General features: G+C 41.8%; 4 protein-coding genes across 11 annotated transcripts; 1 reads left to right on the forward strand and 3 right to left on the reverse strand.

Moving 5' to 3' along the window:
* Positions 1–13582: 13582 nt before the first annotated feature.
* SANBR (SANT and BTB domain regulator of CSR) lies at positions 13583–38197 on the reverse strand. Of its 3 annotated transcripts, none has more exons than XM_076335151.1 (21): positions 38153–38197; positions 34650–34815; positions 32546–32732; positions 28927–29020; positions 27592–27830; positions 26664–26722; positions 25698–25858; positions 24724–24810; positions 24484–24594; positions 22339–22462; positions 21992–22111; positions 21603–21748; positions 21127–21226; positions 19960–19992; positions 17614–17713; positions 16527–16621; positions 16384–16412; positions 16213–16286; positions 15058–15146; positions 14604–14695; positions 13583–13697 (listed from the first exon to the last, which is right to left on the reverse strand). In XM_076335151.1, exons 2-21 carry the CDS (start codon positions 34797–34799, stop codon positions 13661–13663), a joined length of 2127 nt encoding a protein of 708 aa, XP_076191266.1. In that variant the 5' UTR covers positions 34800–34815; positions 38153–38197; the 3' UTR covers positions 13583–13660. The 3 variants fall into 3 exon arrangements, with proteins under 3 accessions (XP_076191266.1, XP_076191265.1, XP_076191263.1); XM_076335150.1 differs by having other exon boundaries at positions 16527–16618; positions 21992–22144; XM_076335148.1 differs by having other exon boundaries at positions 21992–22144.
* A 2971-nt stretch (positions 38198–41168) lies between these two features.
* On the reverse strand, positions 41169–48550 carry PEX13 (peroxisomal biogenesis factor 13). Of its 3 annotated transcripts, none has more exons than XR_012995060.1 (5): positions 48449–48550; positions 45638–46335; positions 45064–45189; positions 44203–44550; positions 41169–41658 (listed from the first exon to the last, which is right to left on the reverse strand). XR_012995060.1 is itself a non-coding variant. In XM_076335159.1 (5 exons), exons 1-5 carry the CDS (start codon positions 48520–48522, stop codon positions 41627–41629), a joined length of 1032 nt encoding a protein of 343 aa, XP_076191274.1. In that variant the 5' UTR covers positions 48523–48550; the 3' UTR covers positions 41169–41626. The 3 variants fall into 3 exon arrangements, 2 of the variants coding, with proteins under 2 accessions (XP_076191274.1, XP_076191272.1); XM_076335159.1 differs by having other exon boundaries at positions 44449–44550; XM_076335157.1 differs by lacking the exon at positions 41169–41658 and having other exon boundaries at positions 41763–44550.
* A 188-nt stretch (positions 48551–48738) lies between these two features.
* On the forward strand, positions 48739–82550 carry PUS10 (pseudouridine synthase 10). Of its 3 annotated transcripts, none has more exons than XM_076335154.1 (18): positions 48739–48779; positions 50861–50997; positions 52585–52851; positions 54495–54581; positions 61083–61117; positions 63573–63684; positions 65406–65467; positions 68068–68113; positions 70932–70996; positions 72054–72139; positions 75046–75171; positions 76922–76978; positions 77894–77970; positions 78063–78118; positions 78253–78370; positions 79554–79696; positions 80350–80449; positions 82148–82550. In XM_076335154.1, the coding sequence occupies exons 2-18, from the start codon at positions 50872–50874 to the stop codon at positions 82184–82186; spliced, it is 1602 nt and encodes a 533-aa protein (XP_076191269.1). In that variant the 5' UTR covers positions 48739–48779; positions 50861–50871; the 3' UTR covers positions 82187–82550. The 3 variants fall into 3 exon arrangements, with proteins under 3 accessions (XP_076191269.1, XP_076191270.1, XP_076191271.1); XM_076335155.1 differs by lacking the exon at positions 48739–48779 and adding an exon at positions 48914–48987; XM_076335156.1 differs by lacking the exon at positions 48739–48779 and adding an exon at positions 49316–49360.
* A 2642-nt stretch (positions 82551–85192) lies between these two features.
* On the reverse strand, positions 85193–118918 carry REL (REL proto-oncogene, NF-kB subunit). Of its 2 annotated transcripts, none has more exons than XM_076335152.1 (10): positions 118792–118918; positions 113183–113325; positions 109751–109899; positions 104841–104932; positions 93842–93982; positions 89747–89851; positions 89210–89422; positions 88831–88899; positions 88646–88720; positions 85193–87995 (listed from the first exon to the last, which is right to left on the reverse strand). In XM_076335152.1, exons 1-10 carry the CDS (start codon positions 118796–118798, stop codon positions 87205–87207), a joined length of 1785 nt encoding a protein of 594 aa, XP_076191267.1. In that variant the 5' UTR covers positions 118799–118918; the 3' UTR covers positions 85193–87204. The 2 variants fall into 2 exon arrangements, with proteins under 2 accessions (XP_076191267.1, XP_076191268.1); XM_076335153.1 differs by lacking the exon at positions 118792–118918 and adding an exon at positions 115415–115476.
* Positions 118919–144179: the final 25261 nt, after the last annotated feature.

Below are 144179 nucleotides of genomic sequence, written 5' to 3' on the forward strand. Positions count from 1 at the left end.
AGCTGTAAATTTGTAGAAACTGGGATGTTATAACAAAGGAAGTATCATTGTAGAACTACTGTGGTTCTCGTTCTTCTTTTAATTTATATCATACCTTTGCTTGGACTGTTAAATTGAAAAGGCTGATCTTGTTGTAATCCAATGTTTTATTCACCATGATGTTTCCATCTCCTTCCCTTATATAAAAGTAATCGGAGTTTGGACCCTATTAAATGAATAAAACAAATATTTTACATGATTAACAATGAAATACGTTTTTCTTTTCTCTTACCACCTTTATTATTGGACTATTCTTCATAAAGGACCAGGAATCTCTCAAACACCACCACTGGAAAGGAAAATGCTGATCCTCTTCAACACATTCTGTTGCCTCTCCCATCAGTGCCATTAGACTTTCTATCTGATTTATCTCATCCTATGGTCAATAACTAAAGCAGATCAGATGAATGGGATCAGCTTCCCTTCACCAGCTATAAAAGGAGCAGAGACAGCAAGCTCAGATATGAAGATCTGCACTGCAGATATCTAAAATTAGTTGAAATAATCTTACTTCAGGTGGCTTACATATACACCTCAGCAGGACTGGAGATGAACAGCAAATCAAATACAAACTTTAAAAAGAGGGGAAACTGTTTCGCTCCTGCTTCTAAAAAGGACCACCGAGTTCCCTAGCTGTAGCTGAAGAGCACCACAAAACATTTCACAAATGTTAAGAAACAAGATTCAGGGCTCACTGCCTGCTAGGCTGATCCTGTGGTATAAATTCTAATTTTAAATGGTCTTTCTGATGCTAGCATTTTGCAGATTTGTAATAGTAACCGCACAGTGCAAGACAGCATACTTGGATCAGGTCCCAGGCTGTATTTCATATGAAATGTAGACTGGCGTTCACAGTCTCTGACAAACAAAAGGCACTCACCCAAAGACTGTAAGTAATGAGGCTGAAGAAAGGTGAAAAATCTTTATCCACAGCTTCCACTTTTATAACTGTGAAATTTATGGCAGATACCTAGAGGAAATAAAGATCATCAAATGCTCAGTCACAAGCCCTTTCTGGTATCCCTCCTAACTTCTGGCAGGAAAGCTGTGCCACCTCCTTAGCATATGCAAATTACTTCCAATGTCCGTTTTAGGTCGGAGAGCTGAATGTTTCTTCTTCACCCCATGCCTCCAGCTGTACACAGCCCAGCCATTTCCATGCCCACGTGAAGGTGTAGAAAAGTCCCATAAGAGTGCATGTAATGATATGAGTGTGGTCACATTAGAGCCTCGTACGTTTTGGCCCCAGAAAGTAATTTAAAAATATCACAAGAAAAAAATATTAACATTCGCCATAACCCACCTCTGATACTGAAGTGCTATAGTGAGTTTGTAGAAATTGTGGAGAATTGTCATTTACGTCTTCTAAGGCTAAGTCCCGTGCATTCTCTATCTCATTAATCTTCGTAATGGAAGCAAAAGACACATTAGAAATGACAGCAGTGAGGTAGCAGCATACTGCTAACATTTAATTTCATCATATAAAATGAGATCTTCAAAGAGATACCCCTTCAGTTCTAAAAACTGTAATGAGAGAGTTAGACTACCATTTCTAATAATGGAGTAGAAAGTTTGTGAAAATATTTTAAAATTAACTTTTTTAAATTTACCTTAGGTTTTCTGTCAACAAAAACACTCATTCCAACTGGCACATTTAAACAAATGTATCTTCTACAAGGTACTCTTAACCCCCTGCATCACATCTTTAAATGAAATAGTATTTCAGAAGATAATAATTTGCATTAAACTGAGACAAAAAATACGGTTGATAAAACATGTCTTTTACTTACCATTCCAATCCTTTGGCAAACAACAGCATAAAAGAGATGGCCGCTCTAAAAATTAACAAACAAGCAAGTAAATAATATTATCTATGAACTCCTAATATGATTGTCAAATAATATTTATGTCAAAATTATACAAAAAAACTTCTGGTACTTGAATCCTCAGGCGTGCCATTCCGAGTTGACAGTGAATTGTTCATCTGAGTCAGTTACAGGAGCATACTTCAGCTATTTTTGTCATTTCAGTATGTTGTACCAAAACACACTGCTCATAATATATAGCAAAGTCATTACAGATTATTAATCGTAAAGTTTATTTGGCTGCCATTCATCTACTGCTGGTATCTACCCACCCAGATCCCACCATCCATGTACCCGACTGTTCTCCCCGGTAGAAAATTGACAGAGAATGGGAGAATATGTGTAAGAAGCATAAAAAGTGTTTTAAGCCATTTGGAAAACATCCAAATGAGAAATGTGAATGTAAAAGTTGGAAATACATTTTCATCAATTAGATGTCTTGACTGTAACAGTGGTTTTTAAAATACGTATGGTTCAATTCTGTCAAGTACAGTGCAACTCTGAAACAGTACTTGTACAAAAAATAGCCTCCACTTACTCTTGTAGAACTACACCATTTTCATATTCGGAGGCAACTTCAGCCAGGAAAAACATTAATATTGCTTTATAGATTCCTGGTAGTCCTCCAGAGCGAGAACGGCCTAGGAAGAAGGACCTATCCTTTTGTGCCTCAGCCAACAGAGGCCAATGGATCTATTCACGTGTGAAGTTAAGCACTTGTATAAATATTCATATGATTAAGTATTGCCTTCTACCAAATTATATCTGATCAATCTCACTCGATGAAATAATTCATGTTACTGAGAGATGAGTTTTAAGAAAAAAGTGACACCTATCATAACTGCATATTTACAACTTTCATGACAAGTGACAATCCACAATTAGGAAAGAAACTGTCTGACTACTGTCAGATCCCAGATAAGTTTACAGTTACAGGAAACTGAAGACATTTAACAGATCTTGCTGAGAGGTAGATACTGAAGTCTATGCTGCTCTTTCTGATGAGTCACTTTTTTGGAATACCAACCTGTATTGTGAGGGAATGAACAATTAAAATTTATGTCTTAGCGCTACTTCTTTTCACCCGTCAATAAAACCTTTATATCTAGGTTTTGCATGCAGTGAAAAGAATACCTCAATAGACTCAACATCCAGCGGCTTACGAGTCCTCACTGTTGCATTATTAGAGCCAGAATGATATACTAACTCCACATATACTAAGTGTTCGGGGAACAGATATTCTTTTAATTTCAACTTCACATTGGGTGGGATATTTGTAATCCTTTCTATATCACCTGTAAGAGAAAGCATAATAAATTAGATTGCTTTATGGAAAAGAAATCCATAGGTTCATTTTACATGTATTGACAACTAGATTACTGGTTACCTTTTGATTACATTTTATGTTATTTTGGCATTTTGAGCTAAACAGTGAGATCTCTTAAAGTCCCCTTAAGTACTGTGCACAAGTGTATTGATATGTTTTTAAAACCACACAAACCCACTTTTTCCAATATATTCACACTCTGTAACAATATATCCAGCATTAAAAAGCTTACAGCTTACACCTGAAGTTCCACCATTTTCTGGAAATAGCTTTATGCTGCAAAACATTTTTCACATTTAGTGTGAAAATATAATCAAAGTGTAATCAAAGTCAGGGAATGTAATCAAAATCAGCGAGAGGCTGAATTTGGGCTGCACGGGAGGAGATTCAGTATTTTCCAAACACAAGGGCATTTCATATTGCTTAGTTGAATCTATCAAGCAGGTAGAATCCAGTGTGAATCTGGATTCAGGCTTGTGGTTGTTTAAATTTTGATTTTGGCACAGAATGGTAAGCGTATGGCCCCTCCTTTAATCTGTTCCTATATGGACAGAATACTGAAACACAAAAGAATGCAACCTTTGAATCGATTTGAACGTGATTTTCTGCAACCACGCATTTAGGAACTATTGTCTTGAAAATCTTAAAACTTGTTATTTGTAATTATCATGATTCGTATTGGAGTCATTATCATTTCAGTAGTGAGTGTATTACTTGCTGGGTTAAACACCAAGTCTGTGTTTGAAAGTGTGTTCGAAAGGTATCCTTTTAAACCATCCAGTGTGGTGCTATCGGCAATGTTATTAAATAGATTAAAGTTACCTTACTCATATTATCAAGATATTTGCGTTTATGAAATAATACTTATCTTCTCATGGAATACATTATCTGGATCACAAACCCATAATCCCCTCTCCCCTCCAAAATCTTTCCTGAACTTCCTAAATATTTTCCACGATCTTCAGGAAACTTGCTAGCTGTGTTTCTTTCTTACTCCATTGGTTTTGTACTCCATCATTATTAATTTAGGCTAGTAAATCCTTTCTGTAACAGCCCCATCTCTAATCTCCACATGCAGACTCCCGGTTTGGTCTCTAAGGGTCTAAAGGAAGGGAACCTTATCTTCTTCCAACAGCAGGGAGTGTCTGGAATGCTGTCAGCTACCAACCCAAAGATACCCGACTATAATTGCGTGTAAGGAGAAAGTCCAGTCAGATGGCAGTAAGCACAGAACAACTGGGCTGTGTCCCAGGGGCACAGTGTTGCGTGGTATCACACTGTTTAGGGTGCAGTGTTGAAACTGTTGGAAGAAAACGTTCTAGGAAAACAAAATCTATCTTTGCCTGCTGATACACCATCTAATCCTCTATCCAGAGTTGGATATAATCAGATAAGAAATATCCAGCAGAAATAGTAATCCATCCAGCAGAGAGAGCCTAACAAAAAGGAAGTGCTTGGAAAAATTGAAGCTGGTTGCCCCTCTTGCTTATTCATTACAGATAAGTCAGCAGGTACACTCATACATATTACGCACACAAAGGGCCAGGCTTCATGCTAGTCGCTTAAAAATTAAATGACGAGGAATGAGGGTGAAGGGCAATTCTTTTCCTTTCTATCTCCATGCAAGAGTCAGACACAGCAGCTATGCCCTTATGGCTTTGAAAGAAACGTTTCAACAGTGGCTGGAAAAAAGCACTGCTCTGTATCATACCTGTTTTCTGTATCTTGCTGAAAGCCAGAAGCAGTGAAGATTGCCAGTGGACAGTCAGCATGGGCCTGGTGCATGCTTCCATGAGATCCTAAGGGTTATGACATATCCTGATGGGAACGCTTTGGCCATAACCTAACGCTTCGCCTTGTGAGATCACTGCATGTTAGGCAAGTCAAATCCTGACTGCGGGGCTGCCTCTAACAGACAGCGTAGTCACAGACAACAGCCCTACCCTTTAGCTAACAACAGTAACCTCTCTGTTTAGTGGTGGGAAGAAAGGAGGATGGAGTTATCCTCTGTACTGCATTTGCAATGTACATACAAAAAAAAAGGCGTACTGTCTACTCCTCTTCTGCAATGTGCAGTCACTGTACTTTCCCCAGTGTGGGATTTTGTCTCCAAGGTACAGCCACACTTAGCCAGCTAGGCTAAGGAAGCATAGAAAATGTGGGGATAAATTAACGTTAACCCTGTCAGGTTGCACAAATTAAATAATCATCAGAATAATACAGAGTGTGTTACACTAACAAAGAAAACTAGAATGGAAAATGCAAATACATCGAGTGGCCAGCATTGATCCTGTAATTCCCTGTACTGCAAGCCTGCTTGTTCCTCTGCACCCCATCTGCTCTCCCTATTGCCCTAACAAAATAAAAAATGGGCTTTCAGAGAGGCTCTAGTCTGAAGCAGAGCAGAGCTCCGGAAGCAGAGCAGGGCTGCGGTGGCAGTGGTTCCTTCTGATGTAGGAGGGAAGGAAGAGATCAGCTCTTGTGGGCTGACGGGACAAGGTGAACTGTAAACATCAATTTTTCTGTACTTGTTTCCTTTCCCTTTGCCTGCTCTGTCTATTCAGACAGTGAGATCCTTGGACCAGGGAATTTTGGTTTTTATATTTATTTATTCTACTAAGCAGTATGCCATGTAGGCAGCTGCTGCATCCGGCCATGAAGACTATTGTAAATCAATTAATAATACAGACTCATTATAAAATACGCCGACTATGTGAAGCATTAAAGTACTATGCGCATTAGGGAGCAAATCAGACACTTCTAGGATAGAATAATGATTTTACCTGTATATTCATCCAAAAAGCCTGACAGCGTGAGTAGGTTGGGTGCTGCATCACAATTTATACTTGTGGTTTCTAAAAAGAAAAGGAAGAGTCATGTACAAACGACACAGAGGCACTATTTCCAGAAATAGTGCAAGGTAAAAAAAGCTTACGCTATATAAAACCAGATGCACACACTAGTTCAAATTAAGCTGAAAGACATTTATCATGGTGGCACCTTGACATAATTTTCAGGGTTTAAAACAATACAACATTACATGGAGTAGGTAAACATTGGTGTCTTGGACTCAATCTATCCTTGCCCCAAAAAATTCTACAATGAAGGACTTTCACAACTTAAAAAGCAGCTATCAAAAAAGGACGTGAAAATGTCTAGCTACAGAATTGTCCTTCCTCTGTACCCTGACCGGGCTGAAACTTCGGCTTTATTGCCTGACAATAACAAATCACTGTTTTTTAATTTCCTGCTGAAACATTTGTGGAAATCGTAACCGAAACGACTTTTGTACCCTGGCCTTGCAAATGTTTTCTACTCCCAAGAAAACTGTAACCACAAAGCTATTCACCACTGAAATGTTAGCAAGAATCCGAGAGCTTAGGGTAAAGGCACATTGACAGATTTACCTGAAATTTAGTCTCCTTAAACTTTTATAGAAGTTGGCACTTTTGAAGTACAGTTTTTTCCTGAGAAGTGGCTTTCATAAGTGGTTTATTGTACCTCAGTGACCTCTCCCTACATTCTCTCAGTGTGATAAAAAGTGACGTTTTTTTTTTTTCCCTAGATCTGCAAACTATACACACAGAAATCCAGAAATCCACCAGATTTTTTTCCTCCTTCCCTGACCAGAATTACTCAGCAAAGCTGCCATAGCGCAATCTATGCTCTTACGGGTACCTGGGCAACTTTTGTGGTCATATGTGGGTTTGCACCAAAGCTAAGAGTGTCCCCACTCTTCCCCTTGCCATTCTTACCGTATATTCAAAGTGATAGCTGGCAAAAGAAGTAGTGGGCTATTTTTGCCTGGCTAGGCAGATGCCTTCATATTTGCACCACTCTATAGGATCTCATTTATAAGCGAGCAGTGGACAGATTTCTACACAAGTAACTGAACAAAACCCTAGAGAATACTTCTACAGTCAGCAGCTGCTGGTTATGGGTCTAAGTCGCTGCCTCCATCTCTGAGTATTCAAAAGCCTACTTTGGAAAGCAGGGCTCTGGACTACTGAAAAAAGATCAAGTAACTAGAAGCTTGAAAGTGGTTGGAATGCTACGTCACAGTTGAATAAAGGAAATTCAATAATTAAATAAAAACTCATTGCTTTTTTCCCCAAAGAAAAAAAATCTCCCTCAGCCATTCCTGGTGATCCTCTGGAGCTATCAGAAGCAAAGGAAAGACACTTGAGCATTTTCACCATTGTGAAGATTCTCTAGGAAGGCTGAAGGACCAAAATTGTGTTAAGACCTCAAGTTTAGGCATGAAGACACTGTTTCTATTCCCAAATTCAGCTAACGGATGACACAGTTTTCACTTTCTGGAAGCCCTCTCCCCAATACACCGAAGAGAACTTTTAATGGAGTCCTTACCACTACGACGAATACCAGATGTAAAAATGGTAACTACTCCAATCTAATTTAGCAGAGTAACAGCAGCAAGGAATTCAACTGATCCCAACCTCAGAACTATACATCCTCAGACTCAGCTTCAGCCTAGGTATTTTATTTAATGTCTGCTGCAGATATAAAATAACCAAACCCAAAAAAGTTCAAAGAAAAGTTATAAAAACCTACTGTACATACAAAAGCAGTGGTTTTCAACTTGTGATCACCGAGCCCCTGAAAGTCCACAGGCCACTTCCAAGGGCACCAAGATTGCTTGTTTAGATGTTGTTATTTTATCAGTCAACAGATCAATGTATTTTAAAACTTCTAGGATTGTGATTTATGTGAATTTAATAAATTTAATTTTGTTCGATTTCAATAAAAGCAGGAAAAGACTCACAAGCGTTTATAAAAATAACACTACTTACTTTGTGCATCGAGACAGATGAACGTAACCCAACCGATCAAAGCAAAAACCAGAGATCTGGAAAGCTCCATGGGCACTGCAGAAAAAATATCCTACTGAAGGCAAACACAGATGGTTGTTTCTCATATACAGTATTTGTAAAGAATCATTTCATTTGCCATATCATAAGTTAGTTGTTATCTTGACAAATGCTTCAGTGAGAACAAGGCGAAAGACTGGAATAAACCTTTGAGAGCAATCCACAAACTATATAACGTGCTAATCATTTTCAGCTTGTGAGATCAAAGTCCCTTTTGGGCAATAAAATAAACCAATAAGGAAATACCACTTTTTATGTTACAGCACAAATAACAAAGCCCATTTTTATTTTAATATTCAACACAGAGATGAGAATAAATAAATGAGCAAGATGTCCTGACCCATATGAGAGAAACATATTCTCTGGGAAAGAAAACTAAATGGGGTGTCAAAAGGCAAAGGGATCAGCATCGCCCCTTTTGATCTCATAACGATGGCAGAGTGTCTTCTCATAACTCTGTTCCACAAGGAATAAGTACAGAATTTCTGTCGTGAAAACAGTAGTTACTATTTGATGCGGTGAAAGCAGACACCTCTGAAGTGTGCCTAGTATTTTACAGATTGTATACATTGAAAATAGATTTAGCAGGCAGTTAAAACATTTTACTTCATTGAAGTTTCCTGGAAAAAGAAAAAAAACCCAGGACACTAAAATCTTGCAGAGAACTTTCAAAGACTACAAACGATACAGCTGATCATGCAGTTTGTTTCAATCATTTGGAGGTAAATATGCCTTCAACTCAAAGGAGCAACTGATTACACAGTAAGGAAACTGCTGCGAGACCAAGGTCTTTTCATGTTTGTGCTAGCATGTTTTGTCACCATGGATACTAAAGTAATTACTATAGATTGAATGAAAATATAACACATAATAAAATTGCATAGAGTAACTAAAAATAAAATTATCATTGTGCTTTCCTAGCCTTAAATAATTGAAATTAAAACATGGGAGCAATTCAAGCAGAAGCGATTAAAAAATATTAAAAGAAGTTCAATCATGGCACCATCTCTTTTGAACAAAGGCCCCATCCAGCCATGATTATGCATTCAGCGGCATTATTACTAGAGCCAATCTCAGGCAGTTATTTTTCCTCCCCTGCCTGATTGTTCCCTGTATCCATGATGACCAGGCCTTAGCAAGGTTATGTGGCAAAATACAGAAGACGGATCCATGCACAAAATAACCACCTGGGAAGAAGAAAAAGGAAGAGAAGTTTCCAGATCTTCTTCACTGAACAGCATCACATACCTTTGTGCTATCATAGCCAGGCCAGAGGCTACATAAGCCGGTATTTGTACCAAAATGTTCTTCTAGCAACCAATCCTCTTGACCACTGGAAGTATTTATGTGCTGGAATCTTAATCCACTAATGAAGATCTACTTTTGGATATTCCAGATCACAGTGAAGGCAAAGAGGCTTCAACATTTTCTGGGACCTCTGTTAGCAAGAGGCATCCCAGAGAGCTAGAAGCTCAGTGATGAGAAGCGGCATGAGACCTTAGAGGATAAAACTCCAGAAAGTTCTCCCTCATTATCTACGGGGAGGCAGCCTCGAAGCTGAAGGAAGGTGGCCATTAGTGTACATGTTTGCTTTCGCACTGGGTTTGTATGTTAAAAGTTACCTACAGGCAGGCGTAGAATGAAAACTGCTGCTCGGATGCAGCGCAATGCTGTTAGCCACTCTTTATAAGCTGCAACAGCTGTTTAGCTGGGAGGTCCTAGTCCAAGGCTGCCATGCAGGATTTTTCCTTCCTACTCGGTTGTCGTTCTCGGGGATCAGCACTCCAAGTCCAGACAAACACCATGACAGTCTCAGACATTGCCACCTATGGCCCATAACGGAATTAGGCCCGGAACAGTGTTCGGATGAAGTTCATTTGTTTTCTACGCTTAGCACACAGGGAAAGAGGAGGATGGAGACATGCATTTAAGGTAAGAGGATTTGTAACACCAAACAAGCTATAGAACAGGCAGGAATACAACCCGGCAAGGGTGGGGTGGTGGAAACTAATTTTTTCAACTGACATTGAACACCATTAACGAGAATATATCAGCCCAGCATCCAGCTATGTCACCGAGGACAGCGTTGCTTGCTGAGCACACAGGGCACAACAATGGAAAACAGCAGGACACACACCTCTCCCACGCCAGACTGATGAACGACAGGCATCTACTAAGGGCTGTGTGGGAGTCCTCCCCAAACTGAGGATGCTGCCCACTTTCAACAGCAGCAGCATCTATCAAATTAGTACCCAAAGCCCTCGCGATTCCCAAAATAGAAGAGCTTATGCAGTCCTGTGCAACTTTGTGTCAGTTGCTGTAGCCTTCAGACTGGCTGATGGTTCCATCAACCTCACCATCATGATGCTCAAAGACGGGACGAGACAGTAACCTCAGGGACACAGCTATTCCGTGCTGTCACTTGGCTCAAGCCTGGAAAAGCCTTTGGGGGTTTTATTTATAGATATAGCCAAGAGGGGATTCAACAGTAAATCTTTTCCTGCAGTAAGATAAATTTGAGTGCAGCCTTCTTTACTTCCTAATTATTAGGAAATAAAGAACAAACTCAGAACACAGTGGTACAGTTCATACAGATTAGACTTCACCAAGAACAGCTGCAGGAGGAACGTCTTCGGTATTTGTCTATGTATGCTGCTCTCTTGGACATCAATAACAACTTAAGGTTTTACATTTGCCTAGAGTGGAGAAGGAGGTGCCTAAACGGAAGCGGGGACCTTCACGTAATGCCTCAAGCAGGCATCTGATGCACAGGAGCAGTTTCCCCAACACAATACAGTATGTCCGTACGCTCAACGGGAACAGGAGACAATATTTTTAAACAAATCGATTCCTTTCTGGCAAAGAGAAAGTGTCCTCTCAGTCACATCAAATATGCCCATGCTATTCATAGTTCTATGTTTACAGACTGGGGCAACCCTACGTCCATGTTTCTCCTAACACGTCGTCTTTTTCTCTTGGAGCCATTACTGTGGCTGAATTTAAAATTCTGGCCCTTTCTCCAAGATTTCTGGACATCAAGCAAACAGGCACAGCTCCACAGTGCAGTGAGTTAGTTTAAACACACATGTGGCAGTGGGATGTACACTGTAGTCTTCCCAGTATACCAACTGCACATATACAGGACATCCATATAGCAGTTTCTAGAAACAGAATCACGGCAACTAATCCTATTCATAGATCTAACAGACTGTTTAAATGGTATGATCAGCACTGTGGCAGTGGAAGGCAAAGTTAAACATGTTTTTAACATAGCTTAGTTTGACATTTCGCATACTTGGGTCATTTGTAGGGCAGCTCACTCATGAACTTTTAATCCAGCTTCAAAACTCAATGCAGATAAAAATTCTTTTAAGTTCTCGTAGATTTGGAGTAGCTCCGCATTCAACCATATCCTGTTCTTGACAGATAAAAAGCCTGTACCATGATGCTGCAATGTAATCACAAATACACATGCATGATCGAGACCATCAAAGACATTTACGCACTTACTTAGTTCTTATAACTCTCTATAAAAAACTCACACACTTCTTAAATCAATAACATTTATTTCCATTAAACCAAGACAAATTTTCAAAATTAATACAAGATAAAAATTCAAGGTGGTTGGCAAGGGGAAAAAAGATAGACTGCATATCATATATGTTATTTTTAAATGCTCAAAAATATTTTTGAGTAAAACAATACTGGCACGTAGAACTGGCACTTTCCCACAGAACAAAACCAGCGGAATTTTCCCTTCTCTCCTAGTCAGTAGTTCTATGAAAACTAAACACACATACATGCAGCCTGCAACTTTCATAGCAAAGTTTACCATGGGAATTTGGAACAATCCTCTATCAGAAGTCACAAAATTGTAGCAAAACACTTATTCTACTGCATTTTTGTACCCGGTGGATTTTATAATACTCCCTCTTTCAACCGACAACAATCAGCCCTCCAATGTTTACAGTAAGTGCTTAAAACTGCATTACTACTTGCAAACATGCCTGAGGCATTAATAAAGCCTTATTTATTTGATACAGATTAAAGCACTCTTGCAAAATTACCGCTCCTGCCCGAAATCCAAGCCACTGAAATCCACAGTTTTGCCTGTTGGTTTCATTGGGCTCCGAATTTGCTATAGCATTGGACAAAACACACAACAAACAACATTCATTTATAATTGTTTCAATAAAAATCTTCCACCTTGAAAGCAGTATTTTCAAGTATTGCTATCCTAGTCTTCTAACGCCTATTGAAAATCCTCAAGAAACAAGACAAACAGAAAGAGCCTGATGGGAGAGAAGAGTGCATTTAAACTCCCTCTCCTTACCCCACCCCACCCTCCCACCCAGGATCTTGCTGACTTAATTCCAAACTCGCTATTTATTGTACAGCCGTGGCCTGGAATAAGCTTTCCCTGAGCGCTCTTTCTACCTGTTTCAAAAAGTCAGAATGTGTTTACTTGAATTCAGCCATTATTATTGCATTATTGCCATTTTCTTTGCTAATATGTGACATATTTTCTAGGCAAGTTATTTCATTTTGGTAGCCCTGGATTTTACACGTAGACAAACTTGTATTCTATTGCTCCAAATACAGAACTTGAAAGTGCATCTGACTTCTAAACAGTATTATTCAGGCAGGTTTCAGAAAGTAACTAGACCCAAAAGATCTACATGCACAAATCTTCATAATGATTCATCTCCATTGAAAGACGCAGAATTTATAGCATATCTGCTCGGAAATCTAGTGGCATAGCATCGTTAAGAGAGAGAACTGCTTTGCGTCCTAAAGTCTGGATATTAGAAGGGAACTAAACACCGTATTGTGCAAGAGGAGTCAGATATGGAATGGGAGTGAGTATTAATTTCACATACAAGTAAAGCAAGCGTTTCACGTGCAAGATGCAATACTGCATCATCGTGGCATTTATATAATCTTTGGAGGTCTAGTCTCTGCCTGCTACCCACCTTCACACGAATGGGAGTTGTGTGACACACAGAAGGAAGCCTCAGAACTGCATTAAAATTTTGCTTAAACTAGTCTAAGTCACAGATATTGTCACGCACTTTAAATGCAAATCCCCAGAGGACTGACCTAAAATGTACCATGAAATACTACACAATATAAATACTCTAGGCGACTTGTGTTAAATGCTGCTGACTGTACTCAGAATTCAGTAGTCTTGCTTTTTCCTTTTCAGTATTTCTAGCATACTAAAAGGCATATTTATGTCTTCCCCCATAAATACAGTTAATCTAATAATTTAACTTTGTAGATTTATAAAATATTTTCTATGCAACTTAACACAATAGCCTAAAAAAGCAATTAAATTTAAGAAATAGTATATTTACAATTAAAATAAGTACAGACCTTATTGGATTTGCATTCATTTATCGCACAAAATAATTTACAAGGCTTAAAGTAATAAATAAGTCACTGGAAAGCTTTCAGAGGTGTGCGTTCTCCGTACGTCAGAGCGGAGTACAGTTTCAGGAAGCAGTAACGTATTCTGGCTAAAGTTTTTTCATGAGTCCTTATGTTGGACGGCCTTGACCAAAACGGGATTTTGACCTGGATTAAGAACACATAAGAAACAGATGAATGTTATTACTGCTAGAATTTTAAATTATTGTCCAGCCAGCTCTCTAGTACAGTATTTGTTTGAAATTACTTTCATGTTAAAGTGTCTTCTGAGAGAAGAGGAGGGGGGGGAAAAAAAATCTGACTCAAAATCTATTATTGAGAAAGTTGCGTTTCTGCCAGGATACCTGTACCCACAAACTACATATTCATACAAAGGTAGGCAGCTGAAAGAACTGTGATGTCAAATATCTTCTTTTGAAATCACTAATTCTACAGAGAGAAAGTCACATGCATTTTTTTTGACAGAAATTAGACCTGTGAGAAATTCCTCTGACAACATATCTGAAGCTTCCAGCCCAGCCCGTCCCTTAAAAGTTGGTCAGCAGCTCCACTATAAGCTTCAGCTCAAGAGGCTCACCTGCTGGCCAGATTATGACCCGTTCTAGGCTCTACAACTGCACATGGTGTCCCAGCTTCTCAGTTCATTTTTGTTTTATCCATTTAAGGCATAGAAGACCAATATGCAGTAATGTAGGTTTTTGGTGTGGGGGGCTTTTTGGTTTTGTTTTTGGAAGGAGGCCAAAGAATAGGCTAAAGAATCTTGGCTAACAATTTTCCAGTTATCCGTAATTTCGCAAAAAATTATACTGGAGCAGCAGTCAACCTTCCAACATAGAAGCTATATAGCAGTTCTTCCAGCATGGCTAAAAGAGTTTCATTCTCTCAGCTCTAGTTTAGTTTGACAAAGGAAGCTTTCACACCATATATGGTTAACCTGCTGGAAGGGATGCTGATTCAAAAAAAAGTATGTGACACGAGGCATGCTTTTCTTTAAACACCCACCCCCCACCTAAAATCCATGTTCTGCTTTTTCCTTTTATTTTGAAATCTTACCTGGCAATCTTCTCGGCATTGTTTTGTCGTGCACTGACCTGCGCTGAGGCCTTTATCTGAGCTTCAAGTCTAGAATAAATGCCTCCTGCATACTGGAATCCAGAAAAAAAAAAAAATCATGTTTTGACATTATTCCAATTTAATCAGTGTCTCTTCATAAAAATCACTAATATTCAGCAGAACCTATGGCACACTTTGTTTCATTATCACAACCCAGTACTGAAACCTTTTAAACCCATCCTATTTTCCATGCCCAGTTTTTAAAGGCAGTGAACTTTATTATTTTAAACTATTTTCCCCAAAAAATCATGCTTGGAACAAAATGAAGATTGATAAAATTCAGTTCTTTAGCTTAAGTACTGAATAGATGGTATTTTCATTTGTGTTACATATTTTTGTTGCCAAGGCTCGCTTCAATTCTGTAAACGCTACGTTGAGACAGGACAAATCTTACTTCTTTGCTGTCTTTTGACTTGACTCGATCAAGGTCTCCCAGTCTCATTTTTATTAAGTGCCCTGTAATCTCAGACATTCTTCTCTGATCTGTCAAAAATAAGAAAAAAATACTTAGAACAGAGGTTTTCCTTGCTACTCAATACAAAGAGAGAAGAATTAGAATATCACTAAAGCGTGCGTCTATTTTTAAAATTAGCTTTCTTTTCAGCTCATATAAAAATCTTGAACAACCAAGATCCTAGATCCTGATGCTTAATGTAGCTTCAGCGGTGTTCTTGGCAGACACCAGAATCAGCCTGAGGCATTAGAGAGATATCAAAATCTATGGGAATGGTTTTGAGGCAGAGCTTTTCAAAACAGCAAAAAATGCACAAGAATCTCAGGAGAGGACAAACATGGAACAAATGAATATAATTCTGAATATTTTTAGTCAGAAAGACTGGGAGAGAGATAGAAGTGAATGTTTATCTCTATCTGCACAGACAACAAATGGCACAGGGATGCAGGAAAAATTATTCACATACTTATACAGTCATCAGATGACACAACTATAATCTCTGTAGGTAATGTGCTGACATTCCAAATAAAGAACATAAACCACGCTAACATACGCTTATAATGCATTTTTTCTTTCTCCTGCAAACTTTGAACTCCTTTCCAATATTTTCCAAGACAGTAGGCCCAATGCTGCCCCTTTATTTTTCAGTCTGTGTGCAAGACTACAACCTATAGTTTTATATGGTGAATTTTCTTTCCATTTTCCTACCACAAACATTTTTTTCCTCCTGTAGAATAGATGAGATTGCTAATAAATGCCAGTCAAATCCTAAAGTAACATTTTCAGAAGGAGTTCCTAGCTGTATGAATATTTTTGTACAGTTTGGAAGAGTCTGAGCTTGCTGCGTGGTTTGGATACAGCTGATTACTAACGATTAGCCTAGTTGAAATCTGTTCTCTTCCAAATGAGGAGCAACTATTAAAAAAAAAAAAAACACACAACAACACAAAAACCCCACTGCTACATCTGAGATTAAATTCAACCTAAAGGTTTCTAAGTAGCTATATTTTAGGAGATTAGCCATTTCTTATATGAAAGTATAATTTTCTTTGCATAATATTAACTTTATGAAAGCTAACTCATGCAAGAACGGACCATCTTCTCTTTGAGCATCTTGGTTGAATCTTAGTGACCTGGAGGCATCCCATTTGTTCTGCTGCATACTCACACTGGTTAGAAAAGAAAGATGCACACAATGTTATCAGTAACAGATTACAAAAAGGGATATACTACAGCATGTTCTCAAGAACTTTGAAAATTACTTACATGAACGGAGATGCATCTCGGGAACTTGACTATCAAAGAAAGAAAACCACATTAAGTATGTTTTAAGATCAAGTCCAAAACTTAAGAGAATTCCACATTATTCAACCCAACCAGAGAGGCTGGTTTCACAGCTCTGATTTTACCTTGTCAGATGGCTTCTCCTTTTTCTGAACGCTAGGTGAAGAAATCACTTTCTTTGGGTGCTTGTAGGATTTCTTTAATTTCTCCTTTCTTCCTGCTAATTAAAGAAATACCTACTAACACCATCACAGATATTTGGAATTTCTACACAGCTATGAAAGAGTTTTTTCCCTTTATTCCTTTACAAACAGAATAAACGAACAGGCTATTTTCCCTTTGTTAGTGTTGAAGGCATGCTAATACACACAGATTACTCAAATGCTTTTCTATTACACGTGTACAGGAACTCAAGTACGTATTTAAAATGCAGAGTGGTTACAAGTAACTGCCCAAGTTTTCTATTGTAAAATTAAAAGCAAGTGCACATACAAGCTACATCTTTGACCACATTAATTCAATCAACAAGCTCTGAGTGATATCAGACCAAACAAGTTTAAAATCAAACTACAAAAATTTTCATGCCTTTTTATTTTTTTCTTAAGCGTACTGGTGCACTCCAATCCCTTTGAGTCAAGACAAAAAGAACAAAGAACTGCCTCTGTTCAAATGGCTCATTACTAGGGCGGAAAGGAGAAGTTGCTTTTTGGCTTTTCATGTTCCTAAACCCCTTATCATATTTAAAAAGCCAAAAACAAAAATCCTTTTAGATCACAGAGCTTATCTTCTATGCAGATACAATTCTAGCCATGTTCACTAGTCATTTCCCTATGTAACCAGAAAAAAATTTTGGGGGGGAAGCATGCAAAAGTATAGTCGTGTAGCTATCGCCTTTTCTTGCAACGTTTATCTACAAGAAACTTCATAAAAAAAAATTTGATAGTCTTTCCTGCAAAATACACCCTTGGTCAACTTTGAGGACATCTCAGACACGAATAGTTGCAGCTTTCCTCATTTGCCAGTGATTTTTGATGACACCAAACAATGGGTCAATTTGTACCTAAACACAGAAAAACTAGAAATAAAATTCAAGTAACATTATTTTTTATTTTAAAAATGCCTAATGTTTAAAATTTGCTTACATACGAATTCGGCTGCCTTGAATCCCTATCTCTAAATTCCAGGGAGGATGACTGTAGAGACTTGTTGTACCTGGTTTCCTGCATACTTCTTCTTCATCCCCCACTTCATCCTCAGTGACCTCTGAGCCAGTAGTATACTCCTCTTCTTCAGATAACAATGACTGCTGTTTCTAATCAACAGGAGGAGAGTGCCACAGATTATAAGTGAGGCTTGATTCCTATCAAATGATACATTAAATCTGTCTTGAAGGAGTTGTCTTCAAATCTAGCTCCATATCTTAGTGACATAACCGTGTGCACAGTTAGGTCTGAGAACATGATTCTCAAATATTGAGAAAGTAATTTCAAATCTTTGCTCAGAATGTTTTGATAAATATTTTTATTTATGTTTCTTCCAAGCGGTCAAACATTGTAAGAGATGCCCAGAGAGACTGTAGAATCTGTATCTTCAGAGATTTGACTGGATATGAGCCTCAGCAAAGTGATACAGCTTTGAATCTAACTTTGAAGGTGGCCCTGCTTTGAGACTGGGAGGAAATATGTAAGATGACTACCAGAGATCCCTTTCAACCTATATTATCGTATGCTTCAGTGTTTAGTATCCAATGTATTGCTGGCTATATTATTTTTCTAATTAATAAGAAAAGTTATGTTATCGTAGCAAATATCTGAGCTAGCCACGTAATCGCAGAATGCAGGAAACTACAAGTTTACTTACGGTTCTATTGAGGCTTGCTGCATCTTGCAAACTGCCTGAAATTGCTGAGATAGTAATTACATACCACAAAGCATGCATACTGCAGTGCACTACAAGTACACACAGACTCTGTACACCAGGGTTAACTGCATTAATAATTTATTGCAAGTTGGTCTGGAATATCTGGTTGGCTTTTCTGTGAACTCACCCTAATACCTAAAACATTTTTTTTCCTTCCATCTCCTGTACATCATCATAAACCACTGGCTCCAATATTGCAATAGATAGGGTCACGATGACTAGGGGTCACAGTGACTAGTTCCTAACTGACCAGCACAGCATAATGAAAATATTAAGGAACGTGATGTTTAGATTGTTTTAATATATACAAATAACTTTTAAAATAAGTTATAGAGTGCCTAGTAATCCATGAGAAATGATGAAGCCCAAAACGGACTGCAAGTTCAAAAAGTTTGCAACAGGAACAGTCTTAATATAGGACACTAGAAACATCACACTCCAACACAAATCATCAAGAGTGACAGAAGTAAATTGCCGCTCTCTAGCATTTACATTTAAAAAATAGTAAATCGTGACATTCTATGCTGCTGAAGAACAACTCCCCATCCTCTGTGTTTGACTAGGTCCCCAACCCTGATAAAAGCTTTTTGCCATGAAGCAGCAGCATAAAGAAGACATGAAGCATCTCAGACAAGCCATCAAAGAGAGACACACTCAAAAACGATGATTTTGATGATTTACATTTCTGTCAGCCTAATCATAGAATCATAGAATCATTGAGGTTGGAAAAGACCTCTAAGATCATCGAGTCCAACCGTCAACCCAACACCACCAGGCCCACTAAACCATGTCCCTAAGCGCCTCATCTACACGTCTTTTAAATACCTCCAGGGATGGGGACTCCACCACTTCCCTGGGCAGCCTGTTCCAATGTTTCACCACTCTTTCAGTAAAGAAATTTTTCCTTACATCCAATCTAAACCTCCCCTGCCGCAACTTGAGGCCATTTCCTCTCGTCCTATCGCTTGTTACTTCGGAGAAAAGACCAACACCCACCTCGCTACAACCTCCTTTCAGGTAGTTGTAGAGAGCGATGAGGTCTCCCCTCAGCCTCCTTTTCTCCAGGCTGAACAGTCCCAGTTCCCTCAGCCGCTCCTCATAAGACTTGTGCTCCAGACCCCTCACCAGCCTCGTTGCCCTTCTCTGGACACGCTCCAGCACCTCAACGTCCTTCTTGTAGTGAGGGGCCCAAAACTGAACACAGTATTCGAGGTGCGGCCTCACCAGGGCCGAGTACAGGGGCATGATCACTTCCCTACTCCTACTGGCCACACTATTTCTGATACAGGCCAGGATGCCATTGGCCTTCTTGGCCGCCTGGGCACACTGCCGGCTCAGGCGGCCAAGAAGGCCAATGAACTATTAAGAACTGATGTGTGCATTGCTGGTCTATTGTTTGTTGTCGTTTATAAAAACATTTAGAAGGAATTTTTAACATTTCTTCAAGCCAAAGTAGTACTTCACACATGCTTCATGCTTTCTTGTAAAAATTGTTGCTATACTGCAACCTCCAAACTAAAGCAAAAGAAAATACATTTTCCTCAACATTAACTAGAAAATGAGACAAAAATCAAAGCTAGATATCTGCCAGTGCAGAAGAGCAAGCATTTAAAATTATGAACAAAATATTTTACTAACCAGCTGTAAAGTCCAGTTCTTCAGAGAAAGAAACTGTAGTCACAAAAAGAGAAAGGCATATAAGTTAAAGAACTAATAATAATCAGAAATAAAAAAAAAGAGTGGAATTCTAAAAATAGGAGTGGTATGTTATAGTACAGCAATCTACGCTGATAACTCCTACAAGGCCTACTCTCATCTTTAACTAGAAATTTTGGTGGAATGACTAAGTGTGCAAACAGGTTGTGAACTATTAATTGATGAAATGCCGTGAATTCATAATCATGTTTTAATTTGACTAACCTTAGCGCTACAAATATTTACAGCTGATTTTAATCAAAAAAGCAGTCCAGGACCAGGGGGGGTGGGGGGAGCGGGCAGTTATGTACCAGATTGTTATGGATTTTAAATTTAATAGCCTCCCACATTTGTTGCGGGAGAGCTTCTGACACTCTGTTTGAAATTCTCAAGGAATCAGCAGCATCACGCTACCGTCAGGATCCTTGAGTTACCAGAAGTTCCACAATGGGTGCAGAACTTCAAAAAACATATCTTTGCATGAATGCTCTCTAAACCAGAGGTAATGTTATAAACAGTCTCCTTAAACTTGGCTTAGAAAGTATCTCTGTTGACCTGACATATGCATAGTGACATACATGCACCATAGCTCAGGAAAGTAAAATCTTCCACATCCTGAGGGGGGGAATTAAAAAACCAAACAAAAGCAAACACACACACACAAAAAAAAACCCAAAACCACAACCCAAGTTACTCTTCTGCATTTATGGGCTTGTAAAAGTCATGGGGACATACCCAGCTACATCAGCAGACAAAATGAAGGCAGCAATTATTTAAATATTTGCCACATGACGTATTTTAAACTATGACTGGATCCTTAAATATCATCAGTTTAAGAATGGCGCGGAAAGCACAGACATACGGGGAATTGCCTCTGATATACAGAAATATTTCCGGCAGACATGGTAAAAGTTTTGCCTTTTCACCAACCAGGTATTTTGTACCTATGCTAGCCTATGCGATCCTGCAATGCTCAGCAGTGCACTTCTGCCTCCAACACCACATGGGTTTTGTTTTTATTAAAAGTTGTCTAATGAATTCTTCAAAGTACCCTTGTAAAAATCTTCATTATCAGAACAAAGAGGGGAAAAAACCTTAGCAGTCACTCACAGCATTGATTTCTCCGGTTTTGGGACCCCATGGCGTATTTGGTTCTACAAGCACATCACATTCAATGCCTTTTTCATCACAGAGCCCAATACCAGAGTCACTTAAAGAGAAAGATGTGAAACAAAAATAAATTTTTCTATTTTGTAACTTTAGAATCAGTCTCTCTTTACTCATCATGTACCAAAAGAAGACAGACCTCCAAGTCAGCTACATAATATTTTGATAACAATCCATTAAAATATAAAGATAGGCGTGAATGCTGATGGGGGTCAAATGACTAAACGTCTGCTTGAAATATAAAAGGAAAAAGTACTTGTTCTTCTCTTCCCAATTTCCAACTAAACAATAAAAAATAAGTTACCTTTAAAAAGGCCTATGTCACCCATTTTAAAATGGGAGAGAAGTCAAACATAACGTGCACACGTGTTAAGTGTTGAAGGCTAAGTTATTTCAGTAACACAATACAATGTCCTTACCTATTCTCATCCTTAGTGAAAGGAACAACAATAACACCTCTATGATGAAGCAGATCATTCAATATTTTAGTAGTCTGAGATGGCAAAGCATCCCCATCTTCATTTCGTGAAGGTAAGTCAACCATGTGATCCCTCACTTCACAGCCCTGCGATACATATACACAAAAGATCAAATACTTGAGTTAGTGGGAAGAACTGATTTCAGTAAGTACAATAACAAAAGTTCAGCTTTTGAACTTTTGTGTCCCAAGGTCCTAGCCTGCCTTGGGACACTGCAACAATTTACAATCCTTATTTTGGAAAGGATCTAGTTTCGTAACACACTGTCACACCCCCCCCCCCCCCCCCACGTGTTATGCTCTTCTAAAAGTGAGCTAGTATTGAAGTACCTTTGGGAGGGTTGTAGGATCAAATCGAAGTACTTTTTGGTTACAACAGGGATATACTCCTGTCCCAGTCGAGCCCAGAGCACTTGCTACACCTGGATAAAGAACTGGCTGCGAATGGTACTGGCAATGGGAGAATTCAGTACACAGGAAAGACTACATTAGAATAAAAAGAGAGATAATATGAGGTGAGATTCCTTACGGATGTCAAAATTTTGCACTATGAAGAATGTATAACAAGCTTTATTTCCATCTATTTTCCAAACTGCTTTAATCCCTGCCTCACCCCCCAAAACTCACCCACAACAAGCCATCTACCGACAAACAAGCGAAAGTCACAATATACTAACTTGGTTACATCTTGAGCAGGTCAACCAATTGACAGTCCCCCAAAGGCGCCAATAAACATCCCGCCAAGATTTCAGTTCCTCATGAAGGCCAATTAAGTACTCATGGACTTCCCAGGTTTTGTCTCTGAAAAAGCAAACGGTCAGGCTGCATACAGAGTCAGAACTCTGGTTTGAGCCTGCCACCAGAAAGGTGAGGTGGAGAAGGAGCAGAACAACATATGCTCCACTGGTGAAAAGTCTACAGAAGAGTTTAGAACAGGAAGGATACAACATCGGACAATCGTTACTAAATTCAGAACATGACAGAAGAGCCTGTGTTCTTTCACAACATCCTAAACTTACTAATAACAAAGAATTACAGCTTGATTCATTCTCAAGCTCCATATACTGCAAATTTATAAGCTAAGATAAATATCAAGCCTTTTAGAAATCAGGAGAACCGTAAGACAGAGGAAAACCCAATACCCAGACTAGAAGAAATCAAAATATGCACAGGCAAACAAGTTCAGTCATATTGCAGTTTTCTGTCTTTAAAGTAATATGTTGTGCAACAGAAGCAAAGTACTGCCATTCTATTTTATTTTAAAAGCCAATATAACTTGTTTCTATGCATCTGCAAGGCAACAGCAATTACTCAGTTAAGAATTAACGTTTGAAAATATAAGACCATTGATGGTCTTATAAAAGACCAAGGCTTTTTGATGAATCTGAGACTTCTGGTCTTAAAAACACAGACTTTGCTCCTTCCTAGTGATAAAATGACACACGCCTCTTCAGAATTTAAAAGAGAATACGCAACCCGCACTGGTGCATGCTATCTTCAGAAAGAGCAGATTACTGTTTTCCCACAATTTTAAGCCCTGGCCTGAACCATTTTTTATTACATATACACATCTAACCTAGACTAAGCGAGCAGTACTTCCAATAGGAAGTTAGTCCTAGGCACCACTAGGGGACCAATAAATATAAACCTATTTTTAAGTCATGAAAGACAGGCTTGTAATAGCTCATAAGCCTGAATTCATTAGTGGCCAGCGTCACTTCACCTAAAGAACGGTAAATGGATTCTGTGTAGAAAAGCAGTCGCAAGCACCACAAGGCAAATAATTAGAACCTAAGTAATCCTCTGAGTAACTGTTAAACCCTGTACATCTATATTCTAGGAGTTGCATAGCGGCGACATACAGTCAGCTTAAGTGAAGTAATACCATTAATGAATTTTACGTGGCTAATCACCAATGATCCTAATAGGTCAGGACAGGGTCGCAAGATTCGGTTCTAGTTAGACTGTTAGGACTGTTGATCCACACCTTCGAATTACTGATGGGAGGTAACACTAAATATGTGTTACTTTGGGAGCTGACACTGAACTGTGTTTTGGTTGTTCTGAATGAAATAGATCTGACGAGAAAGGTCTCCTGTTACTAATTTTCCACTATCTTCCTTAAAGGGTGCATGCGGGGAGGGAGGGAACTGCAGCTGATCGCGCACTGATCTTCATTAAGAAGAGAATCCAGGTATTCACAAACATGGATCAAACAGACAGAGCTGAATTAAACATTTGTGCCAAATGAATAAGGCATACATACCGAATAGTCCTGGAAGCTCCTCTGACAAATACTTTAGAACAGAAAAACAACTGGCAAAGTTTATTTATAGTAGTCTTTAAGGAGGCTGAGTATGTGATTTGACAGTATGAAGTCAGTCTAGAAAATAATCTTTAGCATTTCTTTGCTGGCAGACGTGGATTTATCATTTCATAGCAAACCTTGTAGAAACGCAGCCTTTAATTTAATTTGTCATTGACTACACATATCTTAAAACCCTTTGATGAAAGAATTAGCTCAGCATTTTTTATTTAAGGCAGTCCAACCCAAAATAGCCCTCCCAGTAATCGTGGCTGTAGCTTTTCCATTTCCACTCAGCAGCGGCACTGCTGAATGAATGTCAGAAGTATTGTAATCATCATAATTGCCCCCCCCTTTTTTGTTTTTTTGCTAGGTAATATAAGAAGTTGAGATGTTTCATACTGCTCTTTACATATCTATGACTTCATTTTGATAATTCCTAAACATGTAGTATTTTTTAAAATCACCCCAAATCATATAGTTGAAGAAATTTTTTTTTAATATATATATTCACTACCTTATATGAACATAGACAATATTCCCATGTTGATCTATGTTGATTTTTCCCGGTACACAAGGAATTCTTCTTTCAGTTTCTTTAGTTAGCAGCTTTTTACATAAACAACACCTAGATTTAAAAAAAAAAAAAAAAAGGGAAGAAGAAAAAAGTACTGGGGTAAGAGCAGGATTTCAAAACACAGGGACTGTCCTTGCAACTGAAGTAGTAATTAAAAAAAAAAAAAAAAAAAGACCATACCTGTATAATGTTGCTGCATTTCCTCGAGAATCTGGATTTAGGTACTCTGGATCAAACAGTCTCTCAATCTTCTTGCAGAAAAGTTTACTATTAATGACAGCAACACAGCCTACCCATTAGAAAAGACTGAAAATTGTTTTATGTATAGTGAGACTAACAATGATAGCCTGATGATATGCAAAGCTACCACACTTCTTTCAGAATCTAGCTTTTAATTTTGTGATTTTCCTTTAAAATAATCTGTTTGGATAACTGGTTCCTGACCTGGTCATCTCTTATTTTTACACAGATGTGAGGAAAGAAAGAAAGAAGTTTTTTCCTCTATTACATTCTTTGTTTGCCAATGTAAACTGCCAGCTTCTACCTTGACTAAAAGACCTTTTATTAATGAATACTTCTGTGAAATTACACTTCACTTTAATTCTAAAAGTTATAATGTCTTCATCTCTACTGGTTAAAATACTTTCTTACTTTCACCTTGCTTGTCCGTCGGTATGCCCTCCAATAATTGGCCCTTATCTTGATACTGGCTAAGCCGGATTCCTTATGTATGAAGTAGTATTCCACCACAACTATTCATCCTTCCAGCCATCCCAAATTCTATGTCCAAACCTCAGAGTTCACAGGATGCTGAAGCCAAACCATTCTCTACGAATTAGGAGCATGTCATCGCATAAAAGGTTCCTTACCCTAATCCCGGCTCCCATGGGAGAATTCATGAATAATTTGTCCATATCACACCCCTAGTGTGGCCTTTCCTTTTGCTTGTTTCCTATAAAAAGCTCTTTCCTTTTGCTCATAATTTTAATATAAAATTCTGAAGTCACTTCATGGTATTCTGTGTTCAAGATACAATTTATATTCTCATATAATGTATATGTGTCACTTCAAACCCCACAGTGTCTTAGCTGTTCTGAAAAAGGATCCAAAGGCCCGACAGCACTTCAGTAGTGTATTACAGGGCAAAAAGTTACCTCTTAAATTTGTCCCTTTTGTCCTTCAACTCTTCTACTTCATTGTGTGTGAAGAGATCAGCAATGTGCGTGACAAGATTAGCATTGATACAATTCATGTTACACGGCGTGGCTACAATAGCATTCATATTTTTGTGACAATAATGAATGCATTTTTCTACCTAGGAAAAACAGAAACATTAAAAATGTTAAGGAATTCTAGACAAAGCTATCTCAAAAGACATACTCATTGCTTCAAGATTTTTATTTTTTAAAGTGTGGTGTTTTGGAAAACTATTTCAGTTCAACTTAAAAATGAAAAACAAGTCTCAGGTTTGTCTAAAGGAGACTCTGAATTAACGTGACTCTGAGTCAGTTCGTGTTCTCCTCCAAAAGGTTTCTACAGACCAGAAAACAACTCCACAAATGTTTCATCTTTAACAAGTGGTACCTTCCAGTTGCTTGTAAAAAGAGAACCACAGAACACATTATACATAGTATTGCCTGGATCTCACCTTAAACAGCTATGTCTACTGTGTAATTAATTGTGGGTCACCCCAGTGACAGAACTTTTGACAAACAACTCAGCAGATATTACTTATACAGAGCTGGAGAACCAGATCCTAAACTGCAGAAGTGTCATTCGTGTAAAAAAGGATATAAAACAAAGGTATTCATTGATTTAATAATCTTTTTTAATAAAACCTGTCCGAAGTCAGATACCAATGTTACTCCAAATCAGTCATCAGAAGGCAAATCCAAGATCCCGCTATCACATTTAGAAATAATTTACTCTGTTAATTTTCTTGCATTGAGATTCTACAAATACTAGATTACTGCATTGAATAAGAAAGGTGGTAAAAATCTCAAAATGTTCCCATTGCATCATCTGTTTATATAACAGCCAAAGCAAAACAAACAAGCTGTTAGACACCTGGTAAGTAACGGTGCCCTTATGGCAGAGAATCTTTCATTCTTAATACTTACTAATGAATCCATCTTCAAAAACTCAGAAGAAATAAGAATTGATATGACATTTGATGGTTCTAAAAGGCAACAAAAAAAGTTTTTTTTTTTACAAGAATTCTTTTGATAATTTCATATCACATCCCTCCCTCTGCGTATTTAGTATCTGGTTTAAGTATTATTTTACCAATCAACCTGTCATTCCATCTTCCAATACGTAGAGCATTTTCCATCTTAAGAAACAAAATTTTGGTTTATCCTTTAGGTGGCCAGAGTACAACTATAACAAACTGGAATTTATAGAAAATGGAAAAGGTGGCTTCACAGGGATACAATGACTAAACAATTACACAAAAAGATTAACTTCCATCTGTAGCCATCATACCCAGCTGAGATTTTGCTTAACATAACCTTTGCATTGCAAGTTATAACTCTACTCTCTTGGTTTGTTTAGATTTTTAAAAAATGGTAGCAAAGGCTCATAAAAAGATTAAAAACTTGCCTCAAATTCATAAAGGCAAAAGTTCTTCTACCATTGTATCAGACTGCATTGAAATTTTAGAAAATATTGCAATTGTACCAATAGGGAGCAAAGCGGAAACAAAACAAAACCTAACAATCATCAGTATTTTAAAACTACCGCTCTGTTCTTGCTCAGAAGAGGTCTGAAGAATCTTAATTGAAAACACCAGATCCCAAAATATATTAGACATTTTTCACTGCTTCAACTATCAGGATGTTTCCTCAAAACTGTCAGTGTTGACAAATCAGAGACATCTGCTATAATGACCAGAGGATCTCTGCTGCAACACTTTTCAAACAAGTGACAAGCTTCAGTGCAACAGTCAGAAACAAAGAGACTGGGGCTGAACTGTGTCAAAAACATTACTCTTCCATTAGTACAGAACATAATGAACCTACAACAAACGATCTACACGCTTTCTTTTACCTAAAGTGGGCATTTCATTAGCTTCAGAATCTTTAGTGTTCCTTTTAACGTATCTTATCAACCAGTCAAAGATGTGAACGTCACAGTGCACTGAAATGTCCACCTCTTCCCAGCGCTGGGCATCCACTGACAGATATTCAGCAAAGTATTTCATTTCTGAAATCAAAAGGTCTCGAGGACAAACAAAATCTTCTTTGAGGTTTTTAGCTTCATCGCACACATGGATCACCATATTTGGCCTCGAAAAGAAAACAAGCCATGAACCAAATTAGGACCGTAAGCCAATTAGAACACCAAAACCGATCAACAAAGATCTCATCTCCAAATCTGGATCACACATTGCAACACTGATGTCACTAACAGGTTTTTATTAACAGAAGGAAAACAAACTGCAGTTATTAACTATTAATACCAACTATTAATAGAAGCTATTGTCAGATAGCATTGTCAGGTGAAGAACATAGATGGGTATCCTCTTACACATCATCAGTGCGATTTAATTGTTAAGTTCAGGGACCGGAGAAAGAAAATTTCCAGCTCCAGTCCCCAGTTTTGTCACCAGTTTGTTATGGGATACTACCTGAATTACATAGAGAACTTATTTGTTCTCCCTTTTTAATTTTCTTGAAAAAACAGGCAGATATATATGCCTAAGTTACTGAGGCACCAAGGAGAATAACAGCATACGATAGCAATTTTCATCTGTGGAAATTAAGATTGGTTTATTGTATATTAAAATGTCTATTTCTTAAGAAAAGGTCAAAGCTAGAATCAGTTAATGCTGTCTCTACAGAAAGATGGTTACCCTTAGGTTTCAAACAAACACATTATTCTACGTGTACTTGTATAGTATGGAAAACAGGGATGTGATAGTATGAAAAACAGTGACATGCACGGCTATTTGAATTCATAGTAAAATTTTTCATTTGCAATTTTCATTTACGGCTTTCTTTTCCCGCTGTTACATAGGACAAATCTATGTTCACAGAACATTACTTTTTTTTTTTTTTTAATTAAAATGTTATTGAGCATCAATCTTGTTTCATTCCTTTGTAAAATCAGGTTATGTTTCCCATTCTCGCCACAGCAGTGATAAATCACTCAGAGGAACACTATGGACAGATTTATAAATGTGCTATCCCTATTGCACATAATAAATTCTCAAACCAACCCCTGGTATTTCTGTAGCAATGTAAGGTTTCAGAATTTCTTACAGCATTTACTAGGATGTTCCCAGCTGTCTTCTTTCTGATAGTAGAAAAGTATGAGCAATTTAGACATCTTTCTGTCGGTTCTATAATCCCCTAGATAATAAACACACAAAGATCCCCTTACCCCTGGCTTTCGTCAGTGCTTTCTCCGCCTTTATGCACAGGACCTTTCTCAGATTCTGAAGAACAATTCCTTGTGGAGGTTGTGCTGGCCCTTCCTTAAATGTAAGGAAAAAAGGCTGCATTAGAACAAAAATGCCTGACCTTTTGCTCTTCAGCATCTTGGAAACGCAACTGAAGTAACAGCTCTCATGGTGGAGCAATGTTACACAACTAGCGACAAATCTGCTATCATAAGGGCTACTAGATAATCCAAATTCCTGCTCTAAATGCCATGCACTGGAAACTCAGACCAGCAGCATTGCTGGGTTGCCCAGACACTTGGCCGCAAAACCAGATCAGTCCTGTCTCAATATAGAGCAGTAAGATTCACACAGAGCCTTCAGCATTTCCTTCTGGGAATGCAATCCATTCCCTTAGCTCTCCTTGTCTGCTTTGTGGGATGTGGGTCTTAAGAGACTGTCACATCAAAATTTCTGTTCTCAGGAAGCTTTGCTGCCAGGATACAACAACTTGAGACTAACTCCACTTCTTATCCATAATCTGTTATCTTTGGAAACAAGTTGCTTCCAAACATAAGCGCAGAAGTCTCTTAAGATGTGTTTTTGCTAAGTTTCTCAAAGATGTGGCTTAAAGCAGCAGATTATATAAAACGATGCTCAAAGAAAGCAGAGCATGCATTTGTCTAGTCCTGAAGCTACATCACGTAGCTTATCCCAGGAATAAAGGACAGCTGCCCTTTAGTTCAAATAGGTTATCTTCACAAGTGCACTACAAGCAGTGGAACCTGGACGCAAAATCCAGTGAACTCCAGGAGGTCTAGTCACCAAATCCAACGAGTTCTGGATGAAGGGTTAAGACAACCCCAGCATTCAGACATTGACTAACTTTTCCGACTGTGATGAATGGATTGCTGCAATCTGAAACTTCAATAATCTTGCTTGTAAGTCAGAATGATCAGTATCTTTTTTAAATAATGGACAGGCACATATCTGTCTTCCCTTGATGAAAACCTGTAAGGTCATGATTTTCCATGGTTACTCCCTACTCTCAGATTTCTAGGAAAAGAGTTCCAGAAGCCTCTTCTCCCTCTCGTGTAATGTAAGAGGCTGTAATCTTCTGAAGACGACTAAGATAGACCTCTTCATCTTATGGCTAAATAACTATAGCAGACCGACACCAAAAATGATCTGGAAGCTCTATACAGATCAGAACACAGTAGTTATGCCCTTCAGGAAAGCAAAGTTATCACACCAGAGGCAGAAGAAACAAAACTTTCTCCAAAGATACAGCCTAAGGCCTTGCACCGTTAAGCCTTAGTAAGGCCATACAGAGGGAACACAGTTAATAAAAGGGGAAGATTTACTAGACAGACCCGAGTAAAACCTTGGCAGGGGCTGGATCAGCCACAGCCTTCAGGGCAGCCGTTCCGCTGCAGGCAGATGACCCGTGCTAGCATTAAAACAGCCAAGGTGGGAGTCCTAGATTTGGAATGCAAGGTAAGGCGAGTATTTTAAAGGAAGGGCCTGTGGAAAAAAATGACATGGAAGAGTTCCATCTGCAAATATTAAGAAGTTTATTTTGAACACAGTGAAGTTATTTATTAAAGAAAAGGAAATAATGCTGACAAGAATATGCAGCACAGCCAAATTAACGGGGATGTCTGAACTGTGGTGGATGCCCCATCCCTGGAAACATTCCAGGCCAGGTTGGACGGGGCTCTGAGCAACCTGATCTAGTTGAAGATGTCCCTGCCCACGGCAGGGGGGTTGGACTAGATGACCTTTAGAGGTCCCTTCCAACCCAAACCATTCTATGATTCTAACTTCATCTTTTTTCTAACTTCATTTCTTCCTGTCTTTTTTTTTCCTCTTCCCCCCAAAGCTTACAGATTGTTTGACTTCTGAACGTTAGTAATAAATACTTTGGGTAAAAGGCTATCCTATATGCTTGTTTACTGCCATAATATGCATTCAGAGGGACTTAGCAGCAGTTTGCCTTGTAATTAGCAAGCAATAAATGAGCTTTTATAACTCAGCCAAAACCAGAATCCAGCTCAAAATTAATTTGGTCTGATTGCTTTTTCTTGCTGTTACTCATGTCTACAAACAAATCCAAACAGGCCCAAAATTCTTGATCCTAACAATAAAGCAGATGTGAATAAATCCACTAGGAAGTAATTAACTAAACAAAAAACATTTAAAAATTGGCTTTGCTCAAATCCCCAATTCTGAAATATACAAGTACCTCACAAATATTAAGAAGGTGAGCTCACTAAAAGACTGTGAGAAGGTTAATTATCCTAATTTCATACCAACAAATTACAAATAAACAGGGAAAATGATTTATCCAAAGTGGCAAAGAAAACGGAGAAAAATCTCAGGCTAGGATCTTGTAGTAGGAAACATCAGGGTACTTAACTGCATTAATACTTATTATATGTATTACATTGTTAAAAAGAAAACATGCACTAATTGTCTAAAGAGTTCTATAAGCAGAGTTAGCTTGTTAACTGCCTACTGGGAAGCTACTAATCTTATAAGTAGCCACCTGTGGGTTCAAGAAGCATTTATTCCACATCATGCACATAACAAGTACATAATTGAAAGCTGACTAGAAGCATTTTCAGTCTAGATACTCCATACACAGTTTTCAAATATCATCTCTTGATTAGAGTTATTAAAAACATTTTATTTGGTCTCCAGCAAAGGTCAGACAGCTGTTTTTCTTCTGCAAAGAGTACAGCGACCAGAAAGCTGCAGCACTGTGAAGGACATCATAACAGAGAACATTTTGTTTAAACACTTCACTGTCTTCTTAATTTTTAACACAGAAATTGTTTACTCATTACTGAAGCAAATTTCTGATGCAACACATTTATCAAGTGCTACAAGGCGCAGAAAACATCTCAGTCTACAATGAAAACCAGAGAATAACTATCACACAGTTAATTACAACGTCTTACAGGAGAAGTACTTAAGGAGATGTTAACAATGTTTAATTGTGCTGTCATTGAAATACGACTATTCGGACCGGTCCTCTTCTGCCAAATTATTACTGGGACACATAATTGACTAAGACACATTATATGTCATTGCAAGACTGTCTTGCATCAAAAAGTAGCTAGACTACACTCCAAATCCTATGTAGCCATCCTGCCACCAAGCAGCATGGCAAACACAGGGCTTTTTGCTGGGAGAGAAGGGTCTGACCTCAAGGGATCACCTTCTCAGCTTTCTGCAGCTTTTCTACACAAAACTTCCTAGTTATTTTAATAACACAGCTGAACGTGATTGCAAATGGCTGTAGGTTTAACAGTACAGCACTGGGGATACAGAACAGGAGAGTAATTCCTCTCCCCACCAAAAATCCTAAAGAGAGGATTTAGCGTAAGGGTTTATGCCTTTTGGAAGGACAAGCTATTAAAAATACCCAAACAAACATCGACTCTTAATCTAAACTAACTGAAAATCACTTCATGTATGCATTATATTTATACTTAACTTTCTTTTTCAAAGATGAACAAGTACTGTTCCTGGGTGGACTTACCACTCGGGACAGAGAAGCATGCACATACCGATTATAATCAAAGCCAATATATTTCAGAATGACTAAAAACATACCAGTTATAGTAATGGAATCCTGCCCAATAGCAGGCTCCTGAAACTCTGTCTGTGTATCGAGCAAGGAGGATTTGATGTACGTAGCTAAAGTTTCCACAGGACTCCCACCAGCGGCCATCAGGGGATTATACTGGTTGTCAACAGGTGAACTTCCACTGCTTTTTAGTTCATCAAACCTTTTTGCACACTGTCACAAGATTAAATGATAGGACAATGAAGCAGTACCTTTCAGTACATTTTTAATAACTATAATTTGAGACGGATATTGTATTTCATTATATCTTTTGCATGTGAACAGTTACCGATATTAAACTTACAATGCTTCCTATTTAGTTAGTGGTATTGGGAAAGTACATACATATACAGTAAAATAAGTAAGATTTACCATAATTAAACACTCTAACAGAAAGAGAAAAAAATAAGATGGAACCTGTTTCAACCTTAATTTCCTTAAACCCTGTGATTTTAAGCCTGATCTTCAAAAGGGAAACTCATGGGGAGAGTTAAATTCTCTTTTTGTAACTAGTTCTTTTACCATAAACATTGTCAAATATTATTAAAAGTAGCTCTAGTAATTGGTTCATAGTTATTATTCTTTTACTTTATGACTGCCATTCTGATTTGGACAAAAGAGACTGGTGATTTCCACTGCAGTTCTATTAACTTCCCATTCCGTGTTTTGATGAACCAGAAAGTCTTTCCATTTTGTAAATTTGTACTGATACAATGACAATTACAGGTTTGACTCAGCAGAATCCTACACACAGCTAATTTACACATACAAGGAAGTCTACTTAATTCTACAGGTGATCCTCCTGTAACACAGCTCCTCAGGCTCCATTCAAGCAGCTGTTTTTATTTGTTTGTTTTGGATTGAGCTAACCGACATTGCTGCATGCCACCTGCCCCTTTGGGAGAGGTGCACACAGTGACATCCTTCTGATATTAATGTAGTGCCTCAAATTCGTAAGGATGCCAGTCTACTATATGCAACAGCTACATAAAAGCATAAGTATACATTTCCTTAATTGGCTTAAACAGGGGCTCCACATATCTGAGACACTTTGTTCTTTTAAAACTGAGTAACCAGACACGTACTAATCAATCGTTATCTTAATTAATGAGGAGAGACCTCACCGATACTTTTATAATTATTTTATTTGCTTAATCTGCACAGTGCTGTCTGCAAATTGAAAGGTAAACCGTAGAGACACCCCCCCCCCCGCGCTTTGCCAAGCACTTGAAAGGCAGTAACATTCCACAGAAGCTTCTACTCCCAATCATTCACTTTTACATTCTAAATACAAGGTTACAGTGATGCCCACTAGCAATGCTATAAATGTGAGCTGACACATTTGATTAAGTTCGCAAGAAAATAAGGACAGTTGGCTTGTTTTTTTCCCAGCTTTGCAGAATCACAAGGGCAAAGACATTTTCCTCTTTTAGCTCACTTCCCCTCAGAACTGAAAAATTCGAAATTATTATTTTTAAAAAAGCAAGCATTTCACCAGGTAATTCAGCGATCCAGAAAGATTACGTATATGGAGGTACTAGGTTCATCCAACTCTATCCCAACCAAAGAACGAAAAATCCACATCTTGCAGCACCAAGCAAGAAGCAACTGCACTCTTAACTACCTAATAGAGATCTGTTAACTCATACTTCCTTAGGATTGTAATGACAAGCATAGAAAGCTATCAGGTTTGCTAATAAGTATACGACAATCTACGTGAAGTTAATGGGTACTGCCATCCTTTCCATGAAAATCTTAGCTATGTAATTTGAAATACCTTAGCACAACTACTTTTTTTTTATTCCACTTCTTAATTTTTACTTTCCAGTAATTTTTGTTCTTATTCTGTATCAGTTCTACTGAAATAAAACGCAGAATGTATTTCTTAATTTCAATGTTCAGGTTTTGTAGAAACAAAAACCTTTTTTTTCCATCTACTGCTCATTTAACATTTTTGATTCTTTAGGTATAAATTACTTCAGGGAAAAAAAATAATCCCTTAACTTCAATTTCCCTCCCTCCACCCAAAGATGTTTTCTTCTTCATAAAATACTGCTTAAAGTATACAAATTCTTTTATTAGTAAATTCACCTCTTTGGATGTATATCCTGGAACTAGCCTTGCCACGCTGTCCCAGTTGATAGGCTGAGGAACACCAATTAGGGAACACAGGATCATATCCAAAACCATTTGATTGTTGTCATACGGAAAGTTATTGTTTTCTGAAAATCCACGACTCATCTTTGGCTACTTAAGCCTAGAAGAGAAAACGTTATTAGCAAGCCTCACTGCATGGTTTACTAAAGCTTGATCTACGTTAACTGCAGCACTGCCGAAGTTGCTATGGGAAATGTTTACCACAGCACTGCAGTCAAGTACTAGTGCTTTATTTGACATAATTTAGGTATTCATAGCTGCATCCTCAAAACCCTGGGGGAAGCAGATGCGCAAAAGACACCAAAACCAACTCAACAGCAGCAGGCACTACCTACCGCTCCTTTGAGTTGTCTGATTCCAGGAGGGATTCACACCACTCATCTCTCCAATGCAAAAAAAAGGCCTCCCACAACCTCAGAATAAACAGCCTCAGCAACAGAGGGACATTTTAATTTAAATTTACTTACATTCAAATACTCGTCTGTTCCCCCAAACTTTTCTGCTGCTCAACTTTGGTCTCCTCTTGCTCTGCCTATTTGTTTTGCACACCTGACTTCCATCATATAGGAGCCAACCCAGGGCACCCAGCTAAGGGCCATCAATAATACTTTGGAGCCAGGAAACAGGACACCTGGATGTCTTTCAGCTCTCGTCCTGAAGACCTGACTTTTGAGTCATCCTAAGGCATTCATAACTCCTGACTAGCTGGGATTATCAGGGCCAAGAAACCTTGTTCCTTCAGCTTCAAGTTGAACACCAGAACAAAGCATACAAGGACAGCAGTGAACACTTTTGGGGGAAAAAAAAAAAAAAGCATTTCCTCTAATTGGAAAAAAGTGTTATATTTAGGGTTTTTTTTTCTTTTTCCAAATGAATTTTATGTATAGCACCAGGGAACACAGTAAAAGTTCAAAGTACTATCTTAGCATATGCTGGGAGAAAACTGCAGGCATTAATCAAGACTTTCATATTCAAGTAACGCACAGCCAAAGAGCTTAGCAAGGACCCATATTTGGAAAGCACTTTGGACCTTTTCCGAAGTACCTTAAACAGATCACATAAATAACAGGACTTAAAATCACATACAGAATTTTGACTTGTCGAGCAAGGATTATAGAGAATTTCAGAGAAAATACACTTAGATGGTAGCAGATTTAACTGATCACTTGTTACTAAAAGTATACTACACGTAGATGTTTCTTTTGCATCACCCTCTTTCTAAAAGAAAAGATGCTTAAAATATACAAAATAGCACTGATTTTGTTTCTGACTCTAGAAGCTATTCCAGCACTTTTTTTTGTTTGTTTTGTTGGTAGAAACAGAAATCACAACAGCAGGTAACTGTAAGCTTTCGTCCTCTGAAAAGAGCAGCTGAATAAAACCATCAGAAAGAAAAAACCCAGAACCCACCAAGATAATTCTTAGATTTCATATATTCATGAGATTAAAAAAAAAAAAGCCACAAACAAAACACAGGAGTCCAGTAGAAAAAGTCATACCATTTTAGCAATTCTATCTAAATGAAGTCTATTGCAAAGCGTGCCAGATAGCCAGTTTTAACAGAGAAAGGTCCTTCACAGACAGTATGAGCCCAAACTTTCCAACCAAGAGAGATGCCACTATGAGGTAAAGATAGATCAGTCCCTGCGGTCATTGAGCCTTTAGCCCTCATCCTGATAGTACTATCAAGTGGTGTCACTGTGGTAATTCTATGGTGGAGACTTCTCACAGTCAGTGCAGAGACAGATGTCAGTATCAATTATATTTAAGCCACTGAGTATCCACCGTATCTGCCGTTATGAAAAGAAATAACCGGGCCAGAACAGGTCAGCACCAGTGGCAAACCTAAGTGGTTATAAAATAGGAAGCCGACTTCTTGTGGTAGCTTGTACGCATGCAGCAGCTGGTTTAAAAACATGTTTGAAAAAGGTAAGTAAATGATGGAGTATTAGAGTTCTCTGGTCTTGAGCCATAAAATACACTTAATGAAAGTAAAATTACTAGCAATGTCAATATTGCATAAATCACCATTTTAAGGACCAGTTCTATGATATGATTATACTGGGTAATCAAAGAAAGACAGAAGGAAAGGCGGCTATTTTGCAAGAGTTAGAGCCTATAATTTAAAGTAAAAAATACAGTGTGTTTTGACTGCTTTGCTGGTAACAAGTTTACGTACACATCAGCACTGTAGAACACGAAGCAACCCGACCATGAAGGAATGACAGGTACTCTAAGACGTAATAACATGTTCAGAGAGGATGAAGCCTTTGTCTCTCGAATATTTTTTTTTATTCGCTTATTCGGCACATTAAAATACAGTTTTATATATGCTTATTACTGCAAAGATAAATGAAGGAGCATACTTAGTTACAAGGATACAGAAGTTAAGCCTTTTTATTTCTATTCTGGAAAGAGCACAGGACTCCTCTTTGTGGCTTTATACGTGATATTTAACATTGGCCTCTTTGTCCTTTAGGAAATCCTGTCAGAAGTATAGTTAAAGACACATGCAAGATTCTGCCTCCTGCCAAGAATGGTGCACTCCATAAGAAGAGCAACATAAAGCCTGTCATAAATCATATTGTTGAGAGAGAGAAGGCAAACAGATTCTCTCCAGTTTGTTACTGCAAGTAAAGCTCAAGTTAACTCTTTCGTCAACTATGGAAATTGGAGGAAAAAAGTTTCAGAATTCTTTAATTCTAACCAACTCATTTGATATGCACAACGTAGAAAGATACGTGACAACAGGAATTTTTATTAATACTTAGAATTCTAAATTAAGCGGTGCAAACGATTCCCAACAGTTTAATGTTTTATATAACTGATATGATTTAAATAAAGAGTTAATTCGTTATACAGTAAGCTGGTTTACATTACAGTGATGCACCGCCTCATTTAAGTCCTCTTTTTTTTTTTTTTTTATTTAAAGCAAAGAATCAACCTAAAAATGAAGAATTACTATCCTCTTGCACATGCATAACCTGTGGGAAGGTAAAGATGGTGGGACGAGCATGAGGTTTCATGCGGAACCCTTAAATGCACTGAAGTGATGGTGCAGAATGAGGCGGGAGAAAGAAATAACAGCAACTTTGATTGCAGTTTGCCCGCATACTAGTCAAAATAAAAATTAAAATAAGGTATTTGAATAAAAAAAAATAAAAACTGACCCCAGTTTTGGGGACAAGATCCTACAAGTGTAACCAGCCTCCTCACGCAATACCGTCCTGGTGGGACCCGCCCTCAGCAGCGGGGACCTCCGCCAGCCACCCCAACCCTCTCCGATGGGGAAGCCCCCCGCAGCTGTCAGGCGCCCCTCCCCGGCCAGAGGCGCGGAGGGGCTGGAGAGCGGAAGGGAAACCCAGCGCCGGCGCTCCCGGGAGAGCAGGAGGCGCTCCCGGCTTCCCCCGGCTGCGCCAGGGCAGGGCGGGGGTTACCTGGCGGGCTCCCAGGCGAGGGGTCTGCGGGCGCGGGGCAGAGCGGCGCGGCGGGACGGGCAACGGCTCCTCCTCGAGGCGCAACGGCCGCCGGGGCAGGCAGCGGGACGGCGGCGGCGGCGCCGCCTGAGGAGACGAACGCCGCGCCGGGCGCCTGGCGGAGCGGAGCCCGGGCGCAGCCCAGCCCGGCACGGCACGGCCCGGCCGCTCCCGCTGAGGACCTGCGCAGAACCACCCCGGGGCTCCCCAGCGCGGCGGGACCCGCGGGCCGCCCCCGTCCCCACCTGCCGTGCCCGAAGCGCGGGAGACGGGCGCCCTCACACGCCGGCGCCGCCCGGCCCCACCCTCTCGGGGAGGGGGAGCGCACGGGCAGGGAGCGCCGTGAGGGGGGCGGCAGCCGCCAATCGCCGCCGGGCGGGTGTGAGACCCCGCCCCCTCCCGCCAGGGACAGCCAATAGGATGGCCATGGGAGGGGGGGAATGCGGCCGCGCGGGCAGTGGGGGAGCCCCGGCGCGCGCCGTGTTGCGGCGGCGGCCCCGCCTTGTCGCAGTGCAGCGGCGGCGGCGGCGGCAGCGCCCCCTCCCGCCTCGCGCCCAGCGTCCGGTAGCCTAGCAACGCACCGCCCCGCCCCGGGCGGGGAGGCGGGACCGGCTCTCCCCGCCTCCGCGTGACGTAGCCGTGACGCCAGACTGCGCCTCCGCGTCGTCACGAACCAGGGACGCAGCCCGACCTCCGCCCGCGCTTCAGTCCCGAGTGATTGGGGCGGGGGAGCGGCGGGGGAAACTGTTACACACGCGCGTGGCGTCACCTCTCGCGCTCAAGACCACAAATGATGTCATGCCAACCTCTCCCTAGCCGAGTGCGACGTCACACCGCCCCTTCCCTTCTGCTGCCTGCACGCGCCTCCAGCCCAGCTCAGGCTTTTTCAGCAGTACCCCAGCACTCCACAGGAGTAACTCTGATGCCGTTTTTTTCAGCAAAAATCCACGATCACCACGATCCGCATGCAAAAACGGTAACGTGAAGGAAAACCCGGGCAGTCCTAGCCCGTGAAGTTCTGACCACCCGTCAAAACAACGCCTCAGATACGCGAATTGGTCTCAACGACATAAGCGCAGCAAGTAAATTAAGGAAGAATTTGTGTTAAAACCCTCTAGTAACTGCACTGTACCCACAAAAAGATGCTGACCAAAGATAAGCAGCCTTAATTTAAGCTCTTCCCAGGTTTTCAGCCGACCTAAATATCTGATACGCTTGTAACTATAAAAGCAGTAACAGAACACCTAACTTAGAGCTAATTCCACGGCGGAGCCCAACCACCGGGAGCCGTCCAAGGCTCCTCTCATAGCAGACGAAGTTACGCCGCGAACAGTCAGACGGTCCCGATCCTGCCGTTTGGTTGGTTGGTTTGCTACCGCATGTCCGCTACCGCATCAAATCTTCCCAAAGAGTTTAAAATTACCTCACTTGGGAAGCCAGCCGTGCCTGCTAAGGATCAGCCCAGACCCGCTTTTCCCCACGCGCAACAGACAATAATCCTCCCCAATCCCGTTCTTCTTTCTGCCTCGGGCTAAATCCCACTGCATCATGCTATGTAACTTCTGTTCCTCCTTGGTACTTTGGCAGGAATCACCGAGATAATCATGGCCACACGGATATTAACTGTTTTCTTCCAAAAAACCCACCCCTAAACCCTGGAGTAATACAATGAGGACACAGAAAACAAAAAAAGCACAGGAAAGCTCAGAAAAAGGATTGCACCAATCTAGAAAAGTAGATGAAATCTGAATTCTTTACACAGCATGAAAACTTCCTTTGGGTTTCCATTCAAGTAGAAAACACTCCCGATTTCATACCGTCGTCCCACAGCAAGCCACAGAATAAGCGAATGCTGCAATATTGCTGTATTATGATGACATTAAGTTATTACAGTGTGAATGCAAGCTTGATGGTATACGTCAGAGAACTGGCAACAGAGTTTTGGAATTCACCTGTGCTGTTAGGCAGAAGTTCAGTCCCTCCCTCTTTATTTTTTTAAATAAGAAAAAAATAGCAATATTGGTATTTGAGGGAAAAAAAACCCCAGTAACTCAAATTTTACTCATTTGATAGTCTAGAGACTACGCTTGTTCAGTTACCAGTAATTCAAAGGTAGCGGAACTAGCTTTTTGCATTTAAAGCATTGTTCATTTCTAAACCCAAAAAACTGTAAAGATACCCTTTGACAGCAAAAACAATCGATGTCATTTGCTCCAGTCTTACGGTTTTGTGACTACTGTGAAATGTGGGGAACTTTAGTCTCTCAAAGTAGCATTAAAAACTGTAGATAAGAAAGATCCAGGGGTGCCTCGCATTGACATCATGCCTCCGTTACTAGTTAAACCGGTTACGCGAGTGCATTTGTTTCAAGGAGAGATTATCCAGCTGCTTAAAGGCTGTGTTCGGCATGCCCACAGGATCCGGGAGACAGATTTATCATCCCAAATCTGCTTGAAATCAGTCTGCGGAAGAACCGGTCCCAGGACGCAAGGGTGAGGGGGGAAAAAAAGAAAAAAAAAGTGTAGTACTACCTGTGGACGCACGCAGTTACTACCTGTCATTACAGGCCAAAAACGCTGGCCAATCCCAACACGCGGCCACACCTCCACGGATTAAAAAAAACTGGAAGGAGCTACTCAAAAACATATGCTTTCGTGTCATCTGTGTTTTGCAAAAGAAGTGCAGTTCTGCTACTGTTGCGGACAAGAGTGTTTCTACAATGGTTACGGTGCATCACGAAAAAAATCACTGTGTTGGTTTCCGAGTTTGTACCTCTTCCGGAAAATTTTCACTGCAAACAGATCAGTTACAAGAAAGTGTATTGTCTTTGTATTTACCTCACTAGCAAATTTCACCAAGATCGCCGAGTAAGTCAAAACAATCTTACTAGCTCAGATGCAGTCTAGTTCCACAGAAGGGAGAGTTTTTGAACCTGTGCAAGAGAAGCGGACAATTTTATTAAGTTCTACTAGACAAGGAGAGTATTTTAGATTTATTATTCAGAAACCTGAACAAAGCTTTGAATGTGTGCACGTTGACGTACTGCTAGCACCCGGAGAACCAGTCAAAACTGGCATCTGTCGTTAGTTCAGATAGTATTCAAGCATAAAACGGTTGGTATACTGAACAGTAAGATTAAAGTAAGATTAAACTAAAGCCTTAGATAAACAAATGTCATAGGCCCGTTACAGACTTCTAGGTCTGCTACAGGTATACAAGTAGTTCCAAAGAATAACATAAAGGTAACTTAGTATGTACAGATCTTAAAATAAGAGTCAATTGCCTAATGCGTTCAGCGATATTTCAACAGCATCTCTTCTCTGACCTCCTCTTCTACGTACTCCTGTTGGAGCCACACCTGCTCCTTTTAGTCTTCTCACCTTTCTACAGTTGTGCAAGTCTTGAGCAGCCTGTCAGCCAGCCTCCCTTTTCCAATCAGCATTCATTTAGATGGGTTTTTTGGTAGCCTGACATATGGGCGGAAACATAAGACAATGAAATTGTAGGACTCGTGTTTTGCCCTGACGCTAGTTCATGCATTTTTAAAAAAAAAAAATCTTAAAGCACAGTATATATTTTACTTCAGTGAATTTTAATACCCTTCTGCAATCAGTACAATTCGTTGTGAGGTAAATAACTTACTTATTTCCTCAGAGCCTTCTTTTCCCATTGAAGTAATCACAAGGTTGAAAGGATCAAAATTCTTGTCAAGATTTAGCAGATACAGTTACGACAGTTAGTGATTGGTAGACTAAGTCAAACTACTATAAAGACAAGTCAGTTAAGTTATTAATAACCTCTCTCATGACTAAAAGAATTGTTTTCAAAATAGTATGACCCGAAAGTGAAATTAAACTCATCTTTCTAAAAATTAGTAAGATTTAAAGATTCCAACAAACATCATGGTACTGTCTTCCCAACTTGTACTGAGCAGGAAAACAGGAGTCTGCTTGAATGGATACTCTACAAAAAGTTTGGGGTTTATTTATTCACTTATTTAAAAGACCCTTCCTCCGACTGAAATCTTTCACTGACACAAGAGAGGCTGACAGTCCATTAATTAAATGTCAGAACAGTAAATTAATTCTCTCCATGAATACACACTGTAAGCAGAACTGTACACTTGATACTCCCCCCCCTTTTTCCCCTCTATATATCTTATATTTCAGGATTGTTTGCTATTTTTATTTCACCAACAAATGTCATTTCCAAATATAGACAATTTTCTTCAATGCCCTGGTACACAGGGAAATGTCTCAGGAACGTGTTCTGTTTTAAACCCAGTAAACCTAGTTTCAAGTTTCTCATTTGCCCTTTAACTACTCTTTCCTTTTCCTCTGCACTTGAAGATCTAACATTCTAGTAAAAATGATTCTTCACACCATTTCCCAATACCCGAGCACAACCACTTAAATTCTTGCTCTAATTTTCAACAACAGGCATTCAGAAAGTACTTTAAGATCCAAGGTTCCAGCATAATATCCGTTTTTTCAGCCACTCTACCTCAATAAAACTGTGCTCACTTCAATTTTTCTTGTCAGAGTTCTGTTGCGGCGAACAGAATTCTAAGAACTCAAGGCCAACAAATGCAATTAAAGTGTAAATACTGAAAGCTTTGCTAACACATAATGGGTGTTGAAGATCTCTGTAGAAACAGTCAAACTGAAACTACTGGATCAATTAAGCAAAGGCACGTGCCCTACTTTTACTAATACTTTTGAGTACCTTTAAAATAAAAAACTATTTTAATGATTAAGACAAGCTTTAGTTATTTTATCCATTGCTCTAATCTTCAGAAGCTCAACATGTTATACATATATACACTACAAGGAAAAAAGTTTTAATTATCTCTGCTTCATTAAAAAAAAAAACCCCACCCCAAAACAGTATTTCAATACAGAACTCTCAAACACCAATATGAAGAAAATACTAAATACTTTGAACAGTCTTAACGTTTTTATGGCTTTTGATAAACCAGAGCCCTCAATTTTTCTGGGCAGATGCAAAATTTACCACCTGGAAGGCAGCATAAAGAGCTAACTCCAAGACCTTAGCTAACCGAGACACTGAAGCAAGAAACTGTACTTTTTCTTTGCCACTCGAATTACGTTAAACTTCCCCCAACCCAATGCTTTCCTACTGCACTAAAAGGCAGGGTAGATATTTTGACATTCATATAAAACCAATAAAGAACAGAAGTAAGCTGAGATGCAGATGGTAGTTGATAGACAACTGATAGGCAGTTAACAGGCTACAACACAAAATGGCTAGGAGCGATGCAAAGTTAGTTTACCACAGAAGGGAGTAACAGTTAACAAGTGCGCTGGAAAGTGCCTGACTGCAGGATACCCTTTGTTCTGATGTTCTCTTAATAGACAAAAGACAACCGGTTAAAACTACTGCCGAAGCCTCACTGCTCTTCCTTCGTAAACTGTGTTTCTCCCCCCTTTCTCACAAGTCCCTTTTTTATAAGAGCTAAGGTCTTTATGACAGAAGCCCTACTTCTTACGAAAAGCAAGCAACTTAGAACTTCTAACGATTCAATTGTGTCACCTAAATCTCTTGCAATTCTCCCTCCTTTCGGAGGGAAACAACGCGCTATTACTATTTTATGGTCCTCAGCATCCAGTTTTGGAGGACGTCTTACAGAAATCTATTTTCCTTTTGCACATCTATCGAAGAGGCCTCTTGTCAAGCCAACATTCCAATGAAGACTGGATGTTCATCTCCAGATTTCACCAACAGTTTGTCTCCTTAACAAGAATAGGCCGGCAGTCCCTAATTTTTTTTTTTTGTTTGCTTTGTTACAAATGCCTCAATTCTCCTCGTCTCAACAGCTTAGAGTTGCTGTCAGGTGGTTGAGTAGAATCACTAACATACCGCCTTAGGTGACTCAAAAAATAAATACTACAAATTTGAGCAATCGCTTCTCCATCCCTTCACCAGTCAGTAGCAGCAATAACTGGCACAGACCCATCAGTGTTCCACTACAATACAGATTTTCAACAAACCTTAAGTTTTATCAAAAAAGCACAGTTCAGTTGCTTTGTTGATGAAAGTGCATTAGAGTTCCTGTTTCTCTCCACCAACCCCAGTGGAGTCAGACGCAACAGGAACTTTATTACTTCCAGCAAAAACAGAATCAAAAGCAGCTTCCTGCTCCTCTAAAGTCACAGCAGCAGCGGATCCTCTAACAGATGTGCTGGTAAAGGCTGGCCGTTGCTCTGTAATCCTCTCCAGGTCCACTGTTTTCCTACCTCTTCTTTTGCCCAGGATTTTGATGTAGTTAGCTGGCACGAGTCCTGTTGCTTGGCCATCATAACTAGCCAAAAGCCAACCACGGATCTTGGGTTGTTGTTCTGAAGAAGAAAACGCAAATGCGTTAAGCACAAAACAATTCAAAATGTATTGCAGCTGAGGCACAAATACACCAGGAGGGAGATGACACAACAGCTCATCACGCAGAGAAAATAACTCTGTGATAAAAGGCAAATACAAATTACTTCACAAGAGAAATTACTAGGATCTGCACTGGTGAGGTGAGCTGAAAAGTACTGTGAAGTGCAAGTTGTTTTGAAATCGATGACACCACCATACTGCAAATGCCTAGGGATCTTCACAGTGTGAGGAAAAGGTAACCACAAGGGTAACCACAAAGCACACTCTGAGTAAGTTTAGGCTGTGTCATATCCTAGGGAAATTGAACAAAACTACTCAATAAGTTTTATTACAATGCAAGTAATAACTTATGGGGGGGGGGGGGGAATCAGCGTGGATGAGGAGTTTGGTCAAATAAGGTGGGGGTTTTTTTGTTTTCATTTACATGACGTACTTCACGTGATTAGAAAATAAATACAAAATTAAAAGTTTACCTTTGGGTGCTAATTTTAGCATGTCACCAGCACGGAAAGAAATTTCTTCTTCTGAGAGAGCACTGAAATCATATTCTGCTCTTCCAACTACATGATCATCTTCTCCACTCGCCCAGTTACTAGATGCTGTTTCCAAAAAGAAATTAAAAGTTTATCTGCTTTGAATTATGAACTTTAGTGGGATTTTTAAAGGAAAATGAAGAAAACACTTCAACTTCCTTGCCAAAACTTTTCCAACAGAGAACTGACAGGAGTAACAAACAAAGCATGATTTCTTGAGTCAATCCAACCAATTCTTTTCCCCCCACCCCAACTGCCACATCTAATACAAAGGAAACAGAAATAGAAAGGAACCACGATTTTGGAATCGCACAAAGCTTACCATGAAACTGCATCCTTACTCAACAACAGGCTACTTAAACAGGCTGTTACTTGTATCACATGCCTAAAATTCAGTATCGTATGCCAGTATCTATTAAATTCTGTTACTGCAGTATAAGATTAATCTCTATACACGTGGTAACAAAAGGAACAATATATGCTGCACTTCTCTCGTGCTGCAGATCATCTTTACCTGTTTCTTCGTCGCTGTACGTAGAAAGCAGTTTCCAAATCAGGTAGGGACCTCCCATTATAACAGCAAAGAACAAGAAAATGGGCCAGGATTTTGCAGAGTTAGCCGCCTTGTCTTCAAGGCGAACGCGAGCTACTGTCCCCTCACTTTCAGCCCACAAATCCTCATTCTCAGAGCTCTTCCGCAGACCTAGCAATCGTTGTAGACGTTGGTAGAGATATCTTATAGTTCTCACTAAAGCAAAAGCTGAAAACACCTTTGTGAAGTGTACTTTGAGGCGGGAGAAGTGATTGGCTACATCCAACACAGCTCTGAAACTGTTGTACACAGCTGAAAAGGTAGCATCCATCATCATGCTGACTGAGGCAAACGCATGCACAATACTTTCAATGGACTGAAATGCACCTCTGCTGCTCTCTTCAGCCTGCTGAACAAACCTGCTGGGAGGAATATCATCTGTACGAAAGCGGTTATAACCCAAACCACCATATCCGTAACTGTAAGGACTATAGCTTCCATAAAAAGAGGTTCCATGTGAACCATACCCTGGAGAAAAAGAACTACTATATGCTGGCCTGAAAGCGCTCAGACTACTGCTTCCCGTTTGCTGTGATGGTCTTGGCAAAATAGGCGGAGGTATTCGTGCAACTGTGGGTTGTCCGGGCCTTGTCAGCACGTTGTCACCCAAGTCAGCAGACCTAAACAAATTCAGACAAGCAAGATCAATACTCAAAATAAGTTTATATTTTCATTTCCCCAGAGTTCTTGGTTAACTATATAAATACGACACTGCGTTTCAGTAGTGGTAGGATAGGGAACCTAGTAGACAAACACTCACTACGTTGCACAACGTTTGTGTGAAGTAAAAAATCTAGTCAGGAAATACAGGTCTTTCAGGGGGAAAAAAAAAAACCATAATGAGATATTCAGTGTAAATGTGGAACCACAGCATATCTGAAATGTACACATGGAAAAACTTTCAGTCTATTTATTGTACTGACTAAGAAAGCATGAAATGCTACATCTAGATCCATCAAATCTGATGCTATAACACCTAGGTCATTTTTCTGCACACAAAAGCCTCTCATATGCACTACCAAGGATAATTATGAACTTTGCAATCTGAAAGCTGCATTTCCAATATTTGTTCTCAGCTGTTCCATACAATGAGCCAATGACAGAGCAGGAAGGAACTTTGACAGCTCCTTTGAATCCACCCTTAGAGAAAAGGGTGGCGTGACCTAATTGAGAATCCAAGGCATTATACAACAACACATGCAAGGGTTTTGGGTCCCCCAATTCTCCCCTCTACCCAAACTATCTAATTACCTTTATGTAGCATGTCAAGGGATTGAATTTATTACTGTTAACTGTTGGCAGAAAGAGGTATTATGAGTCAATTATTTGCTTTTAATTTAGTAAACTTTTATTCCTTGGTATGCCCATAAGTTTAAGTCATTCTGTGTATGCCCTTCGTAATAAGAGTCTGCAAGTACTAGACTGGTATTTGAATTCTGTCAAGCAGCTGTCTGACTTTCGCGGTTTCATTAAAAAGTTAATCACATATTATCATCCTACAAGTCATTTCCCATGTTTACTGCCCCACGGCATGACCTTCCACTTCTGTGGTCCATTAAATTCACAGAAAAAAATAGAAGAAAAAAAAGTCAATTTTGAATTGCTACGGAGCTGCGTCTTTCTGCACTGCTTTCAATGGGAAGCATGCTTGCTCTACTATTTCTGTATAAGGTAGGGAACAACTTTCTCTCAGCAAAACTTAGAGGTTTCCATAGCAAAGAATAATATTTATATCTTTACACTGTTTGGTTTTTCTATCAGAGACTTTAACTCTCTTAGCAGTTAAAAACAGAAGCAAAAATAAGTTATTATCACAGAAAACAGAAGTACTGTAACTTACCAACTCACACTACGCCCCCCTCCCCAATAGTCAACTTAGGACACCTCACTTTAAAGCTGCTTGAAGCAATTTACAATGCGCTAGATAACCCCACCAAGAAAAACTAACATCAAATTTCTCGCTCAGCAAGCTTCAGCCTGCAGTTTCAGCAGAAAAGTTTCTGTTGAATGTTTAGTCTTGAGCTAACCTTTTGCCCAGTTTCAGCTCACTCTAACTGCAATCGCCAGCACCAAATGAAAAACAAGACTGATCTTCAACTGCCAAGCTTTCCTTCCTGATAAAAAGGAAGGAGTTTACAAACACTTTCTGTACAACATCCTTCTCCATCAGCAGGTTGGATTTTCTGGAAAAACTCAGATTCCCGGCTGAACACACCAGCGACGGACACACACATGCATCTTTTCCAGTTCCTGGGGACAACGCACCGCTTCTCCACTCCCAGAGAGGCACGCACGCTCTCACAGCTACATAATCCCCAGGAACGGACACCCGCACTCTGTCCACTCGTGGCAACGCGTGCAGCTTCACCTTCACCACGTTAAACATGCAGCTGTCTACAGCCACAAGTAGGGTTGGAGACCAGTACCTTTCAGGAGCCTCTCACTCCCTCTTCCCCTCTGAGAAGGGGAATCCACCGGAGACCCCTCCCCGCCCGGGACACGACCCCTCAACAAAGCCGGGCAAACGACCCCAAACCACCCCAGCAGATAACCCAAACCCCCTCGACCACTAGCTCGCGGAGGCACTGCCCGGCTGGGCCCGACCTTTGAGCTCGCCTCAGGGGAGAAGGCCAAGGCGGGAGGCCCGGGGGGGGAGGCGCAGCCGCCCTGAGGGGACGGACACCCAACCCCGCCACAGGCAGGGGAGACCCGGGGGCCGGCGCACGCACTCACTGGAAGGCCGGCGCAACCGTGCCCGCCAGCCGCCGGTTCTCCCAGGGCTTGGGAGGCGGCGGCTGCGACGCCATCTCCGCCTCACTGCGGGCCCCGCTCTGCCCCCGGCCCGGCCCGGCCCGGCCCGGCCCGCCGCGCTCCGCCGCCCGCCCGCCCACCGGCAGACGAGACTCGGGAGCGCCGAGCTATTCACCAGCCGGCGTTCGGGCACGGCTTCCTGCCGCGCCGGCCCATCGATGCGCTCTGCCTCGCCGCTGCGCAAGCCTGCGCCGGCTCCGCCGGCCGCCCGGGAAGGGGGGCGAGACCCGCGTGGAGCGAGGGGCGCTGGGAGGTGATCGCTTCTCCCCGGGGAGCGGAGCGGGGCGGAGCGGGCGGGGGGCGGCGGCAGCCCGGAGCCCATCTGCGGCGCCTCCGGCCTCCTGGGGGAGGGCGGCCCCGTGCTGTGCGGTCCCCGTTCCCCCGCCCCCGGTTCAGCCCGCGCGAGGCGCCTCAGTGTGGGGGGCTGTAACGGTTCTAACGGTCGGGGCGCGCGCGCTCGGGTGCGTGGGTTATGGGGCTCCCTCCCCTCCCCGAGACCTGAGGTGTCGGGCCGGGAGCGGGGTTGCCGAGCTTCCCCTTGCGCGGCCGGGCCGGTCGGGGTTGGCCTCGTCGCGATCGCGACCCGCCCGTTGTGGCGGGGGCGGGCGGGGGCGGCGGCGTGGCTTGCGCTTCGCCGTTCAGCGGTCGCGGGAAACGCGTTACGCCCCGGGGGTCGGCGGGGGAAGCGGCTCCGTGGGGAGCGGTGCCTGCCATCCCGGCGGGGCTGCGGGCTGCTGGCGTTCAGCGCCTGCGTGAAATCCGCCCGCGGGAGCGGAAGGTTCCTCAAGGAGCTTCTCGGTGCTTTTTTCCCCCAGTCTCTTGGTTCAGGCGATGGTAGGCGTGAAACATTATTGTGGCGACATTTAAGTCTCGTGAAGCTGAATCGAGCTAACAGTTACCTGAAAGAATGTTTGTTTGGTTTTTTTTCTTTTTAAAAGCAGGTTTGAGGTTTTCTGGATAGTCCTTGGTTTTTGCAGCTTACCATACAGAATGCAAATCCAGGAGAAGCTAAATTAATTGAATTAATAACTTTTCCCATGCTGTGAAGGTTTTCCAAGGCTGAGATATTTCTGTGCAAGGTACTGCTGAGTAGGATAGGACATTAGAGGTGTAACAGATTGTGGCTGGCACGGGGAACGCCAATACATCCTGCCTCGACACCGTCTCTTGCAATACAAAAACGAGGCGGATATCAAATGTTGCTTACAGGAGCTAAGCCCAAAACGTAATCAGGTGGTTCATCTGTCGGTAGGCATTGTAGAATTCGTTGCCAAAGGATGTAGAGGCAAAAGAATTTCAAAGAGACACTGGAGAAGGATTGGAGGAAAGATCTGTTAAGGTTTACCAACAGGCAAACCACACTAGGTCAAAGGAATCCCCCAAACCAGAAATAACTGGAGGCAGAGAGCACTTGGCAGAGGTATATGCCCAGCACACACGTATTTTCCTGTGGCATCTGTTTATCCTCGCTTTGGGTGACAGTAGACTAACTGAACCTTTGCTCTGAACAACTGTGGTTATTCTTATGTGCCTCCTAGACTTTCCTAGATATCCAGTAAGGGTGAGCACCTCACTGGGAATCTCTCTTTTTCCATATTTTTCTAAAAATGCAGGAACGTAAGTTTGCTGAGAGTTCTACCCCATTATTAAATTTCGGCCAAAGAAATAGTCTGCTCTAAAGTTCTGGGCAGAGAGAGCGACAGGAAACCAAATTAGCCATAGTCTTCTAGGAAAAAAAGCATGAGATCTCTCACAAAAACGGTAGTCCTATATTTGAGATGGGAAATAAGAAATCTCAAAAAATTGAAGGGGCTAATGGATAGAAAAGACTTCCTTTGCCTTTAGGGCTTTGTATGACAAAAGGGGATGACATCTGGTTTTTGGTTGTTTGGGGTTTTTTTTCTCCTGTGATTTTAACAGATTGATTCTTTAGTTGCTACAATTTTAGAAGGAATTTCCATTTTATGTTTGGCTTAGTATGTCCTAGTTCCACCTGCCTTCTCCATTCAGTAAAGAATAACATGTCATGTAATGCACTTTATCAAAGATAAAACTCTGGGGAAAAGCTCAGCGTACCTTTGTCAGAACTCTTGACTTCAGATTTTTCTAGGAAGTACAGAAGCTTTTCCCCGAGTCAGTGGTCTTTTTGGGTTGGTCTTCCAATTCCGTTGTGCCTTTGATTTAAGACAAACGTATCCTAAACTTTCTCTAGAGGACAAAAAAAAAAAAAATCCAGTGATTCTAAACATGGCGCAGTTAAGTGAGTCCTTTTATTGTTGAATTGCTGAATTGTGTTTATGCTAAGCTTTTTTTCTTTTCTTTTTTCAATTTTAGAATTATCCAGGATGTCTTCACTAACAGAAAAGGACAGACCAATTGTTCAGCTGTTGCTGAACACTGGCACTTGCCCACGATGTATTTTGAGGTTCTGCTGCGTGGGATCACAGACGCTTTATAGACATCCATACAAGGTTTGTTCTTTGTATTCCTAATTAGAATGTGTGAACACATGAATGCAGTGTTCTCTGCACCACCTTGGAGGAGAAGGTTGTCGTATTCTTGGGCTCTTTGCCTGAGAGGAAAACGCTTTGCAAAACGAGTTATGAAAAATGACTGCTGGTATACTGTGCAATTTTGAGAAATTACAAGAATCATAGAATATAACAATTGTTGCGGGTTAAATGTTAAGTTTGACTGTGAAAGTTGCTATGTATTCCCTGAAAACACCAGAAACCAGGGCACGTTAGCTTCTGTACAGCATGGCTCAATCACTTTTGAAGCAGAGCAGCTATGACTCTCCTCTCTGTTCTTTTTCCTTTAATGTAATAAGTAGTGAAGGGGCTGTGGGCAGTGCAACTGATGCAGAGGAGGAACCATCTATGCTCCAAACTTTTTTGCTTCATGCTTCCTTCTTCTTTCAGTAGAATTAGTAGGGGGATATAACTGAAGAATTACGGAGCACAGGTTAAGGATAAATCTTCCTTTTTCAATCAGTCAAACACAGTGTTATTAGACATCCTTTTTAGCTGACCTTAGTGCTGAAATTGAGCGTTCTTCAAATTTTTCCTAGCTGTGCACAATCATTCTTGCCTTTGTTCTTGTATTTGATACTCCTCAACTTGGTTTTGGCTATTTGCTCCTCCTCCATATTGGTTCTTTGAGACCTCTCTCATTGTGGAGGCCAAATAAACATTTCCATTTACCTGGTCTAATCCCTTGTCTTTATGCTTGCATCTTCTGGTGTCTGTCCCAATTGTTTCACCTTTGTTCAAGTTTAGACTCTCCAGAATTCATTTTTAACATCTTTCTTCCTTATCCTTTTCCATTTTCTATCAATCATTTGAGAAGTGTTCGTTCTGTATGCCATTTTGTATTCTTTTGCATCTCTACCTAATTTTCCTCTGAGTTGCAACAACACAGTAACTGCTAACTGTGTTACGGAAGACCTTTTAATAAATCTTTCTGCACTATGTCTTGCCTCTATCTCTCACCATCCTAAAATTCAGAGACGTGGGTAAATCTTCGCTCTCCTCACCAGCACGTCCTTTAATTTTTGTAGGCTTCTCTCTTTATATGAAGTTCTTCCTCTGTATTTAATTTCACCCTCACGTGTATCTGCTCTCATTTTCTTTTCATACTATACTAGCCAACTCTCTTCCTAGTCATCTGGGCTAATGGAGTTGGAGGAATTAAATTCTAACGTAATCTAAAGGACAAAAAGGCAATAAACATCTATTTTCATTGAATAGCGATAGGGCCAAAGATAAATGCATTTCTGCAAGTCAGTTCTGTAAAATGTTTTCACCGTTCTTGGATGATAAAGAAGTCTGTTCAGCAAAATTCAATTTCTCTGGATGACATTTTGAGAGAAATACAGCTTGGGGCTTTTTAATTGTGTAGATGTGTTTTGGTATAAATTCCAAGTTATTAATTACATACACAAAGGCTAAACTGGAATGGTTAGTACTACCTTTTAGAATTGTGTTTGTAAGTGCTTGTTACAGCATTGGAGAAAAGAGGAAAAAACCACAACAGTATGATTGCTCTGTTTGTGTTAGGATTTGATGAAGGATTTAAAAGAATTTCTGAAAAATAATCAAGAAAAAGAAGATACGGTTTGTTCTGACGTAGTTGATCCTCCGTGTAAGAGAATCAGACTCGAACACACAGAAGAAGGGCCTGGTGATCTGAACCACAATGGAGCACTCCAGCAGATTCCTTCGGTTAATGATGGAAACACTGCAATGGAGGACTCAGCTGTGAAGGTTTGCAATGTGTGTTTGGGAATTCTTCAGGAGTTCTGCGAGGTTGACTTTGTTAAAAAGGTAAACAAGCCGTTCTTAATCTTTATGTGTACTTTTATTGGAGCTTGTGTATGTTGGGGCCTACGGTATAGAGCTGGTGATTTAAAAACACCACACGGTTAAACAATTGAGAGAAAGATACCGGAAAACAAACCAAAACTTTTAACTATTTTGAATATTTGACATGTAGATGGCGCCATTCAACTACATACCGCTCACTGACAGTGTTTGCATACCTCCTGTGCAGCTGGGAAATAAAATTTGTCGGTGCGACCGTATTTTACCCAGGCCTTGTCATAATGTAACTTTTCAAAAGAATAGCAGTGCAGGTGCAATGGAATGACTGCTAGGAGCACATTTTCCTAAGAAGAGGACTACCAGATACAGTTAGTTACAGGAATTTAGGAGATAACCTGAGGTTTGGCTCCTTAGATGACAAGGGAAACCTCACTGTAAATGGTGACCTCTCTTCATTTTTCTTATGTGAAGGGAAAAGGAGGAGGCATCAACTGCTGTGCTCTTCAGCTTAACTACATGTTCCTAATATAGCATGAGTCTGTCTTTACAATGTACTACTATTTAGAAAGCCACAGAGGAAGAAAATGTTTTGGTGATATAACAGATTGTAGATAATGGAGAAAATAGGAGTTAGGAGAGAATATGCGCCTAATGAGTGTTGCAGACATCATCTCTGAGCAATAAAATTGCTTATGTGGCAAACAGAAATATGAGCAAGAAAAATCACACTTGCACTTGAGATGTTTAACATAGAAAAGAATTTGGTTTAATAGCATGAATATGTCTAAAAATGAGACTAAACAGAAAGCATAGTATGTAGTTTCTGTTGTTGCAGTGCATGATGTTTCTTTTTTGCTTCCATTGGCAGAGTATGTATATTTTTACAGAATTCACTTCTAAGACTTGTTTCAGAGTTACTCTCTTGAGTAGCAATGGAAAATCTGACAGCATTTGTTAAGGCACCACAAAACCTGATTATTTTATAAGGAAATTTCCTTATCTGAGATGTTGATTTCACCTTGAAAGCTCAGAATTCATCTTTAACGTTCACTAAAACCACTGAAACTTTGGATGACTTCTCCATGTGTGCTTAAACTTACTTCCAGTAGGGACGTCTAGCCATCAGCTCTCGCTAGCCTACTTTAAAATTTGATGTGTGTTCGGGTTCCTACTTTATTTCCTGTGACAAACATGGTTTTTTTACAATGAAGAGTGATTATGAATTAATACTGTGGATACCTCTTTGTTCCTGTCTTATCCCAGGATCTTAAACATTTTTATTGTCGTAGAATTGAATCACTGCCACGAAGAAAGACATTCTGAGTCAGCTGTTCTAGCCTTCAGTCACTGTGGTGTAATTCGTTGCACTAAAATTTCAGTATACAATTGGTCTTAGCCTTAAAATAGCGAGTTTGGTTGTTTCATAGCAATAAGGATACAGTTTATTAGTAACTTTTTTTTTAACAGAACAAAAAAGCTTATATTTCAATAAGTTGTTAGGGATTACTCGGGTTTGTATGTTCGGCATCTGTCTGAATGTGTATTAACATGGATTTACAGTGATTACACTAGAATAAAGAATATCCTAAAAGATTATCAACTCGGTTCCATTGCTGTGGTTTAATATTAAAATCTTTCTCTTACAGGTGTGCCAGAAGGTTAATTCTGCTGACTACCAGTTCACTAGTTTTGTATTCTCTGTGTCACTACCCCCACAGCTGTCTGTTAGGGAGGTAAGCGTTTACAGATATTTCTTCATAACTTAAATGCGTATTAAAGAAAGTAACTGTGGAATGTACAAGCTGGAGGTGGTTTGATTTTTAATTGCTATTGTTTAAAAAAGCCAAAAACACACGCTAGAAGTGAAGTCTGCTCTCCCCTTCCTTGTTGGTATTATTTTAATTAATAAAGTGTCTGAGTCACTTCAGTTTTCAGTTAGCCCGGGAGTTTACATCTGAAAATCTAAAAGGAGTTTCTTTAAACCCTCGGTGTATTGTTCCCTTTGGTACAGATGCCAGCTCTGCTTTGTGGATCTTCTCGGAGAAGGAACTGCACAGCTGGTGCCTTTCCTGAAATAAATGATAATTGGTAGTGCAGAATACAAATGAAGGAATTTGAAGATGAACTCTTTAACTGTTCAGCATTTTAAATGATGTGAAAATACATGTTTTAATAGTCACCTGTCTTGGGCATTATTGAAAGTCTAGATTTGTAAAACTACAGTTTATAGCAGTTGTAAAACTACTGATTTTGATGGCAATTTTAATCAACCTTATATTGTTTACATTTCAGTCATTTAATTACAGAAGATGATGATAACATGGAGAGGTGTATAACCCTGGTAATTTTTTTTTTAAATTGAGGAAGAATGCTAAGCATAGTATAGTTTGATCAAGAAAATGCCAATTTTTGCTTAGTTGTGAGATGTTTTACGATGTTCCTCTGCTTTCTGATAAAAAATGATGCAAAAATACTATTCTAAAGGGCAACATGTAAATCTTTGTGATAAATGCCTGCTGTGGTAAGATGTAGTAGAAGCTTCAGTGAACGTGGCAGAAAGAAGTGTAGCTCTTCTTGGATTTATATATAAACTTAGGGTGAGGTCTGTTCTTATCCCACACAGTTTGATTGTTAAATAATATACTACACTTTTAGTGGTGATTTGTACTGTTAGTTCTGGCATCTCAGGCAGATGCCAGTGTAATAGCTGCGTTGTGCTAACATATATTCTACTTCTAAGTCTTCTTGAACATAAGATTCTCTACTTCCCATCTGAAATTAAGCCTAATTGGTGTGTTTGCTTCAGCTGCCACTGTGTCTGGTAAAATAATACCAGAACAAATTGCTTTGTGCTTTCTGAATGGAGGAACTCTCCTTACTCCCATTTGATTTTATGGTCATCCAAAAAATGAGATATGTCAAAAAACCACTTTCAGGCTAGGTGAGTATATGGATGCACGCGTGTGTGCCCATGATGCTCTGTAAAACTCCAAATGTAGGTCAAACTTACTCTAACTTTGTGCCTGGTGTAAGCTTAGGTGTTTAAAAAAAGAGGAGCCTTATTATTTTTAGGGTACTATTGGTCAGGTCTTTTCCATTTCCAGTCTATCTTTGCTAGTCATTACTGAGACCTCCCTTAACGCTATTCATTATAGCCTCAATGGGCAAAAACAAAGTGATACACGGAATCTTTTGGCTAGCGTCCCAACTGCAGTTCCCGTGTTATCAAGTTCTCAATACATTTCCATTATGCATCTTTAGCTTGACAGCTATACTTTATCTAGCTTAAAAATAACTTTTTTTCCCCCCCCATAGCATAGCTATATAACGACGGAAGTGAGGAAAGAAAAAATTGATGCTACTGTTCTTCCTCACCCTCCTTGTGGGTCTTTGCCAGAATGCCTCGGTAGAGGGTGTTATTGCATTGCAGTTCTAGCTCAGTGATGTTCTCGCACTAATCTCAACAAGCAGGGCAAGTGTTTCTGTCTGCTTTTGTGGCAGCCTTGGCTGTAAATGGAAGCAAAAAATAATAGTGTGCTTCGGAGAGTTCCTCTTGCTGATTGAAATATTGATGATAAACTGGAACTGTGTGGACTGGGAAAACTGACTTGGCAAATGCAGTTGGTAGAAACCCAGATTTATTGCTTTGTATAACTTTGTCTTCCAAGTGCAATAAATTATTAGTTTGATAAAAGGGATGAGATGTAACATTTAACCTGTCCATCTGCTTCATTCAAAGTATCTTGTCCTTATGTTCAAGCAAACAAACAATACTACAGTGCTTGGTACAACCAAGGGAATAAAAGTTGTGATGTGGGTCCAGAAATGAATAGGTGGAGTGAGATGAGTGAGTAGGAAGCTCCAAAAACAGATCTGTTCTCTTTGGAAACAGTTTTGGTTTGTCGGGGAGCAGGTCTGCATTAGGAAGTCCCTGCTGTCCCTTCTATTGCATCCCTTCAGCCTTGCAAATGCTAAATCAGCTGTTTGTGTAGCTGTGCTCTAACTGAAGGGGTGAAAATGGGTGATGGTGGAGAAAGAAGCTCTTCAAAAATCATGGGGGTTTATTTACCACCTATCCGTTATCACTTCAGAAAACAATTGTTAAAAACAGTTCCTGTTTTACAGGTACAGAAAAGCAATAAGTAATATAATATGTCAAAATATCTCAAATATCTCAGAATGCTTTGTGTTGAAAAGAGGTCTTTTGTTAAATTCTGCTTTTAATTCTTTGAACTGCACTGTACAAGAACATATGTAATTTTATCATAAAAGGACAGCCCAAAGACAGCCTCCCTCCCATTGACCTTTTGTATGACACACAGATTTTCTCTGATTTCCTTTTAACAAAAAATCAGAAACTGCCTTTTAATATTACCTTCAACTAATTTAATTATGACAGTTGTCATCTTGCCAAGTCTAAAATGTACGATAGGAGCTGAAGAAGAGTGGGACATAAAATTTACATTTGCATAGTATTTGTATCTGCAATGCAAAGAAGCTATCACCTCTTTCCACAAGTAGGATATTCAATTAAAATAAATCATAAATGCAGGAGTCCCAAGTTTATGTCAGACAACTATATTAGAATATGAAGTGAGTCATGCCCTTCAAAAGGGTGACTGTTAGCTGTGTCTGTAGTCTCAGTTGTGATCCATCATCCTGGTACTTGCTACAAGGACATTGATGCAAATAGCATCTGTAGTCATTACTCCCTGTAGGACTGTGTATACCTCATCGTGGAATTCCCCATCTCAAAGCTCTTTTCTAATACAGTGAAAAAATGCCGTGGCTGGGATTGCACACAGTATTTCAACTGTTGCCACTGTGATCCCTCAGATAGCATTAGAATAATATCCTGCAGCTTGTAATCAATATAGTGCCTGAGCTAGTGTATTTCAGAAATATATTTGCTGTTAAGCATTGCCCTGCAGGCTTGAGCTCTGTAATGAGCATTTTTCATTTTCAAACCACTTCACAAACATAAAGTAATTACGAAGTAGAGGGATCTGATCCCCTGCTTCACGTACAGCTGGGAGAGAGCAGAGCAGGGGAATGAAGGCATAGGAGTAGAGGGGTTTGGCTGGCTTGGTGTTTGAATGTGATTTGGAATTTGGGATCTTTTGGCTTCTGTGCTCGCAGTACCCTAATTTATTGTTTCCTCCTAATTGAAAGGGAAAAGTAATTTCTTTAATTCTCTTTCAGTTTTGAAGTCAAGAGAGAGGAGCTGAAATTTGACCTGTGGTCTCATTTTAGCATAGCTACTTACATGCAGAAGTTTTCTCTATTTTGTAATTGTACCCCTGTAAAACAGGGGAAAGGAGTGAGATTAGCCACCCGACTGAGTACCAAACCTACATGTTCTTTAAATCAAGGCATATGAGATTTTTTTAAATTGGCATTTGTCAAACGCAGATTTCTAGACCTGGTTCTATGGTTGTCGTATTCTCTAGTTCAGAATTATGTTCAAGGAATTTCAATTGGAAACTATTTTTATTTATTATTGTATCTGGGTTATTATGCAAACCAAATTACAATATACTTCATGGTGTTTTGTGAAGCAGTCTTACTCATACTGTCTACATATGCAGGACACTGAATCACAGTGAATTTGAGTAAACAGTATTCCATCAATACAACTATATTTATTTTGTTCAGTAGCGTGCTGTTTTGTGTATCCTGTATCTAACAAAGTTTGTGTTCTCTCTCCGCCATCCCTGTTTCCCCTTAATATTTCTAGCACTGTTTTTAGGATTCCCTCATTCTCTTAGATGTACCAAAGGAAGGATAATGGACATTTTTTTGGTTGAGTTCCTCGATCAGCCTGTAAAAGAGATCTATGATGTGGTTACTTCTGATATCAGTGAAAAGATGATGTGATCCTGGCTCTGCTCCTTTAAGTTTGATACATGTTTTCAAACCTCTTCATTAGAATTATTTCCTTGACAATAGACAGTAATTGTTTCGACAGGGTTTGGAGGGAGGTTATTCTCAAAGCACCATATATGAAGAATGAAGGACAGGGAAGGGATTTAAAATTCTGAAGAATTTAAATCAGTGATGTTCCCTGCTTTTGAGATGTCTTGTGGACATTGCAAGTGTATATATGGTTCTATGACAAGTGTATGGAGTCACCTTTCTCTGACAGTTTACTAGTAGTCTGCAGTCCACAGATTGAAAACTACTAATTTTGATTTTTTTTTTTTTCACTGTAATTGTTTCAAGCCAAACAACTTGGGTTTTGGAATTCATCTTCAGTGAGGATGGTGACACTAGGTGTCCAGACTGTGTATTGACAGTACGGGTTCTATTAGTCAAGTGGCATCCTGCCAGTCTTAATGTATTTTGTTGTTGTTGTTAGTGGAGGAAGAACTGAGAATGTTATTGTTGTTGTTGCTTCGTTGTAGGAAGTTTTGAGGAGAGTTTTTCTCTTCTTATTAATTGGTTTTGCACCGATAGGCATTCTGTTGAAATGGAAACATTGTACGGGTCTTCTGAATACCTGTGTCCAACATCACTTTTTTCCCCACTTAATTAAAGACCTAATAGAAAGACCATTTGAGGTCAAAGTTAAAATTCTGGTTAACTGTAATGCACTTGAGTTTAGTAAGGTATGTTTTCATTGCGGTGCAGAGAATGGCAGTCACTCTTGGCCCACGCAGGGGCAAAACTTAAAGCCTAAAGTGCTGAACAATTACTACACTGAAGTAATAGATCATTTTGTAGAATCAGTATGTCAGTACAAAGAGAAGTGAGTGAGAACGCAAAGAGATGCACCTCTAAAATGTTTGGCTCCCCAGAGCAGAGTTTGGGAAAGATATGCTTTTGGAAGCTTTTGGCATAAGCAGTGTTGTCTGGAAGTCCAGTTTCTTGATCGTTTTTAATTTTGTTCAAGTCCGTTAGTGTTGCACTGATTTGATGGCTGTTGCTCCTTTGTGCTTACTTTTGGATTTTTTCTATTGTCCTTTCATACCACTGGTAATTTTAATTCTGCTTTTGATCTTTGTTATAACCCTTGTTAATTCTTATACTGCTGAGTTCCATTTGTTGGCTGGGACACCTAAGTGATGGTTCATGGTCTTCTTTCCTGGGCAGCGTCGCATCTAAGGGGCCTGCTACGTTATGTTTCTTTACATATATAAGGCTGCTAGAGGAGAGGAGTAGAGTTTGAGGAGGTATTTACAATGCACGGATTCGGGACAACCGAGCATTAGAGCAGGTTGTCCAGAGAGGTGGTGCAGTCTCCATTACTGGAGGTTTTCAAGAACTCATTGGATAGAGCCCTGAGCAACCTTGTCTGATTTCATAGCCCATAGCCGATCCTGCTATAAGCACAAGGTTGGATAGAGACCTCCTGAGGTCCCTGAATTATCCTGTGATCACAGATGTAAAGCAAATATTACTCCTTGGAACCTCTGCTCAAAGAAGTGTATCAGGAGCTGCAGAAGATGGTATTTACAGAGAATCTGCACAAAGCAACAGAGGGGTAATTGGGAAATGAAAAAGGAGAATTCAAGGTTGAATCTGCCCGTGATTCTCAGATCACATCTTCCAGCCATTCCTGTGTATGCTCTGTGATAAATGTTAGTGAACTCAAGCGTTTGTACTAAAAGCTCCCTCTGATTTCTAGAATTATTCCTTCTGTTCCTCAGCTTTCTCATATTCAGCCTATGTCTCCTTGTGCTAAAGTGGTGTGCTTTAAATAAGGGGGCAATCCTCAGGGAAAGGGTTCGTGATTACCATAAGACCAAGTATGTCTTTTATTTCATGTTTTTTATAATGGATGATAACTGAATTTGATTTTTTTTTTTTTTTAATTTATATGTCAAATCAGTTTTCATATACCATCCATTGAGACTTTTTTTTTTTTCATTTCTCTGTATGGTAGATAACTGCTAGTTGCACTTGACTTAGGCTGTCAGAGTCTTTTTCTAGTTACAGTGTTAATAGCAAGTTTCAAAGTGTGTTTAATGCAGCCTGATCTTTTTTTTAAAGCCAGATAGGATTTGAGGTGAATTGCAAAGTGATGTCTTACAAATAAAAATGAACACCAATTCTATCTTTCCACTTCTAAAGCAAAAGCTAAATTAAAATCCTCATACTTCTTTTTGTCCTGAGTTTTTAAAACATTTTTCCTTCTGCTAACAGCCTCTCAAATTGTTGGGAATTTTGAGCCTTAATTTCGCTTGCTTTTTTCCCCCCCCCTCTTCTTCCTGGGCATGGCTGGTGACCTATAGCGTGCTGCTTGGCTGCTGGTAAAACAGGAAATGGGGTGAGTAATTTCTTTTGGCAACCCTCATACCACTTCTGTTAGAGAGTTCTCCAGATTTAGAGAAAGGAGAGATACTCTTACTATAACTTTTTTCCAGCATAGTAGAAATGAGAAACCACTTAATGCAGTGGACCCGCTGAGACATGTACGTTAAGAGAAAATTTTAACTGAGCAATTAATGCTGTATTTTCAAGGTCAAGACAGTTGCTTTCATATAAAGGTACTTCTGCTAACAGTTGTGGAATATGTAGACTCACTTCCTATGTCCTCGGACGAGATTTTAACTTACTTTGTACCTTCAAAACTAATGATAAGGAAACTCATAATTGTGATGTGCTGTCATTTTATTTGGGTTTTTTTTTACTTTTTATTGTCCATAGCTTTTGCCGTATGTCTGACAAGAACTCCTTTATATAGACACCATTTGTCTATATAAATGTTGAGCAGGCAAGAAGTTAATTTTGTAGTCTTGTTATGATACTATTGTCCAGTTTACTTGATGCTTACGAAGGATAAGATGGCAGCTGGTTTGGTTTTTTTACCTGGTTTGACCTTAATTGGGGTTTCTTATCTCTTTTGCCTCATAGTGTGATTATAGCTAGGACGTGGCATTTCAACTTGGAGTGCAGGCTGTCTGTCCAACTGTACAGCTTTGAGTTAGCTTAATGGTCCTGAGATGCCATCTGTGAGCCAGAATCTTCTTGTACGTGGAAGACATAATGAAATACAGACCTCTTCAGGTTTAGCTTACATTAATAGTGACTGAAAATTGTTAGTCAGATAATGGTGAAAAGTCAGTAGTGTAGCGAGAAAGAGATTAGTGCAGTGGGTGCAAGTTAGTTTTGACTCTTCTTTTTTTATACCTCAGTGTTTTAAAATCAATTTAAACGCTTGATTCTTTGTCTACTCCAGGACACTCCCGTGCCTGGCCAAATGAGAACAAATGAGAACATATTAGGGCCATTTTGAACAGATAAATTATCTTTGTGGGCAAGAGGAAAGAAATCCACCTGTCTCAAAGTTAGTTGAGGATACTGAACTAGTCTTTGGTGGAAGCCATCTTGGCTGGAAGTACCATTTCAAGATACTCATAGAAAGCTAGACTAAAAGGTGATGAATCGCTTCCTACTTTGAGACTAATTTAAAAGCAATTGTTTCGTTAAATTGCTTGAGAGAGGATGAGACCCTGTAGGGCAAATATTGCCCACAGAGCCTACCATTGGTGCCATTTTTATAGGAGGACATGCGCTTTGCTCTGTAAGTTCCCAAACAAGTGGTTTGAAATCATATGCTGGTATCCTTACAGGCATCTGCTCCTTTCAATTTCTCTCTCCATAGGCAAAGGCACAGGAGTCGAGGCCTGGTCTTGTACCTACAGAGGTAGTAGAGCCTGTCCCAGCAAGGTCAACTGAGGTGGTCATCTGGGCTTCTCCTTTTAGGAATTTGTGCCCACTGGAGTTCATGCCCTCCTTTAATGAAGGACTGGATCGCCCTTTTAACCATAAAAATAAGTCTAACGTTTTTTTGGGGTTTTTTTTGTAAACAAAGTATTTTTGTGCATATCTCTTTCTCAGCTCTTCTCCAGGTAGACTCTGGAAAGACTTCTGCAACTTTTGATCTACCGTGAAGCTATGGCATGAGTTTCCTCAGTGCATGTTCTTTTACACAGGAAAAAAAAAGAATCTATTTTTAAATGTTAGTGAAAAAAAACACTGGCAAATAGAAACAGGGCAAAACAAGATATTATTTAGGCTGGAAGCTGGACAGGAGGCTCCTTAGCAAGTAGCACAGGTGCTGCCCTGCAGGATCCAGATACTCAGTTTACTTAAGCTGAACTAGATGTTGATTTACTCTCAGAAGGATCTTCCCTCCATCTGGATGTACCTTCTGTCTTTCTTGTGTTAAAAGAAGTGCTTATGTGACCACCCAGAGAGCTCATCATCTCACTGATCTGGCTGAAAAACAAAACTTTCTTTGGTGGATTAGGGTTTGCTTTAAATGGGATCAATGGACTAGTATTACTTACCATGCTGTGTAGTGTCAGCATGCAAGTGCTGGCAGGAATGCATGGCCAGAGGCAGGGAGGAGGCAACATAGTCCTAAATTGGCTTGAGCTGACTGTAGCTGGAGTAGCTACACCTTTAGCTACTCTCTGCCAAACTCTTACGTGTTTATTGGGAAACATCTTACCTGGAATTCTGGTCTGGCCTTAATGTTTCCTCAACGCTTTGTTAATTCAATACAAAGATTCAACGCCATTGTAGGAGGTCTTGGAACAGCCTTTCATTCTTTCATGCCATGGTCTGCATGCTTAGTACTTTTGTCCTTTTTTATTTGTGCATTGCTTGTTTACTTGGCACTAGTTACTTAAGTTTGTCTTGAAATACTGTATGTCATGTATCTATCTTTGACAGACTCCTGTGCAAGTTATTATTTCTTTGTGTATGTGATTCAGAAAACTGGGCCTTTCCTTGGCAAAGGATGACATTGTTCAGCTGAAAGAAGCTTATAAGTGGATTATTCATCCCCAGTTGTCAGAAGAGTTGGGTGTTCCTGCCGATGGAAAGGTGTCGTATAAATAAGAAAATACTTTTTTTCTCTCTGTTTTTTTTCTTTTTTTTCATATGTGTTTGTGTGTGTATATATATATTTATACACTTATATATATGAGGGGAAAAAATAAAAATACATACTTTTTTCCCCTCATTAACAGATAAACAAGTTGCACTGTTCTTATATTCACTGTAGGGGGAAGCAAGGGGGAAGGTCTTTTAACCAGAGGTCTCCAAGTCTCAACACTGAGGGGTCCAGTCTTCACTTTTGTACACGTAGATCATTGCACCTCCTGAAACCGTCGCAGTCTTTTGCTAAATCTCTTGCTCTTGGGCTGCCATCCTCCTTTTATCAATGCGACTTTTTCAGTTTTCTCATTTTCCAGGATCTCTGTTTTCCAGAGGCTAAGGAATGCTCACACATGCCTTCTTTGCTCTCCTATTACTGCCAACGCTGTTACTGCTCTGTGAGATAAATTGTTCAGGTTGTTAGCATGTTAAATTACGTGGATAAAATGTATTTCTGAAACATACTGAAAGAGGACAGACTGGTCCTTGTTCACTTTAATGAATGCTAGAGATAGGCATGTTGGAACCTGCAATACCTGTAAGTAGGCAATAGAAATGTTTTTTCAAACCCTGTTTTCAACTTTCAGATTCTGACTAACAGTCTTAAAATGTTTCTGAAATGCATTGACTGAACATGACATTCAGATGTTGCCAGACCAATTGAGAAACACCATCATCTTGAATGTAAAATTTCTGCAAACATGGCTAAAATTCCTGCTGAGGACAAGGCAGTCTGCAGTTTTTACCGGTCATCAGCCATAGGACTGACCCCAGGACTAGACTCACTTAGTCTGTACGTTAGTTTGTCAGCTTCCATAATAATTACAGATTGTCTTTTCCCAGGGGTGCTAATTGAAAACGTCCCTTTTATCTTAATGAAGAAAGAAACGCTCGGTTATCCTGAAGATGATCCAAGAAGAAACAAACTTCTTACATACCAAGTTAGCAAAAGCTCTACAACAATTAGGCACCGAGCCACTCCAGACAGCACTGTACCATAAAAGTTACTTGTCTAGTGCTCTTTATCTACAAGGCACTTGAATATTAGCCAATCTTTTCAATAGCCCTCTTGAGATATTCTGGTATCTGAATAACAGAAGTAATGAGTGTTGTTTGCCCAAGGCCAAAGAGGGAATTGGGGGTAGAATTGAGATTACACTAGAGTTTCTGGTCTAGCTGTCAATCCACTAGGACATGTTGCCTTTCTTTGCCCCAAGGCCATCCAGTCATTGCAGATGAAGCCCCTGACAAAATTTTACAATGGTGACTACTACAGGGTTTTTATCTTTATTCCACGCTATGCTCTGCTCTCCCAGAAGGTTTGTGAAGTTTAGTGACCGTAATAGGCTTTGAGCATACACTGTCTCTGACTCAGTTCCCCCTGTGCAAAATGGGGCTGGTATCTATGATGTGTAGGTCACTCATGTTTTTGAAGTGCTCTCGGATCATCTTTGGTTACTTCAGAAATGCAAATGCTATTATGGCACACGTTTTAATGTCTTTAGAGAATTTGTAGAATAAATGGGTAACTTTCTCTTTTGACTACCTCTTTAATGTTTTTCTAATATTACAATGAGGATGCTTGAGAATATCCTCCCTGTTTGTTTAACAAAGTATTACCTTCCTTTTTTCTTTCTTTTTTTTTTTTTTTTTTTTTTTTAATTCAGAGTTTGTTTGAAGTTAGCGTGGTCTTTGCTCACCCGGAAACAGAGGATGAGTGCCGTTTCCTGTAAGTTTTTATATAAATAACAAAAGATCTTTATCTAAATATTGTGCAACATTGTTGATTTGGATTTGCTACAGATGAGACTATGCAGTGTTTATAAACTAGAATGGGGCCTGCATCTAAACTTCCTCATATTCAGATAGAGTTGCAGAACTTAAAGTTACGCCATCTCTGTCTGGTTAATTCTGTGCTTTAAAGCCAATAAACAAAATCATCCAGAATTTCGATTTGAACTGGAAGGAGAACTCTAATATACGTTGTTTAATTTCAGCCCTTTTCAAAGTCATTACCCTCTTCAATAGAGCGTATCATTTTAAAAAATAAATTCAAACCACGTAGTTGCAGGTGGGGGAATCTTTTGAGGTCATGCCTAGGTTTTCTTGCTCTTACAGGAGACATGGATGGGAGGGAAGGCTTTGAAGTGAGTTAATCCAACTTAGCTGGTTGATTAAAACAAACAGAAGTTCCCTGGCCACTAGACATAGTTTTTGGCCTGGCCCACTAGAGCATCTGCTCAGCAAAATATTTCTGTGAATTTAGCTACCATTTAGTCTGATTTCTCAAAAATCTAGCAGTAGTATATTCTGGATAATTAGGTTCACTCTTGCTGGTTGCTGATGCTTCCTGGAAAACTTAAGTGTCACTCGGTTTCATTGCTTGCACTCTGCTGCAAGTTAAATCTTAGCATAGAAAGAGGCTCGGCATAGAATTTCTGACTTCCCTGTTTCATAGTGACTTCATCTCTTGAGACTAGAGATTTCCTTTGCAGCCTTTATATATTTCCCCTATTTTACCCCTTCTGGCAATTTGTGATCTTTGTTTGAATGCCCAATCTGCCACCTTCTTGGTTTTCAGCAGCTGCATCCTTCATTTGCCTTGGGGTAGAGGGTGAGGGAGTGCATGCTTGGTGACAGACCAGATATTAGGAAGAATTGATTACTGGTATTTGCTGAGCATCTTCCTTTCCAGCTTCTTCAAGACCGGGCAAAAGGGGGAGAAAGTAGTAGGGCCAAACTACAATTCTAAATAATGTTACCTGCAATCCTGTAAAATCTCAAAAGTTTCTGGATCCTGCACCCTTTTGTTCTTATTTATTTAGTTTTACTTGATCAGTTCTTGTTTGCTGTAGTGCTCTTCCTTCCTCTGAAACCTCTCAGCTCTTATTTTCAGCTCATCCTTCCATCCTTTCTGTGACGTTTCAAAAACATTGATGTCGAGCACGTTATGGTGCCAATGCTAGCGCTCCAAGGGGAATAGTTATAGAGGTGAAAGCTGTAAAGAAGTTCCATTCCACATTCCCACTACTCAGGTTTATTCCATGTGACCTGACACTATCCCTTTATTTGCCTTCTCTTTGTAGCATACTTAAACAGCAATTAAGGTTTTAGACATTTTTCTTAAGTAACAGCATATTACCTAATTTAATTACATAGTAGTTTCTCAGGCGTCAAGGTATTCTGTGTATGTGAATGGCTGGTTCTGGGCAGATTCTGAGGGAATGGTTTGGTTTTGATGTAAATATGGTAAATTTGGCAATTGTCACAGCTTTAGTAATGACAGTCATGTTTTTTGTGGAAGCAAAGTAGGACCTTGTCTCAACCTGGAGAAGTCCTCCAGGTATGCTTTTGGGTAGCATTTCCAAGTATGGCATCTGCAGTTTCTCATCTCTCAAGCTGTTCTTACCCAATCATGTGTAGATAGGTGTGCTAAAATGACCCTTGGTTTGACATGGAAGATTGAATTGGCTCTTGTTACTTGATATTTGGAGATTTATGTTTAAAGGTAAGGTGATATTTAAATTCCGGAAGAGGGAATTTGTGACGCTTTGTGTCACAAACTGGCCAGGCAAGTTGCTTGTATAGAAACGGCATGAGGTCAGACCTGCTTCCTTATAGTCTAAAGTAGTTATAGAAGCGTTGAAAAGCACCAGCAAGAAATGATAAATTGTGTTGTAGGCTAGAAATCATCTCTAACTGCATACATAGAAATCCACTAATAGGAACAGCAACTTCCTCTACAGTACTCAGAAAAAGTGTTTCACTGACTTGGCTTTCACTTTCGTGAAACAACCAATAGTTTCCTTTTGAAGAGGCAAAGCACAAATGGTATCGAACACCTGGGGTTACTTTTTCTGTAGTAAATTGAATTTTCCTATCCAGAAGCAGCGATTTGAATCTCTAGTTTGCAGTGTGCATTGGCTAAGACCAGCAAGTATAGATTTCAAGATGTCAGCAAATCTTGCACAGAACTTAAACGTTAGTCATTATCTTTATTGAGAAGGATTGGAAAGGACTGAAAGCTAAACTTCTTGTGTGCTTTTCCATCCCATCTCAAAGCTGAGACACATTTGTGTTGGTTAGAGCAGAAGAGGCTTACGCAGCTTTGTCCGTGACTTCTCCCTAGATCGAGCAACACACACCTTCCGCCATTTGTGGTTTAGGATAAAGTTAATTTTAAAATCTGCTCTGTGCTAAGCTGTGGAAGTGAGATACTGGACATATTGGTACACAGACCATGTAGCTGCTATGCTTATAAGTCTGTCTGCCTGCCTGTTTATTTCTTTTTCTGTAAGAGTAGCAGCTAATTTTCATTTCTGTATTTAGAGCCACAGCCTGTCCAGACTGTTTCAAACCAGCGAAGAACAAACAGGTAGGATCTCATCATTGTTGTATTTCTTTTCTGACATTCAGAATTTCACGGCAGTAGCTACAAGGAAGAACTTCTCTAGGTATTCAGTCAGTGTTTAATGTCTGGTTTTCCTTCATCAAAAATCTCTCGTTTTCAGTTGCCTGAAAATAAAGTTGTCTCCTTTATTCAGTTAACATTTCTCCGCTTAGGAAAACTAAGCGCTTGGTGCTTTTCTTTAGGTCGTTCTTTTTCCAGACTGTCTAAAGGCCATAATTTTAGGAACGTTCTCTGTAAATACCTCCCTTAAGATCTAGGAATTTGATTGTCATGCATTAAAAGTAGCATAAAAGATGATCCTTAAGCTCTCTGTGGGTGAAACAGTTCAGATAAGTCACATTGTGAAGATGAGACTCCGCAGCCGAAAGAGAATGATCACGCTGCAGTTTTCATGTCCTCTGATCTGAATGAAAGACAAAATACATGCAGGATGGTTTTATCCTGTCTACCTCTGGAGGGGGGGAAGGAAAGAAAAGGGACCTTGCCACTTGTTGCAGGCCGTGAGCACACACACAATCATTGACAGAAAAGAGGACATGTAAGAATAAAAAAACAGTTGGAGAGAAACTGATATAAGTAGGCCAGTGGGTGTGATCAGAAGAACAAGTAACTTCTATCAGAAGCCTATGCAAGGCCTTTTATTCTTTCTGGTGAAGAGTCTACCGACATTTGGCTGAGGCAGTCCGACCCAGGAATTCTGCCTACTCTACTCCACCTGACCAATAAATGCGAGTCTTTTTTTAGAAGGATTGTATTGTTATAACTCACTGCTTGCTGCATTGCTTTCCGTTAAAAGGGGGGAAATCCCCCATAAGGAGTTAAACCAGCAGGGCCTGGCTGTTAAAACCACACAGGCAACGAGATGTAGGGGAATCTAAAGGAAAAAATACCAACTCTGAAGAGCTGTCAGAGGTTCATCCTTACAAAGAAGCTGTGCTTGAAGCTAGCTTCAAGGGCTGTGTTAATCAGAGAAGTCGTATAAAAACTGGGTTCTGAGTGAAAATTTCTGTCTCATCTGCTGTAGAGACTTATTTAAACCTGCTGCTAGTTTAAGGGTTTTCCAGCTCATGTGTTCTGTGAGGAAGGGAAGTGCTATTATCTCTAGTTTATGCTTAGAAAGAGAAAGAGCAGCTTTCCTGAAGGCATCCAGGAACTCTGTGTTAGAGCAAATTGTCCCAGTCAGTCACCCGGTATTTTTCCCTGTTTTTTCCAAATCCCCAATCCAGTTTGCAAAAAAGACATCATTAAATTGGAAATTCAGCGGACGGCCACCAAGACAGTGAAGGGGCTGGAGCACATGCCCTAGGAGGGGAGGCTGAGGAACCTGGGCTTGTTCAGCCTGGAGAAGAGAAGTCTTTGTGGAAGACCCAACTGAATCTCCCCCTAGTACCAACAGAGAGGTTACTGAGAACAGGGAGCCAGGCTGTTCACCACAGTGCATGGTGGAAGAGTGAGAGATGGTGGACATAAGTTGAAATGAGAGGTTCAGAGTACATATAGGAAAAAACTTTTTACCATGAGGACAGTCGGACAGTAGAGCAGGCTACGCAGAGAGGGTGCGCGGACTCCGTCCTTGGAGGATTTCAAGACCTGACTGGATAAAACCCTGGACAATATGGTTCGATCTCATAGCTGACCATGCTTTGATTAGGGAGGTTCATTTAGAGACCGCCTACTGTCCTCAGCCTTCCTAAAGTAGGATTCCGCCTCACCTGTTACAACACTTACTTCTCCTGTTCTAGGAACCTAAATTCAGTGTTTTCTGCCTTAGCCCCACTTGAGTTATCAACAGCAGCACCTGGCTATGCATAGAGGATGGTAGTCGTGGCTCCTGTCACCGTTGTACTATTATTACTACTTTTACTATCAGTTCACCCTTGTGAATTGATGCAGCTCAGGAGACTGAAGTTGCTCGCCTTCCACAGTTCGGGAACTGCCAAGCCCTACCATTCAGAGCCCTTACTTCTGAGTATGAATGAACTTTTGAACTTTGTAGACAGGTATCTACTTAACAGTATTATTTTCAGAAGAACTAGCTTCCTACTGTCACCGAGATAAAAGCTGGGGCTTAGGTATACTTAACTTTTGGAAACAGGGAAGCTGGTTTAGATTTCTGTTCGTGGATTTAGGATTCCGTTTTTAATCTGTTTTGCAAATTTGGACCTGAGCTCCCAAGCACTACGTTTTTTTGTTCTTGCTTTTGTACACTTTTATATATCATCTGAAATACGATCGTTTCCAAAGATATGCCTAGCATTTCTTTCAGCTAACCAAAGGGCAGAGTTAGCAGTTGAATATTCTAAGGAGCTGGAGTAGGTTTCTCTGGAAGAGTGACAGTAATTTTAGACCTGCTGAAAGTCAGTGGCGCTTGTTATTTTTTTCTGCGTAAAAACAGAGTGAGGAAACATATACTACTGTTTGTACGTGTCTTCTAGAAAGAAAGGGGCAAATCTTAGTTCTACAACTAAATAACTGTTATGTTCCAATCTGTCAGCTATATTAGTTGTATTGCTTTCATGTTGTGAGTAAAGTTACTTGAATAGATTTTGGCAAAATTACCTGTTGCTCTCTGTTGCCCTATTAAAGTTAGGGTTGAGATCACAGTGAGTTCTGGCTGATACAGAGTTGCTTCTAGGTATAAGAAAACACAAAACACAAGTGAAAGAAGTATATTGTGAGAAGCGTACGGTGTGTATATTTTAGGGTTTTTTTTCTTCCTTAGGCATATCCTTTCTTAGCTTCTCTTAGTTCTTGACTAATTTTTTTTTATTTCACTGTGCAGTCTGTTTTCACTAGAATGGCAGTTATAAAAGCTCTAGAGAAGATAAAAGAAGAGGATTTTCTCAAGTAAGTATATACTGAAACTAGTTCTTAGTATTGTGCTTTTGTATAGAATTAGGATGGAGGGGAAAATATTAGGTGGGTAAGTAGTGGTTGTTCAAATTCTGCTAGTTTACTGGTTAAAATGTGTTGCGTTTTCTATTCTTCTGGTAATAAAATGTCATTCCAGATCTTTTATTTAAGGAGTTATCTTAAAATGCTTGAGTTAAGCCACAGAGGATGGAAAACTGGACGTGACACAAATGATGGTCTTTTTCCCATTAGTAAAAGTGCTTCATTGGTTGATTATCTCAGGAGCTGCACGGAGGAGAAATCGTGGGTCAGAGAGCTGCAGTTCTGCTCTGTGCTTTCAGCAGTACGTCACTGCAGATCTGTGGGCTGGCATGGGATTTAGAAGGGTTAGAAGTTAAAACAGTTTGTTGTAGTATTGCCAATCATTTACATTCAAAAATCTTTATGTACATCCCCAAAACCACAGAAGAGATTTAGAAATTGTGGAACTTCCTTCTGTATTTTGAACCTTAGAGTTTGTAAGGCAAACTTCTCTTTACAAGAAAGACTTTTTCCCGTATTTCCAAAATGTTAGGAGTGGAGTTTTAAGAAAACATCAAGTGCTGTAATACGGTAAAAATCACGAGCAGCAGGAAGACATCAATAGACACTCTTTCTGTAGTTCACTGTGCTTAATTGCACTAAGTCTTCGCGGCTCTTTTCTTTGATTCCCAGCAAAGATTTAGTAATAGATCCTGAAGATACTTTTCATGCAGTGTTTAGTTTCATTATTGCTATAGCTATAGCATGGTACATCTTACTAGCACACTTTGGAGTGTTTTACTTCGATAACGTTCGATGACAGATTTACAAAAGTATTTGCAATGCGGTGTGGTTGATTTGCTTAATGTTTATCCATTTCTTGGTGTTCCAGATTTTAATGTGAATACTGAGTTTATACTGTAGCTGTGTTTTGTGTAACTGAAGTCATCATCTTTCGTGCCATTATTGCTATGATGATGCTCCGTCATGTTCTGGTATTACTAGTCTTTTTTAATCTTTTTTTATACAGGCATTTTCCATGTCCCCCAAGTTCACCAAAGAACCTCTGTGTTGCTCTGGAAATTCAGTGCAATAATGGTGCAGTTTTTGTGGCTGGTAAAGTGATCCATTTATTTTCTGCTGTGTTGCCTTAAACATAACTTTATAACACTGCCACGAGACCCAGAAGATTCTTGCTATTTGTTGATTCCTGTAATTAAGTATAAGGAGCAAAGAAACAAATCTGGCTCTATCTAAGAGTGGACTTTGTTTGACAGGGGAAGAAATTATACTTGCCTTTGCTGAAGACATGATTTTGTGAAAAGTTAGAAATTACAGATCAACACGCTAAAATCAGAACTATTTGCCTGTTCTTACGTTGTGAATTTAAACTTGGAGGCTGTGTGGTGGAGATGGTTGAAGAGGAGTGGGAGCTGGAGACAGCTGTGTCAGGGCCAAGGTCGGGTTCCCACGTTAGGAGCTGCAGGAGGGGAGCATGTCACTTCTGCTGCTGCCAGTTGTGCACACACCTCCCTTCTGGATATTTGGGAAGATCCTGCTTTTCCTTGCCATTGTTTTTCTTTTGCTTTGAGAGATGGAAGAGTTCCCTCTCTTGTAGAGACAGCACAGGATGATGTGAAGATTTAAAACAACTGTCTTTGTGCCCCTGCTCATTAAGGGGGCTTGTCCAGAAGCGGTTTAAGAAACAAAGAATTTTGCCCTGTTGTCAAAGCTTGCTCTCTCCTTCAGAAAACCTTTATCCCTGCAAATCCTGCAGTTGTAATATGTCCACTCATAGTAAGCACAAGGTTTGGGAAAGGCAGTTCTGCACTAAATAAGCTCCCAGCAGTGCTGTTCCCTTGCTTGGATTTTGATTTGGATTCAGAGGTTTTCACCATCTGGATTTATCTGCATATTATTCCGTCCAAAACTGCCAATCTTAGTGGGATTAATAAAGGTTAAATTTTAGAAAGCTTAGCTCTTTCTAGTTCCCTCCTCCAAACCCAGAGATAGTGTCCGAAATAATTGGGTGAGACAGGTAATGCAACAACACCCGGTGTCCCTGAGTTGAGATGATTCAACTTTTCTATCGCTTGCCTGCAAGAGTATCTCCCCTTCCCCTAGTCCTGTGTATAAACAACCACTTATTTAAATATATGCAAACAGATTATTTTTAAAAACCCTACAATTTTAGTCCAACATACTGTGTTTAAAAGGGTGGTACAAATCCTGACTAAAGGAAAACATAGAATGAAAAGTAAAAATGCAAAAGTGAATGTTCTCGTGGCAGCTAGTCAGTGTTCTATACATACCTGTTTCTTATTTTGAATTACTGATTAGACAGTTAGATGTACACTTTCATGAATCCAAGATATCCAATGTTTTTTAGCCTTTTCCAAACACACTGTTTTATTTTAGGTTCCTTTGTTGGGTGGTCTTATCAGAATTCACCTGTATGGAGAAGGAGACAGAGGGTTAGCTTTCTGCATGTGATTTAATACTGGTTTTGCAATTTATAGCTTGTTCCAAACAAAACCAAAAAAAAAACCCAGGCAGGATGTTGTCTTTAATTTTTGAATAATTTATTGAGTACAGTGCAGTTATTTTGTTATTACAGCAGTTTAAATGAGACGGGATCTTAATTTGTAAGCACAGTTTCAGAGTTGGTATTGCCCTCTTGACCTTACCTTTGGTGTTCACTGAACGCTCCCTCCCCCCCCCCCCCCCCCCAGCTTTTTTTTAAAGCTTCAGGAGAAGCTGTCAAACCGAGAAACACCTTCTGTTTTTTTTAACCCACTGTTGTTCAGAGCAAAAGCTAAAAATATTAGAATGGGGAGTTGAGAGAAGAGAAAAGGAAAAAAAAAAATCATTTTCCTCTTTCCATTTTATGGAAAGAGAATTTAGCAGCGTGAAGCTGACTTCTGACTGATTAGTCACGGTACTTTCATTACTTGCCCCAGTGAAGCGGTATTAGTCAGTTTCCCCGTTTGTTTGTGTGGGTTTTTCTGCAGATCAGAATGCAAGCAGGAAACATTGTTAGAAATAGGAAAATATGATACTGAAAACCAAAAAAATTGAGATGACAGAGGCAGAGTATAATACGCGTAGCTACTTTGAACTCCTTTTTTATTTTCTACATGCAAGGTTTCAGATTGAAACTTGTTTGTGCAGGGGGTTACTCGTCGTTCTTTATGAATGAGTTCCTTGGTTTGTGCCTATTTTCACTTCTTATAAAACCTGTCAATAAGAAAGCTCATCTTGGTCATCCATGTCAGACTTGTTCTTTGTTTATAGCAGTCGTGTCACGGGAGATGGCATGCTAGTGTGACATAACACGAGACTATGACTGGAATCAGTCAGAGGATGGCAATCTCTTTACATGGCAGCTTTCCAAGGTTCTTGAAATTTGTGCTAGTTTATTCCTGAGACATTTTGCTCGCATGGCTTTCCTTGTAATGAGCCAAAGCATTTTAGTTCGGGTTTCTTTTGTTAAACGTTCAGACAATGGCAGAACTTGGATTGAAACCTGAACTACTTGGTACAGGGGAGTGTGGGAACTTCTTCACTTGGGACATACGTACATTGGTGGACAGGCATATATGTATAGCATTAGTTTGGTATATGGGAGGCTGGTTAAAGACCGTGGTCTGGTTCAAAAAAATAATTTTTCCATTTGGAATCAAGTTGTCTCAAACCAGGCACTTGAACCTCTGGGTTTTCATTCCCAGCTGTGTCAGGCTATATACAGTTTTGTTTCTGTGGTTATACCTGAAGGTATGACTGCAGCAACTGGCTCTCTAAGTCTACCTTTAAGCTAGCCATCTCGGATACTGAAACTCTCATAGGTGCAGCAGCATGCATTTCATACTGTTGCTGTAATGCTCTTGCCATAAAACAAGTTTAAGCCTGTAAATTTATTTTCACAAGGCTCCGATGAAAGTTAAATGTATTGTGCTGTGCAATACTGGAGCTTTTGTCCATTGCTTTAGAATGATTACAGCTAACATAGTTGTTTTTTACAGGAAGATACAACAAATATTCAAGGAATTTACCTCAGACTCCCTGGATTATTGATGGGGAACGGAAGCTGGAATCTTCAGTGGAAGAGCTGATTTCAGAGCATCTAATGGCAGAATTCAAAGCAGACAGTAAGTATCTAGGAGATCTTTTACCATATATATTTTTCATCATTACTAGAATATTTTTCCTTAGTAGCTACTAACATAATATAAGAGTATGAGGGAAGAAAACATGTTTCTTTATCCCTCTCTTATCCTTCTAAGTCCAAGCTTGTAAACTTTTTTTAGCTGTGATCTGTGAGTAATTAGATGACTGCTTTGTTTTATGCAGCGTCTTTTATCCTTCTAAAATACCTCCTCAGTTGATCTGATGATGCAAATATTACGGTTTTATGTGGTAGTATTTTTGCCTAGCCATACTTCTTAAGAATTGGTAATTCTAACATGACTTGTAACAAGAAGGTTTTTGCCATCAGTGTTCCATAATATCTGCCTAGCCTTCGACCCCTTCATGTTTCTTACCTTGATTAATTTATTTTCTTCAGTGCATAGAGTTCCACAAGCTAAATGCTTATCCAGGGATTTTCCAGATGAAGTAATCACCGCCCATCATTTGTCATCTACTGGATGTGGAATTAGAGACATAGAAGGCCCAACGAAAAATCGCATTAAATATTAGTTTGGAAAAAACAGCTACTTTCCCCTCCTCTCCTCCCTCCTCCCAGTGGATACGTTAGTCTGAACACTAGGAAAATCCTCAAACCATGTCTTTAGGTGCTGTGTAACACCTGATTTCAGCTTGCAGAATTACCACAACTGACTACCAGAAATGCAGGTGCAGTAATGTTGAGAAGAGACATAAACTAATAGAAAGACCATTGCCAGCAGGTCAAGGGAGGTGATCCTTCCCCTTTACGCAGCACTGGGGAGACACATCTGGAGGACTGGGTCCAGTTCTGGGCTCCCCAGTACGAGAAAGACGTGGACATACCAGAACGAGTCCAGCAAAGGGCTGTGAAGATGATTAAGGGTCTGGAGCATTCCCAACCAAGAAAATTCTGGTAGTATGACCAAAATACGCCTTCATGACCGTGGCAGATGGTTATGTAGTTGCCATAATATGACCAGAGAAATGAGAGATAATAAAAACGGAGGAGATCTTTATGCGTGCTGTATGTTCCCTATGGAGGAAAAAGTTTTGAAACCATCAGTTTTTCAGAGACGCTTTGGAATAGCGCTGCAAAGTTACCTCTAGTGCAGGGTTTGGTCCCCTATTCCTCCTTCAGGCAAAGCTTAAAGGTGGAACGGGGATGATGAAGGGAACTAAATACCCAACAGTACATTTCTGTAGCTTGAAAGATGAGAAAAACAAATACACAGAGGTTACTTTTCAGTTTGGACTTGAGTTTTCTTCCTCTTTTGTCCAGGTGTGTGTGACTAGCAGAAATTTCTCTGAAATCTTTGGAAACCATTGGGTGTATTTAGGATAAAAAGCTGTGGTTTGGAGGAAGACAGCTCAGTTTGATTTTATTCACAGACTTGAATTAGCTGGGTAAGAAATGAACAAAATTAATTAGTAAGTGGAATTCATTTAGGATGGTACTGCTTTTTTCCGGACATTTTCAGGGTTGTCGCGGTCACGTTCAGGCCAAGGAACTAGGAGTGCTCTTCGAGGAACTTGTGAACCTGATGCAATAAACAATAACTATCCCAGATTTTTTCAAATACAGTGCAGTTTTCATTTTATAAAGATAGCTCTTCAAAGTATATCTGCAAACACAAATAAGTTTAGAAAGAAAATATTTCACTTTTTAAAAGCTGTAGAGAGTATTAAAAATGTAAAATAAAATCTCACCTCCCTTGTTCAAATCTGTTATAGGCTTTAATTTTTCTTCCTCTGGAAGAGAAGATGTGGATGTAAGAACGCTAGGCAATGGTAAGGCTTGGAACATCCCTTGTGAAACACAGAAACCAGCAAAATGATTAACTGAAGCTGAGTGCATAAGTGTGTGATTAGGCATGCTTTGAAATTTTATCTCGGAAACATTTTAGTGATATCTATGTATTTATTCCCAAAGACCGAACGGTTTCATAAAACCAACTGAAGGAGCAGCCCTTTTTCAGTGTCCTTGGCTGCACGGATGCATGGAAGTGCATAGCTTGTCAGGAGTATTTTATTTTACTCACTTCCTATTTTTAAGCCATTTATGTCAGACTGGTTCCTATCTTGTTTTCCGTTGGGTCCTTCTGCTTTGCCTCACTGTCACTGGGGAGCGGGGAAGCCTTATTTTCTGTTTGAACTTGGGTCCTTTATAAAGGTCAGTTGCTTTCCAATATGCTGAAGCTACTATAGCCAAAGGAGAAGGGGAAAGAAAAAATAAAAATTAGCAATCACGTGTTCCAGTTGCTGTCTGATTTGTAGCCTAGTTCTTGGCATTGCTTATACTGGGGATCATCTCTGGCCCTGAGCACAAAAAGTGCAGCTATTGCAACAGATGTTTAGCTGAGGGAGCGGGATTTAACATCATCTTGCACCTGGGCATTGCTGTAGGTGACAGAAAATAAGCTAATTAGCTTTTTTTTCTTATTTTATTTTTTAATTAGCACAGACTTGTACAAGATGTCTTCTGGGAAGTCGTAATTTGCACTTATTGCTGATACTGGGGTTTAGTAGCCAAAAAAAGTCCCTTGTTTCTTTCCTTCCATCTGATGCTACATCCCTAAACCCACAAGTCCTATCCCTGTTTGCATAACAGCAGACAATCTTCACACCTTCCAACCTTACTGCATAAATTCAAACGTTAATTTAGAACAACATGTTTTTATGTTTTATGACTGTGCATGTTGCCAGGAAGGCCCTTTGCAATTGAGCTTGTGAATCCTCGTAGAATACGTTTTACTGCTGAGGAAATGAAGGGACTTCAGCAGGTAAATCATTTGCACCTCATGGAACTCGTAAAGCATGTGTTTCTTCTCTAACTGAGCAGTTTTGCTAACTGATTCTTTTTTAAATATCACAGACAATTAATAACTCTTCAGACAAAATACAGGTTCGAGATTTACAGCTTGTCACCAGGTCAGTATTTATCATCACTGGCAAGGGATTTCAAAGTGATGCTTTGGGAGTTTTGCAAGCGTTCTTGCTCACAGCGTTGTATAATTATGCTTATGTTATTTATGTTATATGAGTAATTAATTTCCTTTGTTTAGAGAGGCAATTGGTCGTATGAAGGAGGGTGAAGAGGAAAAGACAAAGACCTATAGTGCCTTAATATGGACAGACAAAGCAATACAGAAGGAAGATATTGCATTTCTAGATGATATCAAGGTATCTGCTGCTCTTTTTGCTAATTTAGATAGTACCTGTCCTGGTGTCTTAGGGGAGAGTTTATCTACGTGGACCCACGGACATATCTCTCTCTCTCTGTGTTTGGTGGGTTTTTTTCATCAGGGTTTCTCTTGCTATAGGGACTTTCATACCTCCCTTCCCCCTTCTCATCCTTCCTTACTTCACCATTGTCAGGCTAGCGTTATAGCTGGCTGGCTGTGAGCCAAGACAACAAACTGTTGTATAATGTTGACCTTCCAGTAGACAAAGAATAAGAAGTAGTGAATGGGAGAGGAGGAAATCTGGCACCCACACCCCTTTCTTTACCTTAGGTAGTGTTTTGCGTAAGTGGAAGGAGCAGAGGTGGTCTTTTGTCCTGCAAGCTCTAAAGCCATTCTTCCACGCTGCAGCAATTAGGAGTTTGAAATGTCTATGGAAAATAATGCAGAGGCCTTACAAAGTGCTCAACGTAACAAGCCACGCTGTCTTAATGAGAACTTTCTCCCAAGTGTTGGTCAGAGGGGTACTGCTGATGGAGAAGTGTGTTCCGTTTTTGTTGTGTTGTACCACTTCCTATGGGGCTTGGCCATGAAATCATTCTCAAAGCGTGAGCCATTACAGTTCAGGGAGACAACTGTGGTGAAGCTTTTTTAGCATGCCCACTCACTTCCTGAAAAGTTGCCTTTCAAACTGCTGCATCTCATTTGGGAAAGGGGGTGGGGAGTGAACTTTTAAAAAGACTGTTACGAGATCTAATCTCATTTCGGGTTTTTTTCCTCGCTTTTATTTCTAGGGGGTTGGCTGTAGTTTAGACAAAGCATTTTGTGGGTGGGATTTTTTGGGGTTTTTGTTTTTTTTTTTTATTGTCCTGAGGCTCTCAGTGAGCTTCTAAATCCTGGAGTCATTCCAGCAAAGGACTATGGAGATTTCAAGGTTATTCCTCTGTATTTGTGATTCCATTAGTTTGTGTTCATATGAGGCCTTCTCATTTAGCCTCCGAGATGGCTGTCCTTTTTTCCTTTGATAAACATGGAAAAAATTAGTCTTGCCTCAAGAAGATTACTCAACTACCATAATACAATATAAAAAAGATGTGATTGGTTAACAATACATATGACTCTTACAATCTGTGCAGTATGTTGCACATTTCCTTCCTCATTTATTTTGTTACCTCTTGTAACAGGAATTAAAACTTGACCAGAAGACACCTCTCCGGGTTCTTCACAGGCGGCCTTTAGCTGTAAGATGTCGGATCATTCACACCATGCAATCTGAGTACATAGACGAGCATCATTTTCGCCTGCATCTGAAGACTCAAGCAGGAACGTATCCTTAGATGCCGTTACACAACGCATTTACGAAACAGCTTGCTGGTTAGAGTAATTCGGGTAATGGGAAATTTCCTGCTTTTATCGCTGCGGTGTTTCTAAATCCCCGCTCTTCAGCAGTCATATGTTGCTGCATAATGTTTGCTTTCGTGTCAGAATTTCACATTCAGGCTTTCATTCAAAAATGCTGCCCGTGTGTATGTATTTTTGTGATGACCAGTCTGATAGTTTTAAAGTATATGATAGCTATAAAAATGTACTGGTTAAAGATATGCTTAAGCTTTTTCTGATTTAACTGAAAACTTTTCACCTTAGAAAATAAGCTTTCCCGCAATATTTAATGCACCGCAATGCATACTGTAGATTGCTGCTACTTACAAGTTAACAGTCTTGTCATAAAGTCACCGCTCGCTTTGGAATAAAACAGAAAATACAGGTCGATAGTGCAGTTTTTGGCATTAGAGTCAGAAGCCAAGAATTAGGATGTCTTTTAAAGATGGGTATGGGCTTAACAGGACGTTCGCTGCAAATTGGAAAAAGACGCTATTTTTGCTTTGAGCATTTTTCACCATACTCTTTTTTTTTTTTTTTTTTTTCCCCCTTTTGATTTCTTTGTGGTGAAATACACCTTTCCTTAGCCAGTATTCCTAGCTACATTAAAGAATTTGTGCATGGAGACTTTGGAAGAACAAAGCCCAATATTGGCTCCCTACTGAATAGAACCGCCGACATTCTGGAGCTGGATGTAGAAGTAAGTTGTTTGCCATTTATCTTTCCTGGAAATCAGTAACGTAGTTGCATTTGTGAGATGGTGGAATTGCTCTAATCGAATCAACGTTCCTTACCACAGTTAATAGAAAAATTGATGTTAATGCAACAATAGTGGTTTGTACCACGCCGCCACATGTGACAGGCTTCCTTTGCTGAATTCATGCCGGGGAGGGATGGGAGGACATACCGTGAATTGATGACACTTATTATTAGCACCCAGTGGAACAGAGCTTAGCAAGGCTACATGTACCACATCAAGCAAGGCTACACGTACCACATCATTGCTTTTCAAAACCGGGTCGGGTGAAAAAGGAGAGATTTTGGCTTCCTGTTCCAGTGCTGGTTCAAACACAGCAAGAAATTATATCTGTTCACTTGCTGGAGTCAGATGAAAAAACAAAATTTGTTTTGGTTAAAAGAATGTACGTAGAGATACGGATTTAATATTTAACCTAGTGGTTTGGCAAGGTTTATTTAAAATGTGGGTTTTCATTTCAAGTAGCCAGTCATCAACATGCTCGTTCTCATGTATTTCTGGAAAGCTGCCCGTGTTAACATTTTGCCAAAGAGACTTGCAGTTTTTTGCCTGTCTTTGGTGGGATAATACAGAAAGAGAGCTTGCAGAGGGCACTTCTGTTACTTCTGAAAACAGGAACGCCTGACTTGGGGCTCGGGCTGATGAGCATCGCTCTCGTATGGATAGATGTCACTACAGTTATTGGGCATAACTGTGAAAGAAGTCTAGGGACTAGAAAATAATTAGTCATGTTGCTAACGATGCATTTTAGCTCAGCCTAAGAGCCTAATCCTTTGATGAAGTTGTAGATTAGGCAAGGAGTAGGTATGATTAATGCAGGCAGTCTTGAAGCCAAGACTGCGTTTAACATGCCGTGTTGCGATTGCAAATGGTGATACTACGGTAGCGTAGGGTGTTCTGCTTTTGGAAGTGGGTGAGCAACAAGTTTATGCCCAAAGGGAATTGGAGATGTGGCCTCAGGGAGGCCAGGGAAGAAAGACATAATCCAAGCTGTAATTACAACATTTGCTTCTAATAAAGTGTCAGGCATGTTTTGTCCCTTTTGACTAACAGTCAGGATGACTGTTAATGATGTTGCCTAGATAATTCTTGCGCATAATGCTTGACAGCTTATTCTTTTAGTCTAGTTTTCCTTGCTCAGGAGGCAGGTTTGGGGACAGGTGATGGTTTTCTGCTTGAACCTTGCCTGCGCTGCCCAATACCTGAGTATTTCTGTGGCATCAATCAACAAGTTGTTTGTTTTCACATCGTAACGGCCCATCTATAGGATGGGTAGAAGATGGAGGTGGTTCACGTTTCTAATTAACAGTCCTGGACACTCGCAAATGTAGCCCAACGTCAAAACGACGCTGGGAAGCAGTAGTACAAGGAGTTGTGACTCTGCTTTATGAAGGAAACCCAGCTCCCAGAGAGCTCTCGGCAGGCACACATGGCATCACTAGAAGGTGGCTGTTTCATGCCACTGTCTCCTGCTTGCCTTGTCCCCTGTCTCTTATTTTGGCGTCCTTTACTCTGTTTCTTTACACTATTAGCCTGTAGCTGACAAGCATAGAGTTCTGACAGCAAGTCTCTTGATATTTTGCATATATAAAGTCTGCTGATTTTGCTTTTTTTCCCCCCCCCCCTTCCCTGCTCTTCTAGTCTGTTGATGTTGACTGGCCTCCAACATTGGATAATTAACTTTTCAAGTTGGGACGAGGAAGAAGCAGCAACTCTGTCAGCAGCTGGTTACTGAACGCTGTACAGTATTACAGCTTGGTTGCAAAGTATTTCTGTTGAACGTTTGGATCATGTTGATCTGCCAAAGGATACTGTTACTTTGAATCGACTTTAAACACTCTGAAACAGGTAGTGTTCATTCAATCTCTAGCCTTATTTTAATTTCTTCTGCGCATAAAAAGATTTTGGTAAGCTAGTGTATTGATAATGAGTCTTTTTAAAAAACAATTGAGAAAAAGATAAATGGTGTAACGTGCAAATGGTGTACTGAGCAAGTACATCAAATGTGCAGTAGTTTTTAATTAAAACATTTTAAATAACCCTCCCTCAAGCCAGATGGTTTTTTTTTTAACTCTTTTTATATTGGATGCTGCAGCTTTCTTGTCTGGATGCAGGTAGCACTGAGTTACCTGAAACCCAGTCCTAACTTTTTCTGAGCACTGTTCATGCAGGAGTATTTCCCAAAATTCAGGGAGTCTCTGAAACCAGTAGGCTAGTGCTTGGAACGAGGCAGCACTCTGCTCTCTGCTGACTGCTTTTTGGGCAGCGTCAGTTTTAGAGATGGGTAAATTTGTCTCCCAGACAAAGCACTTTTCAAAGGGAAAAACAGTTTTCAGAGGAAAACTTTGCACTTGAAACCAAGCTTTTCTCATTTAAAAACATCAGCAATGCTTCCTAGAAACAGCAGTTGAGGCACTCGAGGCCTCAGCAGCTCTCTGGCCTGATTACAGTCCTCTTCAGGCATAGGATTTCCCCAGTTGAGTCACTGTATATAAAAAGATTGGGAACTCCTGGCAGTGGTACACGATGGAAATCTAAAGAAAAATAGGAATACCAAGAACCCCAAAGTACAGGCAAATACGAGATGTACTGAAGAATGTTGGTATTGAAAGAACAAGTCAGAGATTAAAAAGCTTTGGTTTGTAGCATAGTACATATTTTTTTCTAGTATCCAACCTTGGATGGATGCCTGGAAGAGCTGAACATTGCCTAGGAACTTGCCTGGAATAGGGAAGACCTGAGGGTTTTTTTTTTTTCTTTGCTTGTGTTATTTTAAATGTTTCACACAAAGCAGGGGCTGCGCTGCAGGATTATTTTTGTTTATTAGCCAGGTCTCACCACCTACGTCTTTAGGAGAAGCCACTTTTATGCCTCTATCATGTTAATCCATTAGGAAGATGCTTCTGCTCAGCTGAAGTACAGAAGAGAGTTAAACTATCGACAAGAAATTAAGGGTTGGAATTTAAGGGCTCTTCATTAATTACCACTTCAGAAATAACGAGGGTAATATTTGCCAAGACAAACCACTGTTTGGGGACAGGGAGGATTACTGCGATGTCTTACCTTCAATTCAGTGGTGCCAAGACCTCATAATAGAACAGCCGCACGGTAACTTTAGCTGAAGGCTCAAAAAGGCATTAATAAATACGTTTTTCCAAGGAGGTCCTAAAAACTGATCTTGAAAAATTAGTCTAAATATTATACACTCTGCCTGTGATGAGCTGTCAAAACTTGTCTCTCGTCATTTGTTTTCCTAGTCAACTGTAACATAAGTATGGCAGTAGTTCAGAAGCTCCTGTTTTTCTAACACAAAATACATGATTCAGACAGCAGTATTTTTTTTGGTTTTAATCTTAAAGCTGTGATGAGCAACAGATTCCAGGAATAGTTGTCTCAGATAATAATCTGTACCCAGAAAGGAAGTGTCATGAATGATGGAAAACTTAGGAAACCAAATTCAGAAAACAAACAGAAGAGAATTTCAGTCTCGTATCTATGTGATTTCTTGAAACTCAAAGTGAGCTAAAATACAATTTATAAATTCCATAAACTACAGGGGAAAAAAAAAAATGTAAACAAGACTGCACTATGGACACGACAGACATGAGAAGAGCTGTTCCAAGGGGGAAATAGAGCTAACAAGGCAGAAGCAGAAAGGGCTCCGGCTCCTGTCGTAGTGCAAGGATACTCGAGGTGCTCCCATCCGCAGCTCTTTCTGCAATATGTTGTACGTTATCATGGTGACAGTGGAGATCATGTTAAAAATCAAAGTGCAGATAAACAAGGCTATAAAGATTACACTAAATGTGCTGAGTCTAATCTCTTCTCTGTTCAACGTAGAGAGGTCCACCAAAAATTCCCAAATTGCTTATTTTTATGAGAAATGTGAAATATCCAAATGAGGGGGAAGAAAAAAGCGCTGATGATGCAAACATCTCTACAGCTCTTTAGTTACTGTTCAGTGATCATGTGAAAATATGAAAATGAGCGATATAATCTGTTTTTTGAACTTTGTTTAAAGTCTGCAGTTTCTAATACAAGGTAAACGCTTTGAACTATCTTTATCTGTAATGAGTATTGCAGCAATAATATTAATGTTGTACTTTGGCCTTCATCTTATTTTTAAAAGTAAAATGCCTCCTTGTGAGTACTCAAATAGGACGGTTTTGTGAAAATAAGATCTAATCTTGTTCATGAGACGTGTGAAAAAGGTAGATATTTTCTAGCGCATTGTGTGAAAAATACTAAAAAATGTGGTCCGGTGCTCCTTAGCACCATCCTTCTTTGCACTGGAAGGACTCAACGTAAAGCCGTTGTATTTCTCCCAACAATTGGTCACCCCACACCCCCCCATTTTTTTTTTTTTGCATCAGCTTAGCTGAACCTGGAGAAAGCTGTACCAGTAGCACAGCTCTAGCTGAACGTGAAAGACGTCTGTCCTAAAAAGTCGACTTCAGTCCCTCTGACTAAAAAGTCGACTGCTCTGCCACAAAAAAAACTGCTGAGCGCAGATGAACCCTTACTGCACACGTCGCTCTAGGTTTTGTAGTGGCCAAGAGTACTTGCGAGCAGAAAATACTCTCGAAAGCCCCAGGGTAAGCGACCCATAACCTACCTTCTCCCAGTTCTCTGGCTGTCCTGCGGTGAGGGATGTCATGAGTCTGAGAAGGTTGCAGAAGCTGAGTACTTAGTATAACCAGTTTTTTAATTACCAAACCAACTCGTTTACAAAGGAAAACAGAACCTTGAAAATATTTAATTATACAGTAAAAACAAATTGTACTATAAAGAGCTTTCTATGAAGTGAGCAAAATGTTTGCATTTAATATACTTAAAACTGAGAACTTCAAAACAGAACTGAATAAACAACACATTTCAAGCTTACTTTATATTTCTTTGGTCTTTCGCTTACTTAAGCTGCAGAGGAGCGATGCAGAAGTGAGGAAAAACTGCTTTAAAGTGTGGGGAGCCAATTCGCCGCGTTGTGCACCTGTGAGTTAGGGGAAGCAGTTTTTCAAACTTCGTACGTTCTACACATTTTCTAAGGAGCATATTGTGCCAAACCTGTGTAACTGGCGTAATGCATTACAGCAGCAGCACCTTACTGCTTTGAATGCAGTGAATTACTGCAGTTAAGGAGTCATTGGTTGCCTATAAACCGCGGAGGTTTTTTCGGAGTCCCCTTCTGCCTTGCGTACAACTGTAAGTCTCAAGTGGCTTTTTTGATTTAGGGTTGCGGGTTTTGTTTTTCTTCTGTAGCGGAATGTGCTTTTTTTTTTTATTGCTTCTTTCCATCGTTTCCAAGGATTGCTTCTTTCAAGTTTTATGTTGCCAAACAGCAACGATTAGATTCTGAAGCCTTATCTGCCATACAAAACAGCTGTATAACTTAAGAAATACTCACATATTTCTTGCTCTGTTACTTCTTAAAAAATAATAAAGCCCTATGTCACAGAGTAGAGTGTCTTACCTAGCCAGTTAAATCCAGGCGAGTTGTCACCGAACATCTCGCAACTCAGGCTAAGAATGAAGACTGGGAAGGAAGTGAAAGGGAGTAAGTTCCCGTTTCTGACGCAGAGTATAGAGGAGTGTTTTTAATTAGTTCTGACTGAAATGGCCTTAAATTGTTAATACAGTGTATCTAGATGAGGCTGCACTAAGACTGCCTCCAGGTTTGCCTCAATGCTTTCTGGGGAGGGGACGGCAGGGTGGGAGGGGATGGCAGGGAGGCAGGATCTGAGCCTTCTCTTAAGCAGTCACTTGCATAGCAGGAAACTGCCGGGATACCTGAGGGAAGATGATGTAGATGCTTTGGCTCAACGTATTTCTGTAGTTCAACATAACATACACGTCACAGCCACACACACACACACACACACAAAATTCCACAGAAATAACAGCGTGCTCCATTCCTAAAGCAACGGGGGTTTATCATTTAAAAGAGTACACTTTGGATGAAGTGCAGAGAAGTCCTTACTTTCTTGTTCATTCTTTTGTGCAGTGATTAATTTACAACAGCACTGGGCTATTTAAAAACCTCAAACCTTCCGGTCTTTTAAAAATATATCTAACAATGACATAGTCATTAAAAAAATTTTAGAGTAAATTTGCCTTCAAAGCAAATGGAGAGTGGTGAAAATGTGAAAAATCAATGCATGATCTTGTTTTAGGAGAAGAGTATTTTATACGAAAGAGGGCAGGAAACCTAAACCTTCCAGGTAAGTCAAGTAAAACTTTAACACTGTTAAGCGAGTCTGAACTAGAGTGCCCACATGCAGGTTTTTTTCCTAATTTCTGTCCTATCAAAATTGAAATTTCATTTCCATAGCAAAAATGGTTATTTTTCAAACAATTTTAAGCCTGTGAAGTATTTGAGATTTTAACCCTTCTGAAGGTGCCAGCTTTTACAGTCCCCAAAGGTAAGGAAGATATAAGTGTTAACAGTTCCCTTTTCCAACAGCGTAAAAATACGTATACAAGGTGATTTTAAGGTACAGAGCCCCAAACCCTACTCTCACCTCTCTTCTTTACGGGCACCGGTCTTTGGGCTTTAATACATAACCTTGTCATATCACGAAACTTGCATAGTAACATTCTGAAAGAGAAAGCAGGGACTCCAGAAGGGTAAGTTACTCCTCTTCACACAGCTAGCCATCTGAAAAGCTCTACGTACCCGCTTTCCAGCCTGACGGGCTGGCTCAGTGGTTATAGTTTTGCAATATGTTGTCGAATTGGAAAGACTGATAGAGCTCATCAGTGTGGACACCGTCGGTGTCATAGTACTGGTTATCTGCAATGCTATTCTGATGGTTCTGCATCGGGTTGGTGGATAGTCTTGATTCGCTTAAAACTTCTTGGTCTATAAAATTGTAAACTGCTGGATCAGCTAAGTTAGACTGCGAATTAAAAGGCGTGCTGCCCGGGGCTGCTACAGACGGGCAAGCTGGAGGCACCTGATGGAGCTGCTGCCTGTGGTTGCTTGCATTTAACACTGGATTATACTTTTCGAAGTTTATACTAGTGCAGTTCATGTCATCGGTCTCCATGTTCACGATGCTGGCTGTGGAGACGCTGGCGGGATGAGCCTGGTGCACGATGCTGTTACTAGAAACGCTCTGCATGTCTGCAGTTGACACCGCCACTGCTCCCATCCCGTTGGTGCTGCCGAAATTCCGGTAGAAGCCTGAATCCTTCTCATCGGGCCAGTTCAGAGGGTTGTCGTGGAAAGCTGGGAGAGAGCCGCTGCCCTGAGCGGCAGGCTGAGGCACATCTGCCCCAAAGCTGTTCTGTGGGTGCGCATTGAGCAGGCTGCCGGCTGAGGAGGGGGTGCTGTACAGCTGCTGCCAGCACGAGGAGAGCGTGTCTTGCTTCCCTGGCCCCACCTGCACGGGCTGATGGGGAATCTGGTTGCAGACAGGGTAGATCTGACTAGCGTTGGCCAGGGTTCCTAGCCCCGGCATCATCAGTGCGGATGAAAACATGTTTGGTTCTATGGAAAGGGAAAGACGTGACTGCATTTTAATGCCGCTTTTTGGGGTTTTTTTAAAATGACAAATGGTAAAAAGCGAAGCAAAACCAGTGCTATCTTAGTAAGATTATACGTGCATTTGCACTTTCGTACTTGCTTAACTGCTCTCCAGGGCGGACGCTAGATTTCTGGACAGCAGCAAGACAGCTATCCGCCTCACCCCTCTATGGCAAACGCTGAAGGTGACAGCTACATTTAAGTGGAGAACTGATGGTTTTAGGTCGTACAGTCAAAAGTACCAGTATCTTACAGGAAGAAACCCTCAAGGGAGTATTAGAATTTCAAGCAAAGAGGAGGGAAGGCCAGGAACTGAGCGTACGCTGGAAGGGCCGAGTATCTCAACGCAGAGAAAAGGGGTAGTTATCTAAATTAAGGCTGAAAGCTAGCGAAATGCTTAAAGATGAAGAAGGTGTAGCCCTCTCCTGTGCAAAGGGGAAGTTGCAGCACGGCTGAGGCTTGGAGGAGAATCCGGAGGAGGGAAAGTAAGAGACGGGTGCTACTGCTGCCTTGGGAACTTCAGTGCCCCCCCGAAAAACCCCCTTCCCCACAGCAGTCAGGCAACTATTTGTTTCAAACCGCTGTCGGATTGGGACAGGCGTGCAGAATCCTACCTTTCTTGATCAGCTTCCCTTCAGGAGTGACAGCCGGGAACGGAGCTACTTTGGGCCTCTCTGCCGCGTTTGTTCCTGGGATGGAAGAAAGCACGAGTCTACACTGAATGTTTGCTTTTATATAAAAGAACTCCGTCTAAATCTAAGTTCACTCGAACAAGAAAGAGACAAGTATTTTTCCTTACCACAGTCCTGTATGAGCTTTTGCCAAGCCAGCGTTGATCTTTGCCTTTTTGCTTTGTTGCCATACGGATCTAGAGAGAAAGGAGTAGAAGGAAAAAGCGTTAAGTTTCCCTTTGATAATTGTAGTCAATTTTAGTAAAATATATTTAGAGAAAAATATTTCAGACATGACAGTACTAACCAAGACAATGTTATTAACGGCGATCCTTGATATTTCCATTGAAAGAGGGAGCAAACTGACTATTGTGGCTTTTGAAACCCCAAAATCTACTTTGTAGAAGTAGCGTTGTGAAATTTTTCCTAGTTAAGCTACTGTTTATTATCAACACGAGTTCTGCACTGCTAACGGCTTTTCAGAAACTCGGCTAATTGGAACCGTACCCTTTTCATCTGGTAGGTATCGGAAATCCATAGGTTCACTGACTTCCTGGTCTGAAGGTCTTCGCAGCTGCATCTTCACCGTGACGGGCTCGGTGATGTCTTTGAGAAACGGCGGCGTTCTGAACACAATTGCAACTTGACGGTGAACGTCAGCTTGTGAGAAGGAACCTTTGGCCTCCCAGTTGTCCAAGACAAATCTGACTTCTATATCATCTAGTCCATTAGAAACAGAAGATGCTTGTTAAGCCGGAAACTGAAAACTTGCAGCAGAAAAAAAGGGAAGGGGAACAAGGAGAGGAGTCTGACTCAGAATTCAGGTGCAAAGTAAATGGCTCGACTTTAAAGGCACCGAGTATCTTTCAGAGGTGCTGAGAGCCCTTGAACCTGAAAGCTGTTCTGCCCAGCTATAAAACCAGACCGCTTACACGGGAGCGTGGTGAAGGGTTTAAGTTCCCCAGCTAGAAAGTGGTAGTGTCAGCCATTTGGAACAAAGGGGGGGGTGGTGGTGGTGCAGAAACCAAACCTAGTCAAGATTACCTTTTTGAACTTTGTCACACAGTAGAAATATTTCGTCTCCTCCTTTTACACTTCCACAGTTCTTGTTCACACGACAAATTCTTAGTTCTGCTGTGTTGGGAGCTCCTGGAAACAAACAGGCCATTTGATGGTAAAGAATTCCTGTAACTTTGTCACTGTTGAAGACGAGGTGCCAAGAGTTACGGCAGGGGAAGGGAAGGCAACAGCTGGAGGAGTGTGCCACAGCCCGGACTCCACACTAAACAAGTCGCTCCCTATGGAAACTGAGAAGCGGGGCTTGACGTTCCGTGATCCTACAGCTCTCGGCCGCTCATCCCCAAACACAAGATACCAGTGCAGCTGTGCCGCTTACTCCCTGACTATCCTAGAGTAGTCTCAAAATACGTCCCCGAATGACGTTATTGTGCTCAGCGCTGCTGCCCTTCAAAGAACTGCTTTGAATTCTACAGCTTGAGGGACTGATTACCTGTTACAGTCATGCTTCTCTGGAAAAAGCTGGGCTAGCAAGTCAAGAAAATTCCCCTCTCTGAGTACCAAACACGCTTGGCCATCAAACCTCTCCTCTGTTACCCTCTCTAGGTGTTTGAGAGCAGATCTAGGAGTCTTAACTTTCATGCCTTTAACTCAGGGTAGCAGATTTCACCCGAAAGCGCTCAAAATCCAACTCCAAGCTGTGGCTGTACGTGGACGGCACTCGTGATAGTCGCGGCTGGAGAGCCGCCCCGTGCACAATCTCTGGTAGCGTTGTATGTCGCAATAAATTAACCGCCACCCAAGTCTGCACGCTGCATCCAAACAACCCGATGGCTACGGGGGACTCGTGCGGGACGGAGACAAGCGCTGCCTGACGGCGTCTGGCCCCGCTCAGCAGCGGCAGCTTTCCTGCAGGGTAAATACGGACAGGAGCCTACCGCAAGAAAGAACGGCCCCCTCGGAGCTTTGTGGGCTATGCTACAATTTCTTTAAAAGGGCACTAATGTCACAATATAGCGATTCAGAAGTAACAAAGAACAAACAAAAAAAAGCCAGAATGGAAGAACTCTCTCCAGAATTTCAAGTTCACCCCCTGTGCCTATATGCTGTGTCGATACTTTTAAGTACATGAGCACATGCCAATTTCAAGACCCCGTCTTCAGCTAACGTACGAAGCAACTGACGCTCATTTTTCTGCCACCGTCTGTGACCGTATTCACGGTCTACTGCACCCTCTTCCACCCCTCCAATCCCAACAGAACGAAACTACACTGCGCCGTGATGTTCCCTCAACTTATTACATCAAGACATCAACTCCAAATGTATTTAAAACGCCAGGGAGGATGCGGCTGGTGACGCTTTGCGACCCAGGAACTGATCCTCCTCCCGCCACAGCAACAGGAGGCTCCACACCACCACGGGCTCCCTGTTCCAGGCAGAGAGATGAAATACAAAACCAAAGCTCACGGTGTCACCCTCAAAAAAAAAAAAAAAAAAAAAAAAAAAAAAAGACATCTACTTTAGACTCTCAATTTGAGTCAATTCCTGCCCAGTCTCTCATGGTACTCTAACAGGTACGCTGTAGCGCAACACAGACTGTGCTTAAAACAGAGCTCCTGGTAACCTCAGGCCAGACCCCAATTACGTAGTCACTATCTGCAGCTATTACTGTTGTTATTATTGGGAGAAGCGGGTGCTACAGCCTCGCTACATGACACATGCGCCTTCATTTGCTGAATGAATCAGAAACTTTGAAGGGAGGGGAAACAAAACAAACCCAGAAACAGCACAGGATCATATGATTGACAGTGTCATGGTGCGTTTTTCACAGGAAGGGTAAATTAAGAATGGCAAGGAGAAGCCTAATTTTACCTTTGTTTCACTTCTGTATGCTCAAACGGCACTCAGTGTCCTTTTTAACAGGTTTTTGGGAAGGTCTCCTAGGCTGGGTTTTGTTGTTTTGTCTTTTATTTTAAGGGGAGTTTAGAAGGGAGGATAAAGGAAAGAAACAAATGCCAGCAGGCGTGGACGCACCGCGCTCTGCTGTCAGCCCCGGTGCCGGGCAGGAACACCGGGTTTGGCAGCAGCCTCAGAGGGAGACGTTCTCTGGGGCCTCTGTCGCGCCATGCTGCTTCCCATCTCTCTTCCCCCCGCGCACGCCCTCACCTCCCCGTTGCCTCGACTCCTGCCCAATTCCTGTTCCTCGCTCCCCAAAAGCACGTCCCTGGTAACAGATCCCTAGAAAAACGAGCTTCTCACCAAAAATCACGTCACTTTCAACAAGGGCAGAACAACACGTTCTCCCTAACCTCATTTCTCAGAAACGGTACGCCGCTTTCTCCGACTCTTCCCAAGAGTTTTCAGCGTGGTAAGATACGCAACTTGGGAAATTTCTGTTCAAAACCAGTTAACGTTATAAGCAACTGAAAACAGAAGCTGCCTGTAATACTGAATTTTATAAACTTGCGGTCTCTGCTAATGTGGTTGCCACCGTATTACGTCCGTATTATTCTTACGTACCTCCGCTATCCAAAGCAGGTGGAGACTACGAAGTATTAGAAAGTGAAGAAAATGCTAGGTTTAAAACGCGGAAGCTGATTTTCAGGAAAGCTCCGAGTACCTTTTTGCTCCTGGTCTGGACGGATCTGCGAAAGCTTGAAATCTAACAACCTAGGATTTCCAAGCCCGCTGTACCGTACGGTTTTATCTTTTATCCGAAGTTCTAACCTGACCTTACCCAGTTCTGTATGACCGAGCAGGTTTAAAAAGGCTAACATCTTAAAAAGAAATTCAAGATCTGAAACTGCTGGTCCAGGCAAGAGCAGCGTAATTTTTACGATTTGTGGTTGCAGTTATGCACTCTTTTATTTACACCGCTGCTACGTTACAGGGAGGATTTTAGACACCTATAGTATATCAGGAGCTGCCCACATACACCCACACTAAAAAACCAAGCTTCCCCACCACGCAGCTATCTGTCATTTCAGCAGCTTCGCAAAGACTGACGTCAATCAACGTAGACGAGTAATCATGATTTGGCACATTTCTAAATGGCATCTGAGACATCGCTGCAAATCTACATCAATTTGCTCTCAGCCCTAATTATTTTAGGGCTGCAAGGGTTCTCAATAACACAATGCACACGGTTCCAACTTCTAGATAATTTTAGAAGAGACTCTAAAAGTATCAAAGACACCCGAGTTCATACGCGACATTTTCATAGTGATTATGCCCACATCAACACAATTCTAACATCAACTTTATAAAATGCAGGCCTCATTTTATTCAGTAGCTTCTGCTAAAGTAGTGACCTTAAATATTTAGCGTGGAAACACTTTCACTGCAGAAATAAAAACCACTGCCAAAAAACTTCCAATTATTAAAAGCTCTTCTGCTGTTCTTCTCCAGGAGAGAAGTCCAGCACACGCTGAGGGCTGAAATCCTCAACCGCAGCGACCTGCCAAAGCCGTACGGAAGTCCAGTTTTGTGGAATGTGGCAGACAGTCCCAAGAAGGGGTGTTTCACGTACTTCTGCACCCTCCCAGAGCACGATCAAACATTCCCCCGTTACCTACCGATACACTGAAAAGGGCAACCGACCGGGATACAAAAGGGATATATAAAAGTGTTAAGGCAGGTTCCCACTGGGATAAACCTCTCTCTCGAGTCCTGCTCCAGAGCCCTCACAAGGCAAAGGCAAGACTCCTCCAGGGGTACAAACAGGCTTGCGAGGACATCCTTGGAAAAGAGCTCACAGCCTTAGGGCAGCCGTCCATCTCGCTACTACTTATCTAAATCGCTTGGCACGTCAGGAGCAGGCCTTTCCTCGCAGTCACTGCTGCGATACGCGAACAAGGGCTGAAAAAGCACCCGTGCGCGAGTCCACGGATGCGACGGACAATTCTTACTCTGGTCAGCCAACACTTCACCCCGGGATCATCTTCTGAGTATATCCTCCCTGGCTTGCCACGTGTTAGACATGCGTCTAGCAGTCCCAAACCACAGAAGTGATCCAGAAGACTGGCACGGACCTCAGAAACCGGCCTGGCATTTTTCATCCCAAGTGAACGAGAAAAACAAAGGGGGGGGGGAAATAAGACATTTGACCGAGTGGGTACTTACTGTTGTCATAGATGGGGTTGGAAATCAAAGGAGGAAGAGCTAACGTGTAGTTGCCATGTTCGTCGGGGAGGAAAGCTTGGAAGCAGAGGCGGACGACGTTGAGATCATACTCATCGATGTTGTGCAGCTGTTCTTCAGGCACTGAACAGCGGAAGGAAAGACAAGACTGAGGATTAGTCATCAAAACCAGCAGTAATTCTTTAACAAACTGGGGATGAATCTCCGCCGGTAACAGAGATGGTGTTGCCAAGGCAGACGGAATGTGCCCATAGTCCCTGCTAGCTTTACAGGGGCTGCATGAATAAATAAAATGAAAACGGAAGCCTTTAACGCTCTCCCTTCATCAAACAAGGCTAAACTGTCCCACTTCTCCAGCTGTTTCTTGCGCCTGCTTTCCTCACCTTGCCTTCCAGACCAGTTTCGTGTATCTATAGTTTAAAAGTCATTCCCTGGACATGTTCCTCTCTCATTTGTGCACGATAAAATTTACAAAATGAATGCCGCTGCCAAAAAGAAGTCTTTCAATACAAGTAAGTCGTAGGACCTAGCTGAAGGTTTTCAGCAACAGTGAGAGACTTGTGCTACATATCGTTATTTTCCTCTAGAAACTGAGACGGAAAAATAATCCGAAGGCAGTTCTTGGGGCAAGAACGAAGCCGGAACACCACAAACCATCTCCCCCCTCCCATCGACATCTGTGTCACTTCAGTACCTTTGAGAATAGCGATCAGTGGTGTCTTTATGATATAATTTCATAACACAACAAGCAAACCCTTGCTGGAAAGGATCTGTTTCCCTACATATTCCTCCCAGTGTAAAACACAGTAATAATAAATAACCCAAGCTCAGCATTTCAGTTTTGTTCACTCTTCCGCTTATTTTAATTTCAGGACGTAGGACCTGGGATATCACTACCGAACATTTCACGTGCTCCCACCTTAACGGGCGATCCTGGGAAAAGCAGCCCCCTCCGAACTCGATGCTTTCCTTTAAGGTCTGACATTAACTATTACGTTGACGTTCAGTGCTAGCAAAACGAGAGACCGATTTAATTCCATTTAAGTAGAAGTACTGATAATTAAAATCATTTAAGGTGGCGCTCTTCCCCAAACTCGTTCGAAGCGGCAGTTCAGCATAGTTAAGATACTCCCCGCAATTACCTGAAGTGAACATGCGCCAAGTCAACAGAACACAACCGCTCCGGTTCGCTCCTTCCCCTGCCCTTTCGAAGGCCTCTCGCAAGAATAAAAGATTAAACGTGCCTGCGATAAGAAGCCTGGGGACCACGCTGTACTGATTAGATTGCAATGCTCTGACCTTTAACATTTGTCACTGGGTTGGCCCACCCACCCTGCCGCGAGTGGGATTCCACAATGCCCACTTGAATGACTTCTTCCTTTCACCTTTTGATAGTGTGAAATAATAAATGCACTGAGCTCAGAATACTTTCCACTGGCATTTTTAGTCTTTCCTGTGCTCTGAATATCTCAGTTTCTCCTGGTCTCTGCTGTGAAAAGAAATCGAATCACCTTTCCCTTTTAAAAGTCCGCGATCCGCAATATTTCGAGACAAACGCCTCAGCGAGTACAAAACTAAGCAGCAACTACATACGTAACTTAAGGAACGTTGGTGCCCAGGGGAGTTTTGCCAGCGTGCCCTTTGCAGGTTGGTGCCTGACTGTATTGCCAGATACGCAGAGCGAAGTTTTATAATTTAAGGTACTTCATTAGCTGACCTGCTAACTTAATGAAATAGGATCTTTAGAAAACAAGTTTGGAACACGCAGCCGTTCAGCCTAAGTCAGCTTTGGCAGACTCCGCAGCCCGGCTGCCTCTTCCTACAGCCTGATTTCGAGAATAAAAAGCAGCGCGTTCTCTAGGTTGCACCTTGCAGAAGGGATAATCAGAAGAGCAACGCGCTACTTCGCTCCCAGCAGCTGAGGTGATTCTAATCCGTGCTCTGACACCACGGCCAGCGGGCAATTAGCTCTCCCAAGGACGCTCCGGCATCAAGGCTCACGCTCCTGCGTTGCGTTAGCCATCGGTGACCACGTGGATCCGGCCAGAGAGCCCAAGCGGTAGCCAAATTTCAAACCTCTTAAAAATTAAATTGAGCCTAGAGACTCAATACCTTTGTCTAAGCCAACTCCCTGTAGATAGAACCCAAGCACAACATCTGGATCCGGCTTTCGATTCTGAGTGCGAAGCGAGGACTCGGTGGTTGTGCCATCAAGCCCCTCGCTCACAGGTTCAAGCAGCGCCACTCCTGCCCCGCGTTCTCCACAGGCCCAGCAGCCTCTTCCCCAGAAACGAATAATAGCGGACTTCAAGCTTAAGAGAACTCTACAAATGCAAAAATACACTAGATGTGGGGAAAATTAGTAACGCGAATGTTCAAGTTACATCATTTCCTATACTATGAACTTTCACAAATTCCCAGTAAATCTGTTCAACCACCTGGTACGGGAAAGGTGTGGTGTGCCAATAATGGCAAGAAACAGAACTGCTGTATACAGCTCATCGTATTACACCAGAAAACACTGCTCCCGATTTGCATGTTCTTATAAATGATTTAGTACAATTTAAAAAAAAAAAATCCGTAGTTTGAAAGAGGAAGCGCTCAGTCAAGACTGATTCCTCTTGGGCTATTTTTAACCAGATGAGAAGAACATAACAGAGCAAAAAAGGAGAACAAGACAGCTGCAACTCTATCTTGTGATGACACGCTGAAAAAGAACATAAAGGCTAGATTCCATGTTCCTATAAAGAAGCGCACAGCTCTCACCAATTTCAAAACGTGTTTCATTCCCACCTAAAGGACAATCACCCAAAGAAAATAAAATGCTGTTATTTTTAACGAACGCCTAATTCTGCTCCCTCTGAAGTCAATTTGAGAGTAGCCACTAACTCGAATAGATGCTGGCTTACACCCGAAGAATATTAAAAACAAACAAAAACGAGGCAGACAAACACACTGACTAATGCCCGGAGTATGGCCGTACGGAGGATGGTCGTGTCATTCAGTGTTATTTCACCGACTTCTGTACTGCAGGACAACAGACAGGGTTAAACCTGACAAACCTGAAGTTATTAAAATTAAGAAACGCTGTTAAAGATTTCGGGAACAGAAAGGACTGGAGAAGAAGAGCAGCCACTCCATCAACCCCGTGCAAGCTCCACACAAGCAGCTCTACTGAAACCAGTGCCATTACACACGTGCAGGAAAAAAGGTCGCACGATGCGGCGCGTTGGGAGCAGATACGGTAAAAAAAAAAAAGGCTCGAGCACGACGCACGAATAAAAGGAAGAAGTACTCTGTTTTTTTGGCAAGAGTTCAACTTCCTCCTCTGACTGCTTCTCGCTGTGTGGTACCACACCTTACTGTCTTCATACGACTCCAACCGAAAGAGCTGGAACCCAACCAACAATCTAGGTATGCTCCTACGATGGCCCAATCTAATAAAAAAAAACCCCCTAGCCTTAACCTGGCAGAAATTCATTTTCCGCAGTTACCTATGCAAACAGGAGCATACGAAGGAACGTTTGTAAGTACAGCTCTTTTACAAGGGGAAGGAGAGCTTTCAAAAGTAACGCTTAGCAACTCAAACGCATAGAAATGAAGTTTAAAAAGAATCAAAATTCTAAGTTAATTGTGGGACAAGCTGCCAACAAAAGCCGTAAAAAGACCACCTGCACAATGGAAAAAGAAAACTAACCCCACTCACCAAGATGCTGCGACAGGATTTAAAAACCAGTATCTAGAGTTACAGTCAAACCTGGGGAGTATTAGCTGTTCAGCCTGAAAGGGGCTACAACAACTAGCGAATCCTGTCTTTATAAATCTGGTTAGAACTCTTCTGAAAGAAACGCCGATTCCCCGACTTCAGAAATAATTACCTCTTGAAACCGTTCCCTAATCCATGATCCGCTCTCGTGGGAAGAGACCGGTACAGTCCCAGCGTGGGCACAAAAACACCCCACGCAAGCTAAAACCGTGAACTCCTCCCAACCTGTGCTGGCTAACCCGAGCAGCTCACGCGACAAGAGGCATTAGGTTTGGGCTGTCCCTCTCCCAGAGGTTTATGTCACTAAAGTCCAGAGATGCCCCGCTGGCTTTCTACTGAATGAGAGGAATTCTTGGATTTGCTTCTGGTAACACAAAAGTGGAGACTTTCTAGGTCCACCCCACCAATGTGCAATTCCAAGTTCGGGCACAAAATTAAAGATGCCGGTAAGATCCGGCCTCCTGTTTGTTCCAGTTTATTAATTTCTAATGTTTTTTACTATTTTAACAGTCTTCAACATCCACAAAGGCTACTAAAATACCAGTTATCTGATGAAATTACTGGGGGATTAAGGGCTCTGATGTTTACTCATAAGGTGATGCTACAGGGAAAGTGAAAGCTTATTCTGAACACTGAAGAGAAATGATGAAGTGTTTGTTTTTTTGACTGATAACGTGATACCTGATTAAGTAGCAGATTCCTCACATACAGCCCTCCACCCAGCTTCTAGACTAATGATGTCAGAAGCTTCGGGAGTGGGTGGAGTTGGAGGTACTTTAGCATCTAAACTTAACCTGCATGGAAACTTCCAGGGCAAATGATGTGGTGTGACACATTCAGAGAGGGCTACGCTGAGAATACCAGTTTACCCTGCAAAGGGACATCTTGTGACCTTCCCTTCGCAACGAGGGGCCTACGAGCCGCGCTAGATCTCAGACAAAGAGAGTGACCTCCCGCAAACAAAAACACTTTGCCAAGGAGACCGCTCAGGAACACACATCGTTAATAATCACGATGAGCTGCATCCTGCCTTTTCTCTTACGCAGATGATGATTTTTAATTTAGGGATACGCTGGGAGCTCAGTTTCATTTAAGTGATGACACAGAGGTGGTTTGCCTCAAGTGTTTTGCTCCTGGAGCGCAAAGATACCCTCCTTAGCCCTGATACCGACCGATCCGTTTAACCCAGCCTACGCCAGAGGTTTTGCTGTAAAAGGCTGGCTCTGCCCGACCTTCGTTCCCAGCACCGCTCTTACGCTGGGACTAGCTCTCACGTGGTGAATCAGATCAAGGAACCGATCTGGCTCGGAACTAACTTGCCAGAAGAAAAGAGGAAAAGGCTTGTTTTCAGTCAGCCGGTTCCCACGACCGCTAGCCCCGGCGCAAGGGAGACGGCGGAAGCAGACAGGCGCAGCGAAAGGAAGGACTGCCCCTTCCAGTGCCAGTGCTGGTTGGTGCCAGGTTCAAGCAGTCAGGGAAATCGGGTGCAAGTCACAGGTCCCTCTCCGTGCCTGGGAAGTACATTTCGGGTTCAGTTTACTCCCCCCAGCCCACGTCTGCGCTGCAGCCACAGTTGTGACCGTGTCTCATGTAGCTATATGGCAGCTAGCCTTAGAAAGGGCTACAAGCAGGCTGGTAACAGAGCACACGCTACGTTGCCCAAGTACTCGACTGGTGTCTCCCGTAGCTGAACTCTACGCAGCTAAAAAGGATCTCGCCAGCCAGTTTAATGCTACATTTGCTGTTTCTAAGTGAACTACGACCATACTGGTACCAAGAAAAGAGCAGATGACCTGGTGTGCCGTTTGTGCCTTGCTGTCAAAAGCAGAACACTGGGCTCTCTTTGTACCTGGGGTTCGGCAACTGGACACCCAGTACTGGATGACGGGGCCAGGCCGTCCAGCTCCACGTCCAGAGGCCTAATACCATCTACTAGCACTTGCTGAGAGGTAGAAGCTGGGAACAAGGGGAGGGAAGGACCGTGGCAGCACTGTGTTTCTTCTCCCGATACACCCATGCCTGGTTTATAGCTCTGTGATCCACGAAGAGGTAAGCTTCCATCAGTTCTGCAGAAAAAGGAAACCTTTGCACGTACCTGTAAACAGAACGTGCATCAGCAACGCTCCGTGAACTTTAAAAGAAGCAAAAACTCAGGGGGTTGATTAGCGCAGATGACTGTAAAACTCAGATGCTAACCTACAGTCAATAAATGCCCAAACTACTATGGTTACATTTCCCTGTTTTACAGAAGAAAGAAGCGCAGGGAAGGTGAACGGCCTGGCCTGATACAAAAGCCAAGGGATGAACTGGGAATACAATTGAAACTGCCGAAACTCAGTCCTTGCTTTGTCTAGACAAGGTTCCTCTGAATCTGGGTTCTTTTCCTGTTTGAAGTTCAATCTGAAAAAGGTAAAATTGGAACAGATTTAAGCGAATATATCCGTGGGCCTCTGTACGTTTCTAACACGTTTTTCAGCAGTTTCTGTTTATAGTATGGAAAAAAAAAAAAAAAGAGTCAGCATTTTTTGGTCTCCACTTGCTAATTTTCCTTTTCATTTTTAACCAATTTGAAAAGCGTCTGTCCTTTAGGTTAATAGAAAAATTTCAGCATAAACAGCAAGAAGCATTTGCATGAGGAACGAAAGAACAAAGGGCTTTCCAAAGTTAAAAGCTAAAGTCGTGTTATGATCAGAACATTTAGCTTCCCTCAAGCGGATTTGCTCCGCGCCTCTTGAAAAGCCGACAGCTCTCACTTACCAAGATTTTCAGCCCGAGAGTTTAGTTGGGGGGGGGGTTACACATTTGTTTCAATTTAAGGACAGAAGTGTAAAGTTTCTTTTAACATCCGGGGCATTCATTAGAGAGGACTCTGGTGCTTTCCGCTCTCAAACCGTTCCCAACTCCCGAATTCTTGCCAAGAGTCTTCTTTTGGTTCCTAAGGTTTTGCTTAATCGCTCACGTAATCCGTGGCCCGATAAGCCCCCCGATGAAGCAGGCGCTCCCCTGCAGCAAAGTGGGCTGGAGAAGGGGGGGGGGGGGATCCTGGCGAACTCGGCCGACGTGGGCGAGCGGCGTCAGAGGAGGGGGGCGGGGGGGGGGGGGGGTGTCTTACGAGCGCAGACGCCGGCAAGGGAAGCTGCGGAGAGGGTGACTGCGTGCGTGGGCAGGAAGCGAGTGTGACTGGTGTGGGGACGAGCCCGGGTGCAGCGCGGAGGCGTGCAGGGGGTGTCGTGGAGACTGTGACGAGCGCGAAGCCAACGCGGGGTCAGCTGCTCGCGGGCGGAAAGGGGAAACGGCAAAGGAAAGACTGCGGAGGCAAATGGAGCCGAGTTAGTTGCGGGGTACAGGGGAGAGCCTAAAAATTAATTAAATGCTTATTAGCAAGAGCAATTACAAAGGAACAGGAACCTTAAGCATATGTCAAGCTCCAGGGAAAGCCTATTTATACCCTCTTGATCAATGGCCTGAAATTTGGCAATTCTCTGCGTTTCTCACTTTAAGACAAGTCTAGGGTTTTCGTGCCGTCATCCATTTGGCTAGAAAAAGGTTAGTCCCCTGCAATACTTTGCTAAGTACAGTTTTCCCCTAAATTTAAAGAACATATTTAGGGCTTTTCCTCATTGATAATTAGAGTCGTTATTAACTCAATTGTTGTCTCTATGTCAAGTCACACCCACCCACAAAAGCTTTTCACTCAAGACTGGCTCTTCTTTTAATTTGAGTTGGCTGTACATCAGAGAGTACATGGGAAGACAAGGATATGGCACAACTCAACAGCTACTAAAAGAAAACAAACAACCTAGAAAGCAGACGTGGACCAGCTCCACTGGAGGAGTAACTCTGCTCCTTCGATGCCGTGCTATTTATACCATCATCGTGCCAAGGAGTCCTAGTTACACATTAGGCTGCCACTGCGCACCACTTCCCTGGCGTGCTCAGGAATAAGAGACAAAAGGGATTTCTAGCATCGTTTAGCTTATTAAAGGGCAAAAATACATGGGATGTACCTTGTGAACACAGCAGATCACGAACACGTCCAGAGATGGTGTGGAAACAGCAACTCTCTCAAACAAGGCTAACGCAAGAGGAGCGACCTGAGTGCAAGTGATCTGATTTGCATCCTAGTGAACGCGCACGCTTTGCACAGCCTGTGCTGAACTTAACAAGGGGTAAATGCTGCCAGCAAACAGCGGGGAATTCGTTGTGGAACAGCCTTACAGGTACGCTTGCAGAATAACTCAGACGCAGACAGCTCCAGCTAGGCACACGGCATGATCTGCAAACACCGACTTCTAATCATCCAGGAGTTCAGAGGTAGACATCAGTTGCTTCAACAGTAGAGGCGAAAGCACTGGAGAAGATGATCTTAAAACCCGTACGTCGTGACCGAGCAACTTCCTACTCTTGCCGACTGTGACCCTTATTCAGCATGTGTCCATACCATATGCTGGAAGGCGTGGAGGAGGGGTGACACCACCCACAGCATTTGTGTTAGGGCTCACCCTCCCTTTGCCATCCCAGTCGTCTGTGGCATCTGGGCTTCCCTGGAAGACGACGGCCCCTTTACACAAGGAAGTTTGGAACGCAACTTTGTGGACCCACGCCTTGCTATTACTTCCTCCCTCACGGACAAGACAAGCAATACGTATGCTGGCAGGCTGGAGGCATTTTGCATCTGTTAATAGGGTCAATACTGAACCTCTGTCCCGAAAGGAGGCTCAGGGCAGGGACCGTTTGACTGTTCCAGAAGAAGGTGGGAAAGAAAAAGAAAAAACAACCAACACTCAAACACCCCGGAGGCTAGTTTTCAGCTCCATGAAATGTCTTTTACGATGTTCATACACGAAATGAGTAACGCTAACTTGCAACCTGCTTAGAGGATGCACTTAACTCCGAAACTTCCCTAAATAGAAAAGTCGGATGCCTTTCTGAAGACACATAAATAAAGCACAGTGCAGGATGGACACAATATAGCCTGTGCAATCTTGGAAGAATGTAGTGATGCTCTTCTGACCTTAAAAAGCAAACAAACAAACTAAACCCATACATAAAACCTTCAGTCTTATCAAGCAGCGAACATTACGGGGACTGCTGCTAATGAAACACTGTTTTGATCAACTACGTACACATATAAAAATATTTCTGTCGCTAGTCCTGTTTTATTAGACCTCGGTCCTATGCCTTTCTGGGCTCTGCTTAGCGTGGGACTGCCCTGGAGCAGCTGGAGGCCATCCTCAAGCGGCTCTTGCTTTGTGCTGACACGTTAACAAGTGCCGAAAGGCGATTCCGCAGGCTGGGGATTGCCAGCGGCCCTTTCTCAGCACAACCCCTGCCCAGAGCAGGGTGCTGCCCTGTGTGTCACCCAAGCAAGGCTCTCCTCTGCTGCTGGGGACTGGCGGAAAGCAGCCCAGGATCTGCCCTCATGCTACCGAGCGCAACCTGCTGTGATGGCCCAAAAATGATCAGTGAATTTGGAGTTAGGTGCCAACCACTGTAAAAATCGACTGCGAAATGACTTTAGTTAAATGTGTCTTCACTATTACACCCAGCGGCGCTAGGAACAGAGCTAACGACGTGGGTGCTAAAGTTTCTTTGGTGAAATACACGTACAGAAAGGGATTTTATCATGTCCTTTTACTGCACTACCTCAAGAGAAAAACGTCAACTCATTTTTTATTTATGGAGTAAAAGAAAGCCAAGAGGGCTGAACAGAATAATTCCCCTTTTTTGTTTGAAATTAAGGTAGAGCTGGCTGAGTCAAGGTAACATAATTAAAACGCTTAAACTGCTTAAATTGTGCTGATGGACTAAACTCACGTAAAAACAAATGCTATGGTGTGCATACGTTATCAGAACCAGGATAATTGTTTAGATGGACCATTTGGACCATCAGCCTGACTCCAAACGGCTCGTCTAAAAATTAAGGAAGTGGTCTAAAACATTCCTCATTCTGTAGTAAGTTCAACATGCTTCTTTTTGTCCCAGTTCAGAACAAAAGCAAAGTATGTATTTTGAAGCTAGCCAGAAATCCAGCTCTCAACTCTCTAAGAAGGGTCTTACCTGAATTTAGCAAGACTTCTGTGGGTATTAAAAACAAACAAACAAACAGTATTTGAAAAATCTCCAAGCTCTTGCCACACTTAAGCAAATACGTAACTGCGTTCATAGTAATGCTTAGCTAATCGTTCGGGGGGGTTTATGCTTTTCATCTAACGGCCCCCAGTTGTGCCTGCATGCTGAAAGCGTTGGTCCCGCTCCAGCTGGCCCTACGATTTGCCGCGTGCTCCCCGCTCCCTCTGCGCGCTGAACTTGGCAATTACGTGGCTGTGAGATGAATTGGTTTAGCAAGTTGATCTGAGGGGAAACCACTTTTTTGGGGTTTTTTTTTTTTTTTGGTTTTCCATCGGAGCAACTTGCCGAGTCCGTTCACCGTGTAGCAACACAGCCTCCGTATCTGGTGCGAGGAAAGCAGTAGGAGTGTGTGACCAGGGATGGAGGGAAGAGCAGGATGACTCTTTTTGAGAGCAGCCCACAGATCAGCTGTCATATAAAACTACGGCCCGTGGGTAGGCCCTTACAGGTGTGGTTCTGTAGCAGCGCAACTTGCCTCAGACGTGACGGAGACCAACACCGCTGTGGACTTCCCGAGTGCCTGTACCAGCTCCCGTGCTGTAAAAATCAAGCGAGGGGCAGCTTCAGGGAGTCACCGGCTCCCTGAACTGGCTGGCTGAGGGGTCACAAACACCAGTGTCACAACAAGAGAAGAGATGGGACGGCAGCAAGCTAGATTTGTATCGCTTTAAGTTGTTGCAGAGTTAACGCTAACTCACTCTCTCATTCTCACAGCTGCCAAAACTGGGGAATCTGATTCCCGAGATACTTGTAGAAGTCTCCAGGGAAGGCTGCTGCTGCTATCCCATTGCTTCCGTCCAAGCAGCAACTCACGTTGCTGCTGGGGATTAAAAAACAAATAAAATAAAATAAAAATAATAGTAATAATAATAATAATAATGAGGGGCAACTACCCAAATAGATTCACCATGTGATGACAGTGAGGAAAGACTAGGAGGGACACAGAAGAGGAAAAGTGTTTCTCAAAAAATAAAAAAAAAAAAAAAAAAAAAAAGATTTTTAGGAAAAAATAAAGCTCCACCACAAAAGCAAAGGCAGGACAACCAAAACCTCACCAAAGTGAACCAGGTACGTTCTACTCACCGTTGAAGGGGTTAATCTTCTTCGAGATTCGTAAAGAAATTGATTCCTTCAGGTCTTTCTTCTTCACACACTGAATGCCCAAATTCTGAAAACTGAAGCACATGTGGCAGGATTTCAGCAACTAAGAGAAGTCTTCAGCGCAGAATACAAAATAAATTATTTGATGTTGACTAGTGTGATAACATACAGTGTAAGAAATAAAAAGCATATTTCGAGAAGGGTGTAAAAGATCTGAAAAGCAGGGACGCTGTTTTTTTCTAAAATAAGAGCAGAAACAGAAGTGAAAAATACTAAAATAAAGTTCTAAAGAATTCATATTCTTTATTAAGAATATATATTTCTATATTAAGAGTTGTCACTCTGCAGTAAACCTACAGTGATTTAAAAGTTAAATACTCGGTCTCAGGTAAATTAACGTGGCAATTATTTTTATCAATAAACCTGCCGATTTGTGTTCGTGAAGGATTTGCTCTCCCGCTTTTATCAGGGAGTGTAGATTTCCAACACTATCTTAAAGGGTTTTTCGAAACAAGCCAAAACAGGCTTTTAAATCTCACGTAGTTATGGAAAAGTTCTGAAGAGCTGCAGCTCCTCCTTATTTGCATAAGAGTGCAGGTCACCCCGATGCAGGAGGTGGGGGGAGTCCCAGGCGAGCTGACTCTTTCCCACATGGAAAAACCATGACATCATCAAAGCTGAGTGGATGTCAAGCAGGAAATAAAATAAATAAATAAGTAAATAAAATAATAATCCGCGTTTCGTGATGATACAATAAGCTCAGAAGATAGGTCACGCCAGCAGGCACCTTTCTCCAGAAGCACCAGCAATTTCCCTTCCTTTGACGCTCCACCGAAGCTCTTCGCTTTAGCTATGCCGAAAACACCACCTTAATGCACCCAAAGATACTCCTTGCTCCCGCCAACACTCTCAAGAGTAGTTCTGCATTCCCCTGCTCTGAACGAGACTATCCTAGCGTGATATTACGTTTAATTTCCTTCAACTCCCTCGCCGGCGCCCAACACCCTCTGTTCAGAGGGTCCCAAATCCTCTGCAAGCAGGCTCCACTTCCAGAACCTCCATTCACTAGAGGGATGCAGAAGCTTCCTTTGGAACCTGAACTTGATACGGTGACGTCCAGGACAATAAAAGGCAGTAGCATCTCAGAATTCACTAAAGCACTTCGGTGCTTTTTTTTTTTTTTTTTTTCTGGAAAGCCAGAGGTACTTATCAGAGCCCTCCACAAATTATGCTTGGAAGAGAAACCACTGAACTATTGGAAAGTATTTACCAGGTTCATTAAATATTAGGCTTAATATTGTAGAAGTATAAGCCAAAATGGGGCTGATATGCATACAGAGATCCAGAAGGGTATATGCGTGTGTAGCTGTCTAATATTTCCAAAACCTTTCCTCCCCAGGTCAAAAAGCATGGATTGAAAATCCTTATGAATAATTTTGGTTTCACTGGATTGGCATTTGTCAAAGGGAAACCAGCTCTCTGTATAATTCCTGACGTTCTCCAACGACCTTGACATGAAGCAAGGCAGAGGAGGGGGGAGGTGTTCTCTCATATTGTGGCTACTGACATTCAACATTTGTACTGTACCCTGATGAGCAATCCTATTTCTATCTTCTCTTGTAGGTAGTACTTTTTTTAGGGCTTGATCACCGCACATATTGCCTTTTTTCCCCCCAAAACACCCACTGTATTCCACAGATTCAGTTCGAAGCGCACTCCAAGTCCCTGAACAGGCCCGGTTCCGTATTATACCCCCAAACTGCCATCTGGCAGTCCCAGGCTCTCCAGCCGTCCACCGTAAGTTACAGATACCATCAAGCAAGCACGTATGCCGAACCGGTCTTGAACAAAACCTCTACTCGGCCATGCAAGGACTGACCGCCATTACCCTACGCCTTTCAACCACTGTGAACGAAGCCTCTCGGGGAGAGGAACCGGGCTTTTAAGCCATCCCCCCCCCCCAAATAATTCTCAGATTATAAACATTTTCTTAAACGTGCGCTGTCACAGTGAAAGTGTCTCTTTAGCTACGGCGAAACAGAGGGCCGGATCAGAGGAGAAACTGTCGAGAACCCCAGCAAGGCTGCGGGGTTTCACATCAACGCTAGCTGACAGGAAGCAAGCAAGGTAACGAGAAGGGAGAGGGAGAAGTAGGAAGGGGGGGGGGGGGGGGAGAGAGGGAGAAAAACGTGTTTAAAAACTATGATATCATCCACGTAGAGAGAGACAGCAAACTAGGAAGTAAAAAAAAAATCTGAGCGTACAGGCAGTCACACAAGCTCCAACGTTCGTGCTTCTGCCGCGATGCTTCGGCCAGGCAGGGCTCTGATCAAGTTGAGGCAGCAGAACAAAGATCTTCACGCCACAGGCAGAACAAAGCACTTTGTGCAACCGGAACTACACGGGGAATTTTAAACAAGCAGAAAGCAGACTAATTGCTCGAAACAGCCCAAAATCTGGGATTGATAATTCCAGTTCGGGGGAGGGGGGGGGGGGGGGATTTTTGCTCTGTTTGGGATGCTCAGCAGGAGTAAACAGCCAGAACCACTACCGAGAGAGGACATCGCCTGCTCGCTAATGCTGTACGAGGCTTTTCTCCAACATGGACTCGAAGAGAAGAATGTGAAGACTGAGTCACCAGCCACAAAAAGGAAGATGACTTTAAACATCCAGATCCAATTATGGATCACACTGTTCTTTCATCTTATAGCAACCAATGATTTGTTAAAAAAAATAAAAATAAAAATATGAGTGTACCGATGCTGGAAACCTTTCAAAGAGAATGTTTCTAGCCTCCTCCCATCAGGATCTCCGATGTCAAGCTCAACTGAAGCTTACAGTTTCGCATTATCAGTGAAGTGTAAGTAGCCCAGTTACTATTTTGTAAGAAACTGAGAGGCTTATAACCTAACGATATTGAGAAGAACTGACGGACACAGCGAACGATCACAAGTGCCTTAAGTGAAATGGAGACACAGCAGTACGCCAAAGAACAGGATTTGATGCACACATATAATGGAGATGAAATCAAAATTTGCAAATAGATTTTTGCAGAGCATCCCGATGCTTTTTGGCGTTACGTCCCGTAACGGCCCCTCTGCAGGCTCGCCTCGTGCTCGCACGCGCAACCTTGTGCAACAAAACGCCAAGAGGAAAACCAACCACCAGCGTCTTCCTGCGCCCGGTGAACGTAATACATAACCAGAAAAGGTGTTAAGCAATCGGGCCTTTTTGCTTTGGATCGGAAGGCACAGAGCCGAGAGCGGGAAGCGGGATGGGCTAGAACGGCAGACATCCTTCGCCCTTGGGTGAGGAAGCTTGATTTGAGAAGACAAAGGAGAAGCCGGTGAACGGATGGTCAGAGGAAGGTGCACCGTCCCTTAACAGCTTAAGATATTTGCGACCGCCTTTTAGACAAGGTGAAGGGGGACCTCTGTTTGCGGGGAAGCCGCCGAGGGATGAAGTTACCACAATCAAGACGGAAGGTGAGTGCCTGAAGGGACAGCCCTACCTTTCTAGAGAGGTATGACAGTGGGGGAAAAATTATAGGCATTACATTTACTAATCCTTTTCTACCGTTTGCCAATTAGGACAGCACTGTGAACGGAGCTGAAAACAATAAACTAATAAAATTGTTAGCATCTGTAACAGCAAAAGACAGTACAGTCAACGTGCTACGTGCCACCTGAATACACTGCAGCACGTTCATGACCACTTGAGCCTGGGCTGTATGTTGAAGAAGCATCTCCACTATTACGGCTGTTTATTTCGCCATCAGGCAATCATCATCTTCAAACAGACTGTGCCTTCAGTTCTCTCCTTTAATAGTGTTCTACTGACTAAACCCACATAAATAGGGAGTAATTTCACTAACATCAACAGAATCACATCAGCCTGAGAGCAGTGCGTAAGAGCTACTTACACACGGAAATATTTACCTTATTTTCTTCCCAGCTCAGTTATGTTTACCCCAAAGCAATAGCCTACTTCCAAATTTTCTACATCGCAAACTGTGAACCACAAACAGCTTGTGAATTCTAAATTCCCCTCTCCGGCACTAATCACTCGACACTTGTTGCAGTTTACTCTGCTTTTACTTGATTACATAAGACTCGGTAAACTTACAGTAAATGCCATCAAATACAATTGTATTCTAGATATTCCTAACATCCCTCTGAATAGCACAGAGAAACACATCTCATACAAAACCTGAATTTTCCTCACTGCATCCACAAGGAGATCCTTCCCCGGCACGCTTGCTCTGCAGAGCTGGTCCTGAGCAGAATCTGTACTTTTTTTTTACTCAAACACCCCCCCCCCAGCCCAAACAAACAGCAACAACAGAGACAGCTCCTAACACGTTTCTAGATGCGTCACAACCATTAACTTCTAAATGACGTGATACTCAGCCAGGACAAACTTCCTCCACCAGTTTCCAGAAAGTCCAAATATAATTCTCATGGAAGACATGAACTTCCCCAAATCTCTTATCACCGTGAAGTACTAATTCTAATGCTGTTGTTACCCACTCTATTAATCATCTTTTTCACATGTAGGAGAGAGTCACGCTCAAGAGTAAGAAGTGTTCCTGAACAAGACTAAAAAAAAGCAAACAAGTGGGAGAAAGGAAAAGGAGGCAGACGTTAGGAGAATGAACAAAGGAAAGAAAAGGGTGATAGGAAAAGAACAGGACCGAAGAGGAGCGTGTGAAGTATTGAAAAAAGAAGGAAATACTTCAAAGAGAAGCTGCCCTCTCCCTGAGATGGATTAGTAATCTTCAGCAAAGACGGCATACTAATTGGCCTTTTGATCACTAGTCAAGAGTTTTGAAACATAAGATTAGCAAATCACTTTCATAATTAATCGAAATCCCAAGCAACTCCATTACTCACGACAGGACTCGCCGTTCTGGCCCAAACTCTGCTTCGTAGTAGCCATCTCTGCAGTCTTTTCCAACCAGATCATGAGGGTGTGGCTTGTAGGGTTCATTCTTCGTTACCAACGTAGTTCTTATTTTGACTTTTCCAAAATAGTTCAGAATCTACAAAAAATGCGAGGTATTTATTTTAGACACCAGGGCTAGTGAAGTCCCCACATGTAACAGAAAATACATTATATCCTAAAATACTCTACGGAAGAAATACCACAGCTAAGTAAATGGCATTACTGCTTCATAACAGCCAGGAACGTTCAGAAGTTTTCCTCGTTCCATTTCAGTTCTGTTCACTTTACACTGAAAAACCAACTCTTCGGCAAAATATCTGAAAAGTGAATTTTTTTTCAAAAGTATCTCTCATCTATTTCAGAAAGTAAAACAAGATACTTCGCCTGCTGGTTTTGCCAAAGAAGCTGGTTATTTGTAACGATAAAATTTCGCTGGTGCCAGCATTTGACATTCAATCCGTTCAGTTCTCTTAACTACCCTACTGCAAGAATGGGAAAGAAGTCTGAAAGGCTCTAGAGAATCTTTTTTCTTTTTTCCCCTTTCCTCTTTTTTTTTTTTGAGGCTGGAGATCTGCTGCTTCACCATCTTACCAGGGCTCTTTATACGAGTTGAATTCATCCCTGTGCAAAAGGCCGGAGGTAATATAGAAGCTTAGACCTAAAACAGCTTGTAATGCTGTAAGACCAAACGTAACAGGACGTATTTCATTATCATATCTAGCCTTACAATGAAAGATGCAAAATTCTACGTAGGTGACCACATACAAATGCTTATTGAAGGACAGGTCTAGCTCCAGAGATCTCAGGAAAAAGCTCCTGAAGCTGCAGGGATAAGGATATCACCTGTCCATGGAACACTAAGTAGTGAAAGAGGATCTTAACAGATACAGCATGACGTAATCCCCTATGAAATCTTTTTTTTTTTTTTTAAATTAATTCTCAGATGAATATTCAATCTTCTATTCAAGAAGGGGGGCGCTCAGTTCTCAAGCTCCTACTGGAGCTTTCACAGCAGTCATCAGCCTAATTCAACACGCGTTTCTCAGGTGCATAAAAATCTTCTCTCCTGCTGACGGCTACCAGTGAAGTCACCAAGGCTTGTGTGGGTGAGTGTAAAAAAAAAAAAAAAAAGAAAAAAGAAAAAAGAAGAAAAAAAAAACCAGTTTGGCCTAAATTGTTTGAAGCATAACAACTTGAAAGCCAATACAAGACTTGCTCGGGCACACATTTGTGCAGAGGCGAGCTCGCCTCCTCCACTTCCCCTGCCCTATAACTAACTGTTCCCCTCCTCCTTCAGCCCTTTCTTTCCTCCTCCTGAGACTCCAAGGATCCATCGTATATCCTGTGGACACCTCAAACCTTTGACTTGACCTGTGCTCTTCTAGCTTCCATCATCTGTTAGCTTCTTCAGTCTCCAATTTGGCTCCTTCCTTGGCCTTCGTACAAGCCACCGTTACTTTTTACCCTTAAAATAAAACCTCCACCACTCCTTCACCTCCTTCAACTATTACATCATTTCTCCCTCATTTCTCACCCAGTCCCTTGAACTCGAAGCCTGATCTAGCCACTTTTGATTCTCCAGTTCTTCCTCGATGTTGTTCATCTCAACCGCATCACAAAATTTAGTCTCTTCCTAGCCTCTCTGTTCTCATCCTCATTGATGTTTCCATCTCTAGAGGGGACTCCCCCAGCAGCTAATCAGCACTAAAGCCTCCTACGGGCTTCAGGGAGGCAGGAATTCACCTAGAAATCACCTGCTATCGGTAACAATCAGCTCTGTCATCAACAGTCACCTTTAAAAAAAGAACAAGCTATGTCAGGATTGCACGGTCACCTACCACGTCCCATCTTCCCTTTGGGTTCTGGCTGGCCGCCATGTGCAGCACAGTCCAGGCTAAGAGGAATCAAGGGCTTACGCTGCCTGTTCAACTTGTGCCCTGACACAGCCTTAGGCTGAGAGTCTGAAAGCATTTACTCTTGCCAGCAGCCTACGTAGTTCCTTGTTCAATTGGTAGAGTGCTGAAAAAAAAAAAAAGAGTCTGGCAAGATCTCCATCTCCTGCATTCCTTAACCAAATCTGGCACTGCGATAGTCCAGCGGGGGACATTCTCGTTTGCTTCTTCCCTTAGTAATTCTGGCTTCGGGGCCAGACCAGCTTGCACAGTTGCTTTACGTAGTAGAGGCTCACTCTGCTGCTCAACACATGACTGCCAACACTATCTTTCTCAAACTCTCCCTCTTCTTAAAGAGCTTTTATGCCTCAGCCTAAAACATCTCGTATTTTGTCAGATTTCACGTCCTCTGTATCTGTTCTTTTTCTGCTGTGAGTCCAGAGACTCCATCTTTGGCTCCACTTTTTTTTTTATACTTGCGCACACTGCAAACACAGATGCACAGCTTCTGTTCCTGGGCACTGTAATGTACTTCAAGATGGCAAGTACTCCTAACTTCCCATTTATATTTGAGCTTTCTCTTCTAATCTCATCTCTGGAAGATCTTCTCCAAATTGAAGGAGATCAAGGAAACACTAGCAACTTAAAACTTCAAATAGGAGACCAGAAATTCTTCTCCCTTACCCTACCTGTCCAGGGTCTCTGACACATTCCTTCGTCCCACATATGAAAGCTACTGCCAAAGCGCTTCCATTCCACCTCCACTGTCTGTATCTTTGCCCTGCTTTGATCATGGCTGCTAGGGCTACTCTGAATCCCTTCATTCTGGATTTCCCAACCCATCCATAATGCAACCACCCAAATCGTCTTCATTGCAGGTGCTCTGACCACATAATTCCCCTTTCTCAGCTCGTTTTTAAATTCTGTATCCCCTTCTGACTTCACATACTTCACGGTAGTTTCTTTCGCAGAGCCTCATCACCTCATCGCTGGCTGCAAGTCACTTTCTTACTTTGCTCACTTGTACAAAGTGCCTTCTTTCATGTTGCACCCCGCAGCTTTTCAAAGCCTTTTCAAATTTTGTATGCAAACTCCTTCAAAGCTCTCCCAAAATTCATACTGCAGTCCAAATATAGTAAAAACAAACCCAAGCCACACAACTAAGAAACCAGAGCAAATGTGCATACGGAAAAAGCTAATAACTAATGATTCCCAGGCAACGAGCAGCTTCACTGAATTCCCTCTCTACCAGCACTTTGTTAACTACCTCTACACCTTCTCCTCTTCTTGTAAATTTGAAACAAAATCTTGAATGACTAGGAGCAAAGAACTCTTTTTCCACTCTGCTGCATCTACATTTGCATGCCAGGGAAAGAGTAACAGAACATGAAACGAAAAGCATTCTATTTACTGCACCGAGTCCAACACGTAGCTACAGCACAATGTTAATGTGGGCAATGGTAATTCACGGATAAAAGCGGCATTTACCTGTATGGAAGGGAACGTCTTATTGTTTTCAGTACTGTGTTCTCCTGGAATGCTGCCTGCCGACCTTCCCTCGCATTTGTATCTGAAACGCATGCCCCTTTGCCTGGGTTGTTCAAATATTTCAATGTAGGGCTCGGGGCCACCTTAAAAACAAAACATTTTCAATGTTAGTACACCGTAGAGCTTAACAAGCAGCAGAAGATGTAAGAATTAGAAAATCTAGACTCTTCGATTGATATGACCATCCTTCCACTTGGTCTGCCTTCTCAGACAATCTACCCTTCTTTTTATGTACACGCACACATTGAAGGCGGGGGGTGAGGGGAGAGAACAGATTTTAAATGAAGCCTCAGGTATCAACGCCGCCTAAGTAATCAGCAAAGGACGCCCTCCCCTCCATCCCACCTAGAACTTAGCTTCTTTTAGCTATTAGAGAGTATCTGTCTGATTAAAGAGGATTTTATACAACAGAAAACAAACCGTAATTTTGCGGGACTGGTTGATACTTTTAATTACAATACACTTTTAGGAATGGTTGTCCTCTCAAAGTACAGGTACTGCCAGTCCTACGTTCTCTCAAATGTCCTCTGAAAGTGAAGATGTTTCCTCAGAATTGATTGACTTAGTTCCTATTATAGTGAAGCAGAAACTATGCAAATTATGCAAAAAAACCCAACCAAACAAACAAACCCTCCTGGGTTGAATACCATCACTGTGGGCTCAGAAAATACCTGATTGCTGGTATTGAATTCTACATCTTGAGCTGCCCACCTCCCACAGGGCCAGCTTCCAGTTGCGGTACCTCCCCAGACAACGAAACCTCAGTAAAAGCTACAGGGCAGTGGTCAAAAAGAGGTTTTCGGGAAACACGAGTGATAGACAAGAACAAGAGACAGCAGAACTCCTAAATGGGGGGGTTAGAAAGACATTAACTTAGCAAGAGCGTAAGTACTTTTCAAGTGATGTTTTATTGCCAGACAGTAACAAGCTATTTAATATATCTTACTGAGAACATCAAACAGGATAGTCAATCAAACAGTGACAACAGTGGGATGGCATGTGAAAAACAAATAACAGAGGGTAAGTAAATATTGTAGAAGTTGAATCATCACGGTGCTGCATGATCAGAAGAACATAGCTTATGGAAATGTCTACTGAGCTCTCTGTCATCTTCATATAATAGCATCCTACTCTAGCGAGGTTGAGCATCACAAACAAACATGACAGGCAACATCCTGTGGCACAGCACTGAAAAAAGTGCTTGGACTTCAACATAATAAGCAAAATAGTTATTAAATATATTGAAAACGCTGAAAGGGTAAAAGATCCCCTACTTCCTTTTGCCCAAGGTCTATACAGCCTAAGGTCCGCAGCATACGAGTTTTGGCAAAGAGGTGGATTCCAATCTTAACTCCATAATAAAGGCCTCTCTTTTGTTGCACCTACAATGATTTAGGTATACCTGCCAACACAAAGCTTGGACTTTATGCCTGGGATTTGCTGATCGCAAAACATTTCCAGTGCTACAGCGGTTCACGCTCAAAGTCAGAAAATACTAGAACCTAAAAGATAAAGTAATTAAGAGAAGCAGAGAAGGGGTGGAAAGAACTACCTCTCTGAGATGTCACCTTGGTCTTGCCTGAATGCACATTTCAACTGTAAGGCACCTACAGACAACTGTGGAATGGCAGTACGTGAAAGCAGCTCTGATACCAGAATTGTCTTCAACAACAAGTGCCTTTCCAAATCTTGAATGCCTTTTAAAAAGGCACAATGCATTTCAACTCCAGGCTGTATTTGGTGCCAAACATTTGAGAACTACGGTTTAGGACTCTCTATATTCCTTGTTAACAATTTATCAAAATGCAGTATCTAAACTGATCACGTCCCATCCAGTAGTTTTTAAATAATTTTCTGAAAATAGACCATGAGCTGTCACATTAAATACACATTAGCCACTACTCTAGGTCCAGTCACTTACAAGGATGGTCCCTTTTCTAGATACGTCCCAGATTTTACCTAACCCTCCTTTAAATAAGCTTTGCATATTTTCTCTTTCTGGAAAATACGCAAGTCCAGCAAAGGGCGGGGGGACAGGCATTGGTAACAAAAAAAAGCCTAGAAATGACGTAAAGCTGGTTTCAAAGAGAGAGCAGAAGTCTGAGCTTCTCACAAAACCGAGCTCACACCCCAGCGTACGGCTATTCAACTTTCACGCTTAAATCTACTTACGCTGTTGTATTTATCAGCACAGCCCAGCGGACCAGACAACAGAGGACTTCTGCCAGCAGTGAGGAGCGACTGCTGCCTATCAGTCAGCCTCCCGTTTCCATCATGCAATTGAGGAGAGGAAAGAATCTCGCCTTTCCATTTCTACGTAACACAGTACGCCACAAATACAGACACGTATCCATATACTAAATTAAAGATCTATTTTAGACGTTATAATGACAAAATTGCAGTAAAGTGCTTGCTAATCATCTCACTTCGGAGATGCACATGCTTACATAGCTGCTAAGCAGACGCACGGTACACCCACATACATTACGTATTTGTCAAGACTGGCTAGAGCCCTGCTGTTCAAAACTACTGTAGAACACAATCGCTCCAAGTCTAACTCTTTCTGCTTTCACCAATAATTTCCCTTCGTGCTCTACTAATGCTTGCTTAAGAGGACTTTTTTCTCACCTATTAAGAGCACTTTATTTTAAAACTGTGGGCTCAGTGATCTTTACGGGGCTGTGGTTGAAACAAATGTCATTGAAGGCAAACCCACTGCCTAACAGCAGGTGTGTTTGTGGGAAAGTAAAGCTCAATGATGCGGTAGCTTCCAGAGATTAAACATTAAGCTTCGTTTTATCTTGGTTCTCTCTCACTCTATTTAAGAATCACGTTATCATCTCTACCACGATTATTGGTGTCATCACGTTTTGTGTAGAGAGGAAACACACAGAAGCGTTTGCGCGAACTAAAAGGTATTATTGTCAGCACTCTGCAGCGAAGCGGGGGTCTGTTCGGCGTTCCCTATTTCTGTAAGTCAGCACTGCGCTTGTGAAGTGGCACGGCTTAACTATTGCACAATCTGCTCTCACGCACCGAGGTCTGTTAGTTCCCACACAGTTGCTAAAGACCTGTCCTCTTCAGGTCCTGCCGTGTTTGTCAAACAAATACGAGCTATGTCAAAAAACAAACTCTCTTTTGCTGGTTCTGGAAGAGAAACGCACGGCTGCTCATATTACCTACCTGCCCACAACTACTCGGAAAAGCATCTGAAATGGAAGAAAAGCAAAAATCGGGCTAATCCTTCATCTAAGTGCTTAAGAGTTTAATTTGTATTTGCAATTAATTATAATTGCCTAAATGCATGCTAGCAATAGAAACCATTACGCAACGTATTTCAACCTGCCTCTTGTTCTTTTTGTTATAAAATTGTTTATTCCCCCCGCGCCCTGAACGCTACACTAAATAATTTAAAAGAGAATACAGGAGATCAAGCGTCCCGATTCCATACGCAAGGAAAATAGGTAAGCGCCGTAACAGCACCAGGAGTTCAGCCAGCTTATCCTCATTCAAGAGCTGAAGGCTGGTTTATTCTAAACTGTTTTGAGCAATACAAACAGGAACAAAAGGACAACCCCAGAAACTCCAAACAACGCTTCCATCAGGCCTCTCCACGATGAGAAACCTGGGCCGGTTTAAAGTTTAACGGGGCCTGTGCCATTCGGGAGGAAGCGCGACACGCCGCCACCCAGCAGAGCGACAACGGGATCAAGCGTCCGTACGTTTTGTCTTGTCCCCGTGCTCAAAGGGAGCAGGCTCTGGAGGGACCACACGGTTTGCAATTTTCTTGCTCAACTAGGAGCGCCCCGCGAACAGCCTCTCCAAGCAACATCTGCGTGTGAAAGCAAAGCAGCTGCAAGGTCTCTGCGGAAGACGTGAAAGTATCGCCCGAAACCCTACGATCCGAGGTGACTGCAGTGAGACGCGGACGGGAGCAGTGCCGCCCTTCGACCTCGACGTCACTGCGCTGTACAGATCACCGGTGACCCTACATCCTCCACGGCAACAGCCGTTTCCGAAAAGCAAAAGCAAATAATCTACGCGCTTATAACCTCCTGCAACAGCTCAGGCAAAGAAAACAACGGTGGAAGATTTGTTATAGCACGTCCTAGCTCAATCTAAAATAACCGAAAGCGTAAACGCGTTTTTATTTTAGAAAGCAGTAACCTACCCAGGGCTCCATAAACCATACAGTTTCTAACAGAGAGACAAAACTGCTCGCAAACTTCCTCTTTACTATCGCGTTATATTACAGAACAGCAACCAAAAGAAAAAAAAAACCAACCAAAAACACACGCACAACTACAAAAGCTAGCTAGTACCAGGAAGTTATGAACTTCCCCTACTGAAAAATTCCTTGTCTAGTTCCTAATTACACTGAAAAGACATTAATATGCGAAGAAAGAAAAGCGTTATCTCCTGCTTCGGTTTTGCCACTCTAAAACGCAACGTCACATTTAAAAGATGCCTCCATACAAATTTTCTCTCTCTGTTGACAGTTAGCACGCCTATATATTTAGCAGGAGTGAAAGTTCATACTTTGGTAAGGGGTAACAGAACACACACCCCACACCCCCCCAAGTTTTGAGGCTGGAAAGCATCTTTCCCTAGAAACGCTCTTCTAGTTAATGCTGCCAAGTCTTAAGTTTTGGGGGTTTTTTGAACCCTAAGAAAGATACCAGAGAAACGCCTCCCGAAAAGATGACAAGCTCGGTTTAATTTAGCCTAAAGAAACTTAATTGTGCTTTTTGTTGTAATTGCTCAACGCAGGATCCCTTATCTACGTTACTTTGCATTTATGCCGTCTCTGTTTCTCGCTCGTTTGCATTCTCCTTCCTCGGCAAGCTCCTGTGCGAACAGGATCCTGCTCAGCATCACAGAGCCTTTGGCCTGTTGACGCCTCCAGCCCAGATACGGGACCCATGTGCTTATTTAACGCCTCAACGTTTTAACGACACGATTTGAAGACTTCAAAGATCCATTCGGAAACGTAACAGCCTTACGAGGTCTTGTCGCAACTCACCCGAACAACCCCGTGATGTTGCTTCACGAACTTTTCCCATCAGCCTACTTAACAAGCTACGCGGGCAGGGATTCGGTGTCCCAAGCCGATGCCGGGCACCCTTTTTCGGACTGTTACTCGCCCACCTCTGACTGCCTGCGGGTTTCAGTCAGGAGGGAGCCGGTGGAAGGGGAGAAGCGAGCCCTCCCCTCCCCGCACAAAAACCAGAACCAGCCGACAGCCGGCACTTCCCCTAACTCGGCACTCGCTCCCGTAGCGGCGCGGTCCGCGTAACGAAAGCCACCGAAGCAGGGAGGAAGGGCGGAGGGGGCTCGGCTTTCCGCCGCCCGCATCGCGGCCGTGCCGGGGCGGCGGGCGCAGCCCCGCGGGGCACCGGGAGGCGCGGGGCCGCTCCCCCCCGCCCCGGCCATCCATCCCCGCCGGTACCGCACACAGCCCCCCCCCCCCCCCCCACACACACACCCCTCCCCACCCACACTCTCCCCGGCCCCCCGCCGCCGCGTCAGGGCCCGTCCCGCCGGCTCACCGGCCATGCTGACAGTTCCTCGCAGCCGCTCCGGCCCACTGCCGCCGCCGGGCTCCCCGCCCGGGCCCCGCACACCTCGGAGGGACGGACGGACGGACGGACGGACAACACGCTGGCTCGGAGGGACGGCCGGGCCCGACTCCCTCCCGCCCCGGCTGGCTGCGCCGCCGCGCCCCGCACGCCGCCCTTTTCAGGGGGAATTTCCCGGCGGGCGGACGTGCGCGTTGCCGCCCCCCGCCCCGGCTCCGGCTCCCGCCCCCGCCGCGCCCCGCCCGGCCCGGCCCGGCCCCGCCCGGCGGCGGAGGGCGGGGGCCGAAATCCGCCCCCCCCCCCCCCCCCGCCCCGGCTTCGGGGAGGAGGAGTGGAACGGCGGGGCGGGGGGAGAAAGGACGGCGTCCCCTCGCAGGGGAGAGCCACCCCCTCTCCCCACGGCGAAGGGGTCGGTCCCCCGGCCCCCTTCTCCCTTCCTCGGCGAAAAAGGAACGAAAAGAGTCACGTTCCGTTTGCTAGAGCCCTCTCGTTTCCGAGCGCGGGAGGGGTACTTGGAGCCTGTTTCTTTCAGGCCGGCCCAAGAGGTAGCTAGCGCACTACCCCTCGCTCTCCTGTTTTTCAGCACCTGGAAGCCACCTGCCATGGCAGCATCCCTACGCCACCCTGCTTCCCCTCTCCGTAAGCCTCGAGGGAGCAAGCGCGCTCGTTATCCACGTTTTTCCCAGTTGCAGGTGGGCCTGGTGGCCACACATCGCCAGCGATGACGGAAGACTGTACTTGGTAGTGTTAACAGTGAAGTTACAAGCTGATTAAAGCACAACGGTCAACTTAAAAATCTACCTAACCTTCAGAGCATCCCAGATCCAAATCTGAAACGCATCTCGCAGCTAGATCAAGTGAAGGAGGTGAACACCGGGGGAAACAACCCCACAGGCCCAAATTTGGATGAGGTGGGGGGATCAGTGAGGAACAAGCACATCTAGGGGGGTTAAAAACACCTGTAAAGAGAAGAACACGAAGGAACACACCCAGCTGTGGTACAAGGCTGCATTTAGTTAGCAACAAGATTTAATTCCCACCCTTAAAATCTTTACTCTGGGAATACAATACACTGTCACACGTGAAAATGCAGTTAAATGAATTAGTATTCTTGAAAAGGAAACATTAATAAAATAACAAGAGCAGCCTCAAAGAGCACTCAAAGCAAGGTACATAACCGGTAGTTTTTTTACTCTTCTTTTTCTCACTATCCTTTTTTAAAGCAAAGGTTACTGGGATGTTTAGAAGCGAACCACAGCACAAAGCGCTGCTCTGTAACCTGCAAATCCGTATGCTAACCCAGGTAGTTAAGCAGAAGAGACTGCCCAATGCTCGTTATTCTTCCTGCTCTGTAGTCCATCTCAACTTAACAGGACTTTTCCTTATAACCTTAACTTTGCCCAGCTACCATCACTCATGGTTCTACAGTATTTCCTATAAAGGGAAGTTATCTTTCTCCACCCCGCAAGCAAAACTTGCCTCATTTAAGATTCACAGTTCGTCGTACAGTAGGATTGTTACACCCCTGTCAAATTTATAACTGAAATCACAGTAGAAGAATCCTATGGGGCACACAGGAAAATCAAAATGTCTGTGACGTTAGCTCTAGAAGATTAAAGGGAAGAACAGCTATATTCTTATAGTTAGATATTATGCTGAAATAATTCTATGGTTGTGGGTTAGTTTCTTGCCAGAAGAACACGATTTCTCATGTTCTTTCCCACAAAAAACCCAAGAAAGGTACAAACCAGCAGTGCCCCAAAACCATGAGAAATTAGGACTAGATCTTCAGGTCTTCAGGGATTTCTTGGATTCTCTATGATTGATGATGTAAAATAAAGCAGGAAAGGGGTTCTAGCATTCTAAACCAAACTTAGACTTTACCTACACATACACACACAACCCCAAAGCACGCACCGACAAAGAGACCGCAAACGCAACATTCTTCAAGGTGGTAGCTGGGGGTTGAGGTGAGGGTAGATGCTTTTCTCTTGCATTTTCACCGATGGGGTTAGAAGATGCCAACGGGATGGCGTGATAACACGGAGGGTGCTTGGAGCTCAGCGTCTCGTTGCTTGTGCTGCTCTACGGTAAAAGAAGCACCAAGGCAACAAATAGGAAAACACGCAACCCGGATTTCTCTCTGCTACGCGCCTGCATCCCAACACGTTTAGCTCATGAACATCTAATATTAGAAGCACCTTCATTTTTTTAATTGATCACCTGGCTGTGGCACAACAGTTTTGGACAGACTTCATTCACAAGGTCGAACAGCTGGAGAAACGCTCCCAATTTGAGGGCATCCCTGCAGGTCACGGGAGTGATCTGGGCAGGATTATAGAAGGGAAAGGGGTGCTACTCCTCTCGGCTAGCTGAAGCTGGGAAAGCCCCGGGAGGTTCTTACCCAGGAGCTGGAGTGTAGATGTGAGTTTTGGTTTTGGACGGAAAGCAAGCTCTCAATGCAGGCATATGAAGCGACTACACACTTTTCCTTTCTTATCTTCAGGCTGGTTTGCAAAATCTCAGATAGTAAACTGCGGCCTTTCAGGAAGAATGAATTTAGGTGCTTCCCTAAATACAGCTTATATTCCTGGTTCTCACCTACTTCTCTGCCCATGACGCTACTGAAGAGACACAGACCAAGGTACCTGGGAAACTCTGTGGCTCAAAACAGAAGTGGCTACTCATTTGTTCAGAAGGAAAGTGTTATTGTAGGTTATACAGCCTAAACCGATGTGAAATTAAGGGCAATATTCCAGGCAATAGAAATACCATGTTATGACTAAAACATCAATAAACATTCCCTGTTTTCCCCCGGCTCTTTTGAACTCTAACTCTTAGGGCTTGCGGGAACAGGCTACTCAAAGATAATCCTTAAGACTGCATGTTAGAAATTGAGGCAGTATCTCACATACACGCCAGCATCTACGGTACAAACTGTTTCTCGATATTATTTTTAAGAAAAAGATGAATGGGTTACACTTCTTATAGCATCCCAAAAACTTTAACTCTATCCCTACCCCTTCCCTAAAATGAAAACAACCTGTAATAAAATTAGAGGAAAACTAACCATATGAAGTGTTTCACCGTGCAAGATCTACACGCTCCCATCATCTGAATACACGGAGACTGGATGTGGCTCAGGAAGTCCTTGAACAAAGTTACTGGAGGAAGGACAGTGTGAGTGGAGACATGTTCTTGACAGTTTTTCCTCTCTCCAACAGTAGCCATAAGCTGATGCCCAGGGAAGACCACAATAACGGGCCAAAATGATCTTCTAGTCTAAGCCCAGCGTGGCTGTTTTATAATACGCTCGTGTTCCTAAACTAGGGGAACGTTCTACAGGAACCGAGAAGCCTTCCCAAGTAAAAGGCAAAAACCCAAACAAATTGAAGAGGCCTTACTCAAAATCATGCAAGCATATAGACGGATCCCTCTATTCCTGTGACTACCCTGCATGCAATTTTGTTCTGCCGTGATCTGAATCTACGGCACAGGGATTATCCCGCGAGAGTGATGCGAACTAGAGAACTGCAGTATAGCGCTGGTAATTACAGAAACCTGGTCAGCAACTGACACGAAGCGCAAGAACATGTCATAACTTTGGGCATATGCAGATCTTTGCAAAAAGCAGGACGGAATTCCCCTCCTGTAGCATTGCATAACAACAGCCAGGTGCATCACTATTATTTTTGTCAGCTGACTTTGGCTATAGCCAGAGGCAAGATACCAGAATTCTTAGACCAGTTTGATCCAGTGCTTCACTTCCTGTCTTCCAGTTAAAGCCAGTGTTTTAAGATCCCTTTTTTTTTTTCCCCCCCCACTTACCAAGTCCAAAGACAAGTCCTCCCTCCTGCTTTTCACTGGCTGCTGCAACTAGCGCAGTTAACACCTAGGCTGCTGTAAAGGAATTAAGCTTCCTGCTCTGGCAGGGATTGTCACGGGGCAAGCAAGAGGAGAAAAGGGCGGGGAGGGGGGGCAAGGAGGAAAAAAAAAACACCGCTAAAAACTTCCTACAGCAAAGGATTGAGTGTTTGACGTGGTATTTGTCGAGGCTAGGACGATGGCTCTTCAGTGGTGCTCAGCAGAGGCATTGCCCAACGAAGTCTGCCGAAGCCTGCTGCGATACAAAAGCAGCATAGGCAAACTGTTAAGTCTTTATTTCCTGCTCCCAGCTATCGGGCTTAGATCAAAGATAAGCCACTTGTCACTGGCCTGGTTAAGCAGCCAAGCAGGCACTAAGGTACTTTAGAATATGGCTCTCCTAATAAGGTACATCATACGAGGAATAAAGATAACAACAACAAAAAAAAAATCATTCACTTCTCCCCTTATGGAATAAAGTTAAGTCCTGTTTTCTCATCCACTGTATCTCAAGCCTCACACACTCCCCTGATCAGTAATTTCCAATCCTCTATGCCTTAAGAAACCTTTTGTTATTTGAAGTATGTTTTTTTTTTTTTAATCTCAAAGGCCTCTTATTTAAACACCGTCAGGCCTTTTGACGGTTAAAGCTTTTGTGGTTACCGGTCCTGAGGAAGGTTCTAATGCAGAAGCCATTCCAAGAAAAGTCATGGCTTCCAGATTAATGATAAACTCAAAGGTTGTTCAAGCCGTTCTGCTGGAAGCGTTCCCGTGTCATGCTTTGAGCCTGTTTGACACAGAACAATGCTACTGTGCCTCCGCTCAAAACAGGGTGGAGAGAAAGGAAATGCTAATAGGGAAAGGTTGGTCTTCTGGATAAGGCACAAGGCTATGATTCAGGAGACTGGAATTCGGCTCTTGGCAAGTCAGCCTTTCTACTCTTAGGCAAGTCTGTTTGATTCTCTGAGCCTCAATTTCCCCAACAGAAATCAGAGAAGATACTTCCTTGCTCCCACACTTCTACCTTATTCACTCATGATGCAACTACTTCAGGGGATGAACCGCTCGTCATACGAAAGTGCTGAGCACAATAAAATGATAGTTCCACGAACACTTTAGGCTGTGGTAGTGTCAGAAAAAGGCAGTCTCTTCCCTCTTTCTCTCTTCTTACCTCCAGGCAACTCGCTCATGTCTGTTCTTATGCTCTTGCAAGCACTCCTCTGGCGATACGGGAGCTTGCTTAAAAGTAACCTGGGGGCAACAAAAAGATTGTTTTTGTGCTGGTTCAGTTTTTACTGAGCCGGTCCCACGTACAATCACAGAAATTACTGTGCCAGCAGCAATGAACGTGGTGGCACCAAGGCCAGAACAAGTTTCTGGAAGACAGATTGGGGCAGAGGTGCCAGCTTCCTGACAGAGCGCTAGCTTCACAGAACTGTAGCATAACACGTATTTTTAGCTTGAGAAATTGGTAAATCTCTCTGAAATTTCTAATTTACAATCCTTCCTGCCCAGAGTTAGCTTTCAGAGCAGTTCTCGGGCACCTTCTCCCCCAGCCCTCTCAACTGTTTCCTATTCCTTTCTCCTCATCCCAGTGCTACAAACACGTACCGCAGTTTGGGAGTTGCTGCATTATTTTAAATAGAGAAAAATCTTTCACCTTTGTTGGCAGGCAAAGAAAAAAATAATTGAGGAGCATTTTCTTTTTCCACAGCGCTACATAAAAGCCTCATCTTACAGTGATGCTGATCCAGTGACCTCTGAAATGGACAAACTGCAAACTTCTTCCTTATGCCACAACCAAGATTCATCTGACGCAGTAGCACTGTAGTGAGAGGACTTAGGGAAGAGATGAGCTCAGGCTGAGCATAAGGAACTAAATCAGCAGAAGACAACTTTTTTCTGCCCAGAATGGTTTTTCAAATAGATTCGCTCTCCAAGCCAGATCACTATTGCTGGTACCAAAAGGAAGCAGCAGAATTGCTCTAGCTGCAGCCACAAAAAAAAAAAAAAAAAAAGTAGGGAGGCAGAAGGAAGGATGGGAATCGTCCCCTTTGGCAACAGCAAGCTATTGGAATACCTTCGTTGTAACGCAAAAACTATATACTGAAAAAAAATAGGCAATGTATGCTCATATTAATTCTGCTGCTCCCCAAAACCCCGGCACGTACCAGCCAGCCATTATGCACTGGACCCACCTACAGAGGATAACAATCGCTCCTCCAGGTTTTTATTACAAGACTTCCCTTTTCCCTCAGGGCTCGCAAGGAGTTTAGGCTACTTAACATCACCTTGAGCTTCAGGAGTCTCAGAAGACCGTATCTGCAGCCAATAATAAAGAGATTAAAAGGCACATTGTTTCAGTAGAGCCCCACCAGATATACCTCCTTTTAATTCGAAGTCTTACACCTTATTTTTAAATCTCTAGCCCAATGATTCATGTAGTTCTGACTTGTACAGTTAAAGGATTACAGGCAGGAATCGCAGAAGGCGACACCACTCTTCAGGCTGAACATAAACACGTAACACCTTCTGGGACCAGTTTATGCATAAAGTCCTCCTACGCATGCAAAGCATAGCCACAATTTGTAAAGCGGGCAGCTACTTATCTTATCTGGACCTGCATTCGCCCTTTTTACAAATTGCCTGGGGCTGCGTGTCACAGTGCCACCTCACCGTGCAGAGCCTTACCGGCAATAGTTGTGAGTAAGCCACGACCAGCACCGCTGCTTCACCCCATTTGAACAGTTAGTCCCCACGGTGCCTGCCTGGCCTTTGCGTGTGCCCATGCATCCCATTTACTAGTAGGCTGCAATAAAATAATTTAGGTTTACTAAAAAGGCCGACATTCTAGGAAGGCTACAATTATTAGCCTGAGCTTTCTTAATTACAAGGTTGAAACCCCTTGCTTTCTCACACAGAACAGTGATGGGGGTTTGCTATTTCACAGTCCCGTTCATTTGGCAGTTGCTGCGTGACTTGCCAATTTTGCTTTCAGGACATTTGGGGAAAGTTCGGCATCCTTTTTGTAGTCGATGTAGTGGTTAACCTCTCATATAACAATACATTTGATAAATATTCATTCATCCGCACAGCAATTCCACTTATGAACCTTAATATTGCTGAAAATAGATAAAATCCAAACAACGTCCTCGGGGTTTTCAGTCTGAAATGTTGTGCCTCGGGTATAGTAAGCGTGTCACCCACCATGAGACTCGGAACATTTTCAGATGCCTGGAAAAATTACTTTCCTCTATGCGAGTAAAGAATATACGCATCAACCTTCTGACTTTTATTTTTGATTAAAAGGAGCAATAAGCCAGGAAAAATAATAATTCTGCAAGACATCTGTTGCACAATGCACACACTGAGAGAGAAAGAAAGGAACTGAACGGATTCTTTGCCCTGCGCAGCGGAAGAAACAGATCTAGACACATAGCCTGTTGAATGGAAACAAGACAGACGTGAAGGGAGAACTGCCACCACAAGCTGCTTCTGGCAAGTAAATGCAGGAACTAGAAGAAGGAGAAGGCTTAACCCAAGAAAGAAATGAACCAGTGGCAAGAAGGATTAATTAGAACAAGGCCTAGAGTTGGTTAGAAGGGCAATGGCATATATAAAGTTCAATATATTAAAAAAAAAAAAAAAAAAAGAGATAACTGCAAGTGGGAAAGGTTCCTTAACACGCAGGCGTAGAAAAGATTAACTATATATCGTAAAGGCACCGATGTCCTAGCTCCGCTTCTGATTAGTCTCCAGTGAGACCCTGGGGTGCAAGCCAAGTCAGCAGTGCTGAAAATCAACCTGTTGAATTACCCGTTTCGCAAAGGCTGAGACAGGCAACTGCTCGCTAAAATTTTCCATCGCCCTAGCCCCATCAACGAGAAGGGAAGCTTTACAGGCTCCAATATCAAAAGAGCAGGAACTAAAGGGGAGGGGGGGATTTGGAATACAGTGCCTGATGGCTGTTCTACTGGCCTTACTCCTGGCTGTCACAACAGCTGGTCCTTTAAGGGCCTCGATGCCAGTCCCCCAATGATCATGAGTAATAATACCATCGGGTTTGCGGTGTCTTGATAAAAATGCCCCCTCGTGGTCACAACAATGATTTCCTGAAAGGGCATGCAAACTACCCCCTTCCCAGTAAATCTCACGACATCGGCTTCTAACTGCTTGTCACGCTTGTGTGGTCGCATGCTTCTTCCAGCGCAGGACGGTGAAGATCTTTGTGCATAAAAGCTTCAGTCTCTGTGGTATCTTGAGCTCTCATCTCCAAGAAAAGTAGCCGAAGCCAAAGACTGTGCCTTGTCCAGGAGTTTCCATTGAAGGAAACCTGCGTAAATAATGATCTGCATAACAGAAAATAAACAGAGACCAAAGTTCCCATTTGAATTTGCAAAGTATTTCTGTGAATCTACCTAATAATTTGCTTTAAAAAAAAAAAGCGAGCTACCAAATCTGTTCCCAACGGCATGGATGCTGCGTAGTCCAGTAAGAAGTGAATTCTGCAGCTGGCAGATTCCATGAAACTCAAACACAGTAATGGCAGAGAGACTTGCCTAAAGTACGACTAACTACTACACTTAATTAATATTCGTTATGGTCCACACTCACCTATAAACAGTCTGAAGAGAGGCTGTTGCAAGTCAGAAATTGGTACTGAGACCTGATTCACTCCCGGAAACTTTTACTGCTGTAAAGACTGCAAATCTTTCAAACTTATCTGGCCCACCAAGGGAGTCTATAGGTCCCAGCAAGAAGGTCTTGCTGCAAGAAAAGCTTTAATTCCCGCTTTCTTTACAGATAGCGAGCAGCTTGCGGACAGATGCTGTCTTTTAAATTGCTGGTGCTACCCTGTTTCACCATCTTCACCTGTTCTCTTACTCTATTTTTAGACTGCTAGGGCTTTGGGGCAGTTTTGGGGGATTTATCATCCTGCTTCCACAGCACAACAGGCTGGTCTAAGACTACAGCTCCTTGGCTGCATGGCAACCCCGTGGTCAATCTAATCTCTTACATGGTTAGGCAATTACACGTGATACTACCTACATATTGTTATACAGTCTCCCTACTTCACAAGTACATATTGTGTTTACTCTGTCACACACACAGTCAGCTCTACAGGCCAGGAACTGTTCTTTTGTTTCACAGCGATTCCTCCAGCGGCACGCGGATTTCTTTTCGGGGTTGTGCTACTGCTACTAATTCTCCAACAGTGGGCAGCTCTCAGGGGACAAAAAGCCCATTAGGAAGTAAAGCCGAAATAATTACAATGTTTCTTCAAAAACCCACCTCATTTAGTGGCTGGATTTTTTAAAGCTAGAATTTATATTCCTTTTACATGTCTTAGTTACACATGGTATTGGTTCTGCTTCCTGAATATGCATCCTTAAGCTTCAGTGTCAACATAAATACTGGTACAGCTCTGCAATTACAGCGCTTTTGCTTCTGCAAATATTCCCATGACCTACATCACAAAAAAAACTGTGGCAGGTGACCCAGTTACTCCAGACTTGGTCAGTTCAGGACTTCACACTTGCAACACAGTTAAAACCTTGTTTGCAAAACAGCACTGCTGTAACCGGTCAAGTGGAAACCATGTGACCCGACATGTTTTTAATTGTAATGCAGACAGAACTTTTCATTTACATAGCCAAGGACTAACATATACTTCTGTTCTGACGCCAGAGGACACCAGAAATGTAGGCAGTGGAAAAAAAAAAAAAAACAAACCAAAGAAGGCCGCTTGGATAATTTACTCAGACAATTACTGTCTCATCATTACTATCCCTGCTTGGAAGAATGTTTACTAGTGCCCCTAGAAGAAGAATGGAAAAATGAAATTAAATATATAGCTGAATGGAACCACAGAATAAATTACATTTAGCATAGCAATTACAGTTTCTCCCAGACTAGATGTATTACGAACAACCTATATTTGTGTGGTCAACAACCCTGCCTCATAAACATCCCTGTAATTAATTTGAAATATTAATTTGAAATAACAAAAACCAGCGGCAAATAAATGTAATGTTATTTTTGCTCCCTTTAACAGAGTGTTTGGCTCCTTAGCTATATGCAGACAGTTGATTCACCACAACTGATGAAGCTGAAGTCTCCAGCCAGGTAAGAAGGACTCAAGCGTGCCGGGGATGAAGGTGGTGGCAAGAACCTCCTAAAGTGATGAAAAACAAACTGATTATGGTTTATGAAAGCAATAAACAGCAAAGTAACTACTGCTCAACAGACTAAAGTGTTGGGTTTTTTTCCCCCCTCCCCTTAATAGCGACCATAGCCACTTTATTCTCTAGCAATCCTGTCCAGTTCTCTTTCTTTTGCTATATCCTCCCCTTCATAAGCCTCTAACCCACAACTCTTTCAACCTTTGCAAAAGATACTGGCTGTCTTCCAACCCAGAGCTTTCTAATGCAGTGTGCGTAGCGGTGCTTTATGAACAGAAGTTTGGTATCTTCATAAATTCCTGTTCTGGCGCAGTAAGATGGAGGGGAGCCAGAATTCTCTGTGGTTCCCTTTACAGGAGCGTCTCCATCTTTGCTCATAACATGCTCAAGCAGCAGAGACGGATCAACGGCTTTATACACGAAATCTAGCAAGATTCACACTCCTAAAGCTGGAGAGGTGTACGTCAACTTCCCTCAACTGAGTGTTTCTTCCACCTTTATTTGAGGGGCTTTAAGCAACTCATTAAACAGTAGCACATTCTTAGGCCCTGGAGGCACGCTCATCGTGCTTGTTCACTGCACTGAACAAGCTTTGATTACAGGAATAAGCGTATTAAATTTGGGGCCGTGCAATAATACATTCATAGCAATACAGTACAGTTAAGAGTCAAGAACCCAACCACGCACCTCTCTTACAGGCAAAGCTTCCACTTGCGTTGACTGGAATTTTGTCTGAGTGATAAAAATACACAGCCCTGCAAACAGAACATTCATTTAAGTATTGTAAGGGAGATGGCTACCAGCAACTTGCTGTAAACTCTATCATTCATTCAGAAAGATATAACAATATACCAGTTTACATACGTAACATTCATAATTCAACCGACTCGACTCAGTAGCTACAACCCTTTCCTAAATAAAACGATTTGGCTCCTACTGAAGCCGAGAGTAACTTTTAACGGTGAATCTAAAGGGGGAAAGCTTTAGGCCTAAAATAAATGATAATAAAAAAGTCTGATATCATGGCTGTGAGCTGGAGGCAAACCCATGGCAACACCGAGGTCCTATGCCGCTCAGTCTTGCCGTACGTAACACCCGTCTTAGGCATTCATGTTTCACCGAGCGACAGAGCCTCTCCGATCCACGCGGTTCAACATGATTTTGTGATACCTAAGGCCTTTGCGGCTTTAATGCACGACCTCAAGCATGGAGCCTCCTACGTTGAAACGGTACCACGGGATATCCAATTTTTCGTAACAGTTGACACGATACTTCTGCAAAGATGTACCCAGTCACTTAAGAGCTACATCCGTCTTTGACATAGAAACTCTGGTTAGATGCTGCAGCAACTGTTCAGCAGCAGAAAAAGGCATCTCTAGCAGAGTGTCTAATCAAGAATCGCGATGAAGGCTACATAAAAAGCCACCTACAATTTGGACAGTTAGAACTCTGGTATTTTTTCCTTTTTCCTTTTTTTTTTTTTCTTTAAAGGACATACACTTCGCATCCATTCATCTTCTGTAGCGACTAGTAGTAACTCCTTAGAAAATACATCACTATTTTTTTTTTTTTTTTACAATTCTACTATCAGGAATTACTGGGATCCCTCCTTACCAACCTCATCCACCCCTGCAATGGTAAAATATAAGAACTTACCCATGAGCACTCAGTAAGGTGTTAACTTGGCTCTGACAGTCCTATGGTACTGCACGTTGTGCTAAAATTCTTAGCGAGACTTTTTTTGTGGAGAACCAAAAAACAAGCAAGAAACAAATCCGTGATTTTTTTTTTTTCTTCTTCTTCTTAAGAAGGTAATCAAGGTCTGAAAGGAAAAGTTGTTTAATGTGCAAGCTTATAAAAAAGCAATAAGAAAGAATAGCGGGCTATCACATAGGCAGTGGCTTAAAAATGGGCAGTTGGTTCAATTATAGTGCCTAGAGATAGTTACAACGGTGCTTAGCCAGACGCAGTAACTAGTATGTACTGGGAATCCCCATTGCAAGCACGGACAACACGACTCTAAAGAAAAAGGGTCAAACAACACAATCTCATACATTCAGGGAATTCGGCTTCAGTTTCTGGTATGGCCACAAAATTTCTGTCTGACCCTTCATAAATCGTTCATCTCTATGCCTTAGGTTCCTCATCTGTTAAAGCAAATATTTTTAAAAGCTTCTTAGAAACGTCGTAAAGAATTATTAAGCGTTGAAAAAGAATTTGACATGGTGTCAGGGAAAGCCTTGAAAAAAGTACACAATAGTACCAAAACTTAATACAAATAAGGAACTTTTGGTGGGCACCCTGGTTCATCCTCTGTCCAATTATTTCAGATACGAAGCCGTCTTAAACATCGCTGTCAGTGGCATCCATTACTTAACAAATACAAGATCATCCCATGTTTCTCAACAAAAGCTCTCCTTAATAAGTAGTTGAAAAACAAAACAGTCTAAGCAAAAGGAATAGTGACCGAGAAGAGACCCAAGTTCACACACAGGCAGGAGCTGATGAAGTAACGCAGTCTTGCTTAGGAGCCACTAAAGAACCTGTGGTTAGTTTCTACACTGAAGCCTTAAACTTTTCTAAGTAGCTGCTTTGCTTTTATTTGACGTTTCTAGACCTTCGCACAAGGACAAACAAAAGCACAGCAGGGTTTCCCCACTGACATCACAGCCACTGAAATCAGGGATGACCTTTAAGGCTGAACACATGCAAGATTTGAGTCTGAACATACGAACCTCTAGTCGGGCTCCATAGTTGGGCTTCGGGCCAATCCATCTCAGCTTACTTGTTACTGAAAGGTGAACTGAAAACAACTTCAAATAAGCACAGTTTGGAGAAAATAAAGATATTACCTTTACTGAATTTTCCCCCACTTGAAGTCACAACGTGTAAGAATGGGAGAGAAAATTAACACACTGTTGATGACTTATTTCTCTAAGAAGAATATAATTTAGTAAACAGATTTATAATTTTACAGGCATGTGCCAAATATTTACCCTGAGTTACAGACAAGTAAACATCTCTGTACTTACGCAGCTTATCATTTGGTATAACCCAGTGACTTATTTAGTGGGTAAACAGGGGAACAGAAACAGGGGATTCCCTTGCCTTCTCATTACTAGTACTTAGCTGTTTGCAACAGTCATTTTCCTCAAAACACAACTCCCAAAGGTATATTTTTGTCCCGTTTGATTTTCTTAACTAAATTACTGCAAACGATCACTATACAGAAAATACTGTATCCGTGATCTTCCTCTTGTTCATGATTTGACAGTTTGGAATTTTTTTTTTTTTGGTAAATGCATTGAACAAAACCTGCACTGGGTTGCTTCACAGGCGCTACCAACAGCTGTTATCCTACATAGCAGAAAAGGTACGGTATTGGTAAAGACCTGTAAAACCACCCAAAATGAGTGGGGAAAATTAACGCGTGCTCTACCATCCAGCCAAAACCAAAAGTGAATGTAATGACCAGCTACAAGTCTTGCAAGAAATACTTAAAGACTTCCGATTTCATATATACAATTCAGAAGCCGGACCAACTTTCAGTTTCCCGATGGTCTAACGCCTGCCTCGTTTGGGAGAGCAGAAAACACAGAACTTCAAATAGCTATTACTTCTTTAGCTTAGTTATTAGAAACCTCTGTTGTATTGCTCACAATGACAGGTTTATGCCCTTCTGCTCAAGGAGTAGAAAAGGCTGGGCATAATAAAACGGAAATTCGGCATCAAAGAAATAAGAGAGGAAAAACAATCCGACAAAAATCACAACAAACATACTAAAGCAGTGCTGAAGGCAGACAGCCAAGCAGTTACACGTCAAGGGATTCGCAAGAAGCTCAGCTTTTCTTCTTTGTGTGCATGCACTTGGATATACCGTTTACGATAACTTTCTGTCCTTGCCAAGTGACCGCACAGGAAAAACACAATGGAATGAAAACTGCAGGGACAAAATAAATTCTAGCACTTTCTAGCTTTAGTTAATGCTGCAGCAAGTAGGCGCTATGTTTTACTTTTGCCATATTACCATCAACGCACTTTGTTGGTTACGGCCAGTCAACACTTCCTATTTTAAAGCCACATTTTCAGTTACTCCAAGTTTGCCAAAAACTTTTCTTTGGAGCATGATTACACATACTGCGCCTCCGGCCGATTTTTAGGAAACAGAACAAAAATGACTCAGTCATTTCTAAGAATAATCATGGGGAACATATGCCGCTTTAATTATATTCAAAGACTTCTTAAAATTTTTATTAAGAATTTATTAAGAAACTCTCAACTTCTTCACATTTCAGAAACAGGGACAGCGCTGGTGTCACTGCTGGACTTTTTGCTCTTCCTTTGAAAAAACCACACATCTCTGGCCTTGCGTCGAACCTTTGAAAAGGTTGAACTTACACATGCTTGCCAGACTTGCTTAGTAGCCAAAATTTTCAGCTTTCTCTCCAGAGAAACTTTCTCACTCGGAGAGTGAGCTGGATGGTCCCCGCAGCGGGCAGCTGATTGCCAGGCTGCCACACAGTAAAACTGAAACAGGGTAGGTTATTTCTCCTCTGGTTTCAGGACTCCCGGGATTTTTCACGCCATCAGTACAAAGTACCACCCAGTTTAAATGCAGAAGCAGCAAAGATGGATTTGGGTGAGAAAGGAAGATGTGAGCTATCAGAGGGAAACGAAGAAGACAGGCAAGAGCCTGAGATCAGATGAAATGAAAAGAGATGAGGCGTGAATAACAAACAAGGTTGGGTGAAAAGAGCAGGATGATTCAGACAGGGTCTTCCCAGCAAAGAGGAACTGCCCAAGGACGAGCAGTCCCAGTTTGATTTCCTTGATTTCTATCAATTTCTTGAAGGTCAGACAGCTGAGAGGTCAACAGGCTGTATCTTCTGGAAGAAGAGAAAAAAATCAGCCCCCAGGCTACTGTTTTGCTAAGATTCCCCCCAGAAAAATACCCAAGGTCCAGCAGCCTGGAGCCCTGAGCCCTCAGGCCACGCTCAGGGCTTGGCGCCCCAGGGGCAAACAATGGCTGAAGAAACCCTCAGCCGCAGGGAAGGGGAGTCCATGCTGACCAGCATGCTAGGAGGCAGCAAGGAGCACTTAACAGCCCACCGCTCCCTTCCTTCACAGCTCCGGGCTGGAAAACACCCCACTGTACTCTGCTTACTCCAGCCTGGCCCAGCAGGATTCGAGGAAAGGCAGAGCGACAGCAGAGCTGGCCGGGAAGCAGGGGGCTGCGGCTGGTCCCCCCAAGCCCTCCAGGCTGGTGGTCAGGGGTGGCAGGCAGCGCAGGGCTGCAGCGGTGTTTCCCAGCCGCCCGTCCGCCCTCAGAGCACTGCAGCGGTGCAGTCACATGCCAGCGCCGTCACTAAACACGCAGCTCTCGGCCCCCCCAGCCCGCCCCCGCCACGGGCTTGATGGCAGGAAACCCTCCCCAGCGTGGGAAGCCCGGGCCACAGCTCCCCTTCACCCCGCCGGCTCTCCCCCCTGGGGAAAGGGCACGCAGCCCCCACAGCCACATCTGCCCGCGGGCAGATGGAGGGACACAAGGCTGCAGCCCACTGGGGTGGTCCTGTGGGAGAGGAAGACGCCTGTTTTCACAGGAGCGGGTTACCGCTCAGCCCGAGGTGCCCCCTACGGCCGTTTGATTTCCTCTGGGGAGAGGGCACGGAGTGCCTCCAGCCCAGGGCGGCTGTTAGCCCCTCGGCTGCACACAGACACATAGCGCGCAACAACCACGGCTTCTCGTTTACTGGAATAATGCATGGGACCAGGCTCTTTATAAGAAGTGTGATGAGGTAATTGCAAAAATACAGCTAGGAGTTTTTGCTTGTGTCTTTAGGCTAGACAGCTTATGTCACTAAGTATTACGTAAAGGCAGTATTAATAAGCCCCCTCCCTCCCAAAGTCAAGATTAACAATTTCAAGATACTTCCCCCCCCCCCCTTTCCTTATTACTCATTAAGGCAAAAACTAAGTATTCTACTACTCTCTCTCTTACTTTCTACAGGGACATCCATTGCAACAGCAGAAGTGCAGGTAACTTCACATTAACTGTTTCTTTGCTTATACCTAACAAGTAAAACTTCAGGAGACGTTCACTCCTGCAACGGAATTTCTTGCTCAAAGTGACTAACCACACACAATTTCTACGCAGAGCTGCTCCTCTTTAAGGAGATCGATCATGCGTCCCTCACCCCTTCCATCTGGACCTCCAAGCCACACATACAGCAACCAGCTAAGAAAGCAGATAGAAAACAGCAAAGTTTGCAGGAAGTCTGATATCAGAGAGCCTCCCTCACTGAGTCTTTACGCATGGGTATCTTTCCTTTCAATCGCTTTAACAGAGGACTTGCTCCATAAACAAAGGAAAACATTTAAGTTGAATTGTTGCGGTTCGAACTTTATTTAAAACAGCTGAAATCTAATCTGCATAGTCCTGGGGCAGTATCGAACTTCTGCAACCTCCAGGGAAACTCCAGAACAGTGATGTCACTCTGCACTGGGCCAAGCGTTGAGTCAGGGCATATTAAGATAAAGCGTGTAATCTCACCTATGCTGGATCAAGGCCGAGAAACTAGTAACCTAAGTTCTTCCTAAACATTCTTCTTAAAGCCCTAAGAGTGAGGGAAAAAAAGAAGTAAGAGCAATTAGAAGATAACTGCAAAGCAAGAGTAAAAAAAGAAAAAAATCTGTGTCAAGGCATATACTTTGATATCCATTAGCTAGGTTAGCTTGAGACTAGTTGCATAAATGCATGTGCTGACATAAAGGTTAAGGGCAAAACAGCCCTTAACAGTCTTGGAATACTCAAGTGGAAGAATTTGTTTAAAAGCATGGTAATATTACAGGGTTGTAGACTATTACAAAGCACTTACTTTTCATATTTGCTTTGCTGTTTATCTTATCACCTACTTCAGCTTTAATTCCTTCAAATTCATGACAGATTTTTATCTACACAAGTGCTGAAGTTGTATACACACTGTAACTGGTACACAGACTTGACAATATTTAAATACCATGGTTTTAACACAAACCCGAGGTAACCGTTTTATAAACTCAAGGTGTAGTTCTGCTAAAAGCCACTTAAGTAACATGGGTTCTGTTTCTGAATTTTAACCTGTGACTAAACCTAAGCCTTGCAGTCTAAGTTTTGGGGTTTTTTGGAGGGGAGAGGGAAGAGTAAGACCTCTCAAACCCACTAAGGCCAATTTTCTAAGAGATACATTACACTTGAAGCAAGCTGGAAACCAGAGGTAATAAGGAAAACAACTAAGTATATTGTGATACAGTCATGCTTTCTCCACAAGTTTGGAATACTAGCAGCAGGGGGAATGCTAGAGAATGAAGACCTTACAAGATACATGCCTCCTCTTATTCCTTTACAGTCCTTCGGTCTTGTCACTAGGGTTTTAGGTGGATGCTTAAGATAAACAGCAATTCTGAGCTCTGATCAAGCCAAGCAACTCATTTTAAAAGAATTCAGGGGTATCTGTTGTCTACATAGCAAACTGGGACTTCAGCGTCAACGCAGTTTGCAAACCACACTCTTCAGAGGGCGTTAATTCAAAACCTGGAAACACTAGAAGCAGGCAAGCAGTGTTCCTAGTCTCCTCAAATTTACTCTAGCATGACATTATCATTTCGTAGAACATATGTTTTGTGGCACTGTCCCCCGCCTTACATTTGGTTTAGTTGTTTGGGTTTTTTAAGCAGATCCCATCTGCATTAAAAAAAAAGAGACTGAAGATTTTAAATTTCTCTTTGGAAGATAGTATTTTACAGTACATACAAAAATACTCTGGAAAAAACATACAACTTCATTTACAAAAACACCAAATTATAAAGAAATTACAATAGAGAGAGCATAACATTTGTTTCTACGATCAGAATTTCTCCCCACCCCTCAAAAACCCTAATGCACTTAACTGGGTAAGCAGTGTTATCAGTTTACAGAACCAGACCTAAGACTACTACAAGTGTTCATGTAACCATTTAGAACAGCTTTCAGGGTTTATCTGAAACCACTTTCTGCATGCCAGTTGCTTTCAAGACTGCAGCTTGCAGGTAGGTCGTAGTGTCACAACAGCCTCGGCTGTCGCAATGTTTAAGTACATCTTCAGCTGCGTGTTCTGAGTTTAGCTTTACTACCCAGTGGCAACAAAAAAAACCCTCAAGTCTCATGCTGGAGCAGTCTTAAGACAAAAATCAGATAACATGGCATGGGACACGCCTATCATCTCCATACCTTGGTAGCATCCTCTGCTGCATTTTCTTCAGTATTTAAATTATTTATGGGCCTCCATGGGAGGCAATACTTGTGTAGTGCATGGCTGTGCTAGACAGTGGAAAGCTACTAGCTGAGGAAGCTGAGCACCATTGTGATAGATGCACAGGAGTGTATGTGCCAAACGGGAAAATAATTTAAGATAAGAACAATATATGCACATGAACTAGGAAAGCACAAATGAATACAAACACGTTCATACACGCTTGAAACCAGAATGTGGTTGCAGTGACTAGTTAACGCTGGTTACATACATTCTGAATCCAAGTCACAGGACAGGTTGTTTTTTGTGGCTTTTTCAAAAGCTGCTTCATTCAGCTAGTGACAGTTAAGACTTTTAAAAAGACTAATAAGGATAACTGTTACAAGAATATGCAAAGAGTAGTTCAAAAGGAAGCAAGCATCTAACAATGCTATAAAATAAGACCATGATTTCGACTGGCCAATTGCAGTATGGCAACAGTAGCCTTCCATACTTCGTTAGCAACCACAATACACGTTGATAACATGGACCACTAAACAAGTGATTATCACCTTTACCTGAAGAGATACCGGTTACCCATTAAGGGTAAGTTTGATGGATCTTTTAATAATACGAATACTATTTGTTGGAACAGGAGATGAAGAATCTGGTAGTTCTTTACTGGAAAGCCTCTACAACACACAAAAAGATGCCACAGAAAAAAAAAATGGAAGTTTCAAATTCATTAATACAGAAGTAGCAGCAGATAAACCCTTTCCTAGCTGAATATAACAAGATTCTTTATGTACCAAAACAGTATGGCCCAAAACCAAATATTTACAGAGAAGGGTTTTTTTTTTTCACCACACCACTTGTTTAGTTACCACCAGTTTATAGAGGAAGAGCATTTTCCCCTCTGCAAACTTCTTTCTTAGCATCAATTGAGATAATTATATTCCTGAGGGGGGAAATAAGTTGCAAGCTGCTCAACAGCATAGAGGAAAGCTACCATTCTTCTCAGATCCATGGATCGGGAAAACAGAGTGTCTCCACTGTCCAGATTACTTCTAGTCTTATAACCCTCAATTTCACAACATTTTACATGACACAGAAGAGTTAAAGCCACTTATACACTTCAAAGCTTCCAAGTCTTGTCACGGAAATCAGTACGCAAGTATTTAAGATAAGAGCTCAGATCACCTTATGGAAGATCTGCAAGGACTACAGATCTTTTTGCTTAAGAAAAAAAATCAAATCAGGAAACAAACTGTGTCAGTGTTTGAGTGCACGGAAACATGCAAGTTTTTCAAGTTCAATAACTTGGAAGCTTTGGCTTCACTTTTGTGAGTAAACCTGGAAGGTCGTTGTTCAGCTATTCAATTTGATGAAAGCATGATAGGCAAAAGCTTACCAACTACTTGGAACCACTAAGTTTACAGGGATTAATAGTACATAAATCTTTGTACATAAAAATCAAAATTCTAGTTTTGCTTTACCTATGAACAAAGGCACAATAAATAATACCTGTGGTCTTGTGGTGTTGATGATTGGGATCAGCATGGATTTTCCTCCAAGGACACCCTAAAAAAGCCAGAGGGGATTTATTAGGCAGTATTGTCAAATTCATGACCTGAGAGACAGCAAGGTCTGGCAGCTAGGATACTTAAAAACTAAATACATACATGCATTGACAACCTCCACCTTGGTTTTTGATTCCCGCCCCCCCATAAGCACACATACAGCATTTCAGGTATTTCAACCTTCACTCTACCAACAAGACCACATCTGGATTTGAGGGTGTGCTCTCAAGAGTTTATGCTTCAGTAGCAAGCTACACTAAATAGAGCTCCCTATCCTCCCTTTGAGAGGCCAAATGCTTTAGTCTTTATAGTAGTTTTTGTTTACATCAGTGAATCAAGTGGTTTAAAAAAAATAAAATCTGATTCCAAGCATGGCAAGAAGCTAGATACTACCAAATCATTTAGTAGTAACATTAAAAGATAGGTCATACAGGTGTAATATTTGGGAAATGAAGACTGAAATAAGTTAAACTGAAAAGCATATTTTTGTTTGCATCAATAAATGTGTAGAATACTTATGTGAGGTAGTCTAGGCACTAGAACATTCCATTCAGCTTTTCAGTTAGTCCACTGAATAAACCACTTCAAAATTACATTTTCTGTAGACCTTCTCCTCACATCTTCCGGATTGCCACCATCTTTGAATGCTGCATCCTGGCCAGTTCCCTAGAATAACAGAATACAGAGAGTCAAAATAATTGCTATACTAAAGCTACCTTCATATTTGGGTGCAGATGCCAGCCAACACATAAATGCGTTAGTGGCCATTCTTAACATTTAGAGAAGACAACCATTACCACACAGGAATCTCAAGCCTCTCAAAGTCTTACTACCCAAACCTAGAAATCTGTACTCAAAATTTTCAATACTAGAGAACAGTTCCGCAAGTTAATTCTTTACAAGTGTCAAAATTGAGTTTTTTCTAGTTGTTCTTTGCCTCTGCCTCAAATCAGAGGTCAAGCCACAAGAACAGCTATTTAAGGAGATTAATGCTTGATTTGTTTTATTGCTACGTATCAATCTAAAGCTTCCACAAAACCAAGATTTAACAACCAACTCCATGCTGTCATTTCAGCAGTGGACAACCTATTGAGTAGGCTGCCGATTTCTAAAGCAGCAAAACTATCACTAGGCATTCAAAAATCATCTGCCAGAACAAGATTAGCTCATACTTTTACATTGGTAAGATTCATTTCCTCTTCACTTTGAGATAATTTTTTTCTGAATTGTTTTAATAACTGCTTCCAAATGAGCCAGTTCATTCAACAATTGGTCAGTGCAGTAGTATATAAGTACAACAGTATTTAGAGACCCTGCCACCAGACCAGAAACAGTCACTAGTGACAGATCTTGGAAACAAAATTAATAGCTATACATTAAATCCAAAACAGTTATATCTACATCCTAGTAAAACTACCATTATGCTTAAATTTAGATTCCAGAATCCGTTGGCGATATATATATGCATTTCTCAGTTATTTCATTCATTCTACATCAATAATTAATACTACTTCAAACCCTCCCCGGCCTAGCCCCCCTTCCTTACGTTTTCTCCATCAACAGTTTTTTTGGAGTATTCTTCTGATGTAGGTGAATGATGTCCTTTAGAGGTCGGTGAATATGGTCGTTTTGGTGCAGCATTCTTAAAGTCCATAATTGGAGTCCCGCTCAATTCATGCTGTCCTTGGACAAAATGTGCTCTGAGTTGAGAAACTGCATTAGGTCCTGGAATGGTGCAACCAATTGGAGGTCCAGATGTTCTTATTGCAACTGTAGCCTCCATTTCTGCAGGAGACACCGAGCTTTTAGATTTCAGCCATGAAATTAAAGACTGCATTCCACCCACTACTTCAATACGTACTTGAATCAATAACAGGAACAGAGAGTCCCTTAGACACTGATGGCACAGCTACATGAGGTGTCTTCTCTCTATTGTTCGCACCGTTAGACCTCTGGTACGCAGCATCTCTGTAAAAGTCAGACGCTAGAGTTATAAAATGCTAGCTTGTAAAATACTATACATTTCATTTCCAGAAAGTTCATGCAAGACAAACATCTACCTTCTTAGCTCATTGTCACAGCTCTGCTAAACAACACGAGCTCACAGGCAATCTAGCACGAGATCTTAATTTTGCTGAACTTCAGACCGTGAGTTTAAACTTAAGCATTCTCTTTAGTGAATCTCTATGTTTACCAGCTTAGTGTATCCAGCGCTCTGTGCTGCTTTTAATGAATATATCTGCTCTACCCCTACATGCACCCAATTTTTTTTTTTTGGCATGCTACTCCTACAGTACCAAACGGTCTGAACACAGCAGGCGTTACACGTTTGGTAGTATTGGGCTATTACTCTCAAGATTACACATTCCTCCTGCGCTGAAGTAGCTTATGGACAAACAGACTTCCCATGAAGTGACAGACCTTTTACTGCCCGAGTTCTCATACTGCTCCACTAAGTCAGCAGCAGCTCTAGTGTTTCTGTGATCAAGATCAGCACTTCATTTGAACTTAATACTGCTTGGCATTAACCATACTTTTTGTTAGAAAGAACAGTTACCTACACATAAAATACTCGGGCTTGAAGTTACACGCTGACCTAAGGGGATTTATATTTGAGACCAAATAACTTCTCTGGTATCAAAGTTGTTCTTCATTCCTAAGTGTTCATGTACATTAAATTAATTTTTTCAAGGATTTCCTTAACCCATCTCCCGCCATGTGCCCAAAGGAGATGCCAGCTTTGTTCCTGAAGCCATTAGAGCCCTCCACATGTTTATGATCCACACAGATTCAAACAAGAAATCCTAGACCTCATTCACATTGTGAGTCAGTTAAAAGCAGCTTCTTCACAGTTCTAAGGTTATGGTGCTAACCTTTCTATCTCTGCTGTAGAGGTGTCCAATTTAGTTATCTTATTTAACAAAGAGGTTGTTCTGGAGTCCGTGTCTCTGGAACCGTCCAAACAGCTTCCATCTGAAGAAGTCCTTTTGCACTGAAGCCCACTAGCATTTTGACCAATATCTGGCATGTTTTGCTGAAACAACAGTTAAAAAAATAATGAACTCTTCGCGTAATTTTTAAAGAAAAAAGAAAAACATTGCCAGAAGAGCCAAATTTTTATCATACCTTCTTTCTTTTCTGTAAGGTTTCCGCAGGCAAAAAATAGTGGAGATGCTTTCTCTTCACATGAGCCGCCTCAATCTTCATACCTTCCTTTAGCACGTTGAGGTTGTTAGCCTGTCTGTAAACTAACATGAAATTTAGTGTTGTAGCTTAGTGGGGATGTCTGCATTAGGTATTTGTCAGAGTTACACGTGGTTTCTTTAGAAACAGCAAGCCTTTAAGTCTGTCCAGCTCAAATGAAGAGCAAGAAGTTTCCAGCCTAACTGAACATGAAATGCTACCCAAACGCTCCGCATGCAGTCTCAAGAAGATGAATGTGACCCAAGATGCCCATTTCATATCCAGTACAGACCAGATGCATAACAGCTATTTAAGTTCAAATATGTGCTCAGTTACAGCTGTGGTTTGCTAATCACGCAGCTCACATCTGAGTTGATTTTAACCTGAAAGAGATAACACTCCCTAACCATTAGTTTTCTGGTTGAGAACAGATCTAGAGGACTTTCTGAACCAACCCAATTGTGCACAGCTGATGAGAGACCAGACACCTTACTCAAGATTCAGACTAATTTTTTATTCGGTATTTACTGTGGTGATTGTGGGTTTTTTGTAACAGTTCTGTAACATCATATAACTTCTCAGTAGTTTAGACGTTAAAAATTTTATCTGTCCAAATAAAACTGGATTTTAGGGGCATCTGACTTATCAGAATCACTACAGTTTAAAGAGGTTTTTCTTAACTGCCTGCAAACAGCCTTTTATGCAACTTTAAAATGCACAGCAGTTATTACAGAAGTCACATTTAGATAAGTTTATCTAACAGGCCTGTGATGAGCATAACTGGAAAGTCAGCTTACTAACATACAGAGTGAGAATCAAAGTAAGGACATGCAACAAAAAGGCTTATAAGTCTTTCTACAGGAGACCTAGAAGTGAAATAAAAGCACAAATATGAACATTCACACCTATCTAAACAGTTGCTTTAAAGTAAATTCAATAATGTTTTTATGTAAAAGTGAGATAAAGTTCACTTAGCAAAAGCCTCCCAAACAGCGAGCCTTATATTCTTGAGCTCATCAACTTGAAGTTAATCTTTGCCCTCTAAAAAATATTCTCTCAGAGTCAAGGCACACGATAAAAGCTTTCTTGCGCATAACTACCGGTCACCGCCACATTTGCTAAAGGATTTCACACCTCTCAAGAAATACCTTTTCTGTTCAGTCTCTCTGGATTCAAACCCTGTATCTGAAACATACTACAGGCTGTGCTTCACTAAACTAAGAGCACACAGCTATACTGATACAGTTTGCGCACAGAAATAAAGGATTTCACATTAGTTCTAGCCTCTTAGCAGCACATAAACCTTGGTGACATAATTTACATTTGCCACAACATTGAAACACAGTGCCACTGGACGTAACGGACAAGACAAGGATCAGTACAGATAACAGCGCAAGTCTGAGGAAGTCACCCCACCTGGCCTGGAACTCAGACGAGAGTTTTGATGCATTTTTCTGTGCTTTTCTCATATCCCAAAGCATGAGCTAAAGAGAAGGTCAGGTTTTACTGCATTTGCTCATGTTGCCTGAGCAAGACAACACACAGCTCGTGCTGGTACTACAGATAAACCCTTCATCAGTGCAAACAACCATTTCAAGGAGTCCACTGTTTAGAACTCGTTTGGACAAACACACTTGTCGCTTCAGAAGACTAACCCGATTTCTTTAATTCTTCATTACAATAGCTAGGCATGAGCCTGACAGCACACGTGCACTTCTGAAAGGCACAAGAGCAGTCAGCTTGGGAAGAAGTAAACAGATTATGGAAGACACCTATACTTTCAAATGACTCCTCACCCCAACCCCCCTTTATTCTAGCATTATCTAAACACCACTTGCAATATTACTTTATTTCTACGTCTATCAAAAGTAATAACAGAAGATTAACATGAAGGTTACATTCAAGACTGCATGTAATTACAATGTGACAACTCACGGACTTTCAAAGTTCTGGGATCATATCATACACAAACTGTTCTTTCTGAAAAGTACTGTCAACAGGCATTAACAACTTATTTTAGAGCCCAGTACAGTTAATTCCCACTTTCAAAGTTCAGCAACTGACAACTGTTTGACAAGTGTAGCTACACCCAGTAAATGGACGTCTCCTGGCTTCACATCTGACTGTCCGCTTCATGAAATGCAGTTCTTTTGCGAGTGTTTACTATGATCTGCAGAACTGTTATTTCACATATGGTATATGGCGTATGACTGTAGCACACACTTCTGTTTCAAGATGGACTTACTTTGCCAAAGTATCAAAATAGTACGTTTTTAAAGCTCATCTTCTAAACGTTGCTCTCT

The sequence above is a fragment of the Aptenodytes patagonicus genome, chromosome 3 (genome assembly GCF_965638725.1).
Source record: "Aptenodytes patagonicus chromosome 3, bAptPat1.pri.cur, whole genome shotgun sequence".
In the NCBI taxonomy this organism is placed as follows: Eukaryota; Metazoa; Chordata; class Aves; order Sphenisciformes; family Spheniscidae; genus Aptenodytes; species Aptenodytes patagonicus.

Excerpts from the sequence above, each read along its gene's own strand:
- SANBR (XM_076335148.1), bottom strand. The coding sequence starts at position 34,799 with ATGAGTCGTGGATTTTCAGAAAACAATAACTTTCCGTATGACAACAAT. Across the intron at positions 24,595-24,723 it reads AATGCAGCAACATTATACAG|GTGTTGTTTATGTAAAAAGC; the intron begins GTATGGTCTTTT and ends TTTTAAATCTAG. Across the intron at positions 19,993-21,126 it reads AAACCGGAGAAATCAATGCT|TTTCTTTCTCTGAAGAACTG; the intron begins GTGAGTGACTGC and ends TTGTGACTACAG.
- PEX13 (XM_076335157.1), bottom strand. The coding sequence starts at position 48,522 with ATGGCGTCGCAGCCGCCGCCTCCCAAGCCCTGGGAGAACCGGCGGCTG. Across the intron at positions 45,190-45,637 it reads GTACAGCGACGAAGAAACAG|CATCTAGTAACTGGGCGAGT; the intron begins GTAAAGATGATC and ends TTTTGGAAACAG. Across the intron at positions 44,551-45,063 it reads GCTAAAATTAGCACCCAAAG|AACAACAACCCAAGATCCGT; the intron begins GTAAACTTTTAA and ends TTTCTTCTTCAG.
- PUS10 (XM_076335154.1), top strand. The coding sequence starts at position 50,872 with ATGTCTTCACTAACAGAAAAGGACAGACCAATTGTTCAGCTGTTGCTG. Across the intron at positions 50,998-52,584 it reads TTTATAGACATCCATACAAG|GATTTGATGAAGGATTTAAA; the intron begins GTTTGTTCTTTG and ends TGTTTGTGTTAG. Across the intron at positions 61,118-63,572 it reads CTGGTAAAACAGGAAATGGG|AAAACTGGGCCTTTCCTTGG; the intron begins GTGAGTAATTTC and ends TATGTGATTCAG.
- REL (XM_076335152.1), bottom strand. Across the intron at positions 93,983-104,840 it reads GAAGATTAACCCCTTCAACG|TGCCTGAAGAACAGCTGCAC; the intron begins GTGAGTAGAACG and ends TCCGCTGTTCAG. Across the intron at positions 88,900-89,209 it reads ATACCTACCAGATGAAAAGG|ATCCGTATGGCAACAAAGCA; the intron begins GTACGGTTCCAA and ends CTTTCTCTCTAG.